This window comes from Diadema setosum, chromosome 6, assembly GCF_964275005.1.
Source record: "Diadema setosum chromosome 6, eeDiaSeto1, whole genome shotgun sequence".
In the NCBI taxonomy this organism is placed as follows: Eukaryota; Metazoa; Echinodermata; class Echinoidea; order Diadematoida; family Diadematidae; genus Diadema; species Diadema setosum.
In genome coordinates this window covers 15721466-15865644 of record NC_092690.1, presented here as the reverse complement: position 1 = coordinate 15865644, position 144179 = coordinate 15721466, and the positions used below count along the sequence as shown (strand labels likewise).

General features: G+C 38.5%; 5 protein-coding genes across 5 annotated transcripts; 3 read left to right on the top strand and 2 right to left on the bottom strand.

The window, feature by feature from the left end:
* The first annotated feature begins 2211 nt into the window (after positions 1 to 2211).
* On the top strand, positions 2212 to 15816 carry LOC140229567 (uncharacterized). The gene is made up of 9 exons (XM_072309814.1): positions 2212 to 2221; positions 6305 to 6435; positions 8794 to 9022; positions 9719 to 9876; positions 10302 to 10437; positions 10925 to 11161; positions 11337 to 11477; positions 13337 to 13524; positions 15493 to 15816. The coding sequence occupies exons 1-9, from the start codon at positions 2212 to 2214 to the stop codon at positions 15730 to 15732; spliced, it is 1470 nt and encodes a 489-aa protein (XP_072165915.1). The 3' UTR covers positions 15733 to 15816.
* A 12860-nt stretch (positions 15817 to 28676) lies between these two features.
* LOC140229566 (uncharacterized) lies at positions 28677 to 37969 on the top strand. The gene is made up of 6 exons (XM_072309813.1): positions 28677 to 28724; positions 30651 to 30715; positions 31253 to 31280; positions 32531 to 32679; positions 33133 to 35019; positions 36431 to 37969. The coding sequence occupies exons 1-6, from the start codon at positions 28688 to 28690 to the stop codon at positions 37943 to 37945; spliced, it is 3681 nt and encodes a 1226-aa protein (XP_072165914.1). The 5' UTR covers positions 28677 to 28687; the 3' UTR covers positions 37946 to 37969.
* A 10294-nt stretch (positions 37970 to 48263) lies between these two features.
* On the bottom strand, positions 48264 to 55398 carry LOC140229975 (uncharacterized). Its single transcript, XM_072310172.1, has 3 exons — positions 55260 to 55398; positions 52087 to 52543; positions 48264 to 51228 (listed from the first exon to the last, which is right to left on the bottom strand). The coding sequence occupies exons 1-3, from the start codon at positions 55344 to 55346 to the stop codon at positions 50588 to 50590; spliced, it is 1185 nt and encodes a 394-aa protein (XP_072166273.1). The 5' UTR covers positions 55347 to 55398; the 3' UTR covers positions 48264 to 50587.
* An 8960-nt stretch (positions 55399 to 64358) lies between these two features.
* LOC140229564 (contactin-3-like) lies at positions 64359 to 112402 on the top strand. Its single transcript, XM_072309812.1, has 23 exons — positions 64359 to 64407; positions 65130 to 65417; positions 66461 to 66760; positions 68000 to 68133; positions 71447 to 71704; positions 72194 to 72347; positions 73704 to 73832; positions 74135 to 74296; positions 75851 to 76120; positions 77086 to 77220; positions 78637 to 78771; positions 81183 to 81494; positions 85215 to 85505; positions 86480 to 86734; positions 93585 to 93872; positions 95380 to 95472; positions 96356 to 96565; positions 96975 to 97045; positions 99991 to 100207; positions 101334 to 101520; positions 107462 to 107689; positions 108495 to 108592; positions 111294 to 112402. The coding sequence occupies exons 1-23, from the start codon at positions 64359 to 64361 to the stop codon at positions 111806 to 111808; spliced, it is 4779 nt and encodes a 1592-aa protein (XP_072165913.1). The 3' UTR covers positions 111809 to 112402.
* A 13973-nt stretch (positions 112403 to 126375) lies between these two features.
* Positions 126376 to 142900, bottom strand: LOC140229974 (thialysine N-epsilon-acetyltransferase-like). Its single transcript, XM_072310171.1, has 5 exons — positions 142499 to 142900; positions 139469 to 139615; positions 138867 to 139046; positions 130394 to 130434; positions 126376 to 129549 (listed from the first exon to the last, which is right to left on the bottom strand). Exons 1-5 carry the CDS (start codon positions 142737 to 142739, stop codon positions 129328 to 129330), a joined length of 831 nt encoding a protein of 276 aa, XP_072166272.1. The 5' UTR covers positions 142740 to 142900; the 3' UTR covers positions 126376 to 129327.
* Between the last annotated feature and the right edge of the window lie 1279 nt (positions 142901 to 144179).

Genomic DNA, 144179 nt, shown 5'->3' with positions numbered 1-144179 from the left:
AACGAATTCCCATTTGAATGCACTCGCGTTCAATTTTAAACGATTTCCGTCACGTCGTCGCTGGCATCAGATTTCGACACCCAGCATCATTTTTCGACACAATCACAGCGCGCATCACACAGGATTAAATCACATGGCGCATACAGTACGCGTACACTGCATTGTGGACGCAAACTAGCAATCATACCGCGCAAGAACTTGTTGTTTCCTCTATAACGTGTCTTGATATGGGAATGTCGAAATCTGGTGCCACATTCTCAAAGCCAACTCTTTCTACAAGTTTGCTCATTTATCACGAATTCAGCCATGAAATTACTAAAGACGATTATGATATCAAACATCAAGATTTGGCAAACAAACTGATACTAAAGCAAGATAACCGGCACGGGTGAATTTAATTTTACGACGATGTATACAAAATGCATCATATTGTTTTGAACCCCTAAAAATGGCTGACATTAACATTTCTGTTGACACTGTGTTGCTTTTCTCCTAAATATTCTGCCGTCGGATTATGATGACAAGTGACAAACGGTGTTTATATAAGACTAGAAATGTGATTGATAACTTGGTTGATTGCTGAAGTCATACGTTTGTATTGAGTATAAAATTTTATAAGAATTATCTGCTGGGTGTCGAAATCTGGGTCCTGTTGAAAACTGGTGCACTAACGGTACATCCCAGAAATGCATTTGGATTGAATTAATGCATTTTTAGCGCGTGATACCAAAACAAAAACAAAACAAAACAAACTATACGCGCCTGGACCATAGGGACCAGTGCGCGCTTAATCATATCCATTATTACGTATATCGGGCAATGATTAAACCGTTGGACAATGCATCGACATCATAAGCTTGTGCGCTATGACCGTAGTTACCAGCGCATACTGAATCACATTCATTATTACGCAATAATAATAATTACAATTGTTCAATGCATCGGGTAGACTTGACGCGCTTTATAGCGCGTGACACAATAACAAAGTAACAAAGTAACAATAGAGGCCAGTGCGTACTGAATCACTTTCATTATTACGTATGAGTAATAGCATCTGGAAATTTGCATTGATGTAAAGGAAGCCCAGGTGTATACATGCATCAAATTAACCAAATATGCGATGAATTATTAAACAAAATTGTTAAGAGTTATTAAACAAATAAATTGCAATGAAGATAGTTCACAATTAGATGCAGAATACTGAAAGATGGATTATTTCGGAAATCCTTCAGTAAACAGGAGGACACGACGATTTCAATCTAAGACTTGAAATTACAGATGTAGAATTTATTTTCATGGCGGCACTTCGACACAAGTTCTGGGTGGTGTTTCATCAACGAGTTCGTCGGAGTTTTCACCGACAAATTTGCTATCAGCCAATCAGATGCAAGGATTTCATTAGCTTTTAACAGTTGTCAGTGTAAATCCTTGCGTCTGATTGGCTGATAGCAAATTCGTCGGTGAAAACCTCCGACGAACTCGTTGATGAAACGCCCCCCTGGTCTCTTGTTTAGTAGCGTTTGCTTACTTGCGTTCATGATAAGAAGCTTCTCGGTGAGACATAGGTCGCACCTCTTTGACTCGCTGGTGTACGGGAAGGCATGGCTGGCGATGGACCATTCGATGGTATACGGTGTGCTGTTCTGGTTCAGGTTCCAGATGAATTTGGAAAGCTCCGTGCTGTTCTTGTACCTTTCGTGGCGGAAGGATTGGAGGTGGTTGTTGTACCTGAGCTTGAAGGGGGGCTCAGTGACGCCGATGTAGGTCATTCTCTCGTCTGGGGTTATGACCTCCGCGTTGTAGATGAGATTGGTTGCAAGGCAATTTCCTTGGAGTGGACAGAGGTCCTTGTTCCGGCAGTTGCACGTTTTCCTGTTAGATTTCTTGACATCTTTCATGGTTTGCGAGTTGTGATTTGTGACGCCGATGTAGGTCATTCTCTCGTCTGGGGTTATGACCTCCGCGTTGTAGATGAGATTGGTTGCAAGGCAATTTCCTTGGAGTGGACAGAGGTCCTTGTTCCGGCAGTTGCACGTTTTCCTGTTAGATTTCTTGACATCTTTCATGGTTTGCGAGTTGTGATTTGTCATCTGGAACCTGAACCAGAACAGCACACCGTATACCATCGAATGGTCCATCGCCAGCCATGCCTTCCCGTACACCAGCGAGTCAAAGAGGTGCGACCTATGTCTCACCGAGAAGCTTCTTATCATGAACGCAAGTAAGCAAACGCTACTAAACAAGAGACCAGAACTTGTGTCGAAGTGCCGCCATGAAAATAAATTCTACATCTGTAATTTCAAGTCTTAGATTGAAATCGTCGTGTCCTCCTGTTTACTGAAGGATTTCCGCAATAATCCATCTTTCAGTATTCTGCATCTAATTGTGAACTATCTTCATTGCAATTTATTTGTTTAATAACTCTTAACAATTTTGTTTAATAATTCATCGCATATTTGGTTAATTTGATGCATGTATACACCTGGGCTTCCTTTACATCAATGCAAATTTCCAGATGCTATTACTCATACGTAATAATGAAAGTGATTCAGTACGCACTGGCCTCTATTGTTACTTTGTTACTTTGTTATTGTGTCACGCGCTATAAAGCGCGTCAAGTCTACCCGATGCATTGAACAATTGTAATTATTATTATTGCGTAATAATGAATGTGATTCAGTATGCGCTGGTAACTACGGTCATAGCGCACAAGCTTATGATGTCGATGCATTGTCCAACGGTTTAATCATTGCCCGATATACGTAATAATGGATATGATTAAGTGCGCACTGGTCCCTATGGTCCAGGCGCGTATAGTTTGTTTTGTTTTGTTTTTGTTTTGGTATCACGCGCTAAAAATGCGTTAATTCAATCCAAATGCATTTCTGGGATGTATTTAATCATTGCCTGATGATTGCCCCTAAATGAAGGTGGCATGAAACTCCGAGTAGCAATAAAATACGGATGAACCTGATGTCAACCGAGTGAACTTGTTGCAATACTTCTGTCTAAAGCTCTTCCTTTGAGGATATCGAGCACTCTTCATAGAAGGATAGAATCACCAATATATATATATATATATATATATATATATATATACTCCTAGATGGGTCATTTGGAAGACATTTCCATTTGTTTTATATGCAAATTTATTATTACATAATCAATGGCAGTTTACGCAATGGAGACACGAAAATTGTCTCCTTAATGACCAGTTGTCTCCCTAATGAAGACACTTCCCCCCCAATATGTCTCCCTAAGGTGCCAACTAGGGATATATATATACATATATATATATATATATATATATATATATATATATATATATATATATATATATATATATATATAATGGTATTATGGTATTATTATCCGCGTGTTGGAATAAGAGCATGAAGACGATGAAGACAAACAAGTTGACATAATGCATTAGAATCCAACTTCATTTATTTGTAAACCAAATTTTCGACCCTTGCACGGATCTTCCTCAGGGTAACAGTTACCCTGAGGAAGATCCGTGCAAGGGTCGAAAATTTGGTTTACAAATAAATGAAGTTGGATTCTAATGCATTATGTCAACTTGTTTGTCTTCATCGTCTATATATATATATATATATATATATATATAGTTAGATGGATGGATGGATATTAGCGCAATGGTTGGAATAGCCAGCCAGAGTCTCAGGATGTAATCCTTTAGTTTTGATTCCAACTAGAAACTCTCTATGAGCTCTAATGACAGCTTAACTTCTGCGAAACTTGGAAGGGTTGTCACGCGAATGAAGTGCAAGTGGTGTTAAGTGGCAAATGGCACGTGCCTAGTTGTGTGCTTCCCCTGTGAAACCACATCATATCAGTTTCTTGTCCGATGATTCAATAAGCGATGTGAGATATAATAGAAATGTTTTTGTAGGGTTCATGTCGCACGGAAATACGATGGAGAGAGCACAAAACGTAAAAGATCTTATGCACATGTTCAACCCTTCTAGTGTAGCTTATGGTACCACCCGATGTGTTGCTCACTGTGATGGATACCAAGGATCAAATCACATCTGATGAAGTTCATTGAAACGACACTGCCTATACATCGCACGAGATATTGGACATGAATTAGCCGATATGCAAACACTGAAGATGGGCAGAGATATTTAGCAACGCATTGTGTACTCTATCTCGGATGCGTCCGTCAAGTATAAGCAGTATAGTAGTAGTTGTAGAAGAAGTAGTAGTGGTAGAAGTAGTAGTAGTAGTGGTAGTAGCAGTGGTAGTTATAGTGTTGGTGTTACTTAGTGGTAGTAGTATAGTGGTGGTGGTGGTAGTTAGTGGCATCAAAAGAGTCTTTATAGGTATAATTTACTTTATTATAGATAATGAGCTTTGGACCAAACCAAACTATTGCATCCTTAATTGGAACATGGTTGTCTTTGTTGTTTGTGTCTAGGCCTATACATGACGTGGAATCTCCACCCCCCCCCCCCCCAAGGAAAAAACAAACAAACAAACAAACAAATGAACGAACATTTGTCCCGGTGGGTGTGCGCTAACTTCTCAGCAATAAAGGAAACACATGTTGTAGTCTTTTATCACTAGCAGTCGTTGGTTAAACCTTCGTTCATTAATTACCTAATTATACAACACATTCTTGATCGCGGCCTTATGTGAGAAGACAGTCCATTGAGGGTTTTTCTGAGAAATTATCACGTCGTTCTTAAGGAGCTTAGCCATAATAGTCAATGGAATGACACTTCCATTATGCAAGTAAGGGATATCCTAATTGTTACTAGTATACTACATATTACTCGTATACTATTCTCGTATTACTAAATGAAAAGAAGTTACCTATATTAGACAAACCCTATCATAACCAGGAAGCTTCTCCCATGGGAGGTATTGCCCTACAATAATCACTCAAAAAAAAATACTAAGAGATTAATGACACTGTGTTCTTTGAAATGTAGGCATTCTACTTTCACTCTGAGTCTCAATGCAATGTTCCATAAATAGACAGTCATAAAGAACGTGCAAGTCCTGACAGGCCATCTATTTCCGGTCATCTATGAGTCGGGTCATGTTAAAGCTAGCTTACAGGGGTAGTCGGGTTAACGTTGTTTTCGTAGTGAAAGTGGAAGTAGAGGGGGATGATAAGAAAGATAAGTGCATTGAATATCCCCTTACAGAATCAAAACCTGTCTATCCATCCTGCCATCCTAGATGATAATGATAAATCCACGGAGTGTACTTTGTTTGCAGCTTATATGTAGATAGCTGTGAGGGAGTCAACATTCTGAGAACCAAACAGCCACAGGAGAGATCAGTACAGCAGCTCCCATTTTCCATGTGCATATAGGTTGATAGTTCTACACAGTCATTTATTTCCTGATCAACTTTAACCAAACTGAAGTCTATCTCACCAAGATGTTCCGAAATACGCAAACGATTGCATTCACTGTCGCGACTTTTTTGATTGCAGGTGAGAGTCTAGTTTAAGTCGGTGGAAGCATTTTTTCGTTCCTTTTTTTTTTGGGGGGGGGCAATATTATAGTGACATATTACTGCATGTTGACTTTAAAGTAGAGAGTTCAAACAAAATGGTAGAAATTCCATCAATATGGAGATTGCAAGGAGAGTGAAATGAAGGAAATGATAATCACGATAATAGAGTTTCACGTGTTTCGCAAAACTGTCATGTTGGTCAAACCCACGTAAGCTGCACAAAGGCAATGATACCTTTAATTCCTCGGAGAAAAAAAAAATCAAGAAATATCAAACTAATTATGTCGCAATTTCATTATTATTTCATTTACTTAATGGTCATGAGTGTTAGTGTTGATCTAACTCTTCAAAAATATGCAATGAACACAGCTTATTACTTGTTGTGATATTTCCAAAAGGAAATTATGTGACATTTAAAACGTCCATAATATATTTCATATTCTTGTACTTTAATCGTAGTTATTGAAATCAACTTGTATATGCAATGTGGATTCAGAGTGGACATAAACATTAATCAATGTGTACCTGCATATTTGTGTTTAACTTGGATTAAGTATTGTCTGTGCGTGTTGAGCCATTTCATTTTTTAATCGTGAAGGAGACTAAGATGAAATGTAAAATGGTATCCTGGCTTCCTTTACTGAAAATTGCGTCTTAATCCCCGTCGTGAAGGACTCACTGTTAAACATGATTGGGTTAATCGACCTACCATGAATCCAGGTACGCTTACTTCAAAAAAAAAAAATCAACCAGTAATGGTTTATTTGTAGCTCCCTGTTACGGTTTGGTATTATCATTGATAATTTACCAGGTAACACACTGTCTCCGACATCCGCATCGGACGCTAAGCCAGGCAAAGAAGTCATTTTGTCTTGCCCGCTTACTGCAGTTAAAGTCAAGAGGAACACAATAGATCACGCTACTTGGTATCATCAGGACCAGGTGAGAGGAAAGATTTACGTCATGTTATCTCATGTTTATAGTGCAAGATTCCTGAACAATTCGGCATCATCTTCAACTATCACACACGTTACATATAAATAAAATGATTATAGGCCTGTGTGCTGGAATTAGAGTCAGGACTTCATTCACTTCATAGCACTTAATAACAGGAAGAACTGTGAAAACACTTTGCAGGAAGGTTACACACTATCATCTCAGCGGGATTGTCATTGCATATAACGATGACTGCGTTGTTCACAATACATTATAGAATGCTTATCACACGTTAGTCAGTGATAAATGCTGTATTCAATTTGATCTGTTGAGCGTGTAAATTAGCAGGAAGGAAAACATAACTGGATAATGGAACGAATCACATAACCAATGAGCTATACGTCTGAAAATAACTGATTTTATCTAGACTGAAGAGTAATTACTCAAGCTAAAATAAAACTACACAAATGCAAAACCTCTGGAGAAAACTAATTACCCGCGCATTCTATATTATGCAATCTCTGTGCTCACGATGGACCAGCGGGGAACAACGACCGAATGAAAAGACGAACTGATAGTGATCTTGTAATTTCATCCGTTTTCGGCATAGTCACCATTGTATTCAGACGTTCAGAACGTGGTAGATGCACTGTAAAAAAATTAAAAAGTAACCAAGGAATGCAAGCCATGCTGGACCAACTGACTCTGAATTAGCCTTATGGCTCTGGTAGAAATTATCCAACAGCGCCCTCTGGAATCATGAATCGTACAGGTATTCATTTGCAACTTGCAACAGTAATCATTTTACAGAAACGACTTTATGGTGACTTTTCTGAAAGAGACTCCAAAGCAGCATTGACCAATGGGGCAACTTCGTTCAATATGAAGCATATCAGTTTCCAGTAAACATAACTCCCTGCCTTTCGGAACCAAATGCAAGAGCTGAAGTAGTCTGACTTCAGTTTGTTTTGGGTCGACTTATAGAGAACACATTTTCATGCATGCGTGATTTGCTGATTTGTATAGACCTTGTTGTTTTTATGCCTCCGCCACGAAGACATAAAGGAGGCATTATGTTTTTGGGTTGTCCGTCCTTCCGTCTGTAATCAATTTTGTGGACAGCGTAACTAAAAAACAGTTTGAGGTATCCTATAGTGGTGAAACTGGGCATGTATGTATGAGTGGGCAAAGTTGTACTTTTAGGTGCACATGCTCGATGTTAAAGGTCAAAAGATCAAAGTCAAATGCTCAGAATTTCACTATTTTCCCCATATCCAAGTAGTGCCTGAAGGTATTTTCTTGAAACTTAGTGTATGCATGTACAACCAAATAAAGATTCTCCAGAGAGATTTTCGGGTCATGAGGTTAAAGGTCAAGTCAAAATGTTGAAATTTCACGTTTTTCTCCATATCTCACAAATGGTTCAAGGTTTCTTCCCAGAACTTAGTATGTATGCATGTACTGACCGGCAGTGACTACCTAGGAATATATGGGTGGCATGGGTCAAAGGTCAGGGTTCAACGGTCAAGGTCCACTCCTCAAAATGTCACTACTTCCCTCATATAATAATATGCAATGCCTGCAGTATTTTACTTGAAACTTTATTTATACATGTATTACCTAATGGAGATTCTGTGGAGGGTTTTTTGCATAAGGTCAAGTGAAAGTGCTAAATTTCACTTCTTCCTCCATATATCGAAAGTGGCTGAAGGTATCATCTTGAAACTTAGTACATATTTGTGCATGTTCTACCTGACAGTGATTCTCTCGGGAACTTGAGGGTCATAAGGTCATAAGGTCAGTGGTCAAAGGCCAGGTTCAAATGCTAACATTTTCTCAGATGAAAAATGAACAAACAATGTACATCAGTGGGTATACACTTTCTTAGGTTAGTTCATAGTGGATCCAGGGGTAACTACCTTCGGACCGGGATCAAACTAAAGGCCAGTTTTCACAGTTAGTTCTTTACTGAATACACATTCTAAAATTTTCTGCAGACTTGGCAAGTATGTGCCATGTGGTAGATTAATAAACTATTTGACACCGTACCCTTCCCCAGCCCCAACAAAGTTTTACTGTGTTCATCTAAGCTAATTTCTGCAAGGTGTTGAAGTTGAACTTCCATACTCAGGTGACCGCGAGAATTTCGGATATCTTGGGGGGGGGGTTTCTCTCTGGACTGTTCTGTTTCGGGGTTTTCTTACTTTAAGAAACATACATGAGATATTGCACTTATATTGTCTATCAAGTGCATTACTTTAGAATTTCAAGCAAACTTCGGTACGTAATTTATGGTACTGCGTTTAATTCAGAGAAGAAAAAACAATATAAAATAAATGTATTAAAAAATGATCTCAAAAACAGAACAGGGAGACGGAAAGTGGGAGAAAAATTGCAGAGTACCGGTGCCAGTCGTCGTGCGAAGTTACATTCATCATGGACAAGTACCGGTATAACCTGACATTTGATTTCTCCAGAAAGTCAGCAGAGCTTGTCATCGCAAATGTGGGGCCAGAAGATACAGGCAAATATGTCTGCGTCGTGGGAGCTTCTGAAGGCATAATTCAGATAGAAATTCAACTAAACGTGACAGGTATGTCGATCAATAGACAAAGTAGTAACTGCCTTAATTTATAAAATAGAGATACCTTATTTGAAATAACCATCCAAGGGAGCGATTGTGCTCAATTTGTGACTGACCATTTAAATCGGTGTTTTGAGACGTCTTTTATTCTAGCCTGAGTCAGGACGCAAACGGGGTTGAACTAAACGTGTTACAAAAGCCTGAATATGGCTAAAAAAAAAAGGTAAGCACAATCTACTGCTGTTCCTGTTGAAAGTTTTTGCCCTTAGAATGATACGTGACTGCGGTGATTCCATCTTTATACTTTCCACTGCTTTTGCATCAGCGAGTTACCTCGATATCAAGGCACTGTTTACCATCAACTGAAATACCGTATGAAAAGAACGAGAAAATATATCCAAGCAGAGCGGTCACAAACGGTTTGTTCGTGACTGCTCTGCTAAGATGTATTTGCCATTATTCACTGCTACATTGATATACGTTTATGTCTCAGTGAAACACGTGACATGATAATCAGGTTTTGCACTTATCCTCATATATTTCTCAGTCTTGCAAGCATTCATTGCATTTCGAAAGCATTTATCAGTGTCATTAGCTCCCTGAGGAAATTAGCTGTGAACATTTCGATTCTGTAAATTCTGGATAGGAACTAATGATGACATTTTCTATTGCAAATTTACACCTTGGACAACCATGTACGTCCAGTGGCAGCAGTTGATGTGCAGACATCTTCGTCCAACAGTACTGTGAATCGAACAGTCATAGCAAATATACCGACAGATCTCACCTGTTCCATCGATTCAGCGAGTGACCCAGACACCACTGTTCGCTGGGAAACTGGATATGATATTCAACTCCAGATGGTATGTGGCTGTCTGGTCATATCTTGAACTCTTATGGGCTTTCTCTGTTAATTGTATCCTATATTATATTTTGATGTAGATTTGCTTGATAAATGGTAGCAATATAAAACGTTTCTCATAGACGGCAAATTCATGTGCGCACGAACATCGTAATGTAGCTAATTACAAGCAATTCTCATCCTTTACTTTTTACATCACATAAATAAGATACTAGTACACTACGGTCTTTCATCAGATTCATTTTGTCAATTCGTGTACCATTCTGTCAATCTGTTAGAGGTTACATATTTCTACGTAGTGACTTCACGTATCCAATAGCTTCGTATTATATTATGCGTGTTTTTATGTTTGCAGTTATAAGTGTGCATTCATGTAGGGTCTGTATAATTAAGTGTATTTATTCATCTGTCTTCCGCCAATGATAGATCAATAATTCTGGCAGAGAGAATGGCGCTTCTGTGCGCTTCGTTCCAAAGGAGAAACACCAGGGCAAGTACATCGATTGTATTGTCACCAATGATGGTGTGGAAACCCGCCAGCGAGTGCTGCTTCACGTCCAAGGTTTGTTCAGTTTTCGCATCGTCTTTCTACATATTTTTTGTTTCAAAAATTCATTTTATAATAGCAACAAGCACTAAGACTTGGGTCTGTAGAATGGAGGTCATGAATAATCCAGTCTTCTTGGCGCACAATTTGCATATACACGAGTAAGTAAAAGCCTCTTTTCTCACCTGTGTAATAAACATTACGATTCTAGAGGTCTCTCCTTTTACACAAAAGAATAAAAGAGAAATGCTAGAGAGACAGTTTTGCAGTTGTTGATGTTGTTGTTCCTTTATCAGTGACTAAGGGATTACATGTTTCATACCTTTCGGGGATGTACATGTAACTTTCTTTAATCAATATTTCTCCTTAATTCGAACTAGCGCTTTTAGGAGTATTACTATAACAATATTCGTTGGACGGAGTTCTGTAGATACCTAAAACAGAATGAATGTGAAATACCATGAAACAATACACCTGACTTTCATATCTCCTTCACATCCAGTGTTAAATATCGCAGTGGACCAAGGACACGTAGTGATCAGCAATGGTACGGAGTATCAGGGCGCACACACATGTTTCTATTTGGGCGTCTATAAGCACGGTCAATTTCTGAGGAGACCGATGTGCTATCACAACAGTGAAGCCATACCTTTGCCTAAAGATGAGGAATCCAGAGATTTTGGAATCGTCGTCTGTTCCATGAATATGTGCAGTGAACCGATTAGAATCGATCCATCAGGTAAGAAATTTCAGATGTGTTAGAGGACATAAGTGCTCTAAACCTAAATCCTTACCCTTTCCGCCAATCCGAGCCAGTATTTGAATTCTTTTCAAGTGCAGCTGAAACTGTACATTCTGCATGAGGTATCGGAGACTTCGGTTGACATTTTTACGCCATTCTGGTTGATTTGCAGACGACACGAATCATATGGATGCTGAAGCTCCCTCCATTCGAGGTCATGTCATGGTCATCAGTCTTTCCATTGCTGTCATCGCCATCGTTGGTGTCGGATGCCTCTCCATCGTCGTCGTCCACGCATTAAAGAAAAATCGGGGTATGAAAATAGTTTGTACGTCTTATTCCATGTTGCTCAAAAATTTGAATTTGGATGATGTTTAAGTGAACAGGCTATCAGGTGTCCGTGACATTTTATCTTGAAAGGTAGTTTTTTTTATGTTATTTTCTTATTTAATGTTTCATGAGTAAATAACGCAGGGAGGCAAATGTCATGCTCACAAGGTTATCTTAAACAAAAAAGAATGTTGATGATTACCACGCAATGAAACTGTCGGCACAGCTTCTATTACAAGGACATTTTTTGAAATAGATTTGAATTAGATTGAATTTAATCACACTGATTCATGTTCCAAATTGTGGACATTATGAACATACAACATAATTATTATAGTGACATTTTTGAAGATAATCATAGCCAGTGCTTGTGCCTCTCCATCGTCGTCGTCCACGCATTAAAGAAAAATCGGGGTATGAAAATAGTTTGTACGTCTTATTCCATGTTGCTCAAAAATTTGAATTTGGATGATGTTTAAGTGAACAGGCTATCAGGTGTCCGTGACATTTTATCTGGAAAGGTAGTTTTTTTTATGTTATTTTCTTATTTAATGTTTCATGAGTAAATAACGCAGGGAGGCAAATGTCATGCTCACAAGGTTATCTTAAACAAAAAAGAATGATGATTACCACGCAATGAAACTGTCGGCACAGCTTCTATTACAAGGACATTTTTTAAAATAGATTTGAATTAGATTGAATCTAATCACACTGATTCATGTTCCAAATTGTGGACATTATGAACATACAACATATTATAGTGATATTTTTGAAGATAATCATAGCCAGTGCTTGTGAAATGTAGGCTTTCTATATGGAATATAGACAAACATAGAATAGTTTAACAATTTTTTTAAAGAATATAAGGTTATAAGCGTATTATAGGATAATGTACAATGTGCTTACATTTACATTATTAAGATTGTGAATAAAACAAAATAATATTTCAATGTTTACTTTTTTGGAAATTCTACTAGAAATCATTCATTTTACAGAGACATTGTATTACTACCTTTCAAACATCATTTATGTTTTTCAAGAAACATTTTCATAAAGCTCATATTCAAAGCTTTCAAAGCTTCGTGCTTGTTTCAATGAGTGATCGAAAGAATCCCAGAGCTTAGAACCAGTGCACATATTTTTTTTTTTTATTGCAGAAAATGGTTATTTTGTTATTCTTGTGCAACACTCCCGTAAATACAGCTGGTGTAGCGTTAATCTCTTGTACATGAATCAACCCAACTGATGGCGATATGAATGAGTAATCTGAAGAATGGGGTTTTCACTAAACAAGACATCAATTCGTATGTTATGATATAAGCGGTATTGCATATCAATTTCATAATGAGCTTCATAACGTTTGATGAATTACACTACAATAATGAAAAGGATGATAACGATAACAAGCGTGATTTATTAAACTTTATAGTGGCTTTGTTAGGAGAATCAACGTTTCTACATCATTACGTACCAAATTCACGCAACTATTCTATCGTTACTTTCTTTCATAGAAAATAAATCAAAGAAATAATATTCTGGTAAATCATTAGCCTACAATCCTTTCCCCCCTGAAATTCGTGCCTTTTTAATGTTACAAGGTCAAGGATTGAGTGTGTTGTTAATTTTTTTTTATTTGAAGATAAACAAATTTCGGACCAAACTTAAAGAGACTTATTCCCTCTCTCTCTCTCTCTTATTTACATACACATGTGTTTGTGAGGGTTTTTTGTGTATGTATACATATCTCTTTGCTTGTTATAATGACGAAATTATCCTTTGTCCTCTTGTGTGTTCACTAATGTTTTTTTTTTTTTTTCATTCTAATCGAAAATTATCCTACAGCTGAAAGTGTCTACGGCGAAGCACCGCCCCCCATTCCGCGATCTCCTCCGGTGCCTCCAACGCCTCCAACGCGTTCGCAGTTTTTCCCACATGAGGTGAACACACCTGACTCTGATCACATTTACGATGAAGCAGCCTTTACTGTCATGTCAGCACTCCCACGCCCACCAAGCTCTTGGTTTGAACGCGTGAGTATCCAACTCTATTGTCATATATCACAATATGATTATGCAAATAAATTTACATGCAGTAATATCGGCACATTCATACATGATGAAAATAGATGAAATGCGAAGGGCACTGGCATGTGTCCAGACACCTAATGTTACTTTTTTTAATTTATGTTTGATTTCCCCTACATGATAAGAAGGGCACTGGCATGTGCCCAGACACCTAATGTTACTTTTTTTAATTCATGTTTGATTTCCCCTACATGATAAGAACTTGTATCAGCGATATCCCTGCTTTAGAGGCAGAAGACGTTTTGCTTCTCGTTTGGGAATGAATTTAGATGAAGTGATGTGGATCAATGCGTTTTTGCTCCGTATAGTGTTATGGTTTTATTTTTTCCTCCATCTATGATGTAGCAGGCTAACATTCCTGATTATATGTATATTGAAACTGTTCTCTATAACTGTACCACTTGGAGTGAGAAGCGATTCGTATGCTAATGGCGTGATCAATCATTCAGGATAACCACAAGCGTTCCATAAATGCTTTTCAGACAAAAAGATGAAGATAGAAAACTGAAACAAAATGCCATGAGTACTTCAACATCCGGTGATTAATTGCACCCTGAGAGCTATATCATTAAGGCATATATAGCCGGGCGGTACAAATGCCTGATGCACTTTTAGTTTCAAAGGGTAAATTTTCAAAGGGAAAAATACTGAGTAAAATACTTTCAGCATAACAATGTGTAATCGCATTGCATCCGGTAAACTACACAAGTTTTGCGTATTACTTTCAAAGCTGACAATAAGAACTTTAACCTTTGTTCAACTTCTGCCTAATTTTGATTTGGCAAAAATCGGTTTTATTATGGTATTTGTCTTCAAAACACTAAAACATGCACATGGTATATTGCGTCGTGTGTCCCTGAATTTATTATTGAGCATCACACCGTTTTACATGGAGGTCCCGTATCCTTTTAAAGCCTGATACACTTGCCAAAAATCAATAATTTACATCTCTCAATTGCATTGATTTTATTCAAATACCTGCAGATATTATGAAATTGTACAGAGTGTGCCTTATTCATATCAAAAATCTACCACATGATGAGAAAGATGGCAACCGAATGAACAAAGTTTTCATATAGCATTGATATCAAAATGCATTTATTCAAATAAAAGTTAGGCACGCATTGAGCTTTTAAACGCAATGAGTTATTAAGAAAAGCCATGTCACAATATTTCCGCTTTGCAACAACGAGTCGTATGTATACATATATATATATTTTTTTTTGGGGGGGGGGTCTTGGTTTGGGAATATGGCATTCTTATTTAATAATCCGTGATAAACACAAAATTTTGCTGTTTTGCAAAAGAAATACCAGCGTATAGATGCCTTTGTTTATCAATGCAGTCCATTTGCTTGCTTCTGCATTTCTGTTTCGGCAGTCGTGGCATATAAAAATGCGCCGCGCCTCAGAACCTTCAAGCAGTCAGATGTTCTTGATTCTTTTCCATCACACTTTCCAAGGAACTAAAGAGTTTGGTCAATCATGTCGTCTTGATATCGTTGTTCCAATCAAAACTTCGATTACTGAAAACCACCTAATACTAGTACCTGTCCCTCTTTTAAAGTTTCATAAGACATAACGTTATGAACGCTCTGTGCACAACAAAATCGCAGAATTACTGATGCAATCAAACAGAACAAACTAAGAACGAGTGCCCATGAATGAGAAATGACAACCTATACAACAGTGGAAATTTGTGACAAAGCGCGATGGTGCACTAACTAGATATATGATTGGGATGTTGAGATGATGGTATGCCTTGAATCTTTCCACACTTTTATCTGTACACCTTTACCAGTGGATTACACTTTCCTGTCTTATAATCTTTCTCAATGAAAGCATCGGGCTATATTTGTTTAATGAAACAGCAAACATAATATGTGTTTGCCTAATGTGGTGGGGTTTTTTTCAGTCTGTATCGTTCAATGAGGATGTCTGTGACCCAGACGTATTTTGCTCTGATGACGACCGACATCAACTATCCCCCCGGGTTTGTGAAGACACCTTAGACAGATGTCACCCACTGGCAAGCAGAATCGGCCGCCGTACTCGAAGTAGGACTGCGCGGAGCTCGACCTCGACCTATAATATGAGAAGTTCTGTCCGCAGAGTGCTGGACAGAGTAAAAGCAGTTGGCTGGTCTTATTTTTAGTGTTGTTGATATGATGCTGTTTCTCTCTTAAATCAGTTATGAATGATAATGTTTAAACTATTATTATGTCTAACTTGTTTTCACGCAAAATATTCATATTTTCCATTCATGGGGATATTAGATTTCTATTGAAAATCTAGTAAATTTTGTATTTCAAATGGATTTCAAGACATATGATACTGCTTTATAGAGGATACATTAGCTCTTGAATGGCAGAACTCGTTGATTCCCAGCACCCATCACTCTAATCAGCAGGAGAACATAAAAATCATTCGGAAACTATGTGTACACCAACAGTTTATTTCCAATACATACATTTTTGGGCATCTTATCCTTTGTCAAGTGATTCACAGACTGCCAGAGTCTGTAAATTCACACATTTTCACGAGTGACTTCTCATTAAACATTGGTAAAGCTTGAAGCAAGTAAACAAGGTCATGGAGGTCTGCGGAGCGTTGAATTGTCTCTATACTAGCGGCCTGGAACAGTATCATGCCAGCATCTTTACGTCCGATTTTGCGAGTTGTGAAAAAGTTTCTAAATCAGTTATTTAACTTGAATTCACACTCTGAATGCACATTGTGGAATTGAACCTCTAAGGTGTTTAAATAGCGAAACGGAAATTAGGTAGCCTTCTGCATGGTCAAGGTTGCAGGATGATTTATTTGCTTGTAACATGGAGTTTTCATAACATTGTGGTTCTTCAATTCAGTTCAGTCTCCTGAATGAAGTTATTTGACAATCAATACTGGCATCAAATCAACATTAGTTTAAGAAAATTCATTACTCAGCAAGGCAATAATGAAATTGAAGGGATAAAAACCACTAAATGGAAAGAATACTGGTTGAAGTTTAGTAGACTGGAACCAATAACCATGATTCAAAATGAAATACGAGGAGGCAAAATAGGCTTAGATTATATACAGTACAGTTGTAATATAACAGTCATCCGAAAGGTCAAATTAGAAGATTTTACTGGACCACCTGAGAGTAAAGTTAATGTGTATACATATGTATACTTGTATATGTGTATTTATATATATATATACATATATATATATATATATATATATATTATAGTCAGTTCAATAATACTTCAGTTCCATCCAACAAATTGTAAAGCATCATGCAAAGCCTATGCGTGACGATAGATTATTGTTTCAATGTATTCGTTACTTGTATTATATATATTTATATATATAGACGTATAATGTTCATATTGGAATTTTCCATGTGTAGGACTTCGAATGTTATAAGTAGAAGAAGGAGGCTAGAGTACGCCATTTGCTATTCCAACAATGTCTTTATTTACAAAATTTTCGGCCCGCCTCGGGCCATGGCGTACTCGGAACTCTTCTTCTACTTTATTTATGTATATAATGTTCGCATAGAGAGAAAAGGAAAAGAGAGAGAGAGAAAGAGAAAGATAGAGGAGAAAGAGGTAATTGTGACTTTATCATGATAAAGGGAGTTACGCAGAGGGATGTTGTGATTTCCTTGATCTTATGTTGTCTCTGTTTGAATGCCTTATGGTTAAAATGTTGTGGTTTTCAAACGAAAGATCACCTGTGTAACCCTCCAGGAAATGGATGAACTTATCGTTCCTCCCCATACAGCATATCAGAAGTCCAAAGCACAAGCAATGTAGCACAGTAAAGAAAAAAAAAAGTACTCAGTTGAATTTGAATGAAAATCAAGTAAAAAAATCAAGTACATTCGATGTCAAAGGTTACCTAGTCAGGGAAATGTATATAATGCATATCACAAATTGAACATTTAACGTCCATGCGTGACCTCCTACATGGAAAGGTAGAGAAGTTTGGTTTGTCTCCTTTTACAAAGAATTAATGTCATTCAAAAAGTAGGCTGGCTGCATGGTTAACAGTACAGTACTCATTCAAAACGTTGCAACCAGCTAGCCTTCTTATATACGTCGCGATGAAAGTGATGTTTAATAAATCAGTATGCTGACATACACTCAAACACGGTGTCCATGGCGTTTTCTTGTGAAGCAGTCTAGACAAGAATCTCCCTGTAGCGTTCAATTTTACTGTGGTACATTATCTCATTTTTTAAATACAAGGCAAAGGATCCTGGTTTTAGAGGGTGTTTACATTACTGTATACAGTATTGTTAAGATAACCTCCAATCAACTCACTACTACTTGTCATAAAAACAAGTTATCTTGCATGTATGTTTTTACATGGCCCCCTGGAAAACAGTACTTGATTACTGACGGGGCCACCCTGTATAAATAAAACGAAATGATAATGATAATAGTAATAATAATTATTATTATGATGATGATAATGATAATAATAATAAAGTTTGGCTAATGATGCGTTCTTTATGTAGGACATAATCGAATCCGATTGACAAACAGCGACGTAAATAAGCACTGAATCGATCAGTGTTTTAGTAGTAGCCATGATAAAAAATAAAAAAAAAAAAATCATGGGCGTACATACTCGAGCAGGATTCGAACCTACGACATCTAGTCTGCTCTCCGGACAGGCGTCATCTCCACTAGACCACCGAGCTTCCGCCCGACAGCAAGTGTTAATTGGTTCTAAATGTCGATATAGGGCAATTTGTCAATCAGTTGCAATGAAAACATCTCGACGGAAGAATTTTATGAATTTTTATAGTGGAATCCATAACTGAATTCTAAAATATATAAATCTTCACTGATCAAGCCTATGTTCATTGATTTTAATTCCAATCAAAAAAGTGTTGCTTCCAACTGTTAACAAAAAATAAGACTGTCATTACAAAGACTGTCTTTCTTCAAAGAAGGCTGGGCACTACATGTATTGGGCTATAGTATGTCTGATGAATGATGGATGGATTGGTGTTCCGCCCATCAAACACTGTTGCCAAAAACTCAATCACACTCACACACGCACGTATACTATTTTTTAATGTTTAAGATTTCATTCAAATCATCGTCAGAGCGAAATTCACGTGCAGTCATGTGTTCAACTTTATCATATAGTATAGAGTCGAAATAAAAACAGCACATACATCCTTACATATAATTCGTTTTCGTAACTCTCATTTCAACCAATATGAATTACCTACAATATCAGCAGGTTGTAGCACAGATTATTCAAATAAGAAAAAAATCTTGATTTTTGTACCCGTTTTAACAATCTGTGAACAAACACGAAAACAACGTCTCTCAAAGCGCGCCACACGTACACGTGCATGCACCCATACCCTCACACACATACACACTTTTTTTTTCCTTGATATTTATTGATTTCATTCAAATCATTCATAAATCAACCCATTCTGGATGTAACATGAACAAAAACGGTACAAATGTAATTCAAAACACAAACAAATCCATTTGTCAATTTATACTGCAAATAATATCTCTTCAACATGAACAACTCGATAATAAATCAGCCCTACTGACAATTTCTTCACGAGAAAGTATTGACATGCATGACCGAACCTATATCCCTTGAATATATTGAATCATGTAACTCATTCTCACTCACAGGGGCATATTCATTAAAAAAAAAAACACATACATTATTCAAATCTAAAATGAAATCATTCATAAAAAAAAAAACTCAACCAACCCTTCCCCTCCCAACCAAAACAAATATACATCTATCCTAAACATCAAATCCTACCAATATCTTTCATACAATTTATAACTATCCTTCTTCAAATCCCCATCCGACCAACCCCCGATTCACCAAAACCTAACCCACACACACCAAAACACATACACATCGACACACATACACACACACACACACACTCACACACCCAAACCGATACCACCTTCCTTCCTGATGAAACAACTTCTGAATGTTGATACGTAAAACGTAATGGACTGTATATGCATAAAAGCAGCATCCGCACGCAAGCACCGCTCCAAATTCAAATGCAAATCCGTCAAACAAACTCATCAAACTCATAGCTGCTGGTAAAACACACGCACGCACACACGCGAACACACACACATACACACACACACAACACACACCACCATGCCGCAAATGCTTCCAGCCCTCGGGTTTCGGTTCTTAATCACATTTTAATAAATCTGGCCTTCGCATAATTTCTTAAACAACACTTCCTGATAGTGCTGTGAGAGTAATGGAAAGAGAAAGTACTAAAACGAGCAACAATACAACAATGACTAACTCTCAAATGCAATTAAAGAATAATATGCAACAAGAGAAAAAAAAAACTTCCTTTCAAAACGTGTCACCATCGCCTTGTATTTCATATTTCAAATTGAACAAGTGCATTCCAATTGTTCCTCTCGTTTTTTACACTCCCTCAATTTTTTATTTCATCATATAAATCTGGCACCTCCCTTTTGATCTCTCTAAATATAGAATACATTAAATTTCTAATCATAGATGAAGAGTGTTACATTCTTTTAACGAATTCCCTGATATACCTGCGCAATAACCTCCCAACACACATTTATACTTTTTTTTCAATTCTACTCAATTCAGTTTCTGTAAAATAAAATTTGTCGAAATCCCTGTACTTTGATACAATCTCAGTGCATTAATTACAAAAGGAACAAAGATAATCCGTAACAAACCATAATTTCAACATACTCTTGTGTATAGTGCCCTATAAAGAAGTTTAAATTCGAATTCCCAAACCATGTAAAACTTTGAGGTAAGAGTTGTAACTTTTGGTCTGACAAAAATATCTCGGATTGGACTTTCGGTGAATAAGGAAAAGTACTCTGTCCCTTTGTCCATCTCGTATACATCCGAATCATATTACTGCTGTATAAAACCAAATACACTAAGGAACTCATATTACTTTCTCGAAAATATACCACAAAATCTGTTTTTGTTATATTTTTATTCAAATGTTGTCATTGTCCTAACAAGTAGGCCTAGTGGTAAATACCAACAAACAACTTTGTCTTCCATTTTATAAAATCATATCACATATTCTCCAAACACACGTATTTTTCTCACTGCGTAACCCTTTTTGAAAGTATTTTAAAGGACTGAAATGCCCTTTTTTTCAAGGAAATGAAAATCGATTCGCATTTTTTATAAAAAGGTTTTCACTATATACCATCTTACCTTTAAACACCAAAAAAAAAATTGATTATCATCACACATCATTTGATTCTTGTTTCCATCTTCAAAGTTTTGCAATCTTCCCAACTTCTGCCTTGCTTACAAGGGCTCTGTATATGAAAGTTGGTACTTGCATTAAAAAAAAAAAGTTTCATAATTACAATGAAAAATTAATTTCCACCAACTGACCTGAACACCCTTTCTTTCTTTCCATATTCTTTTCCCCCAAAAAGAAGTTTTTGGGTTTTTTTTACTCCATTACTCGTTGGACTTTAACATACAATAATTCTGAGTCTCCCTTATCCGTTATCTTGGTACATAATGGCATTATTAATTTGGTTCTTATTTTTTTCTTTCCATAAAAATTAAAAACAAACTTTCTAATCTCTACCCACAAAGGGACAACAACCCCGTTTGTGGTTTGTGTGTAACAGAATACAGCTTCAAAAGAAAGCGCAAGACTAAACTGTTCGAATCATTATCTAGTTGTGTGCAGACCCCTACCAACACCACTCTGATCATATCTCTGTAAAGCGCTTAATATCAAACAGTTTTTGCTATTATTTATCATTTACCATTGCAATTGCAGATAATATATAACTCAACTTAGAAAATGCGTATGTCTTGAGTAGATCAGGGAGTTATTAGAGAAGGGTTGGAATGTCTATCCAATGTGTGTAAATTCAAAAAAGATATTGAAAGGGACAGTGAACTGCTGCTCGCTGGGTTTGTTGTGAATGAGGAATGATGCATACTTACACTGACTTAAGTAGAAATGCTGTCTTTTGTCGAAGTAATTCATTGACACCTGCGACAGAGTGCACAACACCTCGGCGCCACGGAGTATGGGTACAAAGGAGAGATTGTTGATCTTCTCCTTCTGTAAAACCTACCTCCATGACCTCCCTGAGTAGACAAAGCGTCAGGGAACCCGGAGCAAAGAGGAACACGGGGTAAAACGAAACACTCCCATTAAACCAATGCAGAGTATGTTGTCTTAAATCTAAAGTTCATGCACCAAGGAACCTCTAGGAGACTGCATGTCAAAGATATTTCAAAGACGGTATGTCAAAGATATTTTTCTCACTACCTTCAGAGGGCGAACTATTGGGAGCCTACAATGACGTTTGTGATTTCACGTCATTGCGCATCTTACCCACTTAGTAATGGTTGACTTCGCAAATCTTTTTACCCGCAACCATGTTTAGGTCCTGTCACACGTTTCCGGCCATGCTATGCGGGCTTCTTTGGTGTGGGGATTTTCCAGCATACCGGACAATTTCTGAGGGCGGACAAGGATTTGGGCGAGTCAGAGCATGTGTCTTACTTGCTGGACGCGTTCTACTTAAATTCTACTTGCGGGTATACTGTGTGACCTGTGTACCAGTCGCGTGGGTGCTGACAACTCAGTGAAGGAATTCCCCTGAAGGAATGGCAGAAGTCCCACAGAATGTCATTATCTTGGCTGCATACGGGGACTGCGGAGTACCTGCGTGGGAGTTGCCTGCGAGGCGCTGCCGCAAAGGGCCTCCTACTGGCGTTCTGCGTGGACCTCTCCGGGCATCCCCGCGACTCACCCGGAAAATGTTTTGGTCTTGCTCAAAACTATTGGCTGCGGTTAAATGGGACTTGCGTGAGCACCTCCGGGCGAGATGCGCGGTAGGTACTGTCAGGTGCGGACCAACTGCGGAAAGGTCCGCAACAGAAAACGGATCGTTTTCAAAGCTCTCAGGCAGGTCACACGGAATACACGCAAGTAGAAGATAAGTAGTACGCGTCTAGTAGGTAAGAAACAAGTGCGAAACTCGCAAACATTCTTGTCCGCCCGGGGAAATTCTCCTGCGTGCTGGAAAATCCCTCCTCGCAACGACTAGCTTGCCCGGAAAGGTGTGACACGCCCTTTACAATGAAGAATGTGTCGTCAATCGGCATCTTGGGGTTGGTCACGTGACGTGCCAGTTCACGAAAATCGCATACAATTCTTTAAAATATGTTACATAATTTGTTTTTCTACAGGATACATTTTCAGAATACATAGAAAGTTTTATAAATGGATTTTCACATTGATTTAGAAAAGAAACAGTGTATTCAAACTGTTCAAATTGAAGACATCCTCTAAACGAAGAAGTGTTTCTCCTTACCTCGTTCCGTATTTCATACTTTTTCACAAGGACCGATCACACATGGACATTCATCGCTCGTTTATTAATTCAAACATCTGTTTCTGTGAAAAACATCACAATAACATTTAAAGATGCTTTCCTGCTTAGATCACATGGTGCATCACCGACAGCCAGCCGGGAATAAAAAAAAAACAAAACAAAACAAAAACAAAAAAACGGCGCTTTGAGATATCTAAAAACTACATGCGCAGAAGATAATAAGACTCTTAAATCAAGAATTGCATGTACGGTAAATATTCGAAGTATAGACTGGGTCACTCAGTTAACTTCATTTGCGAAATGCATGTAGGGGTGCCTACTTTACGAGAGAAAGCAAGTATTTTGGCAGGATGGTTGTAATTTGTATTCTAATTTTCCCCATATTTCGCACATTGTTTCAGAGTAAACATGGACAGTAATGGAAGACGACATGTCCTATGTCTTACCATTAAGCAACGTGACATGCGCGTCCACAAGCGTCCACGTGAGTAATTACTAATTTAGTGACACGAAATTTGTCATGATTTGAGATTTGCTGCTCCCAATTATTGTTGATTTTTCTAAGGGCAGTTAAGTCTTAAAATGCACCTCGGCGAAATAAAACCGAAATGAGGGAAACGGTTCTTTTGTCAGTGGCGACAAACGATTACACAACCGTCATTGTCCAAACATCTGAATGTACTCATCAAGATGCACATAATCAGGTGGCGGCGATGCAGGTCGGATCAATGAAAGATCTCCGTTCATAGTCCATGTGTGTAGTAGGTCCATGCTTTTCCAGTTTCATAGAATTTGATTAAACTGATCATTTAATAGCACATCGCATTTATAGAGCGCTTACTATCATATCTCTTAGCGCTGAGAAGTGAAAACAGAGATGTGCACCTCTGGGCATCTACGGGCGAGATACGCGCTAGGTGCTGCCAGGTGCGGACCAACTGGTGGGAGGTCCGAATAACAATTTTTTTTTCCCCGCAAGTCAAATCGCAAAGCTTTCCCAGACATGGTGTGACAAGGCCTTGAGCATGCTCAAAACTCGTTCCGGGTGAGTTGCGGGGGTATGCCCGCAGCGGTACACGCAGAATTTACGCAGAACATAAAATTCGACAGATAATCCCTCTCAACAGCCAACTTGATATTCAATGTCATTGCCTTTCTAAACATGAAAACATTCTTCCTGTGTTATCTCCATCTAAATTCGATTTTCATCACAAGGATCGGCGAAGAAATAATCTTCTGCAAAGGTCTTTTACTGACACTTTCCTTTTTTTATTGCAAATCTTCATAAACGGAATAATAGCATACAATAATTCAGTTTTATCCCTTCTTATATTAAACTTCATATATGTTTTTTCTTTCATTAAGATAATAACTGAATTGTTTAAAATATTCCTTTTCTCGTTACCTTTTCATATACCAGGCGGTTTATGTCATCGCTTGGAATGCTTTGTATAGCTGATGAAACAAGTTCAAGTGGATATATCTCTGTTAAGGGACAGACATAAAAAAAAGCGACGAATGTATTTGGCACTATCGAGAAAAGTCATAAAGATACTTGATGGTAGCTGGAATGTTTAGAATTAAGCAGACAAACCTAACACAGACTGACAATGCAAACAAAATAAAACAGGTTATACATGAAAATAATTGAGCAATCTCCAGCTGTGACATTTCGGATGACTTTACCTATGATACTCGATGACGAGAGACTCGTAGTTTAGATCTGCCTTGAAGCTATTTTTGGTGAATACTGAAACAGATTTGACCATTAAAACCATTGATACCTTACATCACTTATGTCAACCATTAGAGGACTCTCGATCAGTGAAGGTTGTTGAGAGTGCAGACATACTGAGAAGCGGACTAGCGGACATCGCATTGGGGAATTCCATTTCAAGGCATTACTTTCGCGTCAATCTGAATTTACATTGTAATGTAAAGGGCGTGTGCTTGGATCACAAGTACGAACCAACTGACTTCTCATAGGACCTATGCAGTGCATATTAGTTATTGATAACCAGAGAAAATGTTGGCTCTGCGATAGTATTAATGCTCTTGGTCTGAGTCAGGAAGGACTTTACGATTTAAATACAGCAGGAGATGCAAAGCTACAAAAAGAGTTCTAAACGGCGAAGACTGTAATTACGGGACTGATACAGCGCAGTACAAGCACGCACACAGACAGACAGACACACACACACACACTTTCACAAACAGATACAGTAACTCAGTACACAGGTGCATATCCTGTATTATTACCTAATAGAAGATGAAACCTATTTATGCATGGTTTTAATCAACATAAGATCGGTATATCGTACAACAGTCAGTTGAGAACTTTGGTTTATTATTTGCTACAACATGATTTCATTGTCTGTTCCTTTATTCTTACTTCTTGTTCTTTCTTATAAGAATATTTTTTTAATTAAAGATACCCCCATATGATGAATTATTACAGAATAAAGTAGTGTTGATTTCACGTTACGTGTCTTTAAAAGAAATATGCCTTTCAGTCAATATTTCTTTGCTTTCTTATACAATTCCCTTATAAAATTGGTTGCCTGTTTTGTTTATACTTTTGATTTGTTTTCGTTTTGTTTTGTTTTATTGTTTGTTTGTTTGTTTGTTTGTTTGCTTTTCAACAATGCATCAATGAGCAAGGATGACGGTAGCAACAACGAAAAAAAAAGTATGTTTTCCTATAGTGCCATGTTATTGTCCATTTTTATTATGAGTACCAACAGACGGCCCACTCGTAGACCTTTTTCTGTTTTTCAATCATATTGTCAAAATGCTTATGCCACTTATTGAAGTTTCCCTCATTGAAGTTCTGTCTGCATTCGAGATGATAGTGTACTCTCCTCTAGTAGCCGCTAAAGCCATGTATGACAGCACATGTCTGCATGTAATAATCATTAAAGTAGAGTTATTCGAGCTGTTGACGATTTGTCAGAGGAATGGGAAACTTCAATAAGAGGCAAAAGTCCCAATTAAAGGTTCATTAAGTTTCCATATTAGTCCTAGTTTGTCCATAGAGATAAAAAACTGGAAAAAAAAAGCTTAAGCAGTAACGAAAAACACTGTCCAAATGCTGTAAATGCTTGCCTTTTTAATAGCAAATTTGACTTTCATTGAAACTGATCGACAAATTGTCCTACATTGACATAAATAAGCACTGAATTGATCAGTGTTTTAGTAGTAGCTGTGATAAAAAAAAAAGTACGCCCACGATCTTTATCATGGCTTTTACTATCAATTCAGTGCTTATTTACGTCGATGTAGGGCAATTTGTTTATCAGTCGCGATAAAAAACATCTCGACGGAAGAATTTCATGAATTTGAAAAATTTGATTTTATTGATGTTCATCACGGCGGTGTTGATGAGAATGCGTCTCACATGCAATTTCAATTTGAATTTTGATTCCAACTTGCTTCTTACACGTTTATATGGGAAAAAAAAACATGATATGGAAAGTTGATGACATTATTGAAGAAGTCAGTTGGGTTTTTTTCAATGTAGCTCTGACCATTCAAGTTTCCTCGAACTTGAATAATCGCATCGTTAATTCGGATACAAATCTGACGAAATCTGGCAGGAAAACTTCTTAAGTGTTTCCCCAACCTACACCAGTATTAAATGTGAATTCTGTTTAATCCTGTGGAGAAAAATCTCAAAAAGAGAGTGAGAAATTATTTTGAATGAAATGAGGTTAAACAATTTCCCAGGAAGTGATGTTCCAATTTGGTCATTACTATAATAGTGGATGTGGTCGTCGAAAGTTTTAATGAGGGATATAAAAGAAAATAATTATCTGAAAAATGAAGGGTATATACTCCGACTCATACAAGGCAACCATTCTTTATTATTTATACAAATCGCAGCCTTTTTTTATTTTTAGATATAGATTACAAGATTCATGCGAAAGTATTGTCAAACCGCATGTTCTAACATTGTGCATGAAATAATTATCAATATAATATGAAGGGAAGAAACATTGGAGAGGGTATTTCAGTCATTAATGGTATTATGATTTTGGTACATTGAACTGCGGCTTATCTCCTTATATATTTGCAAACGATATTAAGAAAACTTTGACTCAGCAGATGTTATATTTAGGCAGAAAGTGCTTCATTTAATTGATTTTAAATCAACCTCTTATTAGGACGACTTTATTTTGCTTTGTTTCCTTGCATAAAAAAAAAAATCGTCAAATTAACTGTTACGAGTAATTCCTCTTAGAATTATCGGCTCTTTAGTATAATTTCATGTAAGTGATTTCTAATGTATATTGGAAAAAAGTTAAAACCTGAACTCCCATCGAAACCAAAACTATGCCATCCCTTCAAGCCTTTGAACAAAGTCCGAAATCATGGTGTTGTATTAGATGCAAATCTGTTGTTTAAAGACCATATTTCATGCAGTTATGCATGTATTCCAATCTATGATTTCATTTGTGTATAACCTGGGCCGAATTCGAACATCCTATTATCTAACTAAATCAGCAGCAGAAAAAATATGAACATGCTCTTATTTCGGCCCGTCTTCCACAAAAAGGAATTACAGTAAAATGCAATTGTGCTGCTATGGATTACTCACCTACACGAAGAAAACAACGCATAATACCTACCCCGTACTTCTGTCTGTCCACTGGCTCCTTGTATATAGAAAAGCGTAATACCTTCAAGTTTCTTCTTCTTGTCTATTCCATACATTGCACAGATTGCCTCTGCCTATCTTCAAAATATACTTTTCATCAGCCATCACGAAATATCCGCTCATCCAACTATTTGGCCTGTTTGCTAGCACGAATCAAGCGCAGTTGGGGGTCGTGATTTTTTATACATGGGTCCAATACTTTGGAACAACCTTCAAATGTCTCGGGCAATATATCTACCGCAAACACCTTCTCTTGATGCTTTCAAATTTAACCTCTAAACTTACTTTTTTTTTAATTTGCATTGACAGTTGTGTACATGTATATCCACGTATATTGCTTTTGTTTGTTTGCTTATTGTTCTTTCTATCTTCTATAAAATTCTATTTTGTAACTAACATACCTATTCATTCGGATTCAACAGCGTCATGAATACCTTTTTAAATAATGAGCGCTTTTTAAGAGTCCAATACGATGATGGTTACTATTATTACTTATAAAACGCCTTTGTGTTGTCATTAAAACATGCATGTAAGGCCTACAGATGTTTCTGCTTCTCTAGCTAGTTATTTTCTTCAAATTTTCTATGTGCTTGTAAATATCTGTAAATAAATTGTATCATAATGTAAATAGCACAGTCTGCAAGAATTTTCAGCCTATTGAAGGAGGCAGACTTAATCAGAAGAAGAAGAAGAAGAAGAGCTACCCAGATAACTCTTCCCTCGTGATAGTGCAAAGGTTAAAATAAGCCATAGCGACGTATGGCAACCATTCAGAAACTGCGCGCATTCTGTCTTTACTCTTTGTCCCAAATGAGCGTAAAATGAAAGTTTGACGCGCGCCAGCTGCGCCCGTGATGTTCATGTTGTTGTGATGTCAGGGGGTTGTTCGTTTTGTTTAGTGGTGTGGTGATGGGTGGTGTTAATCACATACCGTGGCTGCATTGCTAGTTACCGAAGTAGTTGCAGCATAGACTGCACATATCCAATCTTTGTTCACATGAAACGTAAATCCGGCAGCATTTGAAAGAAAGGAACGGAAGGCATATCATCAGAGTAAAAACATGGGTTGCTGTGCTTCAGGAACAAAGACTGTAAAAGGTAGGCCCTAATAATAATTTTTTGTTCAAGAGTAGACTAGTATCTAGTGTGTACTGTTATTGACCCCAGCACAAACTGTTACAATCTATCTCGATTTACTGAATCAGACTCCATATTCTGACGTATTATGTCCTTATAGGGTCTATAGGTTAAATATTTTATGATACTTTGTTGGAACGTACTAAGAAAAATCGAGTGAAAATATTCACTCTTCGAGTGATCCCTGAGGTCACTCCAAAATCAGTGAAAATGACCACTCTAAATTCACTCTTTTTTCACTCCTTCAAGAGTGAATATTTTCACTCGATTTTTTTAGAGAGTAACATTCTTTTTCCACACCGCTACATAATAAATGATAATCTTGAATCATCACTTTATATATTGTAACTCGCCGTGCTCACCATTTTGTGTATTTGTCTGTAGTATCTGATTTATTATTTTTTTCTTTTCATTTTTTCTATTGTATTGTATATTTCATGTGTTTTATACGTTGGAAAAACAGCCATTGGCTAAATCTTGTTGCCGTGCTTAAATAAATGAATGAAATTAAAATGAAACATCAAAGAGCCCGTGCAGTGCAAAGGGGTGAGATGATGTTTACTGTCTTGAACATCACCTTGATATACAATGTATATTATTGGTCTATTATCATCGGCTCTACTGATGTACAGATAAATTCAAACATCAAATTCAAAAGACATTTTAGCTTATCTAGGCAGTAGCCGGTGTTGGTCATAGTAGCACTGTGCAGACTGTACTTCTGTCCTGAGTCTAACTTTACAGATCCTTTATTTTCGTTTCAGTGTGATGGAATAGCTATAGAACCTAATCAATCCTGCCTTTTCTAGACTTCTTTTTCGGTCTTCCTGTTATGACTAGAGGAAAGGAGAGAAGGTTATTATAGTCAACGATAAGTGTACAACTGAAACATATCGGCGTGATCGCGCCTGGCCCTTGTAAAAATACATAAAACCTATCTTCTTAAAGGCTTATGCCTGTAAAACTAAAAAGACACAACTTGAAATACTCAATTAAATACAAGCCCTAATTGCTTAGAATGTATAAGTGCAGGCTACCTGAAAGTTGTAATTTCATCATCTTTCCGAAATTGAGATTTATCAGTGACAACTGACTTTGCTTCTCCACGTTCGAATATAGTGTAAACCAAGTAAACATCGATTCCTTTGATATACTATAGATTCCAATTTGTATATTTATCTTCGTATAGCTACCGTAAGTTGTGCAACCGTAGGGCCTATAGCTTTCTTCCAGATAGGTGATATCTTCCAAGTTCAATTTCAGTTCTTCATTAATGTACCTTGAGCTTCTTAACCAAGTGAGGGCATGCCAAGATTATATCGTTCAATACAGTTGCACATAACAAACATGAATTCGTTGTTCCTGCTGAACCAGATCCTACTGTGCATTTACGTTTGATGGAGTAAATCCTCGAGTTAATGGGTGATTCATTCACACAAAAGTCAGTTGAAACTCCCTGGCCAATAATTGATCTCAGGTTCACGTTGATCCTCGAAAGCCTTCTACCATCCTTGTCTTTGGCAGTACTTCTGTATTTTTTATCACAAGAAGGAAATACTGTACTACCATATAGTACTGTAGTACCATATAGAACCCAGTTACTTTCGGCCTGATAATCTCCACAGATTCATCAACTTTGTGATATCCTACATTTCATAAACACCGAGATACAAATTTAAGCGTCGTTTGCATGATGCAATGTCGAATATCATTCTGTGGTGTATAATTGCGTCATGTATAATTGACTAAAAGCCTCATTTCTTGTTGATAGGGCAACTTATGAACTTAATGCTGCACATAGTGTACACCCTTTATACTATAGTAGATGTAAACCATTTTGGTAATCTTAATGATTGTGGATTTTTAACTGCCTATTTTCTTCATTAGTGGAGCCTTGGCCTTCTTTTCAAGACTCGTTTGGAAACCAAGAATCAGCTGATCATCAACAGAAGGTAATTATGGGAATCTCACAGGTTTGCCTGCTAGAGGTCGAGGGTCACATTTTTTATACGTTACATACACGATTGTTTGGCCAATTATTTTCAGAAAGTGAAAATGGCAATGTGAGACAGACAGTATAGATATTGAAAGTGTAATATGAATATAGCATATCTGTGGAACAAGCACTACACTTTAATGTGCTTTATTATTATAACAAAAAGCAATATGAAAACGATTACATTATGCAATCAGTTTCATTTATGGGATCTTGCACATAATCGGGAGTTAAAAGTTAAACAAGAAAACATGGTCTCAAGTATTTTCTTTTATTTGATAAAGTATGCCGTTTGTATGAACCCATTTCAGAAGCAAAGATATCTTCTTCCTTTTTTTACTGTCGTTAAAATATTCTAGTCGTGTGTGTGTCTGTGTGGTGTGTGTGTGCGTCAGTAGACTAATACTTGCAGAGATTAGCAGACTCTATAGAATCTTGATATGATGATTTGATTTCTTATGTCTTGTCTTGTTTTGTTCCATTTTTCTTTCAGAGTTTCAAGTCTCCAGTAATCGCAAAAGGTGAGTAAAATTTGAGGGAGAAAGCTTTGCATAGTGACACGTGATGTGTTATATATAGTCCTGTCGTAAAAGGACTGTTGGTTGGTGAATGAAGAACCTAAAGAGAGAGGACAGCGAAGGAGGGATAAAGAGTGTAAAGAAATCCAAATGGAGAGAGGTGGAAGGAGGAGGTTGGAAAATTAGGGAGATAAGAGAGAGAAGTTAAAAGATATGAAATTTCGAACGTAATGGAGTGACAGAAAACGAAGTGGGTAAGCGATTGAGAACGCGGACTTAGATGGATCCTAGGAATGACACTAAAGTCTTGTTTGGAAAGAGCTGTAAGAGAGAAAGAATAATGAAAGGACTGAACCAGACTCCTGTGGATGAAGGAATGTTGAAGAGGAGAAAAAGTAAATAATTCATAAAAGTATTGAAAGAAGAGGAGAAAAGTTAGAACTTTATCCCTGCAGTAAAAACAGCAGTAAAATGGTGAAATGGGAGCACCGTAAGGATGTAAAGAATGTAGAAAATAAAAAGAGAGAGGAAGGAGGTAAGAGGAAAAACGGTTAGACTATAGGATATCAGAAAGAAGTGGATAGTCGTGAAAAAGACTGAGCTGATACAAAAAAAAAAGGCGAGCTACGTATTGAGACTGCGAGTAAAATATATTCTATATCAGTTCGGTTACTAAAATAAATTATTACAACAGTAATGATGATATACAGTCTAGGAGTCAGTGAATATTTTCTGGTCAGTGGGCATATTATGGAACAGCAACAAAAAAAATACTGGTAAAACTTTTCGACAAAGTTAGGAATACCAATTACCACAGCCATTAGATCACTAAAATTAATGAATAAGATTTCAGATAATTTGTTACAAGTATGATGTTTGCCACCTCATTTGGAGATGCCAAACATTGTCTTAATTTTCGCATGTGTGATCATTAATTTTCTAACGACTACCGTGGAGATTGCTGTAGAAGTGAATAGACTGTCAAACAAACATGACTTCAATTTTGATAATTACGAGAATGTAAAATTACGTACGCACAGATCTATACACCTATATATGATACATATCTTATATGCATTCCTTAAGGCTTTACGCAGTGCGATTGCTAGATTCATTTGAAATGATTTAAATAAGGACATGACCTTGTATTGTGTATTTATATTGAAAACTGTCTTTTGGACAAAGTGCTGTCCCATAGCAAATTTTAATTAGTATTAATTTTTGTTTCATTCTTTTTAATTTCTCGTCCTAAGAAGTAGACAAGCATCATAAAGGAACAGATACAAGTGAAGATGGCATCGTGACTGGACGGTATGACGTGAATGCGAGAGATCCTAAAGATAGAGGACGTGGAATAGAAACAACTCCCCTAAAACCTTCGGACACTGCAACATTAGTTAAGGTAGAACCATTTGAAAACATTAATAATGCTAATAATTGCCGTAAGGTGTTTTTCTTTAAGTTTGGAAAAGATTCAATCTTGATTAATATTGTTATCACCCCGTTGGCATTTTCAGTGTGCTACTCATCTTGGCAAATTATGGCAACATGCAGTTCAAGAGTTAAAAACGATGCAGTCCCAGGATACAACATTAATTTTCACTTTGTTATGTTCGCTTATCAAGGCACTAGATATTTTCTTGCTCTGATGTCTTAGATTTCGTCTGAAGATGTTACGTATGTCACCAGTTTCCTCAATTCAAACCATAAATTTGTTGAACACGCCATGATACTACATGTTTTTCGTTTTTAATTACGAAGAAAACACAAATATTCTCGTAATGATTAAAAAAGATACGATTTACAACTAAAGAAAATCCAACCTAAAGCATTGATGTCAACTTTTAAATTGCAGGAATGTGAACAGAAGAGTATCAAAACTGTTCAAACCATCGTCGTGAGGGAGACCAAGTCCACATCTTCAGTAGACGTAAATATCAATGCACAACCAGATAGGACACCGGCGCCATCACCGGAAGATAAGCATAACCAAGAAAGCAAGGCAACCAATCATGTTGAGACTAAGAAGAGTAATGTTTCTGATCTTGAAGTAGAAGATTTAGAAGTTGAGGACGTTGAGGTAAAACACCGGCTGCCATCCGACATTATTGTTGTGACTGTGGAGAAAGTTCGCAGTAGTTCTACTTGTGACGGGGCAGTGGATAAGCTCACAGACACAAAGGATGTATCTGGCTATGGGAACAGACCTGATGAAGCTCGCAAACATGCTGCTGAATCAAAGCCCTCTGAAAACGCAGAAATTGATCAGCACATGGACCTCATCATTGCTGATATCATGTCCTCAACAATTGACGCAACACTACCTGAAGTACCCGACTTGCAACTCTCTGCATTAAAAACAGAAGAGCAAAAGCATACAATACATGACATAGAGACTAAACAGTGCGATGATGGTTCTAAGCGTGTAAGTGAAGACGCTACGTCAGTTGGGGGAATCCCTGTGTCAAGTGCATCAAGACAGGCCGGAGAAGCGTTGTCAGAAAATCCAGTTAACAGTACAGTGAACTCTAATTCTGAAATCCTGACGGAGTACCATGAAAGTGAAACTGTGGCTAAAAGCAGCACCGATAAAGCTGGTGAATTTTCGGCAGGAGGCCCAAGTATCCAGAGAAGTAGTCTACAATCAAAAAGTCAACTCGACACAACATCAGAAAAATCTACCGCTCACATAGTAACTACCCTCGAAGCTCAGCAAGTCAGTAACATCGCTTTAGAACAAATAAAAAGTGCAGCTGAGTGTAAGAACAGCACAGTACCATCAAATTCTGAAATCCTGACAGAAGACAATAAACGTGCAACTGTGGCTAAGAGCAGCACTGATGAAGCTGGCGAATTTTCGGCGGGCGGCCCAAGTATCCAGACTGGTAGTCTACAATCAAAATGTCTACTCGGTACAGCATCCGCAAAATCTACTGCTGACATGGTAGCTTCCTTCGAAGCACAGCAAGTCAGTAACATCGCTGTGGAACAAATAAAGAGTGCAGCTGAGTGTGGAAATTCTCATGATGCAAAGCAGTATTCATGTGATAATGAGATCGATAAAATTAACGAGGTTGATGACGTGATTGGCAGAAAAATCGCAGCATCTGGAAATTCTGTAGCGGAGAAAAACACCGAAAATCTTCGTGACCCAACTGAAAATGTTTCTTTATTAAGCCATGAAGCTGATGCTACCGTTACTCATCTGACACAGAATCTATCCTCATCTGCTATGGGCAAAACGCAAGGTAATGACACTGCATTAGATACTACAATGGCAATCGGCAAAACTGGACAAACCGAAGAAACCACAGATAAAGATTGCGAGAGCATGACAATTGAACAGTCCTATGAGTGTTCTGCGCCAGGACATCCACAAGAAAGTACCGCAGCTGACACGGAAAAACGTCATGACAACAACCTTAACGTTACTGGATATGAACCGGACGAGGTCATTCAAGACTCTGGCCAGGCTATGGAAACCAATGAGACGATACGAATACCAGAATCTGTTGAAGTGATGACCGAACAGCATGACACTTCACGCATTGGGGAGATGATGTCAGATTCAAATCAGGCTGACCACGATCGCGATAAAATTCGTATCGAGACACTCACGAATGAAAATCGAGGAGCTGATTTTGTTACAGCCAACGAAGAATATCTGAAAACAGATGTGACTATTCGGAGTGATGGCATCATCAAATGTAACGACGAAGGTCCTGTTCTTCAGGGAGAAAGGGTAATTGTTACTTAAATCCACATGAATGTCTGTGTTCAATATGAAAGAACCTTGTCACATCGGTATCATGTTGCTTACTCTGAAAATAATTATGACAGATTCTTTTTTCCGTATTTTGATTCTTATTGGCAGAAGACGATTACACATGTTTTATTAAAGCCGTGAATGTTGTGCACACGGCCGGTGCCACATTTTTAAAAGGAGGCTCAGTTTCTGTTGTTGGTACTACTTCTGGGTGTTTCTTCAGCATAACTTTCTATTCCAAAAAATAAAAAATAAAAAAAAACTTTCTATTCCACTTCCAGGTTTATCCACCTGACACGCAAGGGGTAAAAAAAGTGGGTGGCCCAAAGTGGTTATACCCTATCTATTTCCGTGTATTGTGCAAAAAACAAACAAACAAAAACAAAAGACAAAAAACGCGGGCAAGTCCCCCCACCCCCCGTTCCATCGGCACTGGACTCTTTCCATATGTTTTTATGCCACCGTCATGAACTGCAGCTATAGATCAGGTTGGAATGCTGAAATTCTACCATGTTGAAATTACACTCTTTCTTCATACCTTGGACGGGTTTTTGGAGATTACTCAATACATAAGTTCATCAAACTAGGTACATACATGCATTAATGCAGAATGATTTTGTACGTAGAGTTTTGGTCGGGGGATCAAAGGTCAAGGTATAATGTTAAAATGTCACAATTTCTCATGTAGCTCATGGGTCAAATGGCAAGGGTCAAGTGAAAGTGCTAAAATTCCCAATATTTGTCATCCATCCAAATAGAGCCTTGTTCAGAACACTTAAACACTCAACACATTTGTCACAAACATATTTTCTATTTCTGCTAATTATGTGAAACAGTCGTATAACAGACATTGTCAAGACGTACTCTAGACCTTTAGGAGAATAGATATTATGCATCATGGCGGAGATATATTCACCAGTCGCCATAAATACCGACATTTCTAGCTATCGTATTCTCTCATAAATAAAGATTGACTAAACACTAGGCAATTTCTCATTCACTTTGCTTGTTTTTTGCTTCGTTTTGTTTTTACTTGAAAGAGTAAGTTTGTGGTGGCCAATCCTTTCCTGTTAACATGTGCTATGATAAAGAATATTCTTTACTGGTTTACAACAAAACAGAAGCCACTTAATTTGATTTAATAGAAATTCACGTATTCTAGAATATCGAGCAAAAAAAAAAGGGGGAACGCTATTTCATGAGTATATCATTCTAATTCCACAGTTATAGGCAACGTTTTACATACATTCTGTTATTGGATTTTTGCAGTTCAGTACCTCTTTGTCTAACAAAAGATTGTATCACTGTGTTCATGTAATTTCAAACTAATTGTATCAAACAGAATTGTACTGTATTTATGTCAATTTTTTCTCGATTTTCCGCGCAGGCTGTGACCCCAGTTGTGCCAGCGACTACGCCATCTGAAATAAGAGCGACAGGCCAAGCTCTGGATACGCAATTAAGTATGAATTCCAAATTATTTACCAATGAGGATTCAGGATGTCCACCGGATCGAGACGAACTGCCAAGAGGTATTGAAAACTCAACATCTCCTTCTGAGGTAATCTGTACTCAAGACACGCATGAAGTGGCAGACAGTAGAAATAGCGACAGAAATGAAGCTGCAGAAACCTTTCCTACCCTTCACTCGCCAACTGAAGAAAATGGAGAACATTCCATTAAGAAGACAAATTCTTTGGAAGTCGGAGAAAATTTGGAATCAAAAATATTGACAGCATCTTCAAATCCAGAAACAGAAAATGTCGCTTCTGCCCAAGACACACTAGCAGCCTCCAGTGCTACGTCAGTGAAAGGTCTTGAAAACATGCCAGCTGATGATACTTTAGCTGATGCTGTTCCATGTTCCCAGTCTGACAATATGATATGTGAGAATAGTGAAGACATCACGATCACTGAGCACAATATCAATTATAAGATACTGCAGAGCATTCCGGCCGGGGAAGAACAGAAACCTAAAAGTTCGAATTGCGATAGTCATGTTGATAATAACGCACCTGTTGAAACAGCTGCTACTGATCAGGCCAATTGTGCTGGCACATCAGGGTCGAACCTTTCGAATGACCCCTGCAGTGCATCATCACTTGTTGGTCAGAACTCTTTTGAAGACCATCAAAGTGGTGTCGTTGATCATGCGGAAGAAGCAAATGACAAAGCCGAGGATGCTTCAACCAGTGCGGCAACACCCTGTGCTTGCAGCTCCTCGTCACCTCCCTTGCAGCATTCTGACAAGAACATCCCTTTGATTCTTCACCTTAGCGATACCATACATGAAGAAACAACAACAAATGGAGAAGACAATGATGCTTCAGCAACTGTGTCAAAAGTATTCACGGCACCCGATGCCTGTAGCACCCAATCACTACCCATGGAAACTCTTAAACAACGGTCTGCTCCTGTTGACAATCAAGTCATCCATGAAAACAGCACAATTAACGAAAACCCAAAGGATGTGTCAATCACCGTGTCAAAGGTTTCATCAGTAACATCTGACGCCTGTAGTGCCTCATCGCTACCCATTCCCGAAAATGAATATCCACTTCCCTGGAAATCACAGTCAACACTAACTGGAATTGGTCAGCTAGACAAGATTGCCGAAGAGCACCATGGAGGAAGCAGTGTTGCGGTGATTATTCAATGTTCACAAAGTGTCACACCAATCCAAACTGAACCAAAACACTCTCCATTATCTGGAGTGTCAACACAGCAAAACAATGTACCACACAGTGTGACTTCTAGTGGTTCATGTGAAAAACAGGAGCATTCAAATGCTGGCATAAACGCTCGGGAAGATGCTACTATCCCTCAGAAACCTGAGTGTGACCTCACTGATGAAGATAAAAAGGTGAAGTCCCATGATTTGACATCTCCTAAATCACCTTAGGTCGACGATAGAGCATTTACGCTCGACGCAGATCAGTCATTGATGAATGGGCAGAATCTAACAGATTGCGCTATCGATTGTGTTCATCGAAAGTCAGATCAAGAAGTCATTATTTCGGAACAAACTGTATCCCCCATGACTAATGATGGAGGTCAGGGTGATGATAATGCTAACAAAATGCCATCAGCGGACTCCTTGCCAGAAAAATCCATGTCAAAGGCTTCTTTAATAGCCAAACCAAGTCAAACTACTCTTGCTGATGATGGCAAACAATGTAACGATGTGGTATTACAAGTGGGTGAACCATGCAGTGATGTCCCTACAAGCCAGAAACATATTGTCAAATCCACTGTAGCTAGTATTCATGAAATATCGACAAAAGAGGAGGTACAACGGGATAATGAGGCAAAACACGTATTAGGTGAGCAAAGTCCCACAGACTGCCATACTTCCAGAGAAAAATTGCCAGAGGGAGAACGGATATCAGTTCCTGAACCCGTAAAATGTGTGACTGAGCAAGGAAGCACTGATCAATATCCATCTGTGCACAATGCGGTGGACTGCAGTGGTGGCGGAAACGCTGAGGACACTCTGGATGAATCGAATATTGCAGCTGCATCTTTACCAACTCATTCTACCCAGGTTTTTGTCAGTACTGATTTTTCTGAAGTTACATCAAGTGATTTTCCGAAACACGAAATACCTGAGGAGGACAGAACAAATAATGGCGCCACACCTACTAGTATAATCCAAGATGTGACTTCACACTCTGAGGAAGAAGACTCCTACGTCAAAGACCTCTCAGCACAGTATGATTTGGAGAACGAGAACACTGAAAAAATAATTACTCAAAAGAGTTCCACAGAAACACAATCGGTAATAAGGTCTGTGTTAGTGAATGCCAGTCCGGGTCCAACAAATAAACGTTCAGATGAGTCCACGCATGCAGAACATTTCGACCAATCCAAAGATGCTACGCTAGAAGCTGCCTGCGAAAACGGAGACGCGGAAAATGAAGGAGTAAATGGTGCGCAGCCCGTTGATGTATGTGAGGATATTGTTGTAGGACAGATATCAGATGTGGACAAAAACTGCACTTCAGTGCACCACACTGAGGAAGAGCTCGTAACGCCATTTTTAGCAGCCAATTCAAATACATCACCTTGTTCACAAAAAGCTGGTACTGAAACCCAAGAACTGTTAGCATGCCATCAAGCGCTTCCTGTGAAGGAAACACATGCTGTTGAAAGAGATGAGAGTACTACCATGCAAAAGGATTTATCTTCGTCATTGCCTGTTGGCAAAAGTAGCTTTCTTGACGATGACATGAAAAGCACTTCATATACAAAAGAAGACACAAAACCTGTGGGAAATATCACAAATTCAAGAAGTAATGCCATTATATGCTCAGAAGATAGAGTTGAAACCACAACACCTGAAAAAGATATACGACAGATTAAATCTGGCGAAATCACTGACAATGAAGTAATACCATTAGAAACTGATACGCCCATATTATATGAGCCTGACGCATCTGTTTCTGTCCAGCAACCTCTCAGCAGCCCATCTGCCTGTGACAACCCTGTAATGAATGATCTCGTTACGGACACCCCAGACAAGGGAGATTCGATACACAGTTGTATTGATCCTTCAGTAAAAGTTTCTGTGCATGGGCGAATACAGTCTCAGGAGAAGATCGATGAAGGAAATATGACCGCAGAGGAGATGCGTGCAAAGGAGGTTTTATCGGATGTTCAGATCCCACGAGATGCAGAGGATTCAGAAGACTCAGTGTCAGTGACGAGGGCTGACATTGAGGAAATAGCTGGTACAGGCGGGGCTGTTGCTGAGCAGGTAGCTGATGACAGCGCAACGAGAGCTCCGACAGAGTAAACTTACAGGAGATGAAAAATCTAAACGGTGGTTAAGCTATTATTATCATCAGCAATTTTTTTTTTCTGAGGTCACCATTTCACTGAGTGATATTCCTTCCTATTCCGAACCGTAAAGACTATATTTTTGCAATAATTGTCGTAGAGGTATCTTCCTCCACATTATATCACGTCTCTAGATCCATTCCAAGGTATTTGTTTCAGTGCAACTAAACATTGATTTAGAGCGGTAATAAAATAATGTAGCTATAATCATGATCTTGCTCTACTTCAGTGAACTTGGCGATACTTAATGTAAAATAAAGTGATATTCTCTTCAAATAAATTTTCAAATGAAGACTAACACCACAACAAGTGTATGTGAATCGCACACACATAAAAAAAAAAAAAATCCTCAGTTGATCTATTAAATGCTCAATATGGCACAAACAGCAAAACATACTACAATGGCGTGTCGTGGTTTTTTTTTTTTTTTTCAGGTATTTGTAGGTGAGTGCGCTTTTATTCAGACATGAAACGCAGTGTTATTAGTTCAATATTTTAAATTCGAATTTGTCCGGAATAGAATTGTGGTTACAAAACGTCACATGACATTGTAATTAGTTGCTTGAAATCATAAAGCTGTTGCGTTGTAATTTAAAGAAGTGAAATAAAATACTCAGTAGGGAATTAAGGCGATATACATGTATAGTGCACGGGGAAGACCAGTTGACAGGGATTGGTTATTTCCTGTGCAACAGTATACATGACCAGCGCCATGTTTTCAAAAGTGGGGGGTCCACTTTAAATACTTTTTGGTGCCACTTTCGGGTTTCTTCAGCTGACAAGAAAAAAGGCCCTTACCGCGCTCACACTTCACACTTCAAGGTTTCATGTTCCGCCGGCCCTTGTATAGGTTTATACTGGAAAATCATTTCACGTCTATGAAGATTCGCAAAAATAAGATGCACATTAAAGTGTTATCTTATTGAATGCCAGTACAACACTACATGTATACACCTTACAAGCAAGTTGACTTTTACCACTATCTATAGCGAGCGATCAATGAATGCAAATGCACGGGTGCACGTCACGAGATCGACGCCCATGAGTCATGCAGATCACGAGTTGTATCAATTACCTACAAGTCATACAACCCATATCCCGCAAATATTACCGCCCACTAGTTATACAGCCCACGATTTTCGACATTAAGTAAAATAGGCCCATGAGCTAAAAATACAGCACATCTTTCCACTTCAAATCCAAAAATGCAAAAACACTTTCGTTTCCGTGTTAACTCCGGCGACTTTTTTAAGCATTCTTGCTCCCCCCCCCCCCCCAAAAAATAGATAAATAAATAAATAAATGAATAAATAAATAAATAAATAAAAAATAAAAAATAAATAAACAATAATAGAAAATAAAGTAAAGAAAATAATAGGGCCTAATAATAATGACAACAATAACAGTAATGATAATATAGTCAGGTGGGATCTGCAAATGAAACAATAGTCTACAGATGGGATCTTCGATAAAATGAGATTTCTCGAGGAGTTTTAGGGTAAAAACAAGGATACCTCGTTTTCATTTTGGCATAGTTCGAGCATGCTCATTTTGATTGAAAAAGTGGTTTGCAAGCAAAATTCAAAATAGTGCATTCTAAGCCCATCTAAAATGCGCATAAGCAAAATGGATGTCAAATGATTACCTTTTGATTTTATTTTTGGAGGCGATTACTTCTCGGGAATTCTTGCAGGACTGACAAATAAATATTGATTCAATCGCATAATGAGAAGGTAGGGTTGTAGACAAGAGTTTAATACATTATCATCCCACAACATTCATTACCATCTAAATCAGTGGAAAAATATGCAAATTATGGGTTGTCACGCAAATAGCACAATAGCATATGTTTTCATTTTTCTTGAGTCATTGGGAACACTGATAATCGTGGGTTCATAGTTACATGAAGATCAGATACAAAGTCAACGAATTAAGAAGTAAATCTATTACGGCATTTGTAATGAGTCAAGAAAAGAGAAGAATCCACGAAAATAGTCATTTATTCCTTCAAAAACTTACCATTTTGAGTAGAATAATATTACAAACACAAGCCACAAATAGGGGACGCATCGCCGTGATATAATAAGTTTTCATCAATTGAATTTCATACATCATAGCTACAGAAATAAATTGGTTCTCTCAAAACTTCGTACCAGACAGGGAGGTTATTTGATATAACTAATGGAGCGAGAGAGAAAGTGGGAGGGGGGGGATCTTACATCCTGCCCATATCTTCTAGCTACAAATGGGGAAAGCCGCCTGAACTTAACACGAAGACATAAACTTGAATCCATTCATCGTTCTTGTCCTATAGTTTCTTCTTCTTCTTCTTCTTCTTCTTTTTGGGGGGTCCATGAAGAGCACAATGTCATCATGAAAAACAAAAAACAAAAATAATTGGTAACTTACTGCAGTATGTCCCAAAAAAATTACAATCAGATTTTCGCATTGATAACACCCAATATGATTAATTCTTTCAAATGCTACTTCAGGGTCTTAAAATATAACATTTTAGCTCTATTTCATACCCTGAATTTGTATTTAGATTGATTCACTATTTTTAAAGATATCATTGCGGAGGGCCCCGTTGCAATTTTTTTGGGGGACATACTGTATTACATTTCTTGAGGAGAAAAATGAAATGAAACTATTGCCTACTGTGCGATCTCCCAACTGGAAGTTGATGTTATATAAGAACAAATGTCTATGAGTGCAGTGGACACAGTACGGTATTACATTTTCTTGAGGTAAAAAATGAAATGATCTATTCAACGAACAGGGGCGGATCCAGGAATTCCGTAAAGGGGGAGGGGGCGGAAAAAAAAAAGCTTAACCCTAAAGTGGCCTGGGGTTGAATCACCCCCCCCCCCCCGACATTTTCCGCGACCATTCTGTTCCGCGATTTTTTTTTTTTTTTTTTACGGCGCCGCTAGCTGACTTTTTACTTTCAAGAGTTGCACATCTTATACCATTTTCGCGAAAATCGGACATACCGTTACGACGTTGCACGCCCTTTTATACATGCTCGTCAGACCGAAAATGGCTCAAGAACGTGATTTTGTGTACAAAGTCTATGGCAAAGAGTTTTCTCACCTTATTCAAAAAGATATGATTTCCACTTTTAATGGCTGAAATCAATTAATTTTTGCAAAATCGAAATCAATTAATTTTAGCAAAATCATACTTAAAGTAGGTTCTGTATTAAATTTTGTGGAAAAAAACGAAAAAGTTCGAAAAACAAAGAAATACAATAGAATACATAAGGAATTAATTTTGATACCAGTTTTTTTTTTCAAGTACATTGTTAGAAATGCTACAAGGAATAATGTCACCAAAAATTAGGATGCCATTAGCTTTATTTTCTGAATTAGAGCAAAATTTGAGTTCACGCATATTAATATGAAAAATCTTTTTAAAAATTCAATTTTTTCTTTAATAGTTTAGTAGATTACGCAACAAGTAATGTACGTATTTTCAGGGCGATTGCGCGATCGACGGCCGAGATCTCAGAGTGGGGGTTGAATCAACCCTCCCCCGCCCACAGAACAGGCCAAAAATCCCGGCCTGGATAGGGTTAAGTGCAATTTTCTGGTGCCACAACAATTATGGTTTCTTTTTCTTTTTCTTTCTTTCTTTCTTTCTTTTTTTGTAATTATTAACCCTTACCGTACTGGGTTATTTGGCTCCATGAAAATACTGGGGGGCCTGGCAGGCCCCCCCCCCATTGATCTCGGAAACGCAATGTCCGATGAACTTGAAAATTTGCATGCTGATAGATCTTCGCGTGCTGAATCTGATGGTGTAATTTATTTTAATCAATTATGCAATTTTTTGCATAATTAATTAATTAATTATTCATAATGAGTATTTTATGCATTTGGGGGATATTTTCATAATTTCAGCCTAAACAAGAACAAAATTAAATGAAAACTGTGTAATAATGAAGAATAATGTTTCCCAAATGTGAAACAAATCAATTCTTATCTATTTTTGTAAGTACAGCAGATTTGCATAAACTATTAATATGCAAATTTACTACTTATGAATTTTTGCATACTTTTGAAATGTATGACGTACTAAAATGAAACTGGAAGTAAAATTATCCTTTTACAGGACCCATGGGCACTACCATAATTTTCAAATGTATTCTAATGTCCCTGCTATTGTAAACTTGAAGTATGATTTATGCAAATTTATGTAAATTTATGATTTTTAAAATAAAAATTAGCTTATATGTGATTTTGCGTGCAAAATATAAGAAAAATAATGAATACAAAAAGTATAGAAATGTGAGAAAAATCAAACAAGTTATTTGCCATACTCATAAACATTTTTGAAAGTAACTTTACAGAATCATGTTTTTTGTCTCAAAAAGTGAAAATATCACTGTTATTCTTTTCTTTTTCCAATGTTATTTCTTTTGTTTTTACTGTTTACATTTGTTATGTATTTTATTGTTTTTTAAGAGTGTCCAGTAAATCATGTGGAAGGATAAGAGTTATTTGAATCATCTACGTGGATAAAAACTCAATTTCCCCCTCAGAGAGAGAAAAAAAAACGAGAAAAAAAAACTTTTTTGTTATGTTTTGTATTGTTTTTATTTCTTATGTTTTCTATTGTTTTATATTCCTTATGTATATCATTGTTTCTAAACTTTGTCCAATTCATTACAGAACAATATAGAAGCATGAACCAAGTGGAAAACCAATTCCTGAGCAAAATTTATAAAGTAATGCAAGCCATGGTCTATTGACAGTATGTAACTGTACACAAATATATGCAGCGATTAGCCGTTTTAATGACATGCGCATACTAATTGGCCCACAACACCCCCTAGGTAGGTCCGATATGGACAAATGTGGTATCAAAATGTGCGCAAGACTTCAGGGGAAAAAGTCAAGAAGCGAGAATCCGAAATTCCCGGCGCTCGCGATGCAATCGCCAAAAGTATGGAGGGGGGCCTCCCCCCCCCCCCCCCGTGCAGTTAGGGTTAAAGGGGATGCAGCAGCACACCTCAATAATTTCATCTTTCACCAAATGACATATTCTGTCCATCGCATGAATATAAACATTTAGTACACTGTATTTGTTTTATATAACACCTAAACATATATCCTTGTCATTTGGTGTTTGATGAATTTAGAAACAAGAGAGAATGTGTGAGCGAGATCTGAGATCACGAGTGCTGAACGCTATTGTCCGTTGCCTGATCACATGCACACTGCACACACAAGTGTTTTACATACATACATGTATATCTTCACTAGCCAGTCCTCATTTGGCAGAATTATGAAATAAGTGCACCCTGCATTTCACCTTGAAATGATGTCAAATGTTCAGAGTCGATTATTTACTTCAAATTATCTTTATTTACAATCGACCTAAAATGCAAGCCTTCAGGCTCATTCACAGAGTAATGGTCTGTCATCAAGATAGAAGAGATAAAGACAGCTATGCAAAGAATTACCATGAACAGCTCGAACAATATTTTGAACCTCATGGAAGAGTTCAATAGCAGTCATGGATCTGTCTTGTTCAAGTTTACTCACAAAGAAACAGCGGATTGCTAAGACAGTGAGGAACAAATAAAGCCGAGTAATAAGGGGAAAGGTGCTTTCAAACTCAATTAAAGCTATAAAACAGCCTGTGCAATTTCCCTATAATCCCATCAGAAACATATAAGAATTTAAACTAAAATGTTTCAATTTCTATACAAAAACAGAGAATTTAAGTAGGATAGCTTGAATAACATCACTGTTTTGGTGCATGTTACTTACCACTAAATAGGCAGTTACATCTATTCATAAATGGACATTGTTTCTTCCATATCTGTCCAATTCACTTACACGGTTGTAGCCTCATGGGCACTGGTCCCAACATGGCTGGATAGCAGAGGACGAATTGTACATACTCATACACAGCTTGTTATGTGCACCGCAGCTGAGAAGTGTCATAAAATATAAATTTACAATTCTTGGCTAAAACCAGAAGAAAAAAAAATATCAAAAACGTACTTGCATTTGAAAACCGCTGATATTTGTTTCCTATATGTATTACTCTCTGATGTTGTATTGTTGAGGTCGATTTAAGTCAAATATTGGGGGCTTTAATGTTTGATTTCACAAGTACATGTACTCAAGACTCATTTGGCCTTTACTGCTCACCCAAAAGCAAGTTTCAGCTCCTACATCTGACACTTGAGCCTGGTTAGAATTAAAGGACAAAATTGAGGGGGTTTGTCACAGATATGACGTCCAGTTAATGTTGTAATCAGCTGCATTACACCATTGACGGCAAGAGTTTAGCAAGGACCTGTGTATGTTTCCACTTCAATGGTTCAACAATACAAGTCACTCTTTTATCACCAGGTCAACAGCACAAAGTGCACATGTATTGCCAACCTCATACATACAACATCAGTATGGTACACAACTTGGAATTTCAGTATGTAGCATCAAGGGGGGAATCTTTACATTGCACATGACTGTATGCACACAAGTGCTCATCACCAGTGCAAAATATGGAGAAAACTTAAATACACAAACAGAAAGGAAAACAAAAAACTGACACCAAAGGCCTGAATTCACAAGAAACCTACTGCAAAAGAAAATTAATGTACTATTCCAAAGCTTGCGTATATATTTCAATTTCATGCACGATTGACCTTCCCTCAAATGTTTTGTCTTTCAATGTAGGTCATCTTAGAACCCTTACCATAGCACAAGTAGATGAGTACTGTATACGCCATATATTTTGTGAGTCTAAATTTTCGTGAATCGGGAATTCCCGACAATTTCGCGAGTGGATAACTTCGCGATTGTGTGGTCCTGTACTGAACAGAGAAGTACATGTATACACGCGTATGTCACATTCACATCAGGAATCATTTCGCAACAAGCACCTGACTTGCAAAATTCTCTAAAATTAAAAAAAAACTCACGAAATATTTGGTGTATACATACAGTATACTACAGGGGTTACAGAAGGGGGGGCACATCCCACATTTTGGGGTCTTAAAAAGAATCAAAAAAGAATCAAAAAGACATCAAAAAAGAAAACAAAATGACCATAATTTTCTGAAAGATCTTAGATTCTTTGTGGATAACCATTGACCCTTGACCCCATAAAAAATGATAATTTTGGTGTCCCTGTACTACCTCAGCGTGTTACCTTTCAGCAAGCAAAGTACTCCAAACTTAGCCTAATTGTGGAAAAAAAAACATACAAATGACATTTCTGGATGTGTACATAGCATACCATTTTGACCCAGATTTGGGGATTGTTTCTCAATTCTCTGCATTTTTCTACATCTGCCCTGACATACAAGCATATTGTATCCTGAAGCGAAGCTCCATTCAATTCAATTCAAAATCTAGTACATTTTGCATATCATCTACACGTTGACAGAAAGACACACAGACAAACTTAGAGGTAAAATACATACAGTATCCCATGGTGATGAGAAAAAGAACATCAGAGCCATATTTTTTGCCTGGGGGAACAAAAATCCAGTGTGGGTATGCATGGATGCTATTTCCCAGTGCTGTATATAAAGAGAGCCTGACCCATTGCTCACAATGGGCGCCATGTCACTATTCAGCGTATTACACATTAGAGGGTTAGCATGTACACTCAGAAGTCGTAAATAGAGCAAGCAGAGTGTAGTTAACAATGGGCACTGTGTGAGCTCCGTTTGGTATTGTCATGGTGCCTGTGTAGATCACAAGACCAGCTACTGAAAAATTCGTAGGCCGATGAAAGCTCATATGCTGAAAACCAAGTAGGCCAGACTCCCTTTATAATACTGCCATTTCCTATTCCCAAATCAGCTGAACCCTATCACGCACCACTTATCCCTGTTGGTATTTATTAGGTTCCTTCAAACAATGCTCAACTTAACCACTTTTATCAATGAGTCACATTTCACTTCATTTCAAACATAATCAGATATTTGCAATCAAGCAAGTAAATTATGTCATGAGATGTTATTATACAAAGTGTGTCTCAATCACTGCATGAAAGTTTTGTGTTTGACCCTCAACTAAAATTAAAGTAAAGACTAATAGGTACATTGTGCCCATCAGCTGGAGTGGACTAAATCGTATCCGAGACGGACAGAAATGAAAAATTGAAGTTCTCTTCTAGCTCTCTTTCAGCCATTTATGACAACTATGTTAACATGTATATTGTGGGAGTCTATTTTTTTTTTTTTTTTAAACAGCTATCTTCCCACAGGACCCATAGTATCAACTGAGGGGGAGCAAGGTGCCCATTTGACCAAATTCCCTAGGGATGCTACCTGCCAAGTTTGGTGAAAATTATCATGGGGATTTCAAGGAGATGAAAATGTACAATGTAGCCCACCCCCCCCCCCCCTTCCCATTTTCTACTTACCCTTATAGGCCCCCAGAGGAGCATGGTACCCATTTGAACAAATTGAGATCCTATCGCCCTAGGGATGCTTGGCACAAAACAATGACTTACAATGCATGATGGACACTAGACGAATAGCGATCTCAATAGCTCACTTTTTTTTTCTTTTTTTTTTTATTCATGTTCCATATTCCACATTTCACACAAGTTTTATATTCCATTTGATTTGAAGCAGAAATGTTTTACACACAATGGTCAGTTTGAACCAATAATGCACAAATGTATAAGGACATATAATTGGTGTGTAATATGAGGAACCCACTAAAAAGCAAAGCTTGTAGGATGTGGGCTCCAAAAATATAACATAGGTTTTAGTACAGTATATCAATGTCAGAAGTGACGTAACATGCAAAATTCAAAATATCGAGAATATTACAATGTTTACGGGATGTACAAGGTATAGTATATAATGTTTATGATTAACTTATGCATGGCTCGACACTAACTTTTTTGCTTGGTGGCCCGATGGGGCCACCAAAATCCTAAATTTCAAATTTTTGGTGGCCCGAGAGAAAAATTTGGTCTCCCAAAAAAACAATAAAAAACATTAAAAGTCCTTTTTTTTTTTTAATGAGTCAAATATTTAAGTTTTATGATAGTAAGAATTAGAAGGTGGACATATCTACGCATAAATAAACTTCAACAAACTTGCAACACTCACTCTCAGGCACTCATTCAGTCCTTTTCATCCATCCTTTAAACAAATTTAACTGCTAGTTTCCGGCGCAAAAAGTTACGAATTTGTTGACATACTTTTCAAAAAAATTTGGTGGCCCGAGGCGGGCCACCAAATTTGCCCTTTTTTGAAATTTGGTGGCCCGACTTTCATTTTTGGTGGCCCCGGGCCACCATTAGTGTCGAGCCCTGACTTATGGTATAAATGCTAAGAAAAGTAGCAAGTTGATCAAACTAATGAAGTCATCCGAGCGAGGCATCATTTGAGTATATGCAAAAAAAAAAAAAAAATCAAGTGATTACGGCAAAATAATTAAACATAGGATTTTAGAAAATTGGCTTTGAGATTTTTCTTAAAGGAGCTTAAAGAACTTGAGTGCAACCGAACCGAATCTAACTCATTCCAGAAAGAAGGGCCGGTCGATGTAATTGTCTTAAGGGCTAAAACTGTACGAACAGGGGAAAAATGATAGGATTCACTGTGTCTTGTAGGGTAAGTATAAATATCACTGTTTTTCACAAACATTGAGGAAAATATACTAGGAAGGTCACCAGTATTCAACTTATACATGAAAATTCCAACATGATATAAATACAAATCAGAAATTTTTAACAATTTACTTGAAACAAACAATTCATCAGTGTGATCAAAAAATTGTGCTCAATCTATAATCCGCAAGGCCTTTTTCTGAACCAGAAATAACGAATCAATTTTAGTCTTTGAGCAATTCCCCCAGGCTAATATTCCATAATTCAAGTAAGGTAATAATAAAGTTGTATAAAGAGAATGCAATATTGGCTTTGGGAAGAGATATTTCAGTTTGTGAATAATTCCAACATTCTTGCACAACAATTTACATAAATAATCAACATGTACCTTCCATGAAAGGTTACTGTCAATATAAATACCTAAAAATTTTGTTGAATCTATTTGATTTAACTGTAAACCGTTCATTAAAACTAAACCTGGAAGAGATTTTATTGTGTTACTGAAAACCATATAATTGGTCTTATTTATGTTAAGTGACAATTTCTTTGCCTGAATCCACTCAAACTTGCTCAGGTGAGCTGAAAAGGAATAGGTATTGGTCATCTTTTCAACATGTTGCTGTGCTTCCAGCACACCAAACTTCATTCAGACAGACTAATATAGAGCATTGAATCTAATGTAAAAGTGGAAATTTTTGTAGTGTTGCAAGTTCTTTTTTTGCACATTTTGCACAACCAGAAAGCAGCGCGATAAATAAAAGCATGCAAATATTTTTGCTTGCCATGTGTTTCTGTAATTGATGTCTTGATTCCACAAAATTCAAAACACACAAAAATCATCGTATCCGGCTGAATGAAAAATTACTTGCCCGAAAATATCCACTTTTCCAGTATTTTGCAAAAGCTACTCTTTAATGATCATACTTTAAATGGACATGAAAGAGAAGAAAAGAAATGAGTACAGAAATAGTGTATTTGCCTCAGCATGTTACTGTGTTTGGAGAATACCAGACTGCATACACTTGACAGTGAGTTACCAGGTCATGAAACAATACACTGTACATTGCAGCAGTCTAATGCTATAAAAAACTTGCCAATGTAGTATGACCTAATGACCTAAATGATAGCTTCGGCGACTTCTCCTATCTTGATCATGTCTGCTACCAGACCGATCTCTGTAACGCTCTGGTTCTCGCCCCTGATAATCTCGGTTGGAGCGACTTTCCCTTCCTCCATGCCCACTATAGTCTTCATATCTCCTGCCTCGGTCTGGATCCCTCAATTCATCAAAGTGCCCCCCTTGCTGTGGTTCATCATTACCATATCCATGTGGACTGCCACTGCCCCTATATGCTTGCGATGGGTCTCTGCTATAGTCGCGATCATCTCTTCTAGAGTACCTATCCTGTCTGGACCTATCCCTTGCCCATAAATCTGCTCCACGGTCATAATTATCTTTGTCCTTGCGACTGTTACGCTCACTTCGGTCAAAATTTCGGCCCTTATCCTCTTGCGATCTCCTGTCTGATTGACTTTCCATGTCTGAACCTACATCTCCACGTGTCCAGCCCTTTGACTCCCCTCTCTCTGGTGAGTTGTAGCTACTATGCCGAGATGTCAGTGGACTAGAATGAGAGGGTCCCCAGCTTCTGTCATGGCCAGTGTTCCTCTGAGGGCTGTCTTCAAGCCTGGGTACTCTGTCTGGCACAGGAAGTCCCTGGAAGGCAGCACCTTGAGAAAATGGGGTGCCTGCAACAATGACATGTAAGAAGGGAGAAAGCAGGAAATACAAGAAAATAATGGATGAAGATGAAAACTACTACTAAGTGTTTCACTAAAGGCAGACAAATTAGACAGTGTCCATGGAAATTCTTTGACACTCCTTGTGCATCAAAGTAATGTGTGTATACAAGTAGTTTCTGCACCACCATACACTTGAATGGAATGGGCAGCACATCAGTTTTTATGCAGGAAAATGTACAATGAAATCTTGGTGTGTGTTTTTTTTTTGGGTGTGTGTTTGTGTGTGGTTTTGACAAAAATATGCGCACAGCGCAAATTAAAGACCCCGCTTATATGTTCTGAACCACTGATCATGAAAAATTTGTTTGTCGGTTGCCTAAAATAAACACACATGGTGTTAATTTGCATCGTAGCTCTAAACATACCGGTACAACTTGGCTCTGGGTATGTTACAGTGCACGAGCCACACCTGTAATAAAAGGAAAACTAGCTTACAGTACACATAAAGAAAAAACATTCATGTCCACTGGTGTAAGTTCTGATTTATCCAGGTAACGTTCAGTTAAGGTATAAAATTCAATCACTTCATCTGGACTAACTGTTTCAATTCCGAGAACAGTTTCACGTCCTATCTTGGATGCTTCATCATCTCTTCCGCGCCAACTGGCAATGACGCCTTCCCACCACCAAATCAGACGAGTTGATGAAGTGTCCAGGATCGGATGTGAAACAGTTCTCGGAATTAAAAACAGTACAATCCAGATAAATTGACTTAATTTTGTACCATTATTTGTGTCCACTGATGCACGTGGGGCAGAGGAAGATTCGAGATGCATTTGAATTTGAATTTGAATTTGAATTTACCAGGAGGAAGACCAATCATCTGTCCAGGCGACATCATGTTGCCTGGCATCACAATAGGCACAGCTGCCCTGATCCCCAAAAGATGCATTGGATGTCCTTCAGGAACCTGTCCTTGTCCCAATACTCTGCCTGGAGCTGATGCAGACCTGGTCATGGTTGCTGCCCCTTGTCCCTGCCTTGGTGGGTCACCAAGAATACCATTTCCCTGACTTTCCACAATACCTGGGGGCAGCCTTGGGGGTGGCATCATAGGCGGTGTTCCCATGCCAGGAGGTGTATTTTGATGCTTGCTGCCACTGCGGAACTGTAGGCGTAATGCTCTGCCAAAGATTGGAAGGCCCCCCATAAGCTGCATGGCATATGGTACAGAGACATCATGTTTGAATTCCACAAAGGCAAAATTTTTCTGTCTACCTTCCTTGTCTTTGGCAATGTTGACATGTTTGACTGGGCCAGCCTGTTATAATCAGTAATAAGAAAGAGCAAAACAAACCGGTAAGAGAAAAACAGATGGGTATATTGGGTTTGTAGCATACACACACACACACACACACACACAATACAGTGTACTACAGATGGATAGATCATAATACAAGTTGCTCTAGTAGTAGAAAAACATACATCTCATGTACATGTACATGTACATCATGTTTGGTTTTTTTTAATAGACTAGGTCAGAGACTCCAACCCCAAGCACCTTCTGATCTGGAGATTCTCCCGCCCGAACCCCCTAGCAAATGGGAGACTCTAAGTTGATGTGTGCGAGGCGCGAAGTTCCTTGGGTTCTAGGTGTTCTCTGGTGCTATCTAAGGCTTATTTTTTCAACATACAATAGAAATAAGTAAGAAATCCTTTCCACCGGGAGACACAGAGCCAGGGCGGGAGAAATCAAATCTCAAACGGGAGAACGGGAGATTTTGCAAAAATGGGCTTTCGGCGGGAGATCTCCCGTCAAAAACGGGAGAGTTGGAGTCTCTGCTAGGTTGCACACTTGGTTTATGTTCAACTCTGCTACTTTTTTTCCCCTTGAAAGTTAGGTATAGGTACAGGCAGGACAGAGTTCCACACAAGTCTGGCATCAGTCAATGCTTAAATTGTGATCACAGTGAGCTCACTGGTCAAACAACAATACCGCATTTGCATGTTCACATTGAAACTAATAATTTGGAATATATGCACAAGATCAGGTTAGTTCTGATTTTAGTTTCTGCTATACAATAATATTTGTAAAATGATGTCAGACTTTACTAATTCGTGCATAGAGGCAAGAGCCGCAGAAAAAAGCACCAAAAGATTTGAGTCAGGTCAGGCCTATAGGTGCGGCAGCCTAGACAGAAAAATCCATCTGTTCAGAGTTTTTCATCATTTTTTGACATTTACAGTTCTCCTTCATACTATTCCATGAAGCCAGATGTGGAGACTGCTGGTAGACTAACTGCTGGAACATATCCCCAAAAAGATACAGACCGATCTTTCGGCCGAGCGGCAGCCCTACACTGAGCAAACCCCCTGGCCCCTACCACCCGTTTCGGTGGATCGCTGCACATCAGTTATTTGAAACTCAATTTTTGTCAAAAAGCACAGACAGAATTTTTTCTTCTTTTCATCATGGAGAGTGGAAATGTGTGTGTACTAAGTACAAAATCAACGTGTGACAATTTATATGTCACATGTGAGATGGCCATGATGGATGATAAGTGAAGGCAAACAGAAAGCCTCATAGTCACGAGTAACCGCACTACTACATTGCAACTCCGGGGCGCTCCTTGTACACAGTTATACTGTGGGAGCGCAAGGAGTGGCAAGCAAAAGGGTTCGAGTGAAACGTGCCCACACCAGCAGAGAGCAATCGAGGATGGATCCACGATCTGAGAATCCTTATGAGCCGGAGCCCCCCCCCCCCCCCCCGGCCTCGCCTCTTGTCCTCATGAGCGGGTTTTCCCGGACTGAGTGATGATGTATCGTCGCTATCGTACCACTGCCCGCGCCCGCTCCCCGCGAAAAATTGGGGAAAAATAAGCAATAAAATATATCTTGAGCCTAGTCATAAGATACATTTACATTTACGTCTACACCCCCACTGGAAATAGTGAGTATGCCAAATCGTGGCAAAAATTTATATTTAAAAAAATCTTTTAAAGGTGCATACTGTAGTCCCGGTAGTGTAGAGGGCGCTGTTGATGATACTGCCGATCACCATTAGCACTGATACGAAGATTACCAAAGTTTAGCTGTCATCAAGATTCAAGAGTAAAGACTTTACTTTACTTTAACCGTTACTTGTAACGGTGCGTAAGTGTTACTAAGTAAAGTTACACTGTAACGTTGCCTTTGTTGTCTTCTCTGCGCATCGCGTAGTCTGTAGTAATGCCAGTGCATATGTGCTTGTTATTATGATATCACAAAAGAATTTTGCTAAAGCCGTCATCCCCCTCAGCCGAATCATGAGCCGAACTGTGATCCGACCACACTGACTAGAAAGGCCTACACACAGTGAATCGGACTTCTTCGGATTCGGGAAAGCTCGAAGTGGGCTAACTGCGCCGTGCTCCCATTCAGATCTTCATGTTGAACAGTGTGGCGGCTGCGCCGTGCTCCCATTCAGATCTTCATGTTGAACAAACGGGTGTCTTTGCGGCGCTATATTTCCTTAATTTTTCAACAGAAACTACTAGGAATACTTACATGGGTCGATGAAACCTAAATGACTATCATCGGCGATTGTTTGAGGCATTTCATTGCTTGTGATGCACAAAATGATGTCTTATAAGCAGCTCACCGATGTTCACAGAATTCACAATCACTTGCACAAGCACACAGAATAGGGGAGCTATTCGTTATTCTCACAAATGCGAAACTGCGGGAAAGCCGGGGCTAGAAGTGGGCCAAAGCGTATTATACTAGTGCTAAAGAGGAGTCAATAGCGTAGGTCTCTATAGGAAACTTGCGCCGTGCGCCCGCGTAGGCATTTGACTAAAACACCGGGACCATGCACCTTTATTATTCTATAATACTCGGTAGTAGATCTAACACGTCGTGAGTTATTCCAGACCCTACTGAAAATTTAATCTCCAGCATCATTTTATCGTAGGTGGGACTAACGTTTCGTCTACCATCTCTAGACTCTGGTTCGAGTGGTTGAATGTTATGCGGATACGGTACAAAACGCTTACCTGAAGAAATAGTTCGAACAAAATTTCGTCTGTCACCCTCGGTTCAAGATTGCCAACCCAAAGCGTACGGTCTGCTTGATCAGTCATTGTAGGTTATTGCAATTCCAAGGATTTCAAGAAAACTTACAGTAATTTATGGGGAGTCAGACAGAGAGTAATTTCTATACGTATACCTTCCTTTGAAATACATGTACCACATTCACACATACGCACGCCGCGCGCGCAGCACACACACACACACACACACACACACACACCATAAGTCTACACGTATTTTACTGTCTGTCGTACTGATACTAGTACATTGTATACCAAAGAGGTAACCTCTCTGGATTATACCAGGGAGGTGGGAAGAGTCCTGCCTCCATGCTCCAAATAAAACGAAAACGCTAAGAAAAAAAAAAGGGTCTCTTTGCTCCCTGTACAAGATAGGTATAATATATCATAGTAGTCAGGTGATTACCGTTACACAGAGGATAAAAACACCAAATTTGAAGAGATGATCCCTTAGGACCTATTATTTAAATTAATTGAGATATTATTATGGGGTGATCATGCGCCCTTCCATATATAATTTTTTTTTTTTTTTTTGGGGGGGGGGGGCAAAAAAGAGTTTTTGCACAACCTCCCCCCCCCCCATGTGCCCCCTGTAACAAATAATTATTTAAAGACCACAAGGAACATTAAAGGCACTTTCCTTGTCTAAAAATTGTAAATTTCATAACTGAAAATTATAATACACTATTATCATACATAAACACTAATATTCATTCATAAGTAAATTTAGGGTATAGATGGTGGTCTAGCGTCATTTGACGAGTGTGCCCCGTGCCTGAAACATACCTTTTGTTAGTAAACTGCGGCCCTTTCATTTTCCTTTTCTCTATGCTTTCTAGGAATATAAGAATAATTTTCATTGCTCGAACAATGCAATGCTCTGAAATAATAGTTTTTAATGAATACATTTCAGACTAAAATGGAAAGGTGAAAGTGGCTCACCAATGCATGCTGCATGGCGCTGACCTACTTATAGCCTATTATATGCACGCAATGCACGCAGCGGTTCATGTAGGCCCTACGCATTAAGAAATCTCAGAGGCAATGGCCAATTTCAAGATTGATGGATTGATTGATTTTATTTCCGCAAAACAAAATATGTAGCCTACATCACTTCTTTGAATAACACAAAGAATTTCACAAAAAGTACATGATACTGCGGCTGGATGGCCCTTCTCAGCTCCGCCCTCATGGTGGAGCTGTTCTACCGAGGAGTCCAGAAGAAAACACACTCGGTATATCTGAAATTAATATACAAACTTGTATCAACAACTACACTGTACAAAATCAAAATAACATCCGCTACTACACTTCAGTTATATAAACACCATAATATTCTATCTTTTGTACTTTTGTACTTTTTGCTGATGACTCTAATGTTTTTCTTTCTCATTCAGATCCTCATATTTTGGTGGATTTGTTAAATTCTGAATTAAAGAAATTGTTATGCTGGATAAGGTCAAATAAGTTGTCTTTCGAACCTTCTTAAAACTAAATGGATATTATTTAGTAATACTTTGAATAAACTCCCTAAAAATATAAAAATAGATGATATATAGTTATAGATGAAGTTTCATCAATTAAGTTTTTAGGTTTGGTTATTAACTATAAACTTTCATGGAAGTTACATATTGATAGTATTTATCACACAATATCTCAAAATATTGGTGTTATTAATAGAGTTAAATATTATTTTCCCATTCCTACCCTTTTAATGTTATAAAATATATTCAGCTTTGATTTTTACCTTATTTTAATTATGGCATCATAGCTTGGGGGGACACACATCCAACCTATCTCGACAGACTGTCCCGTCTCCAGAAAAAAGCTCTTCGAATGATTTGTCATGTATCTTGGAGAGCCCACACCGATGTTTTATTCTCTGAAAACAAAATTTTAAACATAAATAATATTTATTATTATTGTCTTGGCCAATTTATGTATAAACTCTCGAATAATTTGTTGCCGTCTATTTTCACAAGCATGTTTGCGAGAAACCGCTCGTTCCATAAATATCCGACTGGTCACTCTGATGAATTTCATCTACCTTTAACTAGAGCTATGTTTACACAATCTACATTTACATTAATTTGCTGGACCTAAATATTGGAACAACCTTTCTAACAGTTTAAGGGCATTCCCAAGTTTAAGCTCTTTTAAGAGTAATCTGAAGAAAAATATTTTGAACAGTTATATGAATTTATCTAAATATCATTATGAAAATTAATATTTTGTATATTAATTTTAAGAAATTCAAAAATTGTGTTGATTCTTTATTGGTTGCAAAGAAGCGTAAAATCCAACCTTATATTCTGTTAGAATCACAGCTAAGCGGCTCCATCCATCCACTACCTCTCGTCTTCTATTTTTTTTCTTTGTCTTTTATTTTCACTCCACGAAATAAGTTACTTTCTTTCCCCTCTCTCTCTCTCTCTCCCTCTCTCACACATACGCACACACACACACACACACACGCTCTCTCTCTCTCTCTCTCTCTCTCTCTCTGTTTCTCTCTCCCTCTCTGTCTCTCTTTCTCTCCTCTCTCTTCCGGTATGACAGCGACTTAGTGTAGGGATTTGTTCAGGGTTTTTGTTTCGGATTAGTTAGGTTAGTTATAGGTCTTTTTGTCTTAGTTTCTTTGTTTCATCCATTTTCAATGTATATCAGTCAATCGGTCATATAATTTCTTGTATTACATGTGGGGGGAATGCACTCTACAAGCCCAGCTTTTTAGCATTCCTCCCCATTTCCAACATTTTCGTATACTTGCAATTTTTCTGTAAACTTATCCTTTATTTTGTATTATGATGAAATTTATGTACTTGTATTCAATTTCTGCAATACATTTATATGTTTTTGTTGGAAATAAAAAAAATGAATGAACGAAAAATTAATGAATGAATAATAGAAATACTATGGTGGTAATAAGCCAGAAGATGGTAACGAGTAACACGTTAAACTCATTAATATGATTATTGTTAAAAGCGGCTATCAGTGTACGTACGTTCATGAGAAACGAAAACTTACAATGATTCTGTGCTCTCGCCCTCGTCGTTCGCGCATATAAATGTGTATAACGTTCCTGAAAAGATGTCGCATGACAAATTTGGCTTTTGTTATTTTGAGTCAATAATTGCGTACAAAATCTAGTTCAAAGTTCAAAGTTCAAAGTTCAAAGTTTATTTCATTTTTCAACAAAAACATATGTTTCACTTCATTTAGTAACAGAAAATAAGGTAAATAGAACATAGTGAAATAAAAAGACTACAACAATTGAGGGCCTATAGTAATCATACATTGTATTGCAAGAAAGAAACAGAAGTGATCAAAGTGAAATACATGCATACCGTTGTTTTTTAAATGCGAAAAATGGAGGAACCCACTAAAAAGACAGAGCTTGTAGTATGTGGGTCCCTCTGGAGAAGAACATCAACGAAAAGATAAATAGAACCGTCGAATATACAAAAAAAAAATAACAAAGTGGAGGAAGTCTGGAAGCCCACTAGAGATTAACAAATAAATACATTTACATAGACGCGAACTAACATAAAACAGGACTAGACAGCAAAACAACTACTAAAGGAAAGGTTGTACAGGACAAAACGGGATGGACAAGACTGACGAACTGAAGACAAAGTAGCAGACAAGAACGCAAAACAGAGACAGAAATAGTAACAGAACAACAGAAGCAACATAAACATAAACAGCGATCTTCGGCAGAAGCATGCCAAGAGAAACAGAAGATAGTTGCTGGGGAAAGTGAAATTTTGACGCCTTAAAGAAAGACAAGAAAATAGAAAATAGAGGGATATATGAACCGAAGTAGCATACGGAAAGTCAACTACTAGACGCTAGGGGTAAAATGGTAAAGATGACAACATTGCAAACATCCAGGGGAAAAAATACCATTAATTCTTCGAATAGGGGACAAAGTAAACGGGTTAATATATAAAAAAGGCCAAAAGGTTAATTCAGTATTGTAGACTCATACGATTGTAATAAAAAAAAAAAAAACTTCAGTCTCCTCTTGAAAGAGTATATAGATGGAGCATTTTTTAAGTCATGATTCAAAGAATTCCAATAATTTGGACCTACATAAATAAGTGTGTTTTTAGCAAAAATCGTTCTTAAAAGAGGTAAATGAAATTCACTAGATCGCCTAGTGGGATATTTATGAAATGATTGATTTTTGAGGAACATAGAATCAAAAATAGATGGAAGCAAGTTATTACAATACTGGTACATAAATTGCCCTAAATTAAACAAAAACAAATCTGTCATTTTTAAGAGCTTGTTGGAGGAAAACAACATATTTGTATGAGAACATAATATAGAATTACAGATAACACGAAGAGCTTTCTTTTGTAAAAGGAACATTTTCTCTAATAAATTCTGATGCGTGTTACCCCAAACTAGTATTCCATAATTAAGATGAGGCAATATTAACGACGAATATAACATAAGTAATGATTTTTGTGCAATATAAAATTTCAATCTATCTATTATACCTATATTGCGTGATATTGTATTACAAACATTATCAACATGTGATTTCCAGGAAAGTTTGTCATCCACAATGACACCCAAAAATTTGGTATGTGAGACTCTTTGTAGATGAGAGTCATCTAATACTATATTCATACTTAAACTATCAACAGTGTTACTAAAAAGCATATATTTCGTTTTTTGAGCATTGAGTGATAGCCTATTGGCCCTGACCCAATTTGTCACTTTCTTCAATTCAATGTTAATTTTATGAACAAGAAAATCAATGTCATTATGGGCAAAAAATACATTTGTGTCATCTGCAAAATGAATAAAAGAGAGGCTGTCGGATACGCGACAAAAATCATTGATATAAATAATGAACAACAACGGCCCTAAAAGACTTCCCTGTGGGACGCCGCATTTGACTTCTCTGACAACTGAATCAATGTTTTTAATTGTCACAAATTGTTTTCTATCAACTAAATAACTCCTGAACCACTCCAAGGCCTTCCCACGTATTCCATAATGCGATAACTTATAAAGTAAAATATCATGATCGATAGTGTCGAAGGCCTTGGAGAAGTCCAAGAAAATACTAACTAAATGAGAATGGTTATCAATATTGCATGAACAACTCTATCAACATAATGCAAAAGAGCATGCGTAGTACTATGTTTCTCGCGAAAACCAAACTGGTAATTCGTAAAAACCTCATGTGCCTTCAAAAAATTAATCATTCTCTTATAAATGAGTTTTTCTAAGACCTTAGACAATGACGATAATAATGAAATTGGGCGATAATTGCTGATTTCAAACTTATCACCTGTCTTAAATATTGGGATTACTTGATTAGTTGATCAGGCTTGAGCTCTCTCGCTCTGCCCGTGTATAGGGCCTACCTATAAAATGAATAGTTCTTAAAAGTCATGATCATAGGCCTTCGCAGTGATTTTAACGATATTCAATTCCTAGAAATTTGATGTAAAATGCTCTATGAACGCGACTTTTCAATGTTTGTACAAAAGTAACTACCGCGGGAGGGGACAGACCGTGGGATGGGGACCCCCCTAGAGATCTCACACCCTCGCCGAGGTGGCGGATCCAGACGGGGCGCACCGGTCGCGCGCCCCTCTTTATTTCGTTGTTAAAACAAAAGAAATAAAAAGAAAATATGGAAACCAGGAAGTAGCACCAGAAATATTGTTTACCCCCCCCCCCCCCCTTTTACAGAATTCCTGGATCCGCCCCTGTTCAATGTATACCCCCGTAAGTTATAATCATAGTCATTTGCAGTTATTTTTTTACTATGTTTAATTCCCTATAGAAATTATAGGTTTTTTTTTTTTTTTAACCCTCTGTAAACGCGACTTGTATACACTGTACTCTGTTTTTCCAAAAAGTTCCTATACGCATAGATGCCAAGTTCAAAAAATTTTCATGAGTGCGGAGATTTTCATGACTCAGCATCTCGGCGTGCGCACATGTGCGTGAGCGAGGGAGCGAAGTGACTGAGTGAGGGGAGTGTTATGGGAGGGGTGTGTCCGCCCTCCCACGGTAGGGAGCTTTTCAATTTTTTAGCAAGCTAGTGCATACTTAAGTGCCTATTTTTTACTTATTTTGAAAGACAAAAGGGAAATATGCCTTCAATTGCATCTCTTACTTTAATCCTTTAAGCTATGCTCCCAATGCGTGAGAAAAATGGGTGTCATGCGTGAGATCGTGAGACAGACCCTAAATGCTTGAGTCTCACTCACAATGCGTGAGACTTGGTAGCTCTGTACGGTGCAGGGAGGGGGTATCCCTCCCATACCTACCCCGCTCGGTCGCTTTGCTCCCTCGCCAAGGATTTCATACCGTCACATTTTATAGTGCCCAAGTAGAGATTTTGCCCCCCCCCCCCCGGCCAAAAGTGTTCCGGCGAGCTTGACCACTGCTGTAATAAAAGTCACCTCTGCCCATAGTTTTAATTAACTATTCAATCATCACGCACATGTCATGACAGTTCACTCATGCACGACTATCACGCGTGTATGCCTATATCGAATGTCAGGATTTTGGGATGATTCACATTTTTATTTCATAACGTTGTTGTACGTTGTTTGTTGTTTATAAAATGCGAGTCTATAAAGCATCTATAGATTGGGCATGCGCTCGAAATTCGCCTTTAGCTGTTAGCAAAGAAACTGTAAAAGGAAATCAATATATGAAACCTTAATTTCTACAGAGAAATTTACATTATAGTCCTAATTACGATTTTTTTTTTACAACCTCTTCGCCTCTTTCCCACGATAGCTCTTCATTGCCTCAGTTTGATATTGTTTGATAGATTAATAACTCAATTACCCCATTGCGTATGCAAGTTAAAAAAAAAACACACAAATAAAATGATTATACAAACGTACATTAAAAAAAAATGGCAACAACGCATATATTTACGTATACTACACAGGGCCGGCACGGTGCCACGTTTTGAAATGTGAGGGGCCCAGTTGTTTGTTTGTTTGTTTGTTTGTTCAGTTGTTTGTTTGTTAGTTTGGTGCCACTTCCGGGTTTCATCACCTGCCAACGCAATTTTCCATGTTTTTCCGGTGCCACTTCCGGGCGACAAAATTGGGGGAAGGGGAGGTTCCAGGACATTTGCTCCTGCGGCAGTGCTCCCATGAAATATCTGCACGCTAAGCAAAAATTAAAACATAAATTCTACCCACAATCATAAAACTAACACAAATCCTAATCCTTGCAATAAACAAAACTCAAAACCCTATCACAACCCTAACTTGAAAGGGATGGTATAGTATTGGTTGAGGTGAGGCTTCAGCCTTTAACTTTTTTTTCCGAGATATAATTAAGAAGCCACTTTATGAAATGTTCAAGAGCATACATTTCTGAGGGAAATTCAAAGTTTATTTGATGAACATCAGTTTTAAGGTGGTTGATATATCCAAAACAACGTAAAACAAAGCGATCCTAATCAAAGGTGGGTTCCACCTTGTATTATAGGATGATCACTTTCGATCTCTCAGCCATTTCAAAACCAATTTTCATCAAATAAACTTTGAATTCCTCTTATAGAATTACATGCTCTTCAAAAAAAGGTTTCACATTAGGCTATAGCCCCCCAAAAATGCATCAAAAAATAATAATAATAAACAAAACATAACAAAAAACAAAAAAAAAACCGCTGGAAACCTGAAGCCCGAGGATATCTCACCCGAAACTGCACTCTGAGAAAATAAGACAGTCCCTGCTGCAATCGCACACTGCCGGATCAGTGCAATCGCATCGCGTCACTGACTCATCGTCTTGAAACGAGGCTACCATTATAACCAAAGAAAAGCGTCCGTAGTTGCAGGATTGGTATGGTACGAGTAGCAATGATCTCTCGTTTCTGTAGTCACTAATCAGAATCTAATCCCTATACTTGTACGGCACCAAAGATCAGTGTACTGCCGGCCACAGTCACATAGCCCCCGAGTATACTCTCAGGAGGTTCTGCACAGTACAGGAAGAAGAACCCATGCCTAGCCATGAGTAGGTGGTGAGGAGCAAAGTATCTTTGAGCCCAGCTAGCTTCTTGTGCAGCACCCACATATCCCCTATCTGCTGTCACGTCCGTCCCTAGCCTTGGCTTGGCCTGTTGGCAGCAGCGCACCTGCAGTGCAGCTGCAGGTATGGTCCGACGTCCACAGTCTACTGTTCACTGTAAATTAAGTGTAATGTCCATCTGTTGATCATCGTATGTAGTCATGGTAGTGCAGCAGTAAGTTTACTGATCGGTAGTATGATGAATGCGTTTGGAATACTCTTGCAGTCTTGGTGGTGCAGACCAGCTTTATCAGCCAGATCGAGAGACGGTCTGTACTGTTCTACACTGTAGATTCTAACTTTGTGCTAGACTCGTGGTGGTTTGATGTGCAATTTGTTAGCTCAGTCCTCCAGCCAGGACGAGATGTAACATTATCTAACGTTAGACAGGTCTATTTCCTTAGATGCCACGGACCATGCAATGTTATGCACCCATGAATGCACATCTCATTATATACTTTGTTGTCCTACTGTGTGTGACATGTACACATTGTAGGGCCTACATTCCATAGTGCTGTAAAATTCATAAAAAGTGAATCTTTTTGCCCGAGCAATTTTTCACGCTCGCCAGGATATTACTACATACTAGTCTAGACCACTCTATCACGTTTTTAATCCTGCAAACTCGGGACAGTGATTACTGGAACATCTTTGGCATACAAAGAAATAGAGATCTATTTATTTGTGTGCTGTAGTGTAGAACTCTACTATCGGTACTATATTTTTGAGCTAACGTTAGACACCCTCTAAATGCAAGTTGCTCGAAATGCACATTGCTCAAAATGCACAAAAATTTCCACTTTTACAGTACCGTATATATTATAGCAATCTAAACTGGTTATCCTTCCACAGATCTCCTGGACTTGAGATGGGATCACATTCACAAGGCGTACCTTGACAGTATGTTCATGTGATGTGTAGATCTATACCAGTTGATAATCACATTTACATGAAGATCCACATGTAAGGATGGCGACAGAAGTCAAGTTGTTTCTGTTCTTGCTGCTGTTAACAGAAGGTAAATGAGTATTGTGTAAAGTGTAAAATCTGTGAGACTTTGTTGTCCCTGTTTTATCAGTGTCTGTAGTGTCTGATAGGGAAAAAAAAATTCAGTTCATCCCAGTACACTGTAGGTCCTATGCATTCTCAAACTTATCTCTGATTATGTTGGGTTTTTTTTCTGAAGTAAAGAACATGGTATCAAAAACCATGAACGTCCATGTTTGACTACAGTTTAAATGATATAGTATGAAACCTAGTTGTTTATCCTAAACCATGGCAGTGCATTTTTCACATAATGCAAAGCATGGAAGGTCATTAAGTCAGGAGAGGAAATTATTGTGAAGACCAAAAGATATGGTCCTTTGTACCCTATTTATGCGATAAATCTTGGTTTTGTTTTGTTTTTTCATTCAACTCTTGTTGAAAGCCTTTCAAAAAATATTCATTTATTCATGAAATATTATGTGCTGTGATGGAAACAGAAAGATATGTATCATGATTATGAATTCTGAATCAGACATAAGTGTCAATGCAATTATCATTAATGTGACATGTGCATGCATGTGTGTGCATGTGAAAGGGTTATGAATATAAACATACATGTATATGTCTAATAAAGATTGCATAATCTGATTCGTGATGAAATGTAAGATTCAGATTAACTTGGCATAAATACATAGAAGTTTGTAATGTAAAACTTTGACACATTAAAGCATGACCATCTTTAACTTTACCCAGCATGTGGACTACTGCAATTCACCCTCACACCGTCAGACCAAGCTGTACTCCTGAACCAAGGCCTCTGGTGGCACTGCACAGCCAGGGCAAGCATTGGTAGCCCAGAGCCAACATACTCATGGGTACATGACAACGAAGCAGTCGTGGGGGAAGAAGGGCCAGCTGTATTCTCTAATGGCACGCTGTACATCGAAAGAGTCACTCGGGAGTTACTGGGCATCTATCGTTGTCGAGTGGAGAGTGGGGTGGAGAGCCTTGAAAGTCCTGATGTCAAACTGGCATTAGCAAGTATGAAGTGGTCAAAACTGCACTAAATGATTCTTACATCTGTATGTCATAAAGTATGAATGTGAGCTGTATAAGTACACCTTACGTAACTGCTAACAAACTAGTTACCATATTTCAGATATGTATTTATAGAATAGCTCGTATTAGTCAGTAAGAAGGCACCAGCCATTCTTGCAGCCATATGTTCATTCCTCTATGGGAGGGAAGTGGGAGGAAATGAAAATCAAGATGTGGTCAAGATTTACATAATAACAGATGTTTCTGAAAGAAAGAATCACTTGACAGTTTCGTGACAATTTTGGCAGTGACATTAGTAGATATCATGTGATTTCATTCCTTAATAGGCATAATCGTGATATACAAATAGTCCCCACCTTGCACCTCGGGTAGTAGGATTAGAGTTTACTCAGTTTAGGATTAGGGTTAGGGTTAGAGTTAGGGTAATATCAATGTTACCCGAACTCTAACCCTAACCCTAACCCTACATGTAATCCTAAACTGAGTAAATGTCTTACCATTAATATAAATACCCGAGGTGCATGGTGGGGACTTTATCACAATTATGCCCCTTAATATACCCAAAACAGATGGGTTTCAGCATGCAGGAAATATGATGCAACCACTGCAGAGTGCCTATTACATGTATATAAAGTAAAATTACCTGTATAGAGGTGTGACAGTGAAAATATTTAATTCAATTTCTACAGCTTTTTAGTTGTGTATTTTTTTTTTTTTGGTTTTTTAATTTTTTTTTTGGAGGGGACCAATTAATGTGACCACATAGAAGTCACTTTTCCTTGTTAACCTTCCTGAATGTGGACAACCATTGTGATTCTTCACAGAATATATATTTGAGACTCCACTATACATTTTAAAACTTCAGCCATTGAAAGAGTTTGAAATGATTACATTCTCTACTGTGCTTCTTCTCTTTTGTACCAAAGAGCTTTGGGCTAGGATAGAATTTGAAGTCTAGGTATTGCTGAAAAACAGTTGCATGTGTTTGTACTTACTTTACACATCTCTTGTCTCTCTGGTATCAGGTCTTGGTATTTCATTTTTGTCAAGCCCAGTAAGCGTGACTCAGAATCTTGGCTCAGCCTTGATGCTGCATTGCTCTATAGTCAGCGTTCCCATGGCAACCATAATGTGGCAGATAAACGGAGAGGATGTCGGTGCAGCTGATGTCATCACAACAACAGAGTCTGGCTCTATCACGTCAAGTTCATTACAGATTGACACACTCAACCACCAGCATGGTGGACAGGTTAGATGCTTAGCCACCAACAGTCTACTTAGTGGATTGACAAGATACAGCCAGCCTGCTACTATTAGTCTCATTGGTGAGTCATATAAAAATGCAGTGACAATATTCTCTGTTCATTTGAGTATAGGGGTGATTATTTCTTTTGATTTAGCTGTCTATTTAAGACATTAAAGGACACCAAAACCAAAATATACATATGGATTGAGTGAAGGCAGCAATGGTAAGACACATAAGTGAAAATTTTAGAAAAATCAGACAATAACATCAAAAGTTATAAATTTCGGTGCCATCACCGCTGGATAAGAAGATTACAAATTAAAGAAACTCACACCTGAACCTTCACCCCTCCGAATAATATCTTTCTTTCATTTAAGATTCTACTTTTCATGACATCATACATGGCAATATTAAAGAAAATGTAACTGGATAATTCTGCAAGATTTCATTTTTCATGAGAGATACAGCTGTACATATTCCCTTGACTTGTTACGGACATGTATGTGACCCGCTACAACAAAAGGGTTCAAAAGTCGGGGGAGGAAAATTTTCTGAAAATCAAATGGCAGTGATTCCCTTACTCTTCTACTTTAATTTCATATATAGCACAACTCTTTAAAGTACTCGGTTGCAGAGATATCGATGATTTCATCAGCGCATGTCAAGTGGGTGAGGAAATCAGAGTTTCGAGAAAAACACCTTCAAAGTTTTCCTTCCGACGCTAACATGATCAAGGGGAGGCGAGACAGTTTTCACCACTTCACAATAGAAGGCATGCTCCTAGCGACCTCTGCGATGTTCCTTCAAGCTTAGCGCCAGCAGTCTACGCACGACCAATCAGTAGTTAGGATGCCACGCACTGACCAATAAGATCACTCCCTCGTTGCTAGGGGCGGAGTCCAGCTGGGGCGCTAAATCCAAATCTTCAGACACGTTTCTCTTACGTTGAAAGTCGGAAAATCATGACGCAGAAAAACGCTTATTTCTTGCCTTTCCTTTGCTCATTTAGCCTCAAAATTTCGGCAGATGATAGACAAAACATCAGACTACAAAATTATGCCAGAAACAGAAATCCGATTTTATTGACCAGTTTTGATGATGTGACTTCAAACTCGATTTTCTCGGCTCAGCCGTCAGCGACTTTAGGATCCTTTAGTTGTAGCGCGTCACATACGTTAAGGGTAATATAATTTCCCCTCCTTTTTGAAGAGGTAAAGTAAAGTGCTCTGTAAAGAGTAAATGTGGACATTCTACAAGTTGTCGGTGACCAGTGATGTTAGCCATTATGGAAGCACTTACCCTTTCAACCCTTCTGTAGGACGACCAGGTTTTTCCACCACCCCTGTGCCTGTAACTGTCATCCTGGGAGGGACTGCTACATTCAGCTGTGAGGCCAATGGCAGCCCTGCATCCACCATGGACTGGCTCAACCCAGAAGGCAATGTTATTACTGTGAGTCTACATTGGGTGTCTTGAATCAGGACAAGTTACATTGACTTTCCCATGTGAAGGAGATACAAATGCAGACAAAGAATGCAGCTAAAGGTCATTAGGCCATGTGAAAGAAGAAAGTGTTTTCTTGTCCTCAGCACATCCGATTTGATGCTGCATTGATTTTATACTATTGATTATTTTTTGTAGATACTGATTAAGATATCAAATATGTATGTGTAGTGTCCAGCTTTACATCCTGTTTGAGTTGCCACATCAACTTTAAGCTAAAGTCAGGTATTGCGATCAGTCGTCTTCCGCTATCGGCCGTGCATCGTCCATTATGAATTAGCTTTTTACAATTTTATCTTCCTCTTAAAAACTAGGCAGGTAGCATCTCTAGGGGGATAGGATCTCAATTTCTTTGAATGAGCACCATACCTTCCCTCGGGGATCCCAGGGGGCCCAAACCCCCAAAAATTACAGAATCTTGAAAAATCTTCTTCTCTAAATCCAGAAGTGATAGAGCTGAGTTAAATGTATGCAGTATTCAAATGAGGGCCTGAATTGTACATTTTTGTCTTTTTTTTGGAAACACCATGATGTATTTCCATAAAACTTTGTAGGTAGCATCTCTAGGGATAGGATCTCATTTTGTTCAAATGTGACCCGCGACAACGGTTTCAGGCAAAAGTCGCAATAGCAAATTTCCTCCTAGGCGGGGTACAAAGATCTTTACCATTATTTTTGTCGATTTGGGTTTTTTGCAGAAATCGAATCTTTGATATGTTTTCTACATCTACACCAAATTTCGTAGCATAAGACTACGTTTTTCCTATCGAAAATGGAATTTTAAACACCCTATGTTGGATCGCACTCGTCAGTTTCGAGCTTCTTACGAACACCGCGCCAATATCCCCAGCGTTGCTACGGCGCAAGGTCTCACATGCGATTGGCTGGTGCGTCGCGCAAATTTACATACAGTAATTCGGCTTTCGGCTATGGGAGACACCAGTTGCAACGTTTGGGGAATGCTTTGTCCATGCGTGCATGTGTGATTACATGCTCCATTGTTCTTGCTATAGTGGTTTATACGCTGTAGTGCGTGCTCTTCGTTTGGCTTTTTATCCAAACTATTCTACCGCAATGTTCGACAACGGAAGTGAAACAAATATCATGTACGTAGCACGACATAATCGTGTGAAAAGAAAAAAAAAAGTATACTTGTACATGTAGTAAAAATTATGACAGCAGACTGACTCAAGGGAAGGTAGATGAGAGGAAAGGAGAGGTCACATGAAACCAGTTATATTCAAATACTACACATCAGGATCGCACGAAACTAACGAGTTGTGTTTGTTTGTTTTAATATAATTAACACCACCAAACAAGGCAACATATGCACGGCTTGTAAAAGCAAAACAAACAGGAAGCGTGACCTTTGCCAGCACTGTCATTTATCTGCCTTCAAAAGGGTCGGCAATGATAAAGTCAAATCAACAACAATGAAAACGCGATTTGTAAATGTGTGGATTCGCCACCCGCTCCTGTTACATGCACATGGTCATGGCGTGTGGATGCCATTGCGTAATGCGTGCGCCCTTACACATGTACACCATACGTGCAATTATCGTATCCGCCATCTTGAAAGACGTAATGGTAAAACAAACCCGAGCGAACCGCATTGTTTTTCGGCTCCATACGCTGAGCTCCTAGGAAGGGTGCCCGGGAAATTTGACTCTCTCAGTGAGCCAATCAGAAGGCGATGTGGTTGCTAGAGGCGGAGCTTAACATCGATTGGCACCATCGTACGGATGGGTGATTCTCACCTCGCATCGCCGCTCGGACATTGTCTTTGAGAAAGAGGTGAATCTTCAAAGCCCGTTTTCTTGCAATTTTGTCAGGCTAACAACTTAAAAAGTGCATTTTATTTCGCTTTCCATGACCACTTACGGTGCCGAAGAATGCAAGTGTTTTATATCAATGCAAAGCTTAGGAAATGGGCAATGTGATTCAGTGAAAAAATGAATTTTCAAAATGCCAGACTTTTGCCTGAAACCGTTGTCGCCGGTCACAAATGTGCACCATACTCCCCCTGGGCGGCCTAAGGGGGCCGACCCCCCCCCCCCCCCCCCAAAAAAAAAAAAAAAAAAAAAAAAAAAAAAAAAAAAAAATTATGATAATAATGATAATAAATAAATGAATAAATAAATAAATAAAATAATAATAATTAAAAATAAATAAGTAATTTTAAAAAATTATAATAATGATAAATAAATGAATAAATAGTGAATCCTTGTAAATCTTTTCTAGAAACAGAAGGGGAAGAGCTAAGTCAATACTATGAGTAAGTGCATTGATGACTGTAGTTTAAAGTTTGTTCATGGCTAGTAAAGGTAGTGCTGTGTGGTATTGAGATTAGTGACTGTAGTTTGGAGTTTGTTTTTGGCAGATTTGAAGATGAGCTGGAGGGGGTGAGATAAAGGGAGACCAAATTTAGACCAATCTTCACATTTATTTTTCATCTACTTCTGAAAACACATAGTAAGATTTTTACCAAATTTGACAGGGATTTTTTTTTTTTTAGGTGATAGAATATGTGTATGTGCAAATGGGCACCATTCGGCTCATGGGGGCTTCAAGGGGAATAATTGATGGCTGAGGCAAAGCCCCCCCCCCCCCCAAATTTAAGAAATCTTTTGATCTTCTATCTAAAATCAGAAGACATATGCAAAGTTAGTGCTATGAGTGAGTATAGATTAGTGACTGTACAGTACATGTAGCTTCTGCCTTGTTCATGGCAGATCTAGGATTGGAGGGAGGGGGGGGGGGGGGTGAGGAGGGTTCAAATTGGGGACCAACGTATTTTCTTCTTCAAAACACATGGTCAAATTTGTCACCAAACCCAGTGCCTAATCACAAGAGTGACAATTCATATACGTACTTAATACGAGGACACCAAAACCCCCTATAAAAAATAAGACAAAAAATGTTTTTAACTGGAAAAAAATTATTATTATTATTTTATATGGCAATTCAGACATGTGTACATAGATAAACACAAAACAAATTTGATTCAGCATAACAGACATAAGATAAATTATAACAGAGACAAAGCACAAATGGAAAAACACCAAAATGAGCAGCGTGGTGGAGGTCTGCACTCTCAAGAGTGCTTGTCTAGTTATTCCTCTTTTTAAAAGAAACTTCTGTGTATCACCGTGTGTGACAATTATTTACTCCCTCCTGTTGAAATACATAGGAATAAATGTACAGTTATCTACCGACACTTTTGATTACCCAATACAAGAGTGACTTTTTGGTGTCCCTATAGACTGCAGGGCGGTTCACAGCCACAGTGAGCAGACTTACAATCACCAACACACAGCAGACAGACAGTGGTTACTACACCTGTCGTGCCTCCAATACGTGGGGAGAGAATACAGCCTCAGCATTGCTCACAGTGGGCGACCCTTCCCAACAGATCATTTTCACCACCTTGCCATCAGACCAAACAGAGACTGTGGGAGGGAGAGTGACATTCCCTTGTGGGGCTACAGGAAACCCAACTCCTGCAATCAAATGGACCAAGGTACATTTACACCATCTCTCTTTCATCTTGGGTTGTTGTTTTTTTTCTGTGAAGATGTTTCTTTATATTATGAAATTTTATATGGAATTGTTGCTCTATTTATTCAGATCTACAGTATGGTCTTATTTCATTTTTATGATCTCAATGCACAGAATGTTAGGTAACTGGAAAGCTAGAAATCATTTGAAATCATTGAAACCATTTGAAATCTGACAGGGCCACTATAGTGTGGACCATGGTATAAACACCTGTGTCTCGAGACCTTGCTACAATACATAATCATCCTTGTTAATATTATGCAATAATCACTAAAAACAATTCCTATGGACTAGTGTCTCATTCTGGAGTTTTAGAATAGGTGCTGTTAATTTTGATAGAGGCTTGTCTGTCATTGATGTTTTTATACCACACAGTAATAAAGTTCTTTGTAGCTTGTATATGACAATATGCTATGATGTACAGTGATGTGCCTATGATTTTCCCATGAAGGAAGGAGGCAGTCTACCAATGAACCGTGTCCAAGAGCCGGCAGCTGGTTGGTTGAGAATTACCAGTCTTCACATTGATGACAGTGGTTTCTACATTTGCTCTGCAAGCAACTCATTGACATCAGTGTCCACCAGGGTGCAGCTGGTAGTCCAAGGTGAGTACAAGTCACTTAACAAGGACCACCTCCTTGCTAGGGAGCGGGTGATTTGATAAAACTCCATGGTGTTCTTCATGGAGTGTTTAAGTTATTGTTTAGAAGATTGGTGGCTAAATTCTTCATTGTAGATGATATTGAAAAAAAGAAAAAAACAGTGATGAGTGGGCAATGATGCACATTTTGGTTTATTTGAGAATTCTCAGCATATTCCATTAGTTTCAGTCATCAATGTAGTTTAAACAGTATCAAGAAGAAACACTGGATATGGAATAGAATAGAGTCATATACAATCCAAAGAGAAAACACTTCAACAAGCCATACTGATTATATTTGAACTTGAAATGTGTTTGTGTCTCTTTACTGCAATTGAAATCTCACTAATTCATGTCTTTGTTTCAGCTAACATGTTGGTAGAATCATCATAGATGGATAGTGGCATGACTACTGAATGCAGAACTTAATTAGTCCCTTGAGTTTGTTATTATTCCATACCAGAGCGGGTTGATAGATAGAGTTGCGACACCGGAAGTTCGCGCTGATTGGTCAATCCCTAAAAATAGTTCCCCCTGGTCGTATGATGTCGATAAGACTTTAGAAAACCGCGTACCCTATTATGACGGAAACAATGCATTTGTTGTTATTTTGCTCCGTGGCTCGCGCAAAGTAGAGTTTCGCGCATGGGTTTTGCGCAAGAGTGCAAAATAGCTTACCCTCGTCGTCATAACATTAGTAAAGACGCACAACCCGGGATTTTGAATTACAACAACAATTGTAAAGGAGTAGGACTACATGATATTTCCGTCCTTACATTTTGACGTTCGCCCATCAACATCATCCAGAAATGTTAAAACAACTCTGAAAATATTTCATCCTATCCTGTTGTTTGCATCCGTTTCCGTGACCTCGACAGTAAGTACTCCTTTCTCTACTTCATTAAGTTTACATGATTGCCGTAAAAACAGGACATTTTTCTCAAACGAGTCACACTCCCGTCGCAAGCAACAATGGTATCTCACACTGCCGCTGGGTCCGGGTACTGCGCGCCTATGTGAAAACCCTGTAGAAATAATTCGTCGACATCGACGACCAGGGGGAACTATTTGACGTGACCTTTGTACCCCAGTGTCGCAACTCTATCTATCAACCCGCTCTGCTCCATACTATTTCTCTTTGAAAAACAGATGCAATTCTGTAACATCTTCAGTGCAGTTCCAGGCAGAGCAGCTTTCTAGTTAGTCTTTCAGTAGTATATATTTTGCTGCATAAATAATGTTACATATTGCAGTAAGATATGTACATTGTGACAGTCGTATTTGTCAGTGGAGAATATGGCTTTGTTGTTGATTATTTCAGTGGAACCAAACATAACTGTAGTGCCAGAAGACACCATTGTGGAGGAGGGGGAGACAGCCCTGCTGCAGTGTGCTGCTGATGGAGTGCCAGCTCCTGACATCACATGGACTACTCCATTACCAGATTTGGGTAAGACATTTAATACATAAAATGTTTATAATGACACACTGCTGCTTATCTTCAATTTTATGTTTAAAAGCCATTTTCATATATGTCAGATGAACATGGTACTATCATTCAAATCTATCCCAAACTGAAATATATCCTTAAGTTCACCTGCTATGTCAAATCTTAATTGTCCTGTCACAATCGCACCTTGTTATTTTACGCTGAGCCTTGGTATATTGGAGTAGTTACATAATTGTCACTGATTTGTAGTTTTCTACGGCTATACCCTCACTTTCCCTTTCTCATGTGACATTATCTTGTAGGTGTTGTCAGGTTTTCTGATGGAGAGCGCTTTGCAGTTGAGGTTCTCTCCAATGGTTCTCTTGTGGTACATGGTGTGGAAATAAGGCATGCAGGAACCTATGTCTGTTCAGCTGCTAACACAGTAACATCAACGTCAAGGAGAGCAAACCTTGTTGTACGAAGTAAGCTTCAGCAATTTCTTGTAGAAATTTTAGATGCGTTTCATTGTTAACATAATTTCCACAACAACATATCTAGGTAAATTGTTATCGAGACACATTAAGGGCGGTCAGACTGGCAAGAGATCAATAAGTCTAAGATTGTGAAGTCTTTAGTCACACTAGTGAGCGTGCACAACGAAGGAGAGAGAATACGCAGTCTGATGACTAGTGATTATGACGTAACATTATTATGGATACTAGCTACATGTGCTTCTGAGTCGATGTCCAAAAACAGTGGACTGGTGGACTGGGTCATATGACAAAGATCACAAAGTTTCAGTTTCTAGTGGTCATACTGGCAAAAGATCAAGAAGTTTGGCGGGGATGGGGGAAATGTCCCTGGTTGGAGTGGGAAGTTTCGATTGGAGTTTTGAGGGACGTTTGCAGTCACACTGGCAAAACTTTGACATCTTAAAGATCACGATCATAATCTTCTCAATCTTTTGCATGTCTGACAGCGCCTATTGAGTATTTTGATTGGAATATAATTTTGATGACTTTATATTGTATGCATGGAATTATGCTATCATTTTTTACTTATTTTCTTTCAATCATAGTTGCATAATGTATATGTGACCCGCTACAAAAAAAGGATCCTAAATTCGCTGACGGGTGAGCCGAGAAAATCAAGTTTGAAGTCAGAACACCAAAATCTGTCAAAACGTTCAGATTTCTGTTTTTACATAATTTTGTAGTCTAATGTATCTTCTATCATCTGCCAAAATTTCCAAGCTAAATGATCAAAGGAAAGGCCAGAAAATAGCATTTTTTTCTGGGCCATGCTTGGCTCGCCCGTCAGCGACTTTAGGATCCTTTTGTTGTAGCGGGTCACATATACTTCCTTATTTTATATTAACTGGGTTGTGAATTGAGGCAGTACCCTGCATGGGATGTCTTGAATTGGCAGATGTCAATATCCGCTTGCTGTATGACAAAACTCATCATCTATGTTGTCACATTGTCTGCATTCAAAACAAGGAATAGATGAGGGATATGGAGGGAAAAGGGAAAGGAAAAATCTGTGCTTGAGCAATAGTACTTAGACAAAGAAATTAGGAAAAGAGTTTTAACTTTATCGTGTGTAGTGTGGTATAGTCATTTCTGGAAATCTAGTCTGTAATGTACGCATCCTTCTAATTGCAGGCTGTGTAAAGAATAAAAAAAATTACAAGTGTAATTGTGCGTCCAAGACTGGCCATGAGGATTATATATCTTATGAACTTTAACCATGTACACGTGGTAAGTTATGCTATTTTCATGTTCTGATTTCATCATGTGTTCAGAGGCCACATTGAGCTTTCTTCAAACACTTCTGAGAAAAAAGAACAAAACACATTCTGGCAGTTTAGTCACTTCTTTGAAATTAAACAGTTTATTTTTAAATGAAAGAAGTCCTGGTTAAGTCAGATACAAAATTATCACATACAGTATCACACTCACTGGTGTAATTGAGACTGGTGTAGTGGGTCATTAAGTATAAAATGGCATTTACTCTCCATCTTTTACTTATCAAAGGTTCTCCAGTTATTATCATGTCTCCCATGGATCAGACAGCCATAGAGGGCGACATTACTCGCTTCCAATGCCGAGCTGCAGCCACACCCACACCAGTCATATCCTGGCTCTTTGGGGGGCAGTCCCTTAGTACGGACTTTAAGTATGAGGTCCTTGGGAATGGTGATCTCCGCATCAATAATGTGGAGGAATCTCAAGAGGGGACGTACACTTGCAGTGCAGAAAATACCCTTGGGACAAAAACAGCATCAGCATACTTCACAGTATACGGTATATCTTTTCCTTCAGTTGATTTTTATTATATCTCTCCCTTTTTGGAGCTCATGTCTTTTCATGTCTCATTCCTTAAGGATATAAAAAAGTATTTTCTGGTTGTCTGGCCATCCATCCATCCCACACCTCATTGTCACAATCTAAGAAACAGCTCAATAATTCTCTTTGTACCTGGCCCAGGTATGTTGCATAACATGGAGATGCACCACAGAGTTTGGGAAAAATACCTCAAAGTACAGGAGCAAAGTTCACAGAATTTTGACTGAGCAATATCCAGTGGAGATATAACTCTGAGAAGAAAAGAAATTAAAGTCTGGCTACAGTGTGAGTTTTGTACCATTAGTGTAATGGACATGAAATGGAAATTTATTTGCCTTAATATGCAGAGATGGTTTAGGAGTTAATTTGTGTTTGATGATCAAGATCAATAGACCACAATCAAAAGAGCATATTCATGGCATAAATAGTGATTGCTTTAGAAGCAAACATATCCCAGTGGAATCAAACTCCAAATATAATGTTACACCAAAGTGATGTTGGTTGAAAAGGTTATTTTTACCATGCATATTTATTATATTTAATTAATTCAATGATATCTGTAAATTCACTCTAAACAAAAGTGAGAATGTGCATGGTTCATACAAAGTCAGTTGATATATAGTGAACGACAAACAATATTGAGGAAATACTCACTTCCTCCTTAACTTACTGCATTCACACATAGATGTGGATAAGCATGTTCACACTCATATATTCATTGTATACAGAGAATTGCCAAGTCTCCCTGAAAACTTTAGTATCTCTTTATGGCTTGGAAAGAGAATACGTGTATGCAAACCTTGATTGCTCTTCAGAACCTTTATGTATGTGATGTGTGTGGAGGGAAGCCATCCCTGTGCAAACAAATATGCATTTTTCATATCATGAAGATAAACCATATATGGTATATTCTCTTCTAACAGTTCCACCACAGTTCATCATCCATCCCATAGACATCACAATCTTCTTAGGGTCAGAGGTCAGGTTGGACTGTCAGGCATCAGGAGACCCAACACCAACCATACAATGGCAGAAAGATGGCAGCCCCCTTGTCCTAGGTATCATTCCTGCCCTAACAATGTTTCTTTCTAAAAAGTACACATTTTATAATGCAATTATGGAGAAATCTCCCCTTTTTATATGTGAACATTTTGAGTAGTGAACATTTTAGGTGCTGAATGATGAAATATTCCAGTGGTAAAGCTTAGATGACTGTGACTTTTAGATATAATACACCGACCAACTGAATTTGTCTTGTCTGAGTGGCATTTTGTTAAACAGTGAAGATGGATATTGAAGATTTGCAGGAAGTAATGTTCATCTAGATCATAGCAGATTCATTATGATGAGGAGCTGTTGTGGCTAGGTAGATGAAACAAGAGACTGTCAATCCAAAGTCTGTGGTTTGAGTCCCCTGGCTTAGTCAACTGCCTCTGTAGGTAAGGCACTTTATCTTCATTGTCTGGTCCTGTAGAAGGAACTAAAGCTGTTTATCCCTTGGGTGCTTGCCTGCAAACATTTTGTTGCTTCCTAGCAGCCACTTAAATCAAATCATAATACATATCATGATTACAAAAGGACAATTGTTAGATTTATCCATGTGGGGATTTTTTCACTTTTATTGTCATTGTTGTTTTAATTTTCTAATTATGATATCAACCCAAAATATATGTGACCCGCTACAACAAAAAGGTCCTAAAGTCGCGCAGGGTCGAAGCCGTGAAAATCAAGTTTGAAGTCAGAGCATCATAATTGGTCAAAACTTACGATTTTCTGATTTTGATATATTATTGGAGTCTGACATGTCTTCTATCATCTGTCGAAATTTTGAAGCAAAATGATGAAAGGAAAGACCAAAAAATAGCATTTTTCTGGGCCATGTTTTTTGGCGTTTCAATGAAGCAGAAACTGGTTCGAAAATTTGGATTGAGCGCCACAGATAGGCGCCACCCCTAACAATGACCGGAGCGATCTCATTGGTCAGTTTGCTGCTTGCCGCTAACCGAAGCGTGAAGCTCGCACACTGCCAAGTCGACTGGAGCGTGCGGTCGGGGTGCGCTATGCCCAGCCGCTTCTCCTGGCATCCTGGTCACTAATTGGTCCGTGAGGAGACCGCCGACGCTGTGCTTGAATGAGCATTTCGGGGGTTGCTAGGGTTTACCTTCTATTGTCCGTAGGTGAAAACTAACTTGCGTGTCCCTTGATCGCGATTGCGTCGCAAGGAAAACTTTCAGGGCGCTTTTTTCGAAACAGTGATTTCCCAGACGTCTCGACATGCTGTCTTATTTAACATCGATATCTCCGCAGCCGATTATTTTCATAACATGCGTTATATATCAATTTAAAGCAGAAAGATTAGGGAATTTTGTCATGCAATTTTCAAATAATCGACCTCGCCCGACTTTAGGATCATTTTGTTGTAGCGGGTCACATATTTTTGCACCAGTAGTTGACAATTCTCTGTATTTCTGCAGAAAATAATATAGAACTGTTGAGCAACTCCAGTGTGGTGATATCAGACCTGAGGGAAACCAACACAGGGGAGTACACCTGTCTTGCTTCCAACCAGGCTGGCTCCAAACTTGTCTCAGCCACTGTCTCAACCCCAGGTGAGTTCTAATATGACAATCATGCTGCAGATACTAAATGGGAGGGAAATAGTAGCATGTATTTCATAGACTTTAACAAATGCAACATGAGCAAACAAGGATATGGTAATCACTTTCTTGTCCTAAGTCCAAGTTTGCCTGCACCACAGCAAGTATTTGCATTCTTGGGAGCCAGCCAATACATCAGTGGGATCATGTATTGCATGCAAGATGATCTTTGACTTGTTCAATGGTTACTTCATTGAATATGGGGCATAGTTGTCCATATTGTGATGTGATATTCCCATGTCAGACTCCAATGAGTTCATCCTGTAGCTAAGGAGGTTGTGGTACAGTACTCTCCGCATAATCGGGTAGGCTCAGCAGAGCGTTTCTTACCCGATTAGGCGGAGTACCCAATTAACAGAAGAACACGTTTTATCACAGTTGACACACACAATGTGTATTTACATGCAAACACTGCACCAAACACCTACACTCTGCTTAACACGCGTGCTTGCACGGCACATTATACATACCTTACACTTGCTCAGGTACGAGCAATAATTAACACTTTTTTATGGACAAATATGTCTTCAGAAAACTATGTCGTTTGACCATAGACTCCTTGCTAACACGCAGGCGTTTTCCGAAATGAACGTGTCTCTTTGCGTGTACTAGTCAAGTAGAACGTCGGGTTACTTTTCGAAAAGTGACTGGGGAAAAGCAAAATTATGGAGCTGGGTCATGGCCTGATTTTCGTATTGTGAATGTTGTTGTGGAGCAAGGAAGAGCACAAGTGTGTTCAACTCCTGTCCATCTATGCAATCGTGAGTGCCAGCTACATTTTTATTTTGTGTGTGTGTGTGTGTGTGGCAAGTCGTAATGTTTCTATGTTTAATCACTCTCAAAATGATCGGTCTTCTTTGCCAATTAAGCAGATAATGCGATTAGCCGGTGACAATTTGACATGCATGATTTCTTAAAGTGTTATATATGCGATAAAATGTGGGTAGAAATTAGATTAGAAGAAAATTATTTACCCATTTATGTGGAGAGGCAACCCGATTATCAGGTAATTTTAATGTGCATCGGAACTGAATCTGGCATTACTACCCAATTAAACGGAGTACCAGTTTAAGCGATACCCAATTACGCGGAGAGTACTGTACGTCCCCTAACCCCGGAACTGAAAGTGCTTCCTAACGCATTATTATTTCAAAATAAAATTCCACAATATTTTCTGTGATCCTTCCTGCACGTTTTGATACCAAATTTTGTGGTACGGGTGTCAGATTGTTTTAACTGAACACATGTCACTTCAATATTGCTATTTCTACATATGACTGTGTATAAAACTGTGTATAGAAACTTTTCCATTATATGTAATTACTTTCTAGAAAGTATCATAACTTTGTCAAATAGTGTAAAACAAATACCAAACACACACACACCCACAGACCACACACACATACCCTCTCGCACAAAGACAAATTATACACAGCCAAAAAGGTTGAAAAAATCAAGGAAATACATAAGAAAAATGGAAAACAATAAGATACATGAGGAATAAAAGTCACAACCAATTTTTTAGAGGAATTGATAATGAACTTATAAAAAACATTTTTACGAACAAATTGCTGTCTCTAAAGCTTTATTCAGTGCGAAGTAACTAAAGCTATGATTTTTTTGCATAAATTAGCATAACTTAATCCATATATAGTTAAGGACAAGGACTTTTGTAAATTCAGCCATACATCTTTGTAGATTATTATTACTATTATTATTATTAATAGTAGTAGTAGTAGTAGTATCATTATTATTGTTATTATTATTATTATTATTATTATTATTATTATTATTATTATTATTATTATTATTATTATTATTATTATTATTATTATTATTATTATTATTATTATTATTATTATTATTATTATTATTTGTCTGGCTTTCAGTCACAATTATCAATGTTACAATATTCAGAAAACACAATGGAGAGTTATGGGTGCACCAGGTTGGGCAGCCCGATTCGTCCTCTACCCTCATACAAAATTTTTAGGCAGTTAGGGAATCATGCGCGAGATCTTGGGGGGGGGGGGCACTATGTGCCCCCTGTAATGATAAGACAAAAAATACCCCAGGAGTATTAGGGTGAAATTGATTATCCAGATTGTAGCCATCGTGATACTGCAGTTAGTCATAGTAGTTGGTACTGTCAGCAGTATCGATCAGTGTCATCATTACTGCCTTCATCATCATCATTACTGTTCTACAGCTACAGGCCTCTACCAACATGAACGTAACAGTACACTACTTAATTCGAAGGACGAGAAGTTTACATGCACTTTGATTATCAAAACTATTCCAAGAACATCAACAAAGAGTGTGTTCTTATGGCTCATTTATCTACGCATGTTTTCTTGTATCAGATTTCCCTGAGTTTAGCATTTCACCATCCAACACGACGGGAAACGAAACTCATCCAGTCAGCATCTCGTGTAGGGCAACAGCCAGAGAGACGCCAACCATATCATGGTATCTGAGTGATGCAGCTGGTAGCCAAGGAGACCAGATTGGCCTAGGAACCAATCCACCTGCTACAAGGGGCCAGCTGAGCTATGTGGCAGTGTCAGGTGACCTGCAATTCAGCCAGGTGGTGAAGAGAGATGAGGGCTGGTACCTGTGTGTAGCAGAGAACACAGCTGGCAGCATCAGTGGCTCTGCCTTCCTCTCTGTAAATGGTAAGATAGCAAGATCCACTCAACCACATCCTTTTTTTTAAAGATATATATAAAAAATATAAAAAATTTGTGCATCTTAATTTCACTAATTTTGCTGTAGCCAAGATTAGTGAAGTTAAATGCATGCAGAATTCCATATTTGCGCCATACAAATTGAATGCTAGTGGCAATTCATGAAAAATTTCGTGAAATAGGGAAAACTCGACCCTATTTCAGACAATTTACACGCAGTTCGTGATCGCCATATTCTACTGTTTATACCAAACGAGGCCTAACTGAACAGACAGGAAAGTGCGTGATAATCCTGTACAAAACAAATGGATAGCGCGCGGTCATCAAGTGTATACGCACATCACCTGAGTTGCTGAGGCGCACTGTCTTTGAAGTTGTTGTTTACAAAGCGTCTTTGACTGTTTTTAGAGGTGCTTGATAGGCGCACACTAATTTTGCATGCGCGCCAAATAGGTTTTTTGATGGGCACGTTGTATCAGCTGGGGCCATTACTGCCATTAGCCAGAACACGAAGCGCTATACTGGCCGCTCCCATAGTACAACACTGTACAATCCAGAGAGACAACCAAGACAACTCGGCCCGCCGTCCAAGCGAGGCCAAGTTGTCCCCGAGTCCGAGTTTAGCCTGACCCCGTTCAGGTAAGTTCTGAGACTGAACCTTTTCGGTAAATATATTTGACATTTTCGTGTCGTTACCCATCGAATATCTTGTTATTACAGCGTTATTTCGCACATTTCCTAAGCATACGTTCACATCTGGGAGCGAAATTTGACAACTTTTGCAGGCGTACCAGAAATATGTTTTGGCTTTAAAGGTTTAAAATCAAATTTGAGCCAGAAAAGTCTAGCATAAGTCAAAAATATAAAACAAATCTTGCGGTTTCAACTAAAATCTTGCCCACATGTCGCTTTGCTTGATTTCATACAACAACAAAATCAGAAGTAAACAGTTACATTCATATGACAATTTACACATGTCTGTTTGCTGTGTATTTGTGCTTTGAATACTAAAAATATCAAAACATCAATTGCAAGTAATTCATAGTTTATGACACACATAGATTTATTGAAGCATGTCCTCTGTTTTCACAGTAGGAAGTATCTTTAATGGCTTACTCAAGACTTCAGTAGATGTGCCATAGAAACAAAAATATTGATGTACTTCATTTCCAGTTTCACTTCAAGCACTGACCAGTCTCGCTGAGTGACCAGTGTCAGGAAACTGACAGTGAGAATATGCCTTGTGAATCTTGTGTCGCACCTTACGTCAGTCCATACTTAGCAACTGTCCCTATTTAGAAGGGACAGTCCCTAATTCTGGCAGTTGAGAGTGCCATCTTCTGACTTTTTGTTCAGGTTTGTCCCACCCTATTTTACAAAATCTGTGTAGTAATGTATAGGAAATTCAAGAGACTAGTCTAATGTTGTAAAATAGATCACTTCAGTTTGTTGACACTCAGTATTTCATAATGCAGGGCTCCACACTAACTTTTATTTTTGGTGGCCCAAAGGCAAACATCCATCCTTTTTTGGTGGCCCAATCAGGCCACCAAATTCTTCATTTCTGAAATGTTGGTGGCCCGACTTGCATTTTTGGTGGCCCCGGGCCACCGTTAGCGTTGAGCCGTGCATAATGGGAAGTAAATACCAGTGAGATGTATGACTGGCAGGGACATCAGATATCACTGAGCTTTTAGTTTGCATGATCGACATGATTTGTTACATGAAAATGACTCTTATACAACCTGCATCCAGCTGAAAATCACTTTTGCCACCACTCCGTTCCTGTGACTGCTTTGTGGGTAATTCTGCATTGTCATGAAAGGGAGAGATGTTCAAGGTGACATTTAAATTTGGTTACAGTTGTCAACCCTTGGAATAGCCCTTTATATTAACCTCTATTTATGAATAACTGGAGTAGCAAATTTCACACTTCTTTGGATGAGTTGTAGACAAATTCATAGTCTACTTGATATCCATGATAATATCAATATTGCATTTGTAGTTCATTTTCTATTTTGCTAATTGCTGTGTGGCGGTTTGGTCCTAGCACAACCACTGTTGATAGCAAAATGACAAACACTTTATACTAAAGTATGATGTAAAGGCTCAAAAAGAAAGAAAATCCACTTTAAGAGTAGAGTGATACAGGGATAAGAACCAGCAAAGAAGCACATTTTTATGCACAGTCAAATTCAACACAGACACGCATGTCTATACACCACTACCAGGGGCAGCCATAGACTAAAGGATTAACAAGTACAACATTGAGCATACACATGACTTGTACAAGCTTACATGGCTGTCAGCTTGTTCCTGCATCAAATGTGCATTGAAAGGACCAGAGATACGTAGATCCTCTTAAACTTTTGTCCGACATTCACTTCATGAACAGCCAGGACATAGTTTGTATTAAAAAAAGAAAAAAAAAGAAAATGAGCCCCACCTCATCAACACGCTATTCACTCCTAACAAGTCGTTATAACTGGGGGGATATAACTCATTTCCTCAGCATGTATGTCACTGAAGTAGAAGTCAGGAGAGAGATTTTTTTTCTTTATAATAATATCAAGACCAAGTGCTAAGGTTAAGGTGTTACAAAGCCAGTAAAGATTTACTACAATTCTGTGAGTTGAGCTGAAAAAAGGAAAGCTTGTAGAGAAAACACTGCAGCAACAGCCACACGTGACTAAAATTGCAAAACTGAGGTAGAAATATGGAATATTAATGGGATATTTTATATTCATATGTAGGCTGTGGCTCTGGATTCAGCGCAGTGATGAAGTAGCACAGTGCACCTTCAAGTTGTGCTGTAGACTTATCCTAGGTTTCAGGTTTCATCAGGGAGAGTAGCAGTTTGATTATTAAAGCAAACTGAAACTTGATGGTCCATTTAAGTTTTTTTCAGTTTTTCCCTAAAGGCATTTTATGACTCTTGCGTGGGTTGCCTGAGGCACACCTCTTATGTATCAAATAAAGCCATATGTCATAACATTGTTTTAATGCTTGAGAGCATGGATAATTAATTTCTTTCACAAAACTTTGAACTTATAAGACTTCTTACTCCTGCATGCAGCTGTCATTCCTGGCCACACATGTGGCATGGAGTAAAATATTTAACATACCTTAGGGGTAATCATGAATGATAGAAATGCATAGGGAATTGCCTCAATGTAAATTATAAAGTAATTTGCTGGAATGGAAAGTTGAATGAACTATACAAGAAAGCCTCGAAATTGATTCTCTTCTTTTAAAATGCTTACACGCAAATTTAAAATGGTTCTAATGTTAGTTTATCTCACAAGATTGAAAGGCTATCAGCGATTCAAATGCGGATATGATGGTCATAGCATTGCTTCTACTTATAGTTTTAGATATTTGGATTGATTGCATATAAATATACAATTTAAGGATACATGGCTATGGTGAGTGTTGTTCAGTGTTATAGCAATAAAGTTGTTCATTTGAGTTGAATGCAGCCTTTGAATTTTTCCAAATGTTCACATACGTATATCACCAGTAGTTATTGATCACATGATTTTGCAATCCTTTCTGGTGTCATACATGGCAGGTGAATATTATTAGAATGTTCTCATTGTGAATGAATACAGCAGGTTACTTGCATTGTCCCAGCATTTGTATTGAAGCTTGCTCGCCTAATTTATGCTGTGTCACAATGAGTCATTTACATTTTACTTGTTATTTTAGTCCCTCCGCAGGCCACTGCTTACACCACCCCTGTGCAGACAGTGGAAGGATCAAGCTATGTCCTCCTTAGTTGCAGTTTCAGTGGTCAGCCAAAGCCAAGAGTCATTTGGTTCTTGCCAAGTGGACAATCATTGCCACATGACCCACGGCTGTACAGTGAGACTGTGACAGGAGACAGGGCCCTCCTGGCCGTCTATAATCCTCTGGTAGCCAGTCATGATGGCCATTTTGTCTGTACTGCCTCTAACTTCCTTGGCACATCCAATGCCACAGTACAGCTCATTGTGGAAGGTAATATGAAGAGAATTAAACCAATATACATCATGTGAATGAAGGGAATAGAGCAATACAGTATAAGTAGTACACATAAGCAAAGTTTGAAAAAAAAAAAATTGGACAATCCATTCAAATGTTATGAAGTTTTGATGCAGCCATGGTTCGATGAGGAGACTAAAATGCTTTGTGATGTTACAGAGGGAAAACGATATAAAGAAACTATAGAGAAAATCCAACTACTTTTACATTTCCATCATAATGGAAGAGCACAGGACTTTACCTCTTTCAGAAGGCCAGGGAATAATATTACCCGTAACATTCATGTCAGTAACAACTCAAGCAATGTATACTTGTAATTAAAAAAAAAAAAAAGATTTTGTGTTCTACTACTAGTATTGCTGCCTTCACACAATCCACATGTGCATATCATTGACTGAGAACCAGAAGGACATTATTGCAATTTTTTTCTCTTTTTTTTTTTTTTTTTTTGGGGGGGGGGAAGGGGTATTGAATTATTGGTATCACATTGTAGAGCTTGGACTCCTCTACATTATGGTATCAATTCTGAATCTTCTACCTACTTTTGATTAAATGAGCTTTTATTTTTTGCAAATCAATTGTTTTGTTTTTCTTTACACTGAAATCTTAGAGCACAGTAGCACCCTTCTGGTTCTCAACTGACGATATTAAGTTTTCATTTTCCTTTAAACACAAGTGTTCAGTTTTAGTAGAAGCCCATCCCAATTAGACTTAGGTTTAGATTAGAATGGCTAGCAGAATGAAATGATGCACACTATGAAGTTCTTTGTATAGAGATTGTAAAGTGATTCATACCTGCTTGTTTTCATATTTGATGAAATTACACATAAAATATACATCATGTGGGTGCTGTCACATTTTGGCACAAAGTGAGGAAGAGATCCCCCTGTTTCTGAATGAATATTTCTGAACACAGTGTTGAAGAAGTTGTGATGAATGTACTCTTGCAGGTGTCCCTGCCATAACCTCAGTACAGGCCATACCATCAGACACAAGTGTCTCCCTGCGGTGTGATACAAAGGGTATGCCAGCACCAACTATTAGCTGGAGCAGGGATGGTACAGTCTTGCCAGATCCCTCGGTGCCAGACCACATTCTAACTCCAGAGGGCACCCTTACCATCACCAATTTGGCTGCTGCCAGTTCTAGTGTGTATACCTGCACAGCTGTGAATAGCCATGGATCTGTTTCAGGGACACTGCAAGGTAAGTCTTACATCAGTAGAAGTGTTCAACTGGCATAAGAGCAATAGACACTTTTGTCACAGCAGTAAAGGTGAAATTATGATCTTTCATTACTTACAGAAGACAAAGTAGAGCCTCAAGAAATAAGAACCTAAAACCTACTACATTTTTAGAGTAATTGACTATTAAATTAGATTTTCAAGCTCACCATAGCCAAAGCTTTTTGTCTGTTATGCTGTGAGCACCAGCCATCATGCTTCATTACCTTCATAGTTACAGGTTCTCTGCAATGCATTTATGACTTATTCTCATATTATAGAATGGGTAATAATAGTAATAATAAAGGACATTTATATTGCGCAGCTGTATAGCATACTTTATTTCCATTGCAAATTAAAGCATGTGATAAATAATCCTAGGATACTACCTGCCCACAGGCAGGTACGTACAAGGAAAAAAAAAATACAGTGGACCCAGTCCATCACACCGCAATAATGGTTATTGACATTGACACAAATATATACAAGTATACAAGTACATTTACACACAAACATGATACATGAACAGCTGTTTCAAGACGAAAAAAAAAAAAACTTACAAAAAAAAAATGAACTTATATCAGCATATACTTAACCTAAGAAACACAAAAAATAACTCATTCGCGAAATTCATTACCAATAAATTACATTAAATCTGCTCAATAAAATGAAATAATTATTTCACATCCATTGTTGCAGAAAAAAACGACAAAATATACATAATGATAAATACATATGCAAAGATATAAATCCTATAAATATACATATTTCAACAATACAAAGGGGGAAATCAAAATGGACAAAACCGGCCCGTAAATAATGACTGTATATAGACATATGATATGCATAATCATATTCCTCCCACCTCACTGGTATAATTCATAATGATGGCGATGATGATGGTGATGATAATGATGATGCTGATTATAATGATGATGACAATATTGATAGAGATGATGGTGATGATGATTATGATGGTGACGATGATGTTGATGATAATTATGATAGTGGCGATAAGGAAGAGAATGATAAGTCTAAGATGCCATAGCAGTCCATCAATTCTTAACCTTGGCAATCTCATTTCAACCATCTTAAACTTTTGCCTCTGTTTTGTTATTTCTATTTGGCATATTTAACAGGGGAATGTCATTATAAATAAATATGTTCAGTTTTACAGAAAAAAGTGCGCCTTCCTTCTACTTGTTACTAAAATATATGTAGAAACAATTCTTTGAGCCTTATGGATGAGCTAGGTCATGCACTGTAAAAGTGCCTGAAAAAAAAAAAAAAAACCTTTAAATTCTTAATACAAAGTACCAAAAAATCAGAAAAAAAAAGATCCAGTTCTGAAAACTTCCCCGAATACAATACATAAAACAAAACAACACTTAATTAATTAATTTTCTCTGACAATTTATACCAAAGACAATTCATCAGAATTTAAGATCTTTACACACTACCTATGTTATACAAAACAAAATCAATTCGTTATTCATTACAGATATAAAACACATTCATGACAGATTAATATACTGATATGGAGCGCAGAATGTGCAGCACAGATGAGGGGTACATATTATCGATGATAATCAATATCATTGACCTGTAATGATCAATCTACAATACTCGCCAAAAAGAAACATGAATATAAAGGCCTGCATATATAGGTCCGCACATGAGCCCGTTCATATGTGTATGTGTATGCGTTTTGTGTCTTCATAATCATGTGTGAGTGTGAAAGATGAGTGTGCAGGGTGTATGTGCATGTGTGTGTGGATGTGTGTGTGTTTGTGTGTGAGTGTGGGTGTGTGTATTACTTTATGGGTGTTTATGTATGTGTGTACATAGAACTAGTTAGAAACACCAAGAATCTTCCGTTGCAGGCTGGAGATATGCCGGTTTTGTCCAAGAGGGTTCGTTGCGGGCATTATAAATGGCAAACGAGGTAAGAATAGCAATCTTCGATATGGTTCTTATGTGTTCCCTAATTCTCCGGGTGTCACTAACAAACTTGAACAGCTTAGTGAGTTGACGTTTGTTTTCCTTGGTCAACAGTCCCCTGGATCCTACCTCGAAACAGATTAACTCACATGAGTATCCTTGGTTCTCAATGTCAAGCACCAATGAGGCGTATTTTTCTGATTTTCTGTTGTGAGCGGAGTCAATATTTGATTCAAAAGGGACGGTGAGCTCGCCAATTACTACTGATTTGTTACTTTGATTGACTAAGACTATGTCTGGTCTTTCTGAGGTGGGTGTGAGATCAGACGGGACCGTACCTCCATTGATGTCATGCCCCGGGAGGTCTGCATGACAGATAACTTTGTCTGGCTTCACTTTGCCTATGAAAGAAACCAAGTACTGCAAGATGCTATCGTGTCGATAATTGTATCTACCCTGTTCCAGTGCACTTTTGCAATTATTCAGAATGTGCGACAGGGTTTCGTGATTTCCGCATAATGTACAGCGGGTGTTTAGCTTTTTGCCCCATCTACTGAGGTTGTCTGCCGTTGGGAGGGCGTTGATAGCCGCACGAGTTATAAAGCTCAACACGCCCTTAGGGAGGTTAAATATGAGTGATCGCCATGTAAGGTCACCCTTTTCTAACTCCACCAACTTCAGAAAGTCACCTTGAAAGACCAAAGGAGCGACTTTAGATCTCCAATAATCTTTCTGTTCTTCTTTGAGTATCCCCCTGATCTTAGTCTTCGTCTTTCCAATAGTTACATCTTGTGTTTGATGTACATAACTTTCACAGACTGCAGCATTACATAATGACATTTTCTTTGACCATTCTGACTCCCGTGATACTTTGTTATCCAGAGCATTTTGAACCTTAGTGTCAGCTCCTAAACGGGAGGTTGCATGTGCTAGTACATGACACTCTTTGTACATCTCAGATATGGTTTTGAATTGGAGACCGTCTGGGCTGTGGAGAATAGCCGGGGTAGCGCCGTGTGTTGGTATCTTCAGCCATAGTTTTAGTTGCTTAGTTACCATTCCGTCAAGAATAGATAACTGAGTGTTTGTCATATCATGTACGGTAAGGGCATAACGCAAAGAAGGCAAAGAGTATCTGGTCAGCACGGCTACTTTGTATTCATTTCGGACATGACTTTCATCAACATTGTTCAAGATATGTGACAGTTTCTCTTTGATAAACATGAAAGCGTCACTAGTCTTCATCCAAAATGTTAACAATGAGCCCAAGAACTTTTCAGGTTTTTCTTTCACGTTATGAATTGGAGTACCATTAATCGAAAACTCGACATCGCATGGCGATCCACGACAGATCGAAAAACAACGGCATTTGGATTGCTTGAGAGTTAAATTCATACTACCAGTTAAAGAAGCAATTTCATTCATCACACGTTGATGCGTACGTTTATGACCTGTGATTAGATTAAAATCATCTGCGAATGGCACACTGATATACCGTGTTCCGTTCATGTTGTAACCAAATTTATCTTCTACTGACTGAAGATAATTTAGAATAGGATTAAATACCAGCAGGAATATGATGGGGGACAGAGGATCACCTTGGAACACACCTCTGTGAAACTCAAACTTAGAGGTCGACCACTGGGGTCCCCGTACCTCCCCGTCAAGTCTAGAGTACAGGTTTTTGACATAGGTCCTGAGTTCAATAGGGAAAGAGTAGTATTCAAGAACATAATGAATGAGATCATGCTCTATTGACCCGAACGCATCCTGAAGATCGAATAATGTTATATGAAGAGTTTTGTTCTTAGCCTTTGCATGACTGAGGAGTTCATGGAGGACTTGGTTATTCTCAATACAACCGCTGATACCTCTCAAGAAAGCCTTCTGCATGGTAGGGTTGATAAGACCGTTTTGAAGAGCAAAGTTTTCGACCCTCTCCGCAAGTATTTGGTGGTGTAGCTTGCCAACACACGACGTGAGAGCTATCATCCTAAAGTTCTTGGGGTCGTCAGTCGAACCGGACTTGTGAATAAGGGACACAATGGAGCTCGACCAGTCGAGGGGAGGATCTGCGGTCCGCAGAAGTTTCGTGAACAGCGTTGCCAGATAGTGGTGCGAGCTAGGTAGCTTTCGCAATACCCCATACATTATCCCGTCATTACCTGGGGCCGACGTAGGTTTTTTCTCTTCAGAATACACTTAATATCTTTGGGTTTAATTGGACTGAGATCAAAAGATCTGGTGTCCACATCAATGTATGGGAACCATGATAATTTTGCTTTGTCGATGGGATTGCCTGTAGAGTATGCGTTCACAAAATAACGGTCCGCAGTTTCTCTTGTGAAAGACGGTTTAGTGGAGGGTTTCTCGAGGCATCCTGATGAACATTTTTTGGCAAAGTTCCAAAAATCTCTCACATACAATTTTTCTTGACGTCTGGCTTTAGACTCGTTTCTCTTATCCCTCTCAATTCTCTTCAGATGACTATGGGCCTTGACAGCTTGTCTAAAGAGTTTCCTATCTTCTTCAGTCGCATTTTTTCCGTACGCCTTTTTTCTAAGTTTATTTTTTAGCTTAGTAACATCTTGCAGTGTTTTTGATGAAAGTTTGGAGTAAAATTTGTTGTACACACTCGTCTCGTCAAAAGTACATTCGGGATGGTTTAGCAAAATCTCAGTCAAAATGTCAACAAAGTGTTTACAAGCTTCTTTCGGACTGATAGCGTCAATGGCTAGCTCATGATGAATAGGGGCTATTCGTGCTTTTAAATCGGAGTCTAATCGCTTCCATTCATCAGCATCTAAGTTCGGAATGTTGAACTTTGAGCGACAGTGACCAGATTTGACGCCAAGTGTGAGAAGGGCACTTACAATCAGGATTAAGGGAATCTGGGCCATGATGAATAGAACACTTCTTTGGATAGAAGAATGAGACTTTCCCATACACAGGGTTCCGTCGGCAGTGTTCGGCAGTATGTGAATATACAGCAAAAGGAAATGTAAGTCTTACGAGTGGGACTAGGCAAACGGATCCAATACAGTACAAAAATTTTAGAACAAAATTTATCACTTGGTATTCCTTAGATGCAATCCCCACAAAACATGAAGACACTCACGATCAGCGATAAAAGACTCTGGACCATGATGATTGATGGATCATTTCCTTTGAAATAATAGACAAACACAGGCACCTGGTTCCGTTAAAGCATGGTTCAGCATTATACGAATATAGCATGCAGTTGGTGGGACTGAGCACATGAATCCATGACAGAGCAAGCAGTGATCAGGCAAAATGTCACTGGATATCCTTTATAGATGCAGTCCCTCAGGGCATGAAACAGACTCATACGTGGTGACAGATACATACACAATATCAAACAGGTAATAATGGTGCGATAGATTGGGCGACTGCGAAGGCACAGGCAAAATTTGCAGCGGGTGTAAACCCTACAGCCAAGCAGTATCCGCCATATATATAATGATATACTCTACTGCGCATTACAAAATGACATGCATACAAGAAATTCAAACAGAATGTACACTACTTCAAGAGATGACTTTTTAACCTGGCCTTAAACTCATTAATTGTGACTGCTTGTCTTACAAACAAAGGGAGATTATTCCATAATTTTGGTGCAGCGTACAAAAATGCCCTGTCACCAAGAGTAACTTTTGATTTCCCCGATGGATATTTCAATAATGTTTGATCCCGTGAACTTCGAAGATAATAAAATGTTTAAAATGTTTGAAATGATGTTTTTAACTCTACATTTTAACTCCTGCGATCTCATTGGTCGAGAGCTATGTGTTGATCTTGTACTGGCCACATGCACGCTGAGTCACAGTGGTAAACATGTTATCGCGCACTTGTAGCAAGAGTACGCGCACTTGTAACAAAGGTTTGCGCACTAAGCAAGCGTTCGCGCACTCAGTACGAGACGCCTATTGGCTAAAATAGCTATGCATCAGTTTTTACTGGATGCATGGCTCTGAAGAAAAACCATGCATCCAGTAAAAACTGATGCATGATTTTCGGACTCTCGTCTATGGCAAGCCAATAGGAAAGGCATCCAGTAAATTTGTCATCAGGTAACACAATAGAAAAATGGGTTTTTGGCAAGAAAATTACCCATTCTATAACACAGATGACGCACATGTCTTTTCATGTGTCAGGCGGAATATAGTGTGCATGCGGTAACTATGGAATTAAGCCTAAACCCACTCAGCTTCGCCTCGGGGTTAAGCATTCCATAGTTACCGTATGCACACAATTCCAACTGACGCACTCAGACCTGTGCGTCATTTGTATATTGTAAGTTGAATAAAGCCCTGACATTTACATCCACTGATTTTCTCATCTGAAATTTGCATTAATTAAAGGCAACACAAATGTGCTGTGGATGATAATCCAAAGTAGAAAATCACTGGGTTTATTCTGAAGAAGGAAAATAGATATTTCTCATGTTGTCACTACCTCAATCATTTGTGGATTTTTCTGACAAGTTGTAATTCGCCATTAATTGTCCAGTATTATTCCCACAAAATATGTGGTATATACAGTTGTTTATCAGGCTTCTTCATTGAACACCATGACAGTTATGTAGACTGACTAATCAGTCTAGCTCTTTTTTCTTGGCATTCATGCAACTTTTATTCAAATCAGTGTATTTCTCAGTGCTTCATGCCATGAATGGGTTCCCTAATGATGAGATGACAACCTTGTGGGTTCTTTCCCTGGCAATGGGATTGCATAGAACCTTTAAAGAAGCCGTAAAAGAAGTAATAATGCCCAAATTAAAGCAGACTTCCAAAGGTGGCATGATCATTGTTTGAATATCAACAAATGATGCAATTTTCTTCCTGTGTGCTTTGCTGCCTCAATAATTTCAGCTCCTAGTCAGATGTCAGTGCCATTCATCACAGCGATTGGACCTCGCAGCGTGCAGCTCAGTCTAGCCACTCCTGCCAGTGGTGACCTGCCAATCACTGGCTTTGTTGTCCAATACCAGATGCAGGGATCAGAGGAGTATTTATTTGGAGGAGAAACAAGTGAAAACGTAGTGGAAGTGAGTGGTCTTGAACCACACACTGGCTACATGCTACGGAGTCAAGCTGTGAATGGATTGGGAATGGGTCCCTTTAGCCCCACTACCAGTCTTGTGTATACCTCAGAAGATGGTATGTATTCCAGCAAGCTGTATAATGCAGATTGAAATCCTAAATCTCACCCTCCATTATGGACAATTAATAGATCAGTGATCTGATTTTGAGGAAAATTTTCAAAACTACTGTGTTGTCATTAACAGTAAGGGAAGAACATGTGAGGAAGACTTTGTGACTTTACAACAAGTAACAGCACAAATGCCTAGATAGCTCTTTGAAGGGTTATAGAATCTAGAATTTGTATTTTAATAGCAAGTCGTAAAAAAGTAGATCCTTCTATGTTAAGCATCCTACATTTCAGTCTCCCATTTTAAAATAGCCGTCTTGTGCAGAACTTGGCGCCAGTCCAATAGTCCAGACGGGTAAAAATCACTGTTGGGCAAGTAACTTTTCAGGAATGCTGGTCTGACATGATCAGTAAAAATCAAAATATCTTTGTTGGGTCCAGTCATAAAAGAACATGTCCAATGAAGGAAGGATAGACAATCACATTGTTCGACAAGTTTTACGCAAGTGATCCTATTAGGTTTTGTCTACAATACCCTTAGCTATCATATAAGACCCATCGACATATAAATCTTACATTTTGTGCAATGCATCATGCTGAATGACAGGGAAAGGAATGTGCAAAAGCATTCCTTCACTCCCCACCAGGTCATAAACTGCATGTAAATGATGTGGGGCCCCCATCCCATAGAACAGCAGAAGGGAAGCCATATGCTTAGAAGTCTTCCCCCCCCCCCCTTTTTTCGGACGTACATTGTATAAGTTTTAGGTTCAGACCAGTGAAAATGAAAAAAAAAAACTGGGTACCTACTGGTCCAACAGGGACTCGTTGCAACAGTAGAAAAAATGGGTTATTGTGCAGTCATGGCATGCAGTTGATTAAAATGTGCAATTTCTGTGCTATTAGAGTTATTGTAGGTCTGAACAAAATGAGGTACATGTATTTTAAGCAGGGTTTGATAGTGTCATTGACAAGTGTCTTGTAACAAAAATACACCAATCATGTTTTTTGGCTTTTCAAAGATACTTACACAGATAATGTTATGCAAGGCCTCTTTAATGACATATTAGAGTAACATCTTTGTTAGTCATTCACCAAATTTTATGTTACATTATCACATGATATCTACTTTGAGAGATGCTGATAAGATATCTTTTCCTAATATTCATGATTTCTGTGTATTTTCATCACTTTATGTTAGTTTTCTTTGACATTGTCATTATGAGATCCTTAAACTTTGGCAATTTGAAATCACTCATCAGAAATCCTGTGTTTTCTGTAGATTTCTGTGTTTTTGTGTAGATATTAATTTGTTCCTAATCAATGGCTTTGATGCAGCCAGTTGTTAAGTTCTTATTGCTTTGCATCGTGGAGTTAATCGTAGAAGAAGGTAACATGCTATATTTACATTTCTTAAGTGAATCCTAAGCATTATTAGCAGCTATATATGACAGATTGACATTGATATAATCCCATAATAACTTTGCCTCTAATGTTGTAAATCATCTATGACAGCACCATCCAGCCCAAGGGAGGTGGAGGCAGTTGCATCAGGAAATCTAGTGACTGTCAGCTGGACTGTTCCTATCTCACTCAATGGAGACCCAGGTAGCATTTCCCTACTTGTCATGTTTTATGATGAAGACCATTGCAGTTCAAGTCCTTATTTTATAGCAACAACTGCTTACCTGCCAACAAGTAAAGCCGACAATTGTAGCCATGAATAACTTGTGGTCAACTGGACAGAAGTCATTACAAATTTATAGACTTGAATTTAATGTCAGTAACATCCTTGAAAGTAACCTTATGGTGTCATTCTTGAAGAGAAAAGGAGCAAGAATATAAATGAAGCAGAATGTTTACATTTTCATGCAATAATTTTGTAGGATTTTTTAAGAAGTGACAGCTATTGTAATCTTTTCTAAATTACTTCTTAGGACACCCATATGCTAATCAATTGACAGAAATATGTAATGCAAATAATTTATTATAAACATAGGCCCGAATTCTCAAAGGTGGAATAACTTTATTACACCGCTTATTCCGCCGATTTATTACGCCTCTTATGCAAATCAGGCCCTCGTGACGTAAAATGATGTGATTTATTCCCCGAAATCTATTCTCAAAGGTGGAATAAATTATTCCCTGGAATAACTATTCCACGGAATAGTTATTTCAGCTTTTAGAATTCAGGCCATAGTGTAATATTACAAGTAACATCTTGCCTGTCTTCTTTTCTTTCATACTGTCCATTAATGCATCATCATTCATTGCTCTGTGCGGTTTGAGATGAAAAGTATACTTAATGAGGTAAAAGTGATTCATTATCTTAATGCTGTAAAATGTGAATTAACATACATGAACTGTACATATACAAATTACTGTGTATTTGTGAGCTCATGTTATGTTTCAGAGTGTATATTAGCTTTGTCTTCACTGTACTCAAACTGTCAGTGTCTGTGCCCTTGTTCCTCTCTCTCCCTTCACATAGATAACATCATTTATGAAGTTTTCTTCTACCCTCTTGATGCTCCGTCTGAAACTGGGACTGTAGTAGTATCTCATAGTACTGGACAGCTCAGCGCCATTCTTACAGACCTGCAATATACTTCTGACTATGAGGTCAAAGTTCGTGCTGGAAATAGGCAATTGCAAGACTTCAGCTCCTACAGTACAATCCTTGTCAGGACTGGAACTCAAGGTAGTCCATCCACTTTCTGCTTCTGAGTTGGTTTGTTGGGCAGATTTATGCAAATAGTTATATGCATCCATATGTGTATGATGTATATTTGCAGTTCCTTCCATTAGTTCTGTTCTTGAAACTTGAGTGAATTCAATTTCATATCTCTCAGCTGGTATGAAATCCACAGAATAAAATATGTTGATTTCCTTGTGTGTACATGCACGTCAAAACATTGACCTTCTTCTTCTCACAGTTGCTGCAGGATTACCCTTATATATATTACATAATTATGTTATGTATGAGGAGTAAAATACATATCATAACATGTCACTAGTTCAAATTCAAACATTGTTTGTATATTAGAGATAAAGGTCTGTATTCTTTGATGACTATTTCCCTACTCTGTGTCCTTCACTCCTCCCTACAGCTCCCCAGCAAGCAGTGCAGGAGTTCCATGCAGTAGCTAATAGTTCTTCATCTCTCTGGTTGACATGGAAGGTATAAGCGTTTTCAGATACAGTATTCAATCCAATATTTCTGTACAAACAGATGAATCTGATCTGACTGAAGGAGCACATACAAACAAGTATTTGAATGTGAATTTAGTCAGCTATATGTAGTTATGCTAATATCTTGAATTATCTTCATATACCGGTACCCATCTTCTGAGGATAGATTTTGTCATCCCACAAATATGTACTATGCAAATCTGTCAAATCATCACTTGACCTACATATAAATGTATCCTGTTTCAATATTAATTCTGAATGAAAGAGCCTATTTCTTCAATCTTCCTTATGATCTTCTTAATCTCAAAATGTTGAGCATGTGACAACTTATTAATCAATCCATGTTTTTGTATATTTCTTCTTTTCTGGTTGTCCATCCAAAATAATGTCAACTCATCTGGAAGGTGGCCATTCAAAGTGCCCATATGGCCATCAAATGTATAGCAATGTCATATTCTGACTTACATCAGCTCTTACAAGGCACTCATGAAGTGAGCGTGACATGAGGCCTAGTAAAAAAAGAGAGCAGTTTTTTTGTCCAGATTTTTGGAGAGCGGTGATGTTGGAGTTCCTTACTACAGTACTCTCCTCTTAATCAGGTACCTCTTTAATCAGGTACTCCACTCAGTTGACTTACAAGCTGAAAAACCGGTTCCAATATATTTACTGGATAATTGGGTAGGCATTCCTTTTAAACGGGTAGGAATTTTCCATATTAAGCTGATCTTTTTCCATAGTTTCCTGCAGAAAGCCTGTAAAATTTGAGTACACATGAATTATGAAAAAACTGTAAGGTGCTGAAAGTCGATAGAGAGCTTGCATTGACGTTTTAACATGTTAGATGTGCAGTGTACGACCGATCTCACCAGTGCAAGTAGACACATTTATGCATGCAGTATACGAACCCTTGCACCACACACATTACCAGCACACACACACACACAGTAACACACTTGTCACTATACATATACCTTCATGTCTAGCTAGCTATCGAGAAAAACGAAGAATAAACTAATTCCATTGAGACTTTAACCTTTCCTCAGAACTTTAATTGGAAACACATGGGGACACAGCAGATTTCATTGCAGCATTTGGCCGCAAATGTATAATAGGAATGTAGCTTCACATGACACATGTTTAGAAGCGTACATGTATATTGTTGAAGACATGGAGCAGCATGCATATTGTTTGCAAAATATGCAGTTGACACTAAAGGCTGCTGTGTGACTGTAGATGAGCTGTGCTGTGTGTCTGATGCACTGTGTGATGAGTATATGTGGTATCTGCATTGTGAATGAATTAATATGTGACCCGCTACAACAAAATAGTCCTAAAGTCGCGCACAGTTGAAGCCGTGAAAATCGAGTTTGAAGTCAGAGCATCAAAATTGGTCAAAACTTACGATTTTCTGAATTTGACATATTATTAGAGTATGACATGTCTTCTATCATCTGTCAAAATTTTGAAGCAAAATGATGAAAGGAAAGACCAAAAAATAGCGTTTTTCTGGGCCATGTTTTTTGGCGTTTCAAGGAAGCAGAAACTGGTTCAAACATTTGGATTGAGCGCCACAGATAGGCTCCGCCCCTAACAACGACCAGAGTGATCTCATTGGTCAGTTTGCTGCTTACCGCTAACCGAAGCGTGAAGCTCGCACACTGCCCGGTCGACTGGTGTGTGCTGGCGGGGTGTGCTTTGCCCAGCCGCTTCTCCTGGCATCCTGGTCACTGATTGGTCGGTGAGGAGACCGCCGACGCTGTGTTTGAATGAGCATTTCGGGGGTTGCTAGGGCTTACCTTCTATTGTCCGGAGGTGAATACTAACTTGCGTGTCCCTTGATCGTGATTGCGTCGCAAGGAAAACTTTTAGGGCGCTTTTCTCGAAACAGTGATTTCCCAGACATCTCGACATGCTCTCTTTTAAACATCGATATCTCCGCAGCCGATTATTTTTATAAGATGTGTTATATATCAATTTAAAGCAGAAAGATGAGGGAATTGTGTCATGCAATTTTTAAATAATCGACCTCGCCCGACTTCAGGATCATTTTGTTGTAGCGGGTCACATATGCTTTCTGGTAATCAGGTGACATTCCACTTACTAGTAATTGGGTAAGAATTGCTCTGCCAGACACTACCTGATTAAGCAGAGAAAGCAGAGAGTACCATATTTGATACCTTACTGTTTTTCTGATCTGAGGCTGCTGCATACTGTACATTGGCAATTGCAAGCTAGCACCAGACGCTAGTGTACTGTAAAATTGGATATTTATGCGTGACTAATTTTTCGCACTTGGCTGGGTGAGAAGGGTTTTCGAGTGTTTTTCATTCCGCGGAATCAAGACAGCACGCACAGGAACTCATGGCATGCAAAAATATTCATGTGCTTATATTTTCGCGCTAGTTTCTGGTTGCGCGAAAATTTCAACACCACAAAAATTTCCACTTTTGCAGAAGTATGGTACTGCCTTGTATAATGATGCTTTTTTTAGACGTGCACAGACTAACCCTGAAAATTTCACAAACTAGAATACTTGTATCTGAGTCTACATTTACAAAGTCAGGTAAGCTTTGAATATTTGCCATTAATTTTGGCACTTTACACATTTAAATGTATTGCAGAATGACTTCATAGCACTGACTGTGTATGTATATATCATATCTGTGTACTGATGGCTGCGCTACAAGTATGCCATGACCAACTGCAATGAGTTTACAGATATCCCCACAGTGCTACCCAGTGTACATGGCAGAGAATGAGCCAGGGCTCATTTCACACTTTGATGTGGGTCTTCTTTCAGCTCCTTTTCATTTTTTTTTTTACTCCAACTATGTAGTAGAGGCATATGTCTTGCAAATTGATCACAGTTCTGATGAGCCCAAGACCTCTCAGTTCTCTTGTTTCTTTTTCCTTTTTGGATTCATTATTTTGCAGCCAACAGAAGACCCTACCTTTGAAGCCTACTTGATCTTCTTTCGTGAGCTAAATTCCTCTGACATGACACCAGACGTGGTCCTGACAGCCCAGGCAGCAGCATCCTATCTCATTGTGGGTCTGGAGGCAGCAATGCCGTATGTAGTCCGTATGGCCTACCAGAATGCAGGTGGTCTTAGTCCCTTCACTCCAGAGGTCATTGTTTCCACTCAGGCAGGTGAGGCTCTTGTCAGCTTTCTCGGGTCGAAAGGGAGAGACATCATTGCAGTTTGAAATTGCTTTCTACCTTTGCTCCAATGAAGTCCCCAGATGGAATTTTGAAAGTAGACCTGAATTATAACAGATTCTCAGCTAAATAAGTGAATCAAGGGAGCACGAGCATGCAGCAATGCAGCTTATGAGAAGAGGAAGCTTTAGAGTTTAAGGTCCATTTCAGTACAGTAAATCAATCTCCTGTTACAAGTGGGACAAAAAGGGGATTTAATACTCCACGACAGGTGCTGTACAGGAAATATCAGACTAACATAAAACTTGGTTCACCCTCCAGCAACGTTCTATTTATTTGTATGTGAAAGTATTATGGCTACTTGTAAACAGCTTTTTATAATTTTTCAATGTTATAGATCCATACATACATTTCCACAGTCCTCATGGGCTGAACACAGAAAAAGCCAACTTGAGACAAAAAAAAAAATGCTCTGCAGACTTAGAAACACAAGTTACACTTGAACTGAATAAGTAGTTATGATTGACTTTACCCTTCTAAAATTGTAATAGATATTGAAAAGTGAAGTTCTCTCAGAAAGGTTCCATGACACTTGCTCCTGTGACAATTGCTTCCATGAAATATCTGCATGCAGTTAAAGCCAGATGTAAATTCTACTCATAGATATGACAATAACAGTCACCCTAATTCTCACATCAAACTAAACCTAAAACCCTATCACAACCCCTAACCCTAATTCCTTTGAGAAAATAAGACCAGAGCAGTTGTCGCAGTAGCAAACGTTGTATCACCGTCAGACGTACTACATATGATCTCCAAATCATCCAAGCTGACCAAAAATTCGTAATTTCAGACCCAATAGAAAACCAACCTATGCAACTTGATGCAGGGTGGCATATGCCATGACCAAGAGTTGAGCAAAGAATGATGTTTTCTGTAATTCCTTTCAAATCATGTTGAATTCAGTCCTGTTCAACGTGGCTAGATTTTTATGACAACAATTATGGCCGTTAGGAGAAATACAACATTATGAACTACTGATGTATGTAAAGGAAGTCTCCATTGTTTGTCAGTATGATACACTAAACCTTTTTTTTTCCTTGAAATTACTATGAAGAGCCTGCAGCAGGGGGAAATCAAGCAAGGAGAGTCAATGGTGGGATAGTGGCTGCCATTGTCATTGCCATTCTAGCAATCATCCTTATTATTGCCCTTGTTGCTGTCGGCTGCCATTGGAAACGAAAGAATGAGGAATGGTCAGGCCAGAGTCACTTCAATGTAGACTCGCTGTGGATCAATAGACGGTAAGTGTCTGTCGGATGGGAAGTCCTTCTTTATAAATGAGAGAGATATGTGAGGGTGGTGTAGAATGCTCTTCAATGCAAAACTTTTGCACAATATTGACTTTCTCAATAGCTTAAGATTATTGAATTGATGGACAATGCATCACGTAATTCATTCTATACACCATGTACATCCAATCCACTTTTGTGAACTAGGCTGTCAGTCACGTTTGAGCTGTTCCATCCCTGTTAGAAGTTTTGTATTTTTATGCCTCCGCCACGAAGTGGTGCATTATGTTTTCGGGTTGTCCGTCCGTACGTACGTCCGTCCGCATTCGTTTGCGCGATAACTTGAGTAATATTGACTGGAATTTTACCAAACTTTGTCCAAGTATAAAGTATGATGGGGCAATTACTTGATTAGATTTTTGGTGAAATCGGCCAAAGGTCAAGGTCAAATCATGAAGTTGTATCTGTGTACGCGATAACTCAAGACTGGATCAAGCAAATTTCACCAAACTTTGTCCGATGATGATGATGTATCATGGGACAATCACTTGATTAGTTTTTGAGTGAAATTGGACAGAGGTCAAAGGTCAAAGATCAAGGTCAAATCCTAAAATTTATCTGTTTACGTGATAACTCAAAACTGGATGAAGCAGCTTTCACCAAACTTGGTCCAAGGATGATGTATGATGAGGCAATTAGTTGAGTATATTTTAGTGACATTGGCAAGAGGTCAAAGGTCAAAAGGTCAAGGTCAAATGCTAAAAATGTTTCTATTTCCCCCATATCCGTGCAATGCCCGAAGGTATTTTCTTGAAACTTAGTGTAGACATGTACTACTGTATAGAGATTCTCCAGAGAGAGTTTCATATCATAAGGTCAAAGGTCAAAAGGTCAAAGGTTAGGTGAAAATGTTACAATTTCACTTTTCTCACAAATGGTTCAATGTATCTTCAGGGAAATTGGTATATACGCAAGTACTGACTGGCAGGGATTATGTAGGGAATGTAGGGGTCATGGGTCAATAGTCAGGGGGTCAAAGGTCACTGTCAACTCCTCAAAATTTTACTATTTCCCTCATATACTAGTATATGCAATGCTTGCATTATTAGTTTTAAAACTTGATATATACATGTATTACCTAATGGAGATTCTCTGGGAAATTTATAGCCAGAAGGTCAAAGGTTAAGGGTCAAAGGCCAGGTTTAAATGCAAAACAAAAAAAAAAAAAAATCTATTTTATACTGTGATTACACTCTTTCTTCATATCTTGAAAATTACTAAATGCATAAACTTATAATAGGGTCGATCAGAATTCAAGTAAAAATCCTCAATTCCCCAAATACATGTACCTGCACTCTTAGACAATACAATCAAACCTAGTTCAAGGAAAGTGAACATTCAAGATATTTCAGACAAACCTGTCATTTCAGTATTTTGCCAGTTATGTGAAACTGTCATCACACATTGTGAAGACATTGTACCATACACCTATTGGGAGAATCATGCATTATGGCGGAGGCATCAGTCGCCATAGCGGAATTTCTAGTTTAAAGGGTGTGTACAGTTCTGGTTGAGGTGGGGATTAAGCTTTTAACGTTTTGCGAGATATTCAGAAACCATTCTATGAGATATCAAAGAGCATGCAATTCTAAGGGGTATCAAAAGTTTATTTGATGAAAATCGGTTTTGAAATGGCTGAGATATCAAAAAACAAGGTGAAACAAAGAGATCCTTATAAAAGACGTGGCCTGTCGCCTTTCATTATTGTCACTTTTTTAGATATCTCAGCCATTTGAAAACCAATTTTCATTGAATAAACGTTGAATCCTTCTTAAAATTACATGCTCTTTCATATTTCATGAGAGGTTTCTCATTATCTCACTTAGGAATGTTCAAAACATGAATCCCCAACTCAACCAGTACCACGGTACTGTACAGTCCCTTTAAATTGCTGTTAAAAGTGATGTCTGAAAGATAGTACATACAAGTAAATGAACAGAGTGCAAGGTATTTTGTGATGTGAAGGCCCGTGTATTGAACTTAATTTGATAAATCAAATTTCTAAATCCCTTTAACCGTGACAGTCATTGCATCAGGACAAAGGTCTTACTCCCAAGTCATCCCAATAGTTAATTTAAGTTGAATATATTAGATGAAAACCAAGATATTAAGTTTTAACAAACATAAAACATGAAATATAAACATTAAAAGTGAACCTGTAAAAGATATTGTAAGTGATATAAAAGTTTGATGCTTGTAAATATGATACATGATTTATCATGCATAAACACAAGCATATGTCAAAATCTGTAGGTTTGTTTGTAGTAAGACCCAACAAAGTTGTAACAATTTGCTGTCATTAACCCCTAAAGGGGAAATCCAGTCCAAATATAAGTTAGACTGATAAAAAAGAGTAAAATCTTATGAGTTCAATGGTAAAGATTTGACTGAAATTGGATGAAATATAAGAAAGTTATAACATTTTGAAGTTTTGCTTATTTCTGCAAAACAGTTTTTGTACAGCGGATATGAATATGCAAATGAGTGAGCTAACCATGTCATACCCTCACGATTTTCCATTGATCGTGTACATAAAAATGACGAAAATTCAATTTTTTTGTCATTGAAGTCTGAAACATGATGTTATTCTTGGTTGAATAACTTTAGAATAGTGATCAGTTAGATATACCAGGATTTGAGCCTTGAGCATAATTGCGTTTGAATGAAAAACTGGAAAAAAAAATTTATGTACAAACAATATGGCAAGCTGTGAGGGAATGACATGCTCACTTTGCCATTTGCATATAAATATTGACTGTTCAAGAACTCTTTCCCCAAAAAATAGCAAAACTTCAAAATTTCATAACTTCCTTATTTTTGATCCGATTTTGATCAAAATTATACCGTTGAACTCATAATATTTTACTCTTTTTAGCTCACCTGAGCCAAAGGCTCAAGTTAGCTATTGCGATCGTCCTTTGTCCGTCGTGCGTCGTGCGTAAACTTTTTACATTTTCATCTTCTTCTTGAAAACCCCAAGACCGATTTTCATCAAACTTGGCAGGTAGCATCCCTAGGGGGTTAGGAACTCAATTTGTTAAAATGGGCACCATGCCCCACCCAGGGGACCCCCAGGGGATCCCAAACCCCCCAAAATTAAGGAATCTGTAAAAATCTTCTTCTCTCGAACCAGAAGTGATAGAGCTAAGTTAATACTATGAGTTAGTACATTGATGACTGTAGTTTCAAGTTTGTTCATGGCAGAATCAGGGGTGCCCCCCTTGGGACCCGGGGGAGGGGGGTGGGGAGGGGTCCTAATTGGGCCTAAATTGTACATTTTCATCTCCTTCTTGAGAACCCCTTGACCCATTTTCACCAAACTTGGCAGGTAGCATCCCTAGGTGGTTAGGATCTCAATTTGTTAAAATGGGCACCATGCCCCCCTCAGGGGGGCCCAAACCCCCCAAAATGAAGGAATCTTTAAAAATCTTCTCTAGAATAAGAAGTTATAGAGCTAAGATAATACTACGAGTGAGTACATTAATGACTGTAGTTTCAAGTTTGTTCATAGCAGATCCAGGGGTGCCCCTCTTGGGGCGGGGGGGGGGGGGGGGGGGGGGTCCAAAAGGGGGCCTGAATTGTACATTTTCATCTTCTTCCTGAAAACCTCATGATGGATTTTCGTCAAACTTGGCAGGTAGGATCCCTAGGGGATCAGGATCTCAATTTATCAAAATGGGCACCATGCCACACCCAGAGGGCCCCAGGGAGCCCCAATCCCCCCAAATTAAGGAATCTTAAAAAATTTGGGCCCTTATTGTACATTTTCATCTTCTACTTGAAATGCCTCGTCAAATTTTAGTAGAGCTGTGAATAATTTAGATTAGTGACTGCGTGAAAGGTGAACTTGCGATACTCAGGTGAGCGCTAGACCCGCGGGTCTCTTGTTTATCAGACTAACTTATATTTGGACTGGATTTCCCCTTTGATATACCATGTTCATGTTTACTCTCCTCCAATCAAGTGCAATATATATGTTTACTACCACATGATCTAGTGCAATATTCATATTTCATCATTTACAGACAATGCGTAGACCTATTAGTCTTTGCGGATTGCACTACACCCATTTACTGATTGATAACATGTTAAGGAAAAGCCCAACTTGCCAGTTTTGCTTGTTTGCCTGAAGAAATCTTTACCTTTAGTCAACTGCTAAGATCCGTATTTGGATCCATGCTTTTTCCAATCTATATTCATGTTATTAATTCATCTTCTCTGCTTATCTTTACAGATGATACAAACATGTTTTATTCCCTTTAAAATGGTAGAACTGTCTTCACTACATAAAATTCAGAAATATTTAGGTTATAATTCTTCTTATATCAATTACTGCAGTTGGGTTTATACATAGCCAACTGCAGACAAGAGAAGTACTGAATTCTATAGGCATTACTATTGAGTCGAATTTGTCATGAAATGATATTCACTCCCATCACTCAAAAAAGGGCCCCAAATTTAACATATTTATGTACACAAGCACATAAATACCAAAGACATAATTATTCATTATTACATACACACGACTCACCTACACACAGTCTTTAGATTTTTTGCACTATGCACCGCAGCACTTTTTTTTTCTCCTTATTTTTTTTTTTCTCCATTCAGGGACTCAAGTATTTCTTTAATTTGTTGTTCTGTATGACAGCTATTCCTGAGGCCATTATCCTCATCAAGTTCTTGCATTTGATGATAGTCGACTACATAATTTCTGTTAGATCTAAAGTTGCTTAATTTGTCTTTTCAGTGGCAAGGTACATGTAATATGTGGCAACATTTTTGCATGTGGTGAGAAATGTGCAGTCCAACAGTGATTTGCGAAATTCACGAAAAATTAAGCCCACGTGAAAATAGCAGATTATACAGTACCTGTTTCAACTGTTATATCCAAGCAGTATTCCCTAACTTTGTTCAGTTTACTCCGTGATGCATTTGTGTTTTAACAGAGATGCAGAAATAGAATCAATCAATATATCAGTCAGTACTTATTGTAGCTCTCCATATAGATAAACATGTACCTTTTTGCACATGAAAGTTTAATGATGTGCTGTATACGTGATATTGTTTAATTGTCTCGGTATATAAGACAGCTAATTTCCTTCCTTTCAGGTCTTGTCATCTCTCTCTGATTTCTGGTCGATACTTTTCATGTGGTGACGTGGGTACTGAGCTTTGTCTTTTACTTTCCATTTCTTTTGTTTTGAATCCTTCTTTCCATGCATGGCTAATCAATTACAAAATGTTGCTTTGCTACCCATCTTGTTTACGATTCCGTTTAAGATCTCTCCTAACTTCTTCACAAACATCAAACCATTTTCCTGTTGAACTCTAAAATATTATATCACAATATGTGTAAATTTGAATATGAACTCGTCTGTACCTGTTCCATTGCATTCTGTACTTAAATACCATTTTTTTCCATGTTATTCATCTCACACACATACATGCTAACCCTTCTTTCTCATATGTAACATATTTCACCTACACTTGTCAAAGTGTGTTTACTCCTATGGTGTCATTATGTTGGCTGTGGCAAATGCTTGACTTTGTATTTTTTTTTTTCTATGTTAACTATTTTTCAATCAATTTTGTTGAGGCACAAATACCTCTTACATGTTGAATCATTTACAAATTTGCTAACACGCCCTTTATCTGCCATCATCTTAATCTGCTGTAAAACTAATCTTGAATGCTTTTTGCTCATACTTTGTTCTGAAAAAAAAATAAAAATATTGTGCATGTAAAACGTGTTAATGTTATGATATGGCATCCACCTACATCACATGATAATTTCCCCCCTCTTGCAAATGTGCATGGAAACCCATTACCATACTAATGTCAGATTTTCGTATGGTGATTCCATTTCTGTGGACTCCACCGTGGATGACAGTGGGGGCTCTCAGAAGGGTGTGTATGATCTATCCATCGTGAATGACAACTTTGCTCCAGACGAAACTGGGCTGTCATCAGATTCAGCGTATGATCTTGGTGGGCGGGACGGAGTGGGAGAAGAAAGAACAGGTTCAACAGAAGTGTCTCCAAGATCAGAGACATCAGATGGGGACAAGAAGAAGAAGAGGAGAAAGTGGCGGGGGCTGTCCGATGTTATCTACAAAAAGTGAGTATGTGTTCATAACAATGTTAACATCAAAGTTGGATCTAAGAATTCTGTAAAGGGGAGGGGCCTTTCCAAATTTAAGGGGGGGTGCATGTGTCCCCCCCCCCCCCATTTTTTTTATAAAGAGGGGAACAGACTCGGTGCACACACCCCCCCCCCCCCCTGGATCCGCCACTGATCATGGCTATCCACATTCAGCTCAGCTGATTCAAGGGCTCATGGTAGCATTCATGTAGTCTCTTGTCTATTGTGCATCATGCCTATCTATCATCCGTAGCCTTGCAGCATGTTTCTCTCTTTCATGAAAACCCATGGTCAGGGTGCAACCAAACTTGATGGAGGTCACTTTTCAATGTAGAAAACTGCACCAGTGCAATAAAGCATCTTTACTCAGTATATATTTCTCCAGAGTGTGTACTCTCTCTCCCTTATTTAGATACAGTGTAGGTCAGGAAAGACCATTTGTATTGAGTAACCTGTTATACATGGTTTGAAAGCTTAGAATATCCTCTTTCAAAATCTACCCTTAACTAAAAATCTATATGTGGCAAATTTTTGGGGGGGTTTATAATGCAGGGTCAAGTATATTAACTCAGAGTAAAATCAGTGTTGGCTTCAGCATATTTCTTCATCAGTTCAGATTAGACATGTTAACTTGTTTTCCAGTACCTAGTCTGGATTTTGATTGTTTTCTCATTGTTCTGTCAGTCCTGAGAATCTACGTGTTGTTAGCAAGGTGGTTACTTGTTTGCCTGTACCTAGTTCCGATTTAATTTTTTTTTTCTCTCTCTCATTGTTCTGCCAGTCCTGATAATCCAGGTGTTGTGCTGGTTAGTAAGGCTATGATAGGAGATACCTACCCACCCCCTGTTGCTGTGAATAATGATGAAGTGCTTTCGGAGGGTAAGTTGTCTTCTGCCATTTGTTCAGTGTGTATATTCTGTTTAATTTGATAGAGTGTAGGAAAGTTCAGCACTGAATGAGCTTATTTTTTTGCGAAGTATTCTCTTGAAAAATATTGTACCATATTTCAACAGCAGTAGTGCCATACAGCATGTGAACACCTGCTGATAGATACCAAAGAGTCTAAAGCAGGGAAAGTGTAAGTGTAATAGAACAACTGATCTCTGATTAATCATGTCTTTGCATATCATGTTATGGCCTTGTTGGGGAAAATTTATTAAAGAGAGTAAATTATTGTGAAAAAACAAAAACAAAAACATTTTAAACAAGCCAAGGAAAGGGAATGCAACTGTGAAAGTCTTTATAGTTTGATCATCAGTAAAGTCATCAAACAGAGTGTCTTTGACTTCACTGATCTGTTCTAGTATTTCAGTGTGTTCCTGCCAAATTTTTACAGCAGTAACATTCACTGAAATAGACTAATATGTGACTGCCCAGCTCCAGTCCACAAAAAGTAGGCCAACATGAATTTCCACTTTTTTACATAGTTTAAAAGAGTAAGCTTTAAGTGATTGAAATAAGAGAGAGTAAGAAAGTGCAGTTTCATAGAAAAGGAAGAAAAAGGATTTAAAGAGAAGGCTTGCTGTGCAAAATTATCAATGGAAATTTATCAATGGAAATGTTCCATTTCCAGGTGAAAGCAGCATCTGTTCAAAAAATATGATCCATAAAAACTGTTAACCTGTTCTTTCTTCATTTCTCTGAGAACCTTCAAATGCTTCCAAAAGCAGATCATTTTGCCTGTCAACAAAGAATGAATGGGTTGGTAATCTGCCTGTGCAAAAACAGTCATGCAGTACATGTATCCATTTTCTGTGGTCAACTGCATGTGCCATCGAACAATGCAAAATATTGATTGGACGTGAGATATGGATAGAGCCTGCACTGGGCTGTCAAACTCTTTTGTTATACATTATATGGGCACCCAAATGAGGTCAGTGGAAGCAAAATCTAGTGAGCTCAGCCTTGAGTGTTATATACATCTTCAAACAAGTTTAATATCAAAGCAAGCGCACTAATTTGTTGGAAAAGGTACAGTAAATTAGACAAAAATACATGCAGTTTTAATACAGGAAAAGAACAGATATTGATAGAAGAAACTCTTAACCTTTCTCTCAAAGTCATTTTTCTGGTCAGCATAACACCAACAAGAATTTTTGCCACTAATGCAGACACTTTTGTCTATATTTAGGGAACCTGGTATACCAGGTGCCTGTATATGAGTTGATGCTGCAGGAACGGGTTAATATCGATTTTGGTTTTGTGTCAGGCCACAAAATTTTGGCACTGGATAGAGAAAGAATTACTCTCTCGGTAATTACAGACAAACTTTACAAATTTTAGTTGGTCAACCCAATTGACATATTTCGGTCCATAGCAGATAATCCTAATCTGCGATTTAATGTGGGCTTTGAGCTTGGTTCCCATTAAAATGAAATCCGTACGAATGTTTCTTTCTTATATGTATTAGTTTTACCAAGTCAAAGTAAAATTTTTTTCAGGGGTTAGATACTGTAAAACATGATATATTGGTGGCACTAAATTTTCACGAATTGGATCCGACAGCCTTTTTCGTGGCATGAAATTTTCACGAATTACCGCTGGTGTTCAATGCATATAGTGTAGACAAGAAATTTTGCGTGCATTTTAATTTCGCAAATCTTGCCTCTCGCGAAATTCGTGAAATTAAAATGCGCACGAACATTCCTCGTTTTACAGTATTTTTGATGACCAAATTAATTTCCTTCCATGTAATCCTAATAATAATGTGCTGATTATCAGGCAGAAACTTAACAGTTTATTACTTCATCTAATGTACGGCAGTGGATGGGACTTATTACACTTTGACACATAGGGTGAAAAAGCACTTTGGTACTTTGCTGTTAAAGGGACTGTACAGTACTGGTTGAGTTGAGGATTCAGGTTTATGACATTCCTAAGTGAGATAATGAGAAACTTCTTATGAAATATGAAAGAGCATGTAATTTTAAGAAGGATTCAACGTTTATTTGATGAAAATTTGGTTTTCCAATGGCCGACATATCAAAAAAAGCAATAATAGTAAAAGGCGACAGGCCACGCATTTTATTAGGATCTCTTTGTTTCACCTTGTTTGGGGATATCTCAGTCATTTCAAAACTGATTTTCATCAAATAAACTTTTGATTCCCTCTTAGAATTGTATGCTCTTTGACATGTCATAAAATGGTTTCTGAATATCTCGCAAAACATTGAAAGCTAAATCCTCACCGAGTCACCTCAACCAGAACTGTACAGTCCCTTTAAAGATGCCCTCATGCCAAGAGGGTAAAATAAAAACACAAATGTAAATTCTTGGAACCTCTTGAGGGGTAGGTTAACCTAAACTTTCAGCTTAAAATACTGAGAGCTGTATTCAGATTTCTGTTTTGATTGCTGTCTACCATTGGAAGAGTGAATGCCTTTTTATAGGGCATATATTTTTGTAGTGGAAGAAAGTTACATTCGTTATTACAATTACACTTCAGTTATATCAGATGTTTATTTGAGTTCATTGCATTGAGTGATAATGGGTAGGAAAATAGCTGTCATTCTTTTCATGTGAGATTTTTCCAGTCAGTAATTTTACCTGAATGAAGTGTATCCCTCAAATTCTTTTGAAGATGAAGCAGATGTCAGCATACCCAGTCCTCTCAGTATTCCTATGGACTCAGCAACAGACAACCCTGACATCTCATATGGCGTCCCTGCAGCTAAGGAAAACCTGTATGTAGAGATCGGTGAATCGTCCACTGCAACAACTAATGCAGAGCGCCCTCAAAGCACAGAGGCAGACTTAAGTGGGCCAACGGGTGAGTTCCTGGTATTTCCCAATGCCGATGATAGCATCAAGCTGTCTGAAGAGCTTCATGTGGACCCAAGGTTGATGCGTAAGATGGAGCGCAAGGCAGAGAGAGACCAAGAAAAGAAAGCCAGGAAGAAAGCTAGACAGGAGGAAAAAGAGAAAGAGAAGGAAAGAGAGAGAGAAGAGAAGAAGAGGGAGAGAATGTTTGGGAGCAATATGCCAGGAAGGCTTAGTAAGCTCTTCAAGAGTGGCAAGGCAGATGAGATTCCATATCCTCAATCAAACTTTGCCTTCAGCACGGATCGCCAAGTGGAAAATGCCGGCATGTTCTAGCACATCAGAGTGATGTGAATTGTCAATGGAATGAATGTAGGGATGGTGAACCATCCAGTCAAAACATATGTACCTACTTATAAGTCATCTAATCTTCACTGATTCTTCCACAAGTTTTGAGTACCAGGTATGTACTTTTACATGACTCCATCTTTGCTTTGTGGTCTTGCAGTTTTGTAATTATCACATATTCATTATAGCGTAACCTCATAAAGGGAAATGGAGTATTTTAAAGAGTTTAAAGCCACCTGACAAAGATCAATATATGGACAGTGTCAGTTGTAGAGGTTCAACATGGATATTTTCATACTTTGTAGCAGTTAATGTTCATGTTCTTGATGTCCAGATTTCTGCACATTATCTAAATTCTTTGCCTTAGAAAATTCCTTTCCTCCTTAATAGACTTTTAACCTACCTGTGTACTCAGCCAAATTTCCAAACCCACTTTACAAGAAAACATCAAACACCTACAAGTTGACTCAATTTCTGAGCAGCACTGTCAAATGAAAATTCCAGACGATTTTCATAATTTTATATCATGTAATGAAAAAATCAATAGTTCCATGTATGAATTTATGGAATTTATTGTAGTTCTTGAACAGATTAACTAATCTGAAAAAAAAAACAAAAAAACAAAAACAAACAAAAAACAAATTACTATGAACAAGGATGATGACATGGGACCCTCACATATTCCGGTAATGTAGCAGTGTAATCCCATTACAATACCACTTGCGCAAGTTCATTTGTGTGGAATTCACGCATGCTCTCTTCTGTTGTTATACTCCATTATCACCCAATCATGCATTTGTCTGTAAAGCTACTACACGGTTTGTATGTCATTATCTATCCTTCTTTACTGTGATTTGTGTTGTGATCTGTGTTGTGACTTTTGAAAACATTCTTATTCCTTATCCCAATCACTATAAATTCTGTAACCATAAAGGTGTCAAAGAAGAAGTGGAATCTCTTCGCAATTTGTGTATATTTATGCATACCGGTAGGTTCTATAGCATGACAATTCAGTGCTTAGCATTTCACAGGCTTTGATGTTCCATGCTCCAAGCCGCCCATCCGTAGAGTTTGGATATGGAGACAAAGAAGAAGTTCTTGATTTTAACCATTTTAAGCTGTATTTCAGAGGAAGCTTGGAAATTTTGTATGGAACTTGGTGGTAATCTTGTACAGAGCAGCTACTTTGAGTTTTTCTTCAAATCTTCTTGTTATTAATACTCCAGGACTGAAAAGGAGTATTAGTATCTCATAAAAAAGGTTAACATAACTGTGTTGTGCATGTTTGTCTGGCATGATATAATGGGTAAAAAGGAGAGATTCCAGTTTCTTCTCCTCTAACACCTCCCTGCTGTAACTCGTACCTAGTATAAACAATTTATAGATGTTCAAATGCAGAAGTCTGAAAATCAGCCTCAAGTTCTCTGATGCAAATTGTCTCTGCTTTGCATTTCTTCTTATCCTTACCATTATTCTTTATTGTAGAATTGGTTGGTGTTGGAGAACAATGTTTAAGAGAGTCTTGTATGGCTTCGCATGTCATAAATTCTTTGTTTCCAAATGACAACTTATCTTTAGTGGATTTATATTGAAGATGTGATGTTGTGAGAGATATATTGCATACAGTGAAGTATAATTTGGAACATATAAGTGGTCTTTGTATGACTTCTTTGGATTTATCGTGGTTTTTATCATACTTTAATCATCCATTTATGTTTTTTTATTAAAGGTAATAAAATATGACAGTAACATTTATCATGAACTAATGTCCTAAAATAATCAATCCCAGGCTAATTAACAAATACATTGTACTAGTATGCTGCATTGAATCACTCCTATAGCACTGACTTAGAACTATTTTCCTTTTATTCCTTATGTACCTGATCAGTGGAAGAATACCTTGAAAATTTAAACTTTCTAAACAGGAGTTTTATAAGCAAAGACATTCATCATGAATCAATGTTCATGGTCGACATTTTCTCTTGTACATGTGTAAGTTCTATTACAAGTTTTAAATCCTGCTCTGAGTGGGAACTACAGTTTAATTAAAATATTAACGTTTTGGCATAAGACAGCAATAATTACATGTTGGGTACAAAAATTATATGAATGGGACAAGAAAATAGTCCAGCATGATGTTTGTGAGAGAGAGAGAAAGAGGTAGAATGGAAGAATGCGGGAGTTAAAGGTGTCCAGCTACTTTGTGAATGTTTTGATACTTGACCGTGATGCTGATGTCAAATTTTTTTACTGTGTCAGTTTCTTCATCTCTTAATGTCACATATCTGTACCAGATAAGGCTTCAGAAAGGAACTAAAGCCATGAATGATTTTGATTGTTTCAAATGGTATATTGAGTCACAGATTTGTAGATCATTGTTTAACTCTTTATGCGCCACATTCGCATGCCTGATTCAGTCAACAGCACACGGAGTTCAATTATTTTACTCAAACACTCCAACCCGCCCAAACTGATTGATAAATCACCAAATGCCCATGACAACAAAAGCTTCAATGGCAATTACCTTCCTCTCACATGTAATGTATCTTGCATTGCTTGGTGACTGAATATCAAGCAGTATTCCCTAAGGGTCTTTTCTGAGTAAATTGTTATTTTCTGTCATGGTTGTACGTGCAAAAGTCAATCTCCCAGTCCTGGACAATAATGCAGCTACTCACCATTTGAAAGAACAGTAATCATAGAATGTCATGAAATTATCATAGCAAAGCTTGGAATATTCTCTATAACTTTGCTCATTGCATGTCCAGCATTATTTTTTTTTTAATCATTACATGAATTTACAAAATAACAATGTTTACCCAAAGCATGCCTGTGTTGCAGTGTCAGAATAATGTGGCAAACATACGTGTAGGTTGTGCACTGTGGTGCATATAGTTAATCTGATTTGAGGTAATCCATATATTTAAAAAAAAAAAAAAAAAAAAAACAGAGATGCACTCTGATCACTATTACCTGTGTGTAATCGTGGTAATCGTGGACCTGACATTTGACAGGGACAAGTTAAAACTACAATGTACAACCTGTATAGTGCTTTCTGTCATGATGGCTGATACTTTTTCTGGTGTTACCTGGCATACCAGACAATGCTGCATTTTTTTTTTAAACATTGTCTTACTGTTACCAATTAATCACACTCCAGAAGTTGAATTAAGGTATGTGAAATATTAGGATATAGCCATGAACAGTACAGTAGGTGTGTAAACTATGTAGACTGCAGAGATGAAAGGCTCTGAAGGATGCCCATCTCCAAGCATAGAGCCACCATTTTAGTACTTGACATTCTATCATCAGTGTTTCACCAGCAATGCCAATTTTTTTACAAAATGTTTAAGATTTTAACCTAATTACCTATCTTGAAAAGAACTTTGGAAATGACTGAAGGAGACAGGGGATAGATCCCTAAAGTTTATGATAAAAACTAGAGTTTAAACTGCTCTGCCTCATAAGACAAAACCATTGCCATGCTGTGAGTTGCGAAATGCAGGGTAAGTTGACATTGCAAATTGTCACACAAGCATTGCAAACTGTGAACAGTGAAGTTTTTTGAACTCATGAAAATAATGTAATATGTACAATGGTATAGTTTTGTAGATTTTATGAAGTGGTTGATTAGTGTTTGCTTGCAGTCTTTGTTATTGTATATGTGATCTCACATTTATTTGTGTAACTTCCATTTTTCTGATTTGTATGCTTGAAGACTTGTAAAATGCATTTTCTATAGCCTTTAATACCTTTTGTGTCAGTATCAGAAGACAACATGCTTTTTTGATTTATGCAATGAGTGGTGTCAATCAGATGCATTTTGTGACATATTTCAAAAGCAAGTCCAGATGATTTGCAAGTGTGATGTGCTGTTTTTGTCAAATATGTTTGTCTTTATTCTTATAATTTTCAGTAAGTCTAGTCACAATTTGCAAATTTTATTTATTTTCAATCAATACACACATCCAATATACATGTCCAAATCAATAAAAAGTGCCTGGGGGGGGGGAACATATATAGGAAAAGATGCAGATATATATTTTACTTCAGCCCTAATGCAATGGAGATCCATGTGATTCTCATTGTACACGTATGTTTTATCAAGTGGGTTGGAAAGATACAACAGTATCCTCACCAAGACTTGCAAATTAGGGGCCCGTTTCATAAAACTTGTCATCAGTGACAAGTTGTCATAGATGTGACAAGCTACTGAAATCCTTGCATCTGATTGGCTGAAAGCAAATTTGTCATAGAAATGTGGCATTTGTCACTGATAACAATTTTTATGAAACGGGCCCCTGGTTTCTTTGAGTTACAGTGGTTTGAATGCTTTAAAGGCTGTTATTTTTGCATATAGATATTTTGCAAATGAAGAGGTCACAGTCATTTTCTCAAGATGTTTTTGCAATTTACACCAAGGCTATCTTCAGTGCACAATGATACTAGGACAAACTCTATCATTTGGTAATATTTTCATGTGTTATTGAATTTACGGCCCAACAGTGATTCATGAAATGTGCGAAAATTAAAACCTCACAAAAATTTCCAACTTTTACAATGATTGAACATGAATGCACAAGAAAACAGTATCAAGAAAAACATTAGAAAGTTTTCTCTCCTTCTGTCCATGTGGTAAATTGTTGTAGAGTATACTCTCACACGGTCCCAAAATTGACACAAGATGTAAATGTGAATGTGAGTCATTTTTGCTTTTGTGCAAATTTGGCACCAAACATGGTCAAAAGACAATCAACAGCCAGAGCAAGTAAGGAAGGTCACACAATTGCACCCAAACTGCACGTGAGGCAACACAAAGTTGTGAATTTATTTAGGACTTATTTATTAAGGACTGTGTGACACCTGCTTTATTTTATTACCACTTGAGGAGTGACTCCTCTACTGCAAGGCAAAGTTACACAGAATATTGGTATTCTGCTGTTTATTGGATCTGTTCTTTTTATCATTCATGCTGCATACAGATGTAGATGGTAGGTATTTGTCTCAAGTAGACTTAAAATGGTATCAGAGAACCAATGGTCGTTTGCTTATTAGCTGAAAACTGAATACTGTTATCCACAGTATGTTATACCATTCCACAAGAACTAGAGCCTTGAGTGAATAGAGGTTGTTTGCATGTAACCATGACTGTGTAGGTATTACAATGTATACAATGTATGTGCTTTTGTTGCATGTCACAAGTAATTACATCTTGCACATATTGATATACAACTGTACTTCACATGTATCTTTTACAGGCTGTTATGGTGTTTATTTTTATTTCAAATAAAATATGAGTGTGCTAAATGAATATAAAATGCACCAATGCTGTGGCTTATGTATAGTATGTTTCCACAACCTGTAAAAAAGATTGTACAAAAATGTACAACTTTTGGTGTAGGTACTTGTATTATCATACAAGACATTTTTTTTGGAGGGGGAGGGGGCACATAAAGAGACCATTTCTATGTGGCCATGAAATTGCCCCTTAAAGACCTTCTTATAAAGTGATCACTTCAATGGACTCACTAAGTATTCTCTGAAAGCTATTTCCTATTAGCCTGAGATCCATTCCATCCAACTCTTTTCAGACTTTTATGGTAACATTATTTGTGCAAAATAGATCCGTCCATCAATTATGGTATGTAGACATGATCATGACATGACAAATTAACTTCATGTATCAGAGTTATGAAATATATGTATTGTATTCTGGAGTTTCATTGTATGATATCATGATATTTGGGGGGCTTTTTATATTAAATCCATAAAAAAAAAAGAAAGAGGACCTGTGCTTTGTTGTAATTTCTTGCTGTATTATATGTTTACATCTTCAGCATACAATATGTAAATGACTTGCAACATGAAAGTATATACAGTGCACTCCCGTTATACTGAACATAGTTATAACCAAATTCCGGTTACAACGAAGTTAAAATTCAGGCCGTAACATTACCCACTCTATGTATTTCATTGTTTATTTTGTTCGGTATAACGAAATATCGATATAACGAAAGAAGACTGCTAGTCCCGAGGACTTTGTTATAACAGGAGTCCACTGTATTTTAATGTGAGTGTATAATTTCTCATGACATAGTGACTTTAAAGTGATTTTGCAGTTTGAATTCATGACACGTATTGATTTGTAGTACCCTAAATCACTTATGTGGCCAAAAGAATATCTAAATATGTGGCATATAATTTATGATAATAAAGTTGATGATAATAATACATGTGATCTAAAACTTTTTTAAAGTGCTTAATATATTTCAAAGCACTGGAAAATGAAAACAGAAAAAGAACAAAACATTGAAGTAGAAAACAAAATAAACAAGTACAGCTGCATGACAAATCCTGTAACTACAGCTAGTACTACTACTACCACTTATAAAACTGAGAAGTGACTAAAGTGAATTCTGCTCATGGGACCTGGAGTAGACCGTTTCCGTAATTTGTGACAATTTATGGATGTTTCTTTTTTAATAATCTAGTAACGAAGTATTTCATTTACGTCCTCCCTCCATTAAGATTCATAGACATGAATTCGCTTAGTTGTTGCAAGGTCGGGCAAGCTTTGTGAACAAAGCATGCATAAAATCTGAATACATTACAGAGCCAGTGCATTGCATGGACCATGGTCTTTCTTAAGGCGTTTTCACATCAGCCCGATGAATATCCAAGCTCGACATTTTTTCACGATAGCGAATAACGCGTTATTTCGTTTCCTATTCAGAATGCTTTAATGTGCTCTCTTTTGTCAAAGCAATTGCTTAACACCTGTGATCTTCAAGCACGTATAACTATTCCCCGACACGGAGCATAAGTACAAAGGAGATACCCTGATTTCTTGTCCTATTATACTTTCCTCTTTTTCTTGCTTTCACTGACACATATCAAGGTTGAGAGTCTTGATCACGATCCACATATAAATTTTCGAACAGCGTTCTAAATTCTGCCTTTTGCCGTTTGAGTGGTGCATGGAGAGTATGACTTTCCTCAAACCATTGCGCCAATCACACTACCAAGCATTTTTCGAAATACAATGTAAGCGCGCTCACCGGAGTTCATCGGTCGTGGGTCCGTATACTGGTAGTTGAAGTGGCATTGGACATCTTGCTCATCGTTCTAGTAGTAGTATTGATGTGATGATGGTTGCTACTGAGGAAAGACGAAAAAACCAAAGCATCATCGTGGAGACGTGCGAGTTGCCACTCTGCCGTCGACGTGACGACCAAGCAATCTAGATACTGCAGAAATGCTGCTCGCGATATCACGGGTGAGTACAATATACTCGGCATACATCTATTGCGTTACGTATTGTATACCTTGGGCGCATATTAATTTTAACTCTTTAGTAAAAGAGTCGAATGTGCATAAGATTTCACACAAATACATATGGACAGATAATCCATAAGCGCACTGAGGCTTAAACACAGGTGCTTATTGTGGAGCAAGTGAACTAATATCCCAGGCACATTGTGCTCATCGTCCGGTGCGTTGCGTCAAAAAACAAAACAAAACGAAGAAAAAAAAAGGGGCGGGATCAAGTTAAGAAATTTTCCCGCAAGGCTGCGTTCACATAGAAGTATTCGGTATTCGCTATTAGCTGCTATTCGCTATTCGGTATTCGCTATTCGGGCCCCGAATACACCATCGCCGCAACGTCAACTCACCATCCCATGCAGTGAGGATTTCTTCCTCCTACATCCTAGCAAATCTTATTAACAATTTCTAAACTGCATCAGAATGTCAGTCTACATGCTCATTTTTGCTAAAGGGCAAATCCAGACCAAAATTGTCATTATTTCATAAACGAGAGACGGTATACGCTGCAAGAAAATCGAACAAGTTCGATTCCCACTTTGCTATACTTTTCGCAGCTATTCGGTACTTTCGAATAGTGCCCTCCTATGTGAACCGGTGTGAGGAAATCCTATCGTTCGATTCAAGCTATTCGCGTGCCCTCGAAAAACGAGCCCGAATACCCGAATAGTATACTTCTATGTGAACGCAGCCTAATGGTCGTCCAAGCTGCAGATAGTTTGACTTCCACTTACTGATAGTTCCGTCTTAATTAGGGTGCGTTTATCAACTCCTTTTCTCGGCAGAAACAGGTTATCCAAACAGCTTTCGAGGAATTTTTACGAGTTGATAAACGCAAAGCTGTTTTGAAAGCCCTTTAGGAAAGCCTTTACAAAAGGGTGCGTTTATCAACTCTCCTTTCTCGGCAGAAACAGGTTATCCAAACAGCTTTCAAGGAATTTTTACGAGTTGATAAACGCAAAGCTGTTTTGAAAGCCCTTTAGGAAAGCCTTTTCGAAAGCCCCAAATTTGTGGCTATCCAAACAGGTTTCCTAAACAGGTTTTCAGAAACCTGTTTGTAAAAGCCTTTTGGAAGTTGATAAACGCAAAGCTGTTTTGAAACGGCTTTGTAGTCTTGTACTTCAGTACTTGTACTTCTCCTCGGGTCGAATGGCGCAATGCAGCTGTGCAGTGACAGGCCAGTTAAAAAATCGTGTTCGCGAAGAGAGTTGATAAAAGCAACTATTTTGAAAGGCGTTTCTAAAGGGCTTTGGAAAGGGCTATTGAAAGCCGTTTAAACAGGGGAAAGTTGATAAACGCAGCCAAAGTCTCATGCCACCACTCAGAAATATTTGAAGTATGTGCTAAACTGGAGCTGCCTCACAGATAGGAAGACAATTGATTCATGTGACATTGCATCATGACTCGTCACTCTCAAAGGAAGATATGTCTTTATGATGGTAATTACTTTTCGCCGTCCCTTCTTAGAAAACAAGCGGCACATTAATAGTACAAGCAGTCAGGGCTTTGGAAAGGGCTCTCGAAAGGGCTTTCGAAAGGGCTATCGAAAGGGTTATCGAAAGCCGTTTAAACAGGGGAAAGTTGATAAACGCAGCCTAGGTACGGCTACTTGCGTATGTCTTCATCCATGTATGGAGATTTCCTGCGATATTCCGCCTTTTTGTAACACTGTATCTTCCCGCTCAAAGGCTGTTGAAAGCCTCCGCCGTGCGGGTAGCTTCGCGAAGGCAAGCGGAAGTCACTAAAAGTGCATTCCCGGTACGCGAAGCTACTGCGGACATTGGTGAGCTCAAGACACATAATCAGCTGGATGCGGCTTGTATGTAGGGTTTTAACGTCTATCGGTTTCTGTCCTTACTGAATTTCCCAGACTGAATTTCGTTAAGTATTAATTCCTTGCATATGAGCCAGCGGCAGCTAAGTAACGTCCCTCAGGTGTTCTCGCCAGGTTACCGTCTCAGGGGTAGGGTGTGTGTTGTCCAGGTTGTCAGGAATAATTTATCTGCTCATAAAATAAAGGAAGGGAGGTGTTAAGGTCCCTAGCCCAGACCTGCAGCAGATCATGCGCTCTGATCCCGACGAAATGTTGGCATTCCCCATCAGGACCCAGGAAGGAGGCAAAGTCGAAGGCCGTGTTTGTCAACAATGTCCACATAGAAGAGAGAGAGCATACTCATTCATCTCCTGCTCACGTTATTTTAATTTCAGGGATGTTTTACTTGATTATCTGCTCTATACAAATTGTTTAATTCGTTACATTTGGTTAAGCGTAATAATCTTTAAACTTCTACGGTCACTGCAGGTTATGTCTGCATTCAATGCGTAGAGATTAATAGTCATGTCTCAAGAGACCATGATTCGCACACTTTTTCTGCGTTTGAGGCGGAATGAAAGGTAAAATGACTTCCGCAACCTTTACTCATCTTGGCGCTCTATAGGACGCCAGATCAAGCGTGCATGTGCCGACTATTCGGGTCTGTTTATTGTTGATTTTTGCTTGTTGGTTTTGATGGTTGACTAGTTGGTTTGTAGCTCCTGCCTCATCTAAAGTTTTCCACAGCGGAGAATGCGGAGAATGTCTCCACAGCGGAGAGTGTTCTATAAACTTGAAAGCTGCCACGTACTGTTCTTTATGTGGTACCAAGGAGGATCAAGAAATGGAATTCCAACTGGTTATTATTCAAACAGCTCATTATTAATTCACATTCAGTATGCAATGAGACGTGAATCCATTGTCATCCTATCTGTGGGCCGATGCAGTTTGACACATACTTTAAATTGATATTTTGAGTGGCGCCATCGAACAATGGATGAAAGGGAATAGAGTCTATATGGAGACTCCAATTCTTGAGGCTCCAAGGTAGTACGTGTCATCACTTGTGTTTAAAAATTGTGTATGTGGTTTATTTGTTTGTTTGTTCTTGTTTTGTTTTGTTTTGTTTTGTTGGGGGTTTTTTAGGAGAAAAGGAAGAAAAAGGCATTATAACACATAATATGCCTTGTTAGAGGTGCTATCACACCTGACATCCGCGCTGAAGTTATATGTATAACTTCCAAAAGAAATTATATTTTCCCGAAGCACGCAGCGCTTCGGGAAAATCTTGTCTCGAGGGGAAACAGTTAACTCTCAAGGGACTGTCAAGTGTTATTTTACGATGATAGACAAGGCAATATGTCATAACTGTTCGGTATTGTCTACATAGTTACGTACACATATGTAATGCACTACACATTTATGTGTAATCTAGCATTTTTGAAGATTTTCCCCTTTTTTAAACTGGGGCATAGGATTGGTGTGGAATGTCCTCAGAAATGCAGAAAACATCTGCGCAGTTGATAGGCTTTGGAGCAAATATTAATACACACAAAAAATACACAACATTTTGTGCATCAAGTTCGCGATTTGGGGGCGATATTATGTAATTTAACAATTGAAGGGGTCGGTGCAATATAGTGCTAACCCACACAATGTTCATTTTAAGATAATCGCCTTTGAAAGTTTGAAAAAATCCATAAATCAGTTTAATTACTCGAGAAGGCCAATTTTTTCGTATATGAACCTTTACATACCCAAAATTGAATAGTGTCTTGGAGAAATCTACTATGTTGATATTTTGGTGGATTCAAGAGGATTTTTCAAGTCACATTTCGAATTTGTGGCTTAGCACTTTATTGCAGCCAAATTAGTAATGTATACAAATATTCTTTATTCTGTGAAAACTCACAAAATATCAAGATCTCTTCGCTCAAAATGGAAAATTAATGTAAGATTTGAGTTTCCCTCCTTTGTGATATACTTGTTTTTAATCGTCTGTATTGTATAATCTGTGTGAATCATGACTTTACATACATTCAGACGCGCACACGAATCAATCATGTACGCTTAAAGACATCTTGAATTATGGATATTAAACAATATTTCAACAATCCAAGTTCTAAAAGACACAGCATTCAGTGTCATAAGAGTAATATAATTTGTCGTGGAGGGGGGGGGGAGTTGTCTCATTGAGGACTTTACATCTTCTGTGTACCTAAAAACAAGGAAAGGGTCCCGTCTTCAGTATTATGCATATAACGCATTTTAAATCTAAAGTATCTAGATCAGAGAAAAAAGTAAAATGGTACCAACATTATTCCAGAGATTATCATGTCTTTTGATAAAAGGAGTAAAATACCATAAAGAAGACATTAAGATCTTGTTTAGGTAGATTGGTTTTCTTGTTTAGGGTATCAATATCACCAATAGTACTCTACAATCCTTCTTTGTATGACGACGAATTTACACACACACACACACACACACAAAAGAATAGCGTTGTATGAGAATTATGTACATGCCTCAATGAATATCCCTCCTCCATATTCGTTGGTAAATGTAGCTGTGTGAAACTATGCAGGAAAGTTCTTATCACAAAATGAATGACTAACTCTTAATGAAAAAAAAAATCAATGAAAAGAACATTTCCAAAAAATGAGAAAAAAATCTCTTTGGAAGTCTGAACACTTATAAATCTCGATATTCGGATAAACCGTACATGCTGAAAAAAAAAAACACAAAACAAAACAATGTGCTGAAGAAGACCAAAATACATGGTAACTGCCAATGTACCTATTATACCCAGTTGGTGTGTTTATACACATATTTTACCCCATAATATATGCGGATTTTCAGACCACATTTGGATCATGAAGATTGTTTAGGAACAAAAAAATTGTTCTCATGTCAAAGCTGTTACGATGACAAAAAGCATTCGCGGAAAACTGGAAAATCTATGCTTTCAATTGTTTCATCGATCACAAATCTCCAAATTAGTTTTCAGGAAACTTTCTTTTTGTAAATTGTGAAAACAACCATGTGAAAAAAAAATAACTCCAAAATTTGTAACAGAATACAGCAAAGAAATTTTATCTCCAACATGGAGACTTCTTCATAAAAATGCATGATAAATACACAGTTTAAAAGATAAATTCAGTAGTGGATAAAGGAAGCTATTGACTCTAAAGTAAATTACGTTTGAAAAAAAAAAAAAAAAACATTATACTATCAGCATTGATGCTTTAAATTCCGCTTTGGTTGCTTTCAACATTTATTGATTTAAAGTGAAAAGCCGTCAAGGTATCCACAACGTGGAACTATGAATTTTATACGACAGCGTTACTTATTCAGATTTGAAAAATAATGTTTGCAGTTATATCATAAGGGTAACATCCTTTCAAAGGGTGTTAAACATGTAAGTATCGTGTCTCTTTTATATGGAAGCACTGCTGTATTGAGAGCGGCGGGGATTGTTTGAAAATTTGAGGTAAATTCATAGATATTAAAAATGCATTTTGTTTTCATCCATTTTCTACTGTCTATAGCTAATCCCCCAAAATTTGGCTGTGAAAGCATAGCAAAATTGCATTTTATTCAAAAGAAGTTACAAATTAATCAATGACAATTTCAAATGTTACACTAGTGATCTAACCCTGTCAGAATTACTGACAGATAAGGCACATGTCCAAGTATCCAGCTACCCGTATATTTTTTTTTTAACACGGATATGAACGTTTTCAGATCACACTTGAAAAAAAAAATCATTTAGAGACAATACACTTATTACAACGCCATTTCGATGATAGAATTACACACAACAAATGAAGATTTGTGTTTTCAATATATTTCATCCGTTTTTAACTAACAATTAATTTTGAGGAAGCTTTCCTTTTGAAGCAAAATGTCAGCATGAATAATGTGCTAATTAACCCACTAATGAAACTTTAAGGTGCTGAGACAGGCTATGAACGGTGATTAATTTTCTTATAGGTCATAAGGCACAGTGCTAAAATACTCCTAAAACCAGTGATTGTGGTATTTTCCTCTTAAGTTCAACAAAAATAAAAAATAAAAAACTGGCGAAAAATATCATGATCAGTAGAATTAGCATGAAAATAGTGCTAACCCCAACAGTTTAGAAATGAACGAAAAATACTCATTAAATGCTTCAAACTTCATTAATGTCTATCTCATCTCCACTTTCATAACTGCCAGAGAAGTACAGGTTATATGATGAATCAGAATCACTCGTTTTTGTAGATGAAAAAGTTTCCTCACTGTTCACATTTAGATCTTTTAAGACACCCTTCTTTCTGCTCCCATGGTGGTCGCCATCTTGAAAAATGTGGCTTAGCACTATATTCCTGCTTATAAGATGTGATTAATTTTCGGGGCAAAAAGGTGCCACATTAAAAAACCCACTTATTGATTAAATTTCAAGATGACATTTTTATGGATTATAGAGCAATGATTCAGGATGGTGTAAATGCATGTATCTCATTTTTCACCAAAGTGTGGGTTAACACTATATTGCACCGACCCCTTCAATTGTATAATTTTACCTTCATACGACACAGTTTACAAGGTATTTGTTTCTAATCGGGCCTCGTATGACATCAAATTTCGTAATTGATTAACAATGTTAAGCTGTAAAGCTCGGTAATAGTATTTTACCTGTTAAACCAACGACTCCTAGAGACGACAGCCAATTACGTATGCAGCGGTGGCGTAAATGTTTGGTCCTTTTACTGCAAGGTTTAGGGTATAGAGCTGATGTCGGGACTTCGGTACTATAAAGTCTGCATGACAGAGGTACATCCACTATTTTATGAAAACATAAAGATCATTCTACATGCACTACGTGCACATACTATTATTAGCATTATAGTGTAAATACATACTTACATATATTTTTGTGTGTGCGTGAATGACAGGATCAATAACATGGTGGATGTTGATTTATGAATTGGTTTTAACTTTTTCATGCATTCCCACTGCACAAAAAGGCCCGTTAACATAGAAATGTATTTTCATTGTATATTTTACATTGTGTGACCGTAATTATGGAAGAAACCAGGGTGGGAAGGAAGGGGACAAGATTTTCGACGGTCCTACCTCTCATCACGTCTTTGTGCATAAAGATACTTTTCAGCTTGTCACGATAATTACATGTAATTACTACACCATACTACTTTCCGATGGATTACAAGAGGGGATATCATGAATACTGTGTTTGGAATCAGATGGACACATTTTGGGGGTATTGATGAGCAAGCGTAGTAAGATACATCTTTATAAAGTGGACGCACCGGAGACCTCAATATAGAATAGACAATATCAGTCGAGTATTTAATATGATCTAACAGATGAACAAAATAAAGATAAAATATTTACAAGTGTTTGTGAATTACTACGGCTTTATTTTAACACTAATTGTTTGAAAATAGCTTTAAAACTAGACCTATATAAAATTCTACTACTATTGTTACAAACCTGGTTATAATCTTTATTTTCATTGTTACTTTTTTATCATTATTGTTGCTGCATGAGTTGCAATTTTGAAAAGAGGTATCTGCATGAGAGAAACACGAGCATCAGTGCCTATATCAGATGATTAGAGTGACAACATCGGAACACTGAAATACAATAGTTGTGATATTCGAAATTATCACAATGACCATGAATATTATCAACATAACAAATATGACGAGAATGATTATCACTGTGTCAATAATTACAGTCATGAAAATAATTATCATGATAGTGACAAAAGAAAGAGTAGAAAGGAAAGAAGACAAAATCTGAAACTGGTGTTGGAGTCGTTCAAAAGAGGACACAAAGTGGACTGTAATCACAGTAAAAATTCGAGAAGTGGAGACGAAGTTGAGGGCTGAAATTCGACTTCCCCGTGTGAGTCGACTTGACGTCACCACAAGACTCCCGTAGAAAAGCTTGATAATGCCTTGATAAGATGATCGTATTCGTATTTCAACCATTCATGTATGCAAACGTAGTGACGGATTCATCAGTCCAGGTTACGCAAGGATGAAATATGAGGTTTTGCTCCGATTTGCATACATACTCCACTTTATGTTTTACATGGCCCCGTTTTATTACGCTCTTGACAACATTGCAACTTGAAACAATAGTTGTTACGACAGTAGAACAGCCTTGCAACAAACAATCACTCCGTAGCATTAGAGATACCGACAAGGTAACTATAAGTTGATACAGTTATTGCACATGGCAGTAATGGCAAAGCTCTTTTGGAAACAATCGTGTGTCGCTTTGTTCAGTATTTTCCTGTAATATACTATCAAATACAGTTTTGTGTGGGATATTCTATGCTAGAGACACGTAAACATATTCCTTATTAGGATTACATGTATTAGAATTATTAGAATTAGGTTTGATATAAGTTGTGACAAAAGTTTCATGAAGATTCATGACATTCATTTTAACATGATCATACTTGCCCTTAACTGTTTTACCACTGACATTACTGCCCTTGACATTTGAATGCACGTCACTAGTTCGACATCCATTCATCCGACTCATTAAGCCCCGTGATGTAATGTCGGTCTTGTGGGCCTTTTTTGCCTATCACTTACGTGTCAAACTCATGGTCCTTCTTTGCATACTGTCGGACTCAAAGGCCTTGCCTAGTGTCCAGCTCATAGGCTGTATGACTCATTCACCTTTTTCGATGTCGAACTCGTGTGTCGTATGACTCGTGGGTGTCGATCTCGTGGGATGACGCCGACATCTTTATACCCCTGACACTTTTGCTCTTAACACTGTTACCCTTGACATTTTCACCCGTGGCACTTTTCCCGTAATATCTCGCCACTGACGTTTGGTCACAAAGTACATGTATCTACCGAAGTTCTATGCGGTTTTTTTTTTCCTTCTGCGCTCTTACTTGATTATAGAGCGTATAATACCAGCACACTAAAGACTATAAGAATTTTCCATGAACATGTTGGCAGACCAATAAGGTTCGAGAGATAGTCACATCAGTCATACAGTGCAATCCCGTTACAACGAACACGGTTATAACGAAATTTCGTTAAAACGAAGTAAAACTTCTGGTCCCAGAATTATCGCCATTAAAGTCTATGGTACAAAATTCGCGAAGTCTTTTCCGAGCGCCACTGACAAAGAAAAACCAAAGAAATTGGCTCCGTTATAACGAAATACGGATCGCTTCCACAAATATGTAGCGGAACTTGTAAGCATTTGGCGTCTCTACACGGGCGAACGCTTCACATCTCTGTGTGTTCGCTCCGTGTGTCACGCAATTTCCGAGGGGAACTTGCGTTATTTTAATACAATAATCTGAAACAAACACAAACAGAAAAACTGACCAGAAATGAATAATATTTGTTTGTGGAAAATTGAGCAATTCAATAAGGTTCGTTTTAGTGTTCCGAAGTTTCTTTATTACAAAACACATAGATTCTGATACACCTAATTGTCCGTTAGTTCGGAAATGAAATAGGGTTTGTTATTACGAACATTTTGGCGTTATTCCAAAGGTTCGTTATTAATAAGGTCCGTTAATCCGACAAAGAAATGTAGTTCTTATTACTACGGATCGTTAGTCCAAAAATGAAAGGAATTCCAAACATTCATTAATCGGAACATTAAAAACACGTTTCGTTAATCCAAAAGTGGAAAGGGTGAGTCCACTAACAAAACTTAGGAATTGCGAACCTATAATCGTCTTACGATAAGTGAACCTTCGAAATTACTAACCTTTCTCATTTTTTTTTCATTAACGAACCTTCGGAATAACGGACCTTATTTCATTTTTCGGATTAAAAAACCTTCGGAACAAAGAACCTTCGGTATAGTGATCCTTTCTCATTTCTTGATTTACAAACCTTCGGAATGACGCACCTCATTTCATTTCCGATCAACGCAATGCAGTAAAAATTGGAATGTTCATGATACACCAAGATAAAACGGGAAACGTTATGCTAGTGAGAGGCTGTTGCTCCGTCTATTTGCTATACTGTTGACTTGACGGATCATGATGTTTCATAATGTCTTCAGAACTAGCTGATGAATTTTAATAGCTTTGTGGTTGTTATTTTGTTCCTTGACTTACTAGGGAACTAAGTATGACATAGCCGTGTCTTTTCCTCGATCGTACGGGATCACAAACCGTCACTTGTTTTTATTGACCGTGAGCAATCCTATCAACTCTTGCTTGGCATAGTCTTTGTTACAGAAGTCAAAAATTCTTATTCTGGACCTAACATATTGAAGAGAATTATGCCAACACTTTCTTGTTCTAGATTGTTAAACTGTGGCGAATGCGTGCAACGTCACCAGGAAAGACAAATCCCTGGCACGATATCGTTTACAATGAGGATTCAACTTTCAAGCCACGTGAAACACATTTTGACTGAGGATTGGAGTTCTTAATGAATTTCTCGAGGCGGGGCCCTGATCCTGAATACATATGATAGCCGAAATCCTTGGTGAAATTTTGGAAGCCAAGGCGCTCATACCAAGTCTGCAGCGAAGCATTGCTTGCGTCGACGTATCCGCTGACTTGATGACATCCGTGATTGTAAGCAATCTTGTTGGGGAAAATAAAAGGATGGGTAAGACAGTTATATCCCTTGATGTTTACATGTAAATTATACATGGCCATGTATTATTTAAGGGCAAGAATAATATCATGTTCAATATCGGTGCGGGAGGAGGGTGTGGCGGAGGGGGCATCCCCTCACACACGAGGGATCATTTGCATTTTTTTTTTTGATTGAAATTCAACGATTTAGACCAGTCTTCCAATCATGGTGTAATATTTTGAATTTCCTAGATCAAAAAGTAAGCGAATTAAATATTTGACAACCTGAATGACCATCCCATTGTTCTACGTGTGCGTCTTCACTATGTACATTGTAGGATTGACAGTCTCCGGAGATAGACCGAGTAGGGGAAGGGTGTGTATGCCATTTTATTTATGATTCATGTATGAATACACATAAATTGATAGAAGGATAAAAACTAATTAAGATGCAGAATGACCAAAAATATCGTTAATAAGAAAATCAAAATTAACGTTTATGTTTGATTCCGTATTCAGTCAGTGTTATAGTTGTTCTTTCCTACAAGGGAGGTGGAAGTCAGTGTTATAGGTGATCTTTCTTATACCAGGGAGGTGGAACCTCCCTGTTCCTACTAATGGAAACAAGTGCTTGTCATCTGAGCTAAAACGTTACAATCGTTGTCTACTTCGTTTGCTATTAATATCGAAGGTCGACATCCTTTATGATCATCACAGAAAATAATGTTGCAGGTTGCAGGTTGATGCGTGCTGACACATGTCCTATTTAAAAACAATCGACAATAACAAAAAGTTTGCATCCAAAACCCTGAGCTATCTTCTTATGGCGTCTCACATTATTTCGTCCTACCTTAGTTACTTCATGAAGAAGCATTGATCCAATTCCGAGAGCTAATTTCAGCATTTGGGTAAGGAAAATGAGAGAAGGGACAAATATTGAATTAAAATAAATTTCAGTTCTAAAACAATTTGAAATAATCGTAACACAGGATCAGCAAAGACGAAAGCAAGTAATAAGTAAATGAAGGCAATTATATTTACAGCCTCTAGCGTCATGGGTCTCACAAAACCGTGTTCTGTATCTTCCGACTTTATAGTCCATGTCAGTGTAGGCCTACGTGTTTTTATGATTTTTTAACTTGTTATTATTTTTGTCATGGGTGGACACTCTTGCCAGAAGAAAGATTTTCCTGCCTGCTTGCAAGGCATTAAAATGTTGGTGTACGAAACAAAAGCACTAGGGAGCTTTAGATTTTAGACGCGCGGACGTTCAAAGGGAAAAAAAACATGATCTGAGCAACGGCGTAAATCCGTACTGAGGAGTGGGGGGGATGGTCACCATCACCACTCGGATTACAAGCCCATAACCGGACCGGGGGGGGGGGGGGGGGAAGAAGCTTGGTGCCCACCCCCCCCCCCCCACACACACACACACTTTACAGGGACCGGATGTCCCACTCTTTTGCATGAAATATAAAGTGGGAGGAAAGTGGCAGCAAAAATATGAAGACTTGTTGTTCTTGTTGCTTTTTTTTTGTGCTTGTCAGATGACTTTCGGCAGAAAATCAGACCTTAAAAGTATGAAGACACTTTTTTGTTTTTTAAATATCTGTGAGAGGGAGCGGAGCGACCGAACGGGGGGGGGGGGGAGGGTGTGTAGGGGGGGGTATCCCTCTCCCACACGAGGAAGATTTTGCATTTTCAGACCTGAAATTCAGCGATCTGGTGCACACTTTTGGTGAAATTTTTATTTTCTTTTCTTAAAAGAAAAATAATAAAATGAAATATTCACAATATATTAATGAAAGACTAAATCGTGGTATTTCAGCTCTTGCTCCGCCTGTGCGACATCACTGTGAAGGCCTACTAAATAATGGGGCCTATTACCGGCGTAGACAGGATTTGACCTATAGGAGGAGCGGTTATGTGAGGGAGCGAAGCAAACGGGGGGGGGGGTATAAATCTTTTTTGTATTGAAAATTTTGACATTTTACAGTCCAAAAACTGCCGTTTGTAGCTATATTTTCGCTTTGGAAATTAAGGGGGGCACACCGGGTGCAACTGCTGTCAACCACTGGCAGCACCATCAGGAGAATGGCCGCTATTTGATAGCGATTAAATGCGAGCGAGCTTGAAAATTTTGACATTCTACAGTCTAAAAACTGCCGTTTGTCGCTATACTAGTCTTTTTCGCTTTGGAAATTATGGGGGGCCGCGCCGGGCGCAACTGCTGTCAATCACTGGTAGCAACATCAGGAGAATGGCATAGCGGTCAAATGCGAGCGAGCGGAGCGAGCGAGCTTGAAAGTTTTGACATTTTACAGTCCAAAGATTGCCGTTTGTGGCTGTATTTTTTCGCTTTGGAAATTAAGGGGGACACACCGGGCAAAACTGCCGGCAATTACTGGCAGCAACATCAGGAGAATAGCATAACGAATAAATGCGAGCGAGCGAAGCGAGAGAGCTTGAAAATTTTGATATTTTACAGTCCCCCAAACTGTCCTTTGTGGCTGTATTTTTTTTCGCTTGGGAAATAAAGGGGCGCACCGGGCGAAAACTGCTGGCAATTAGGCCTACTGGCAGCAACATCAGGAGAATGACATAATAATTAAAATAATGCGAGCGAGCGAAGCGAGAGAGCTTCAAAATTTTCACATTTTACAGTCCAAAAACTACTGTTCGTAGTTATATTTTTCGCTTTGGAAATTAAGGGGGACCACACCGGGCGCAACTGCTGTCAATCACTGGCAGCAACATCAGGAGAATGGCATATAGCGATTAATGCGAGCGAGCGGAGCGAGCGAGCTTGAAAATTCTGACATTTTAGAGTCTAAAAACTGCCGTTTGTAGCTATACTTTTTCGCTTTAAACATTAAGGGGAGCCGCACCGGGCGCAACTGCTGGCAATCACTGGCAGCAACATCAGGAGAATGGCATAGCGGTTAAATGCGAGCGAGCGGAGCGAGCGAGCTTGAAAATTTTGACATTTTACAGTCCAAAGACTGCCGTTTGTGGCTGTATTTTTCGCTTTGGAAATTAAGGGGGGCGTACCGGGCGCAACTGCTGTCAATTACTGGCAGCAACATCAGGAGAATGGCATAATGATAGCTAATGATTAAATGCGAGCGAGCGAAGCGAGCGAGCTTAAAAATTTTCACATTTTACAGTCCCAAAACTACCGTTCGTAGCTATATTTTTCGCTTTGGAAATTAAGGGGGGCGCATTGGGCGCAACTGCTGTCAATCACTGGCAGCAACATCAGGAGAATGGCATAATGATTGAATGCGAGCGAGCTTCAAAATTTTCACATTTTACAGTCCCAAACTGCCGTTCGTAGCTATATTTTTCGCTTTGGAATTTGAGGGGGGCGCACCGGCCGAAAACTGCTGTCAGTCACTGGCAGCAACATCAGGAGAATGGCATAGCGATTGAATGCGAGCGAGAGGAGCGAGCGAGCTTGAAAAATCTGACATTTTAGAGTCTAAAAATTGCCGTTTGTAGCTATACTTTTTCGCTTTGAACATTAAGGGGAGCCGCACCGGGCGCAACTGCTGGCAATCACTGGCAGCAACATCAGGAGAATGGCATAGCGGTTAAATGCGAGCGAGCGGAGCGAGCGAGCTTGAAAAATTTTGACATTTTACAGTCCAAAGACTGCCGTTTGTCGCTGTATTATTTCACTTTGGAAATAAAGGGGAGCGCACCGGGGGGAAACTGCTGGCAATTACTGGCAGCAACATCAGGAGAATGGCATAATGATTAAATGCGAGCGAGCGAAGCGAGCGAGCTTCAAATTTTTCACATTTTACAGTCCAAAAACTACGGTTCGTAGTTATATTTTTCGCTTTGGAAATTAAGGGGGACCGCACCGGGCGCATCTGCTGTCAATCACTGGCAGCAACATCAGGAGAATGGCATAGCGATTAAATGCGATCGAGCGGAGCGAGCGAGCTTGAAAATTCTGACATTTTAGAGTCTAAAAACTGCCGTTTGTAGCTATACTTTTTCACTTTGAAAATTAAGGGGATCCGCACCCGGCGCAACTGCTGGCAATCACTGGCAGCAACATCAGGAGAATGGCATAGCGGTTAAATGCGAGCGAGCGGAGCGAGCGAGCTTGAAAATTTTAACATTTTACAGTCCAAAGACTGCCGTTTGTGGCTGTATTATTTCACTTTGGAAATAAAGGGGAGCGCACCGGGGGAAAACTGCTGGCAATTACTGGCAGCAACATCAGGAGAATTGCATAATGATTAAAATAATGCGAGCGAGCGAAGCGAGCGAGCTTCAAAATTTTCACATTTTACAGTCCAAAAACTACCGTTCGTAGCTATATTTTTCGCTTTGGAAATTAAGGGGGGTGCACCGGGCGCAACTGCTGTCAATCACTGGCAGCAACATCAGGAGAATGGCATATAGCGATTAATGCGAGCGAGCTTCAAAATTTTCACATTTTACAGTCCCAAAACTGCCGTTCGTAGCTATATTTTTCGCTTTGGAAATCGAGGGGGGCGCACCGGCCGAAAACTGCTGTCAGTCACTGGCAGCAACATCAGGAGAATGGCATTATGGTTGAATGCGAGCGAACGGAGCGAGCGAGCTTTAAAATTTTGATATTTTACACTCCAAAAACTGCCGTTTGTAGCTATATTTTTCGCTTTTGTTTGTCCCACTTTTATGGGAGAACCATCCCCCCCCCCCCCCCATCGACGCCTCTGCATCAACGGCGTAAATCCATACTGAGGAGTGGGGGGGATGGTCACCATCACCACGATTACAAGCCCATAACCGGACCGGCGCAGCCTTTTTTTTTTTTGGGGGGGGGGGGGTGGGGGGGGGAGAAGCTTTGTGCCCCCCTCCCCCCCCCCCCCCCACACACACACACTTTACAGGGATCGGATGCCCCACTCTTTTGCATGAAATATAGAGTGGGAGAAAAGTGGCAGCAACAACATAAAGACTTTTTGTTCTTGTTGCTTTTTTTTTTTTGCTTGTCAGACGACTTTCGGCGGAAAATCAGACCTTAAAAGTATGAAAACATTTTTTTTTTTTGGAAATATCTGTGAGAGGGAGCGGAACGACCGAACGGGGGAAGGGTGTGTATGGGGGGGGGGGGGTATCCCTCTCCCACACGAGGAAGATTTTGCATTTTCAGACCTGAAATTCAGCGATCTGGTGCTCACTTGTGAAAATTTTGTTTTCTTTTCTTTAAAAAAAAACAATAAAATGAAATATTCACAATATATTATTGAATGACAAAATCGTGGTATTTCAGCTCTTGCTGTGCGACATCACTGTGAAGGCCTACTAAATAATGGGGCCTATCATCGGCGTAGACAGGATTTGATCTTAGGAGGAGCGGTTATGTGAGGGAACGAATCAAGCGAGGGGGGAGGGTATGGTAGGGGGTTTCCCCCTCCTACGGTAAAATCTCTTTGCGTTGAAAATTTTGACATTTTTCAGTCCAAAAACTGCCGTTTGTAGCTGTATTCTTCGCTTTGGAAATTAAGGGGGGCACACCAGGCGCAACTGCTGTCAATCACTGGCAGCAACATCAGGAGAATGGCATAGCGATTAAATGCGAGCGAGCGGAGCGAGCGAGCATGAAAATTTTAACATTTTACAGTCTAAAAACTGCCGTTTGTAGCTATACTTTTTCGCTTTGGAAATTAAGGGGGGGGGGCCGCATCAGGCGCAACTGCTGGCAATTACTGGCAGCAACATCAGGAGAATGGCATAGCAGTTTAATGCGAGCGAGCGGGGCGAGCGAGCTTGAAAATTTTGACACTTTACAGTCCAAAGACTGCCGTTTGTGGCTGTATTTTTTCGCTTTGGAAATTATGCGGGCACACCGGGCGAAAACTGCTGGCAATTTATACTGGCAGCAACATCAGGAGAATGGAATAATAATGGAACGCAATCGGGCAGCAACATCAGAATGGCATAACGATTAAATGCGAGCGAGCGAAGCGAGTGAGCTTGAAAATTTTGATATTTTACAGTCCCACATGTCCTTTGTGGCTGTACTAGTATTTTTTTCGCTTTGGAAATTAAGGAGGGGGGGGCGCACCGGGCGAAAACTGCTGGCAATTACTGGCAGCAACATCAGGAGAATGGCATAATGATTAAATGCGAGCGAGCGAAGCGAATGAGCTTGAAAATTTTGACATTTTCCAGTCCCAAAAACTGTCGTTTGTGGCTGTATTTTTTCGCTTTGGAAATTAAGGGGGCGCACCGAGTAAAAACTGTTGGCAATTACTGGCAGAAACATCAGGAGAATGGCATAATGATTAAATGCGAGCGAGCGAAGCGAGCGAGGTTCAAAATTTTGACATTTTGACAGTCCAAAAACTGCCGTTTGTAGCTATATTCTTCGCTTTAGAAATTAAGGGGGCGCACCGGGCGAAAACTGCTGGCAATTTATACTGGCAGCAACATCAGGAGAATGGAATAATAATTAAATGCGAGTGAGCGAAGCGAGCGAGCTTCAAAAATTTGACATTTTACAGTCCCCAAACTGCCGTTTGTAGCTATATTTTTCGCTTTGGAAATTAAGGGGGGCGCACCTGCTCACAATCACTGGCAGCAACATCAGGAGAATGGCATAGCGATTAAATGCGAGCGAGCGGAGCGAGCGAGCTTGAAAATTTTGACATTTTACAGTCTAAAAACTGCCGTTTGTAGGTATACTTTTTCGCTTTGGAAATTAAATTAGGGGGCACACCGAGTGCAACTGCCGGCAATTACTGGCAGCAATATCAGGAGAATGGCATAGCGGTTAAATGCGAGCGAGCGGAGCGAGCGAGCTTGAAAATTTTGACATTTTACAGTCCAAAGACTGCCGTTTGTGGCTGTATTTTTTCGCCTTGGAAATTAAGGGGGCACATCGGGCGCAACTGCCGGCAATTACTGGCAGCAACATCAGGAGAATGGCATACTGATTAAATGCTAGCGAGAGAAGCGAGTGAGCTTGAAAATTCTGACATTTTCCAGTCCTAAAAACTGTCGTTTGTAGCTATATTTTCGCTTTGGAAATTAAGGGGGGCGCACCGGGTGCACCTGCTGTCAATCACTGGCAGCAACATCAGGAGAATGGAAAAGCGGTTAAATGCGAGCGAGCGGAGCGAGCGAGCTTTAAAATTTTAACGTTTCACACTCCAAAAACTGCCGTTTGTAGCTATATATTTCGCTTTTGTTTGTCCCACTTTTATTTGAGAACCATCCCCCCCCCCCATCGACGCCTCTATACATATTAGGTTGCTTTTGTAAAGTGAAAGATCTGCTGCACACTCTTTGATAAATTAGGGAATATACGTCTATGTCAAAAGTGTACAAAGTTTGTCCCTTATCCTGTATAGCGGACCTTTTGCATGTTCATGATTGCAATACAACGATCTGGTGCATAGTTCTGGCGATATTTGGATAATTTTCCATTAAGAAAGTTCGAGATTTGTCCTCATCTCGGGAATTGCTTGGGGGATAAATGATTTGTCTGTCTAAACACTTCCTTTGGGGCGGGGCAAATGCCCCTTTGCCCCCCCCCCCCCCCCATAGATTCTACGTCCCTGATCTTCCCTTGGTATGCCCATAGATGTATCCTGACTGAGTCATCAGTCACTGTCGTTTCTCAGGAATGATTCAGGAAATGGAGGGGATTCAATTATGGCGATAAAGTTGTTGTTATTGTTTGTTTGTATGTTTTCGTACATATTTTGCAGATGGTCCCCAGTTACTCGCGTCATAGCATGTTTACATGTAGACCTATACTATTTGACGTTGTCAACGCCTGAGCCATACCTTACAGTGTATGTCGATGTTACTTTCTTCGCGAGCGAGCGAAGCGAGCGAGCGCTTGAGAAAATTATACATTTTCCTACAAGATAGAATACTGTTCAGCTCTGTTACCTGTCTGAAGGCCGGCGTACAAACGTCATGCTATATGCCAAAATTGATACAATCACATTTCTGCTTCCTCCATTTTTTCCCTTCAAAATTCAGGGGGGGATGATTGTACAGGCCATCCCCCCCTCCTCCATTTCAGGGGGGGATATATCCCCCCCATCCCCCCCGGGATTTACGCCCATGCTCTGCATATGAGGGTGCTTTTGTTAAGTGAAAGATCTGCTGCACACTCTTTGATGAATTAGGGATATATACGTCAATGTCAAAAGTGTACAAAGTTTATCGAAAGGGATCCTGTATAGCGGAGCTTTTGCATGCTTATGATTGCAATACAACGATCTGGTGCATAGTTCTGGGGATATTTGGACAATTTTCCATTAAGAAAGTTCGAGATTTGTCCTCATCTCGGGAATTGCTTGGGGGATAAATGATTTGTCTGCCTAAACACTTCCAAAGGGGCGGGGCAAATTCTCTTTGCCCCCCCCCCCCCCCCCGAGATAGATTTGACGCCCCTGATCTTCCCTGGGAATGCCCATAGATGTATCCTGACTGAGTCACTGTCGTTTCTCAGGAATGATTCAGGAAATGGAGGGGGTTCAATTATGACGAATAGTTTTTGTTATTGTTTGTTTGTTTGTTTGTTTGTTTGTTTGTTTTCGTACATATTTTGCAGATGGTCCCCAGTTACATAGCATAGCATGTTTACATGTAGGCCTATACTATTTGACGTTGTCAACGTCTGAGCCATACCTTACAGTGACTGTATGTCGATGTTACTTTCTTCGCGAGCGAGCGAAGCGAGCGAGCGCTTGAGAAAATTATGTATACATTTTCCTACAAGATAGAATACTGTTCAGCTATGTTACCTGTCTGAAGGCCGGCGTACAAACGTCATGCAATAATTATGTCAAAATTGTTACAATCACATTTCTGCTTCCTCCATTTTTTCCCTGAAAATTCAGGGGGGGATGATTGTACAGGCCATCCCCCCCCTCCTCCATTTCAGGGGGGGATATATCCCCCCCATCCCCCCCGGGATTTACGCCCATGGATCTGAGCGTGCGCAGTAGCGCACGTCAAGTTACTGCGAACGCTCAGACCATGTTTTTTTCCCTTTGAACGTCCGCGCGTCTAAAATCTAAAGCTCCCTACTTTCTTAATATCAACGTCGCCCAGTGCGTAGTCTCTTTTCAATTTGTTGCAATATTGTATCCACGTATATTACACATTCGTGCAGAAAAAAAAAAAAATCTTTCCAGTGCTTAATTATTGGTATTATTTTCTTCTTTTTACATCATTTTGTGCGGCAGTTCAGGCACGATTTTAATCTTATTCTTGATAACATTTGGAAGAAGCACTGTCGTCGATATCATAAGTCGTGCAGGTTAGTAAAGAAGCTGTTTAATTGCGTGGAAAAGTACCTCTGTAATGTGGGTGAACGAACATGTCTTCCCAAATAAGCGAGCGTCCCTTCCAGAGACAGAATGCGTAGCAGTAGACAGCGTAACCAACAATGCAAGATTCGTCGTCTTTCCCGCTAAAGGCTTCTGCAATCGCACATTTGTAGAAAGGATGCTCTCCAAACCCGTCTTCAATCAGTTCTAGTCGTGGATTTAGAAAAAAACGAACATAGAAAGGATCTATATGAATGAATGGCACAATGAGCATGGCTTTTCCATTGCACATGCCCATACATACATACCTTCATTCAACATAATAATCATGTCTGGTCAATGATCTGTTTCTGAATACATTCCTTATTTGCAGACAATAAGCGTATAATTATCATATGACTGGTTATGGAAGACTTTATCAACACATCCAGATTTTATGTGTATCTTCAAAAAGACTGTTATTCATGATAACCACATGCCTCAACCATTTAGTTTGATAGGTTAGCAATAAATCTTGATGGTAAGGAGCTGAAAACACCCCTGTAAGAATCATGAATAACTGGGCGAAAAAAGTCTTATCTAGAGACTTTTTATGGGGTTCGTAAAGCGGGTTACACTCGATGGTTTACCTTCCTCTGTAATTGTAACATGCTCGAGGTAGCCTTCCAGCTCTGCCGAAGCCCGGATGTATTTCAGTAACGTGGCACAATCTGTTGAACAGCAAGGTCTGAGATTGATCTTGGTGGCGTCCTCCGGGTCGAATACAGAGAATTCACCTGTTTGGAAGAAAAAGTAGCATTCAACACTCGCCCAGTACAGCCCTATAGCTGTAGATCTTGAGTTTAATGTACAGAAGCCAGTGCAATACGAATGCTATGCTAATGGACATAAAAACTTCTATAAAAAGAAAAAATTATACATATATATAATAATATATATATATATATATATATATATATATATATATTATATATATACAATTTAGCATTGTTTTGATTTACCATTTTTTCTCCATCTTCCTATCTACCCGAACAACCCCTTTATATCTTTCTTCCCGAATGTTACGTATTGTTTAGTAGCTATACACTCCGGTGAAGATAACAAATTAGCCCATCAATGACAATGAAGACGAACTGACATGCCACAACTCCTTTACCATTACCATTATTCTCTGAAATTGTCATTATCTCTTTCGGAACAAAGCAACTGGCGACAATCTGTTTAATAAATTTTGATTGATATCCTTTCGTCTATGGTTGTATAAAGAGAGGTGTGAAGTAGAAAATGGCACAAGCAGGTCAGATTGAGTCCAACAATTTTTCTGAGAATATTTCAATTTATTCACTGCGGTCAATTTCTTGCAGTTTTGCCAAATACTGCACAGATTCCCATCAACAAATAAACGCTCCAGATTTCAGTATCATATGAGAGTAAAAAGCTACTAAAGCTACTCAAAGCGTCTAACCTGACAGAGTTTGAATAAAGCGCATTTGATTGCAACATTATTTTTGTCGAATGAAGATTTAGAGAAAGATAACGTTTACACTTGAGCTTTTAAGCTGGCTTAGAAGAAATAAGATTCACCGTTCTTGCTTTTCCAGTTCCCACCACTACCTTGTAATCCCCATACCCGTAACTGGGTGGGGGGTAACGAACACCCCCCCCCCCCCACACACACACACACACACACACACTCGTGCTGGCAAGCAGGGTCCACTCAAGCAAGGCAGAAAAAATGAAAATAAAGAGGTGGAAACAATTTTCCAAAGGACCAAATGCAACCGAAAGAGTGAGGATAAAGCTAGATTGAACCCACTCTTTGTCGCTGCTCAAGGTGATAGTCTGTCTCCGAGTGAAAGTAAAAGCGAGATAATTCTTGGCAGCCAGTATGACCATGTTAGGTCCATGGTATGACCTAAACTCAACTATGGCGATAAGCGACGGGGAGGCAAGGTGGGGGGGGGGGGGACATTTCTCTGTATGACTACTTATGGCATTATGGATTTCTTAGACACGCCCACAACACACACACACAAACACATCCTTCCTAACCAAGATTCTGTTGATGACATTATTGTTAATCACTGCTAAAGTATGAATATGATTAAGGAAAAACATAGGAATGCACATTCCCCTAAATTAAGCATAACCTGTATGTTTCCATGTTACTGGTATGACTAACAAGACATTGTTGCAAACTTGATGTACTTTGATTTGGACTCTTAGTTGAATTTACTGTAAAAAAAAAATATGACCTTCTAGACCACCCCCCCCCCCTCCATTGCTTAACTCCCTCTCAAAGGTCTCCTGTTTCTAACGTTGATCCAACCCCTCCCCGTCCATCAAAAAATAAGAAAAAAAAATCCTCATTACAGGCCCGAGTCTTTCTGTCCACTAACAGCGCATGAGACAGTGACTTCAGTAATATGCCACATTGGTTGCAGACGTATAAGTTATATAAAAAATAGTAATAAACAACACGGCCATCGAGCTGGCAGAAGTAACCATTTTGGCATATCACTTATTTGTACTGGTTAAATGATGGTCAAGAGAAAACGACAACGTGAATTAAGTTCAGTAAAGCGATCATATCCGTTTTGTCTCCCGTGACGCTTCAGAAATGAACCTGTACACATCGGGGGAAATTGTTTTGCCATTCATTTGCATTACATTTACCCAAAATAGACTGATTTGATATCCGAAATAAGAATAAAAAAATAATCATTTGCAACTGTCTTTGCTGAACAAACAATGGTCGACTGTGATATGTCATGGCGGGGATTTACCCGCTGAAACTCGTTAACAATTTGGAGCAGTCTAACCTACATCCTCATCTGCATAACAACGTCTGTTAAGAGCTCAACAAAAATAACACAGAACATCTTGTACGAATATTCATCATTACGGTTTCTATTGTGCCATTCTGTCGTTCTCTATTCAACTTCATGCGTTCATGTCATCATAGTTAACACGAATATTATATGCAACTACATCAATTGTATCACTAATCTTAGTCAGTGTTGTCACTGTTGTCATGATACCTCGGGTAATTATTATTCAGTTAGTGCTAGTTATACGTAAGTTACCAATCAAGCGTTATGTTTTGCGACTGTATTGCGTAAAGAACCTATAATGTGCACATGATTTTTGTTGTAAAAGCACATCTTGCTCAGTTTTAATGACTGTGTAGAAAAAATCATAGAGATGATACTATTGTTGTTGCTATTTTGATTTTTAAGGCCCGTGTCATTCAGTTGTGAATATTTACGCCGTGCTAATGATTTGTAGCCTGTAGTCTGTGGTCTTTGTAATCGATAGCTTCGTATTGTGCTAATGATCTGTAGCCTGTAGTCTGTTTTTTTTTTTTCAAACAATATGTTATTTCGATTCCATCATCCATCGTTGATTACAATTCAACATTTAGTTGTGTTGCTTGCTGCGTGACATTTCAAACGTATATCAAAATATTACAGAATAATTCTTAGGACTGTCATTGTGTCAATTTCTGATTACTCTACTATAAAATACACAGCAACTGCTTCACAAATATAGTCATCCCCGCAATAATTATTAGATCAATTTTTGTAATCGATAGCTCGTATTGTGCTAATGATCTGTAGCCTTATTTCGTCATGGTTCCTAACTGGGGTAAAACTTACCAGAAGTCAAACTGGATGAGGCTGAAATCTGTGGATCCCACGGTTTTTCTTCCTGCGGATTATTACTTGTCATAATGAGCCTCTTCATCTTCTGTCGCCTTAATAATTGCTCTCCGGCAGCAGGTTTATGGTACTGGTGGAGCGGCTGATGCTGCGTAGTACCCAGTAAGATCGGGGTCCAGGAGTGACTAAAGCCTTGCAGTATAGAGCTCACTTGACGCGATATTTGTCTGCACAACATCTTCTTCAAGGTCTCCTTCAAAGATTCACAACGAGATATCTCGAACGTTATTTAAAGTGAACAGCCCTTCAGTGTTGGTTGAAGCATGAGCAGGGGCACATGAGCACATGTTACATGAAAACCTAAGTTTTTTTCATCACATTCCACTTGGCTAAGCTACTTCTCTATGGCCGGGAGATCCTCGTAAGATTCCCAACAACAGAAAACCCGAGACGCTGCAAAGCATTTTATCGGCAAGAGATGAACGTGTTATGGATGCTTGAATGCTTCCAAGACCACCAGTTCTTTACACGCAGAGGCAAATTCTATGCAAATCAGCACGCTGTAACTGCTGCTCAGGTCGAGTGCTAGCAGCAAAGAAAAGAAAAGCATATTGTAAAGGAATCCTCTTTTGCTGATCAACAAAATGCTCTTGCGACGTCCACTTGAAAGGATCTATACCGTGCTTCTCGGTAATCCTGGTATGGATTAGCGATATAATGCAAATCCTACACACTCTAACAGTATTCTTCCCTATTAAATTTGGGAAGGCCGACTATAGCGAACTGAAGTGAAAGTCGTTGTGAATGTTATCATAATTTTCACAGTGATTGCAAGGTTAACGGAACCCAGTATGATTGCTTCTGCACAGTCAGTTTAGGAAGCGTGTCGTTACTTCCCGTGTAAATCGGCACCATATTGGGACTCTCAATACTCAATCAGGATTTTTTTTTTTTTCGATACTCTGTATACCAAGAAATGCATACTTAATTATTCCCATCGAACGAGAGGGTTGCGAAGGGAGCCAGCAAGTAAGACGGCCGGTTCTGTGCCATTTTTCTTTTCTTTTCTTTTTCTTTTTTTCGTCCGCTAAAATTCACACCGCAGAGACGTAGGCCCTATACTGAAGTACACTCACCTCGTTATACACAAGATTTTTTTTTTGTTCCCTCGCATGGGAAGGGTCGGGGACAGCCCCTTACATACCCTCCTCTCGCTATATCAACCTCCCCTCCATGCATTGATTATGGCTACACATTTGGGGATGGATTTTTTTTTTTTTCAAAATGGTAGTTCAACCCAGAGTGGCACGAGATCATTGAATTGAAAACAAAAGAATGCATAAGCTCCATAATATGGGAGGGGATACCTCCACCCACATCCTTCCATCGAGTCGTCTCCCTCCATCGATGGCTGATTTACGACACCTCTCTGATACAAATTTCGAGATATTCTTTCAAAAGTGCATGTGTGCCAGATCGTTGAATGTCATTTCTCAAAAGACAAGAGCTCTCTCGAATGGGAGTGTAATACCCTACCCTCTCCAACGCTGCCCTTGCTGGGTTACCATCCGTATAGACTTGGTACACTTTGGCAACCCATAATTTTCCAAATATTCCACAAAACGTATGCATCAGATTCTAAAAAGTGAAAAACTTCGTCGTGGGGGGGGGGGGTGAG

Bases quoted from the DNA above. Each gene is read 5' to 3' on its own strand.
- LOC140229567 (XM_072309814.1), top strand. The intron at 10,438-10,924 runs GTTTGTTCAGTT...CTTCACATCCAG, and splicing joins AGTGCTGCTTCACGTCCAAG to TGTTAAATATCGCAGTGGAC. The intron at 13,525-15,492 runs GTGAGTATCCAA...GGTTTTTTTCAG, and splicing joins CAAGCTCTTGGTTTGAACGC to TCTGTATCGTTCAATGAGGA.
- LOC140229975 (XM_072310172.1), bottom strand. From the start codon at position 55,346: ATGACTGATCAAGCAGACCGTACGCTTTGGGTTGGCAATCTTGAACCG. The intron at 52,544-55,259 runs GTAAGCGTTTTG...TGATTATAACAG, and splicing joins TGTTCGAACTATTTCTTCAG to GCTGGCCCAGTCAAACATGT. The intron at 51,229-52,086 runs GTAAATTCAAAT...TCATTGTTGCAG, and splicing joins GATGATTGGTCTTCCTCCTG to GCACCCCATTTTCTCAAGGT.
- LOC140229974 (XM_072310171.1), bottom strand. From the start codon at position 142,739: ATGTTGTGCAGACAAATATCGCGTCAAGTGAGCTCTATACTGCAAGGC. The intron at 130,435-138,866 runs GTACTTTTCCAC...TGCTGAAATTAG, and splicing joins CGTTCACCCACATTACAGAG to CTCTCGGAATTGGATCAATG. The intron at 129,550-130,393 runs GTAGGACGAAAT...TTCCCCAACAAG, and splicing joins TTCTTCATGAAGTAACTAAG to ATTGCTTACAATCACGGATG.
- LOC140229564 (XM_072309812.1), top strand. From the start codon at position 64,359: ATGGCGACAGAAGTCAAGTTGTTTCTGTTCTTGCTGCTGTTAACAGAA. The intron at 68,134-71,446 runs GTGAGTCTACAT...GTGTCCCTATAG, and splicing joins CAGAAGGCAATGTTATTACT to ACTGCAGGGCGGTTCACAGC. The intron at 72,348-73,703 runs GTGAGTACAAGT...TGATTATTTCAG, and splicing joins GGTGCAGCTGGTAGTCCAAG to TGGAACCAAACATAACTGTA.
- LOC140229566 (XM_072309813.1), top strand. From the start codon at position 28,688: ATGGGTTGCTGTGCTTCAGGAACAAAGACTGTAAAAG. The intron at 31,281-32,530 runs GTGAGTAAAATT...TCTCGTCCTAAG, and splicing joins GTCTCCAGTAATCGCAAAAG to AAGTAGACAAGCATCATAAA. The intron at 35,020-36,430 runs GTAATTGTTACT...TTTTCCGCGCAG, and splicing joins CTGTTCTTCAGGGAGAAAGG to GCTGTGACCCCAGTTGTGCC.